Below are 144,179 nucleotides of genomic sequence, written 5' to 3'. Positions count from 1 at the left end.
AAGGTTTAAGTTCTGTCTGTTCAGACGTGATCACCCAGGGCTCGTGTTTTTGTCTTCCTCCTGCCTGGTGCTGACCTGTTCAGGAGCAGTTCAGCAGGCCAGCTTTGGGATGCAAGGCGTGGCTTTTCTCTCAGGGTTCACAACCCTTTTGCAATGGGTCATTTAAAAGTCCCTCTCATAATGCCGGGAATTAAGGGGTTTAGACTTGTCCACTAGACAGTAGCAGGTGCACTTTTTGACCTCACATTCAAATGGAAGCTTTTTCTTCTTCTCCAAGTACTATTGAAATAATAGTTAATTTTTCTCGATTTTTACATTAACTCCAGGAGCAAGCAGTTAAAGATTGAAGAAAACAGACAGACAGATTATCACAATTCTCCAGGATACATGTTCTTACTTCCTTAATAATTCTTTATATATGATTCTTAAGAGGCCTGCTTGCAACTTGGTGTGTGATCATGTTGTAGTGTTTAACCTTTCTCTGCCCTCAATTTCATGCTAAGTATCTAATCTGTGAAGATGTGAAAAGAAATGACGTGTAAAGGACAATTTCAATACTCAGCTGACTTTCAGCAGGAAATTTGCTTCAAAACCATATAAAACATATTTTCTTTATTTGACCATATTGGTAGCTAATTTATAACCCCATGGTCAAGGGACTTGCACTATTCTTCTAACTTTCATGTAACTTGCTGTGGAACATTGGGGTGGACCTCCCTATCTGTAACATGAGGATGATAAGAGGGCCTCCAGATATAAAAGAGGTAACACCAGAGGAGATGCTGTAAGTTCTTCATAAATTGCTTCATATTTTACCAAGTTCTTCTAACTTACCTTTGCAAATTTTACCTATGTTATACTCTTGTGTAACAGTCATTATTTTCAGTAGGAGAATATTCAACCAAGAGTGGCTCAGCGATTTGTCCAATTTCATTTAGTTTGTGTTAAGGCCAGAAACCAAGCTGCTGCTTCTCTTTTCACTCTAAACATTTATAGTCTAATCGCTCTTCGACTGCATTTTTACAGCATGGCTGCTCAAGGTTTTTCTCCTAAAGAAAATTATGCTAGCTCTATTTACAATAGCCAGGATATGGAAGCAACCTAAGTGTCCATCGACAGATGAGTGGATAAAGATGTGGCACATATATACAATGGACTATTACTCAGCCATAAAAAGAAACTAAATTGTAAGTTAGTGACTTGAGCCACCTGGCTGTAAATTCTTAGGAAAACCACTGTAAGCTTGTTGCTCGGTGATCTGACTGGGCATATAACGTTTCAAGAAGTTTTGTTTTCTTTTCTTTTTGTAAGAGAGTGTTCACAGAGAAATAGTATAACCTTTCCAAGGTCAAGGTTACTTATGAGCTGACAAAAAACCAATGCTGGCTGTGCCAAGATGTCACATTAACAGAAATTCTTAAAATTAGGGGAAATGGAAGAGGCTGTGTTTGTTGGAAAAGCTGGTTGTACGCACATGTAATTGGTGTGTATTTTAAGTAATGACTCACAGGTTGACTGTCAACTTATCCAAATACCGAGAGACCCTTCATCCTTAATTCATCTTGACTTTCAGGCTTACTTGGAACTGCTAAGAAATTAGCAAAATTAATACTTTTTCTGGTTTCCTGAAGGCAACTCAAATGTGATACAAGAATCAGTACCACCTAGTAAGGCAGGACCAAAATTTTAAATGTTCCTCACTGACATTAATCATTTATCATTTCTATGTTAATCCAAAGAATCTAATGGAAACTAAACACTGAAAAAAAAAAAACCCCTCAGATATGGGGATATTTCCAAATTGTTAACTGTTTACATTTATGTAGACAAAACATCTGGATATCTGACTTAAAAAGCTTTCCAACTCTGTATTTGTATTAGGTGAACAGTATTTTTTTAAGTCCCAGGACTGAAAATGTCTTATCCTTTAGAACTTGTTGAAAGAGTTGTTGCACTAAAGAAAGCCCCAGGGACAAACAGGAAATTCAGTAGATTCTAACATTTTGGCAAATTCCATTTTTATTTAAAAAAACACATTTGTAATATAGTTTGAATAAAATAAGCAGACCTTACTAAAGGTAAGACCTTACTAAAAGTAAGACCATTTAGTGATTTAAACCTCCTCCCCTGCTTATTAGCCTTTATGAGTCAGGTTTAACATAACCCTGATTCCCCTGAGTGAAAGATTATATATCATTTGATATAAATTACTTTGATTTAGGCCAATAATATTCAAGAACTATTTTCTTCTCTTAAATTAATCATCATATTTTCATCCTCAGAAACTTGGAAGACAAAGAAGACACTTATAAGATAAATTTTATGTACATTATACAGAATAAAAAAATGCTAAAATGTGTAAACATCAACGGTAATTAGTATACCGTTTACTGAGTGCTCACTACGGGCCAGCTGGTTTACAGACTTGATCTCATTCAATCCTCCAGCTATAATTTATTAGGTGTTCTATTTGTTGATTTGCAGGTAAGGAAACAGATTCAGAGTGTCACTTGCCAAGGTCACTTAGCTCTAAGTGGCAGAGCGGGGCTTCAAGCCCAAGTCTCCCTGATGGCAGGGTCAGCACCCTTTCTTTGTGACACCATTTGCTCTAGGATCTTGGTAGAATATGCAAAATACATTAAAATTTGGGGAAAGTTATTTTTTCTAACTCAAACCCATTACTGAGTATTATATTCGAAGGGAATATGTTACCTTTTGAAAAGCCCTGGTTACTCCTTTCCTTCACTGCAGAGACCAGACAGCGGCGTCAGAGGTTTACGGAGCCCTGCTGTGTGGACTGAATAAATCTCTGGGCTTTGGAGAGAGCACATGCCCTGGGCCAGCCCACTAGCTCTGAGTTCTCAGCTACCGCCACACTACTTTGTTCACTTTTTCATTTTTGACCTTAAAGCAGCTCATATTCACCAGGGCATAGAGAATTATGGCATAAATCAATTCTCTATTTTTCAGACAGCTTTTAAACTTTAACTTTCTAATATAAAACCAAGAAAACTATAACTCCTAATACTCCAAATGTAATACATTGTGCTGACCAGCAAAACTGTCCTTTCATGATGTTTTCAGGGAAAGGAAGTAGGTTAGAATTAAGACCAGCATAAACTTGAGTTGGGTTCGAATTATATTTGTTGAATAAGTGAAATGAAATATTGAACGTATTCTTTACCATGTATTGAATAGAAAGGTAATAACATTTGGTCAACAAGAGTTTTTTTCCACTTTTGAGATATAAATAGGACAGCCAAAGATCAGGATTAAGAATGTACCGGAACTTTAGCTGCCTTTTCTTCATGTATGAAGAAAAGGTCATGTTTGATTTTGTTTATATGTTCTATCTCTTGTGGTTAGCACAGTGATGGGCACAGAGGCAGTAAAAACACTCACTATTAATTAGTTTAACAAATACTCTGGTAACTAAACTTCTGACACTGTAGCATAAGGTGAAATTTGCTTTGCTTTTCCCCATGCATTGCTGTTGTTGTTTTGCATTTATTCATTTTTTTTTCCTTTAAGGTTTTTAAAAAAAATTTTTATTGGGGCATAGTTGATTTTCAATGTTGTGTTAGTTTCAGGTGCACAGCAAAGTGATCGGTTATCCGCATATATATGTATAACTGGTAAGTTATAAGTTATGTATACATAAGGTACATGTATATGTATATATACATATAACTGTATATCCACTCTTTTTTCAGATTCTTTTCCCATATAGGCCGTTACACATTACTGAGTGGCGTTCCCTGTGCTACACAGTAGGTTCTTATTAGTTATCTATTTTGTATATAGTGGTGCCCCACACATTGATTTATTTTTAGTATGGGACCCCTAGAGATCACAGTGGCATTTTCATGAGTTTCTTATAACTAAAATCACAGCTCATTTTAAGTGGCGAGCCAGGATCCAAACCTAGTCTGTCAGAGTCTGGAGCGCTTATTCCACACTGTTCAGATAAAGAGTCTTTGCTCCTGACGAGGAAGGAGCCAGGTGCTAATGCAGATGCTGACGGTTTCCACCAAAAAGTCCTGTGTCACACGCACACGTGCGTGTGTAACACAGAAGTCAGGATGTAGGACTCAGAATGCTTCTGTGATGGGCTTGGGGGCCGCAGGGAGCTGCAGACATTTACAGGCTCTGCCCCGGGGGGCGGGTCACACTGCTGCAGCGCCCTCTCCCAGGCAGGGAGACGGTCTCTCTCCTGCAGTCTCAGGGAATGTGGGGCAGAGCTCAGCAGTGTAAAAATAATCATGCCAGGTTTCATTTTATACCACGGCACTGAAATGTAACTACTCTTCATCACACTCTGCTAACAACCTGTTAACAGATGTTTCGTTTAATAGACGTCAGTAGACGCCTAACATCCCATGGTTTGAAATGTTGGTTCCCAAACAGCTATGTTTAATTTTGTATTTGCCTGGTCTCTTCTGGTCCCTCTGGCTTGGTATTTATGTCCCACCTGCTGGAATGAGACTGTTTTCTGGCATAAGGTTTATATAACGAGTGAGGGCTACGTTTGCTTAAAAGCTAGAACAACGGCTTAATGAACCTGAAACAGCCCTGATGTTTACACTCAGGCAAGGAGCGTTCTCCTCCACCGTCCAATTCAGAGGAGTATTTACTGATTGTGGTTGGAGTCTCCTTCCCTCCCCAAGAAAGAAGGTGCCAGTGGCTGAATTCCCAGACAAGAAGATTCGCGACTAGGACTTACACAGATTGGTTTCCCATTTCTACAGCTTATGGAACAGGACGAACTCCTGGTCTCCTTCTAGTGTAACTTTTGAAGTGTTTTTGACTTTCTGTCATTGCAAAGGCGTTGGCATATTCATGGGAATGTTGGTGGGATTCACTTCCTGCATTCCTTCATTTTGTGGATGTAAGGGTCTGTCATCAGAACAGGTCAAAGTCATCATGCAGCAGTTACATCTAATATCCAGTCCTCATGGCCCCTGTAACAATGGTTTTCTCACAGCTGTGCACCTGAGGGAGCAGTCCCTTCCTCAGGCCCTTTGGGACGGTGTTTGGCGGGGAAAGGGAGGGCACCACTGGGAGGGGTACAGCATCCCCGGTCCTGGGGAGGGCACAGTGGTGTATGAAGCCTTTGTATGGCTCCGTTGGCCGAAGTATATTTTGGCGAACGGTGCCTGACACCCGTAAGTGCAAAGCCTTCAGTAGACGTTCTCAGGTGATACGGCAACCATGCCCCTTCCTCCCCATCGTAACAGCACAGAAAAGCACTGCATTTTGTTTAGTCTTTGAAGGAAGTGAGGAAGATCACTTGCAATATAATAACCTTGTAAAACCTCAAGATTTTAGACGTAAAATGTGTAAATGGGGAAATCCTAGTGGTACTTACAGCTACAGCCGTTTGGTGCAAGTGTCACGACGTTGACAACAGGGCCTGTTTCAATCTGTTAGCAAACAAGAAAGGGTACTTCCCAGAGCAGGGGGACAGCAAGCCTCCTGGGAAGAAGAGGCGGAACAGCTCAGGGCAGAGCCAGAGCTGTGCAGGCCGTTCACTTAGCCACGGAGCCTGCACTTTGCAGAAGTAAGGCATTCTGCGAAAGACAGGCAACCTACATGTGTGTACTTACATAATTTGCTTGAATAAGTACAGGGTTGAATAAAGGATATTAAACATCAAAGACTCTGTAATATGGGCGTTGAAGCAAGAAGGGGGACTAAGAAGTGAGAAACTCAGAGAAAATTCTGTCTGCACCCATTAGCACTTGCCACCCGTTCTTTAGGGCCAGAACTAGAGGGGGCCTCCTAACCTCTGCACACCATTTATAGCTCCATGGTGCGTACATGCGGAGACATCACATTTAGTTCTCGTAAGACTTTTTATTTAGTGATTGTCAACAAACATAGGACTTTATAGAAATATGGAATATGTTTAGTAAAAGACTGAAAATGACAGTGTTCAGAATAGTAGAAAATTATGAACGCAAGAATGTAACATATGAAAATAATTTACAAGAAGCCCCCTTCAGGGAGACGCTCACCCTCTGTCTGGCTCTCCCGATGTTCCCGGTCCCAGAGCTGACTTGACAGTGCTTTTGTCCATGAGAGACATACAGGGAAAGTCAGTCCTCATGGTTTGGGGGCTTGTGCTCTGCCGAACGTAAAGTCAGCACAGCTGTTATGCAAGCTGCTGAATTAACCACTGGTCTTAAAAGTGAAAACCTGCCCTTGCTGATGGTTGACGTACGTTTGGGGACTGCCATGTCATGGGCCACATTGGAAAGAACAGAGGTCTTCTAACGTCGATGGGAACTAAGGTATCACCTGGAAAGTTGCTGGTTTGTGAGAGTCATTGCAGTTTCCTACCTGACAGATTTCTGTAATGCATCCTGGAGAACAAGATGAAATAGCCGGAGGACATGAATTTGAGAACCAAACCGCAAAAAGGGCTAATAAAGTTTGAACTGGGGAAACTGAAGCCCCATTACTTCTGCCCAGGGCCTCCTGTTGACAGTTGCAGCAGTGTGCAGCCCTCCCAGGACTAGAAAGTTGGAAACTGAGAGGAGCTACGGATGCCATAGGAAAATGAGGGTGCGCAATGGAGTTATCCCCATCCTGGCTGTTACCTGCTCCGGTGGTTTTTTCATGCCAGCAAACTCATTTGAACAAAAGTATATACTGAAAATCTCGGACTCTTACCACACTTGTAACAGGGTCAATTAATTCAGGAAATGACATAAAGGAGTGCTGCTTGTCAGGAAAATTATTTATGAAGAACATCTATTCTAAGGCACGGAAGCCCGCTGGGGCCATCATGACTTGGGACTTGGTGGAAATGGACTTTCTAGAAATTCTGCCATCAGAAGGTAAGAAAGCGTTCTCAATGGCTAAGACAAATGCTGACATGGTGATCAAGGTCTTACTGAATTATATCATCCCAATCCTTAATGGACTGTATCATCCTAATCATCTGGACTCCAAGAGGGGAAGCCATTTTGTTTCTATGGTAACTTAGGGCTCTCTAAAACCCCATAAATACCTGTAACTTACCATACTCCTTATCATCCCCGGACTTCTGGACAGTTGGGATGATTAAACCATACGCTAAAGAATTCTTTGGTTAATTTATACCAAGCCAGTGGCTTATCGTGGCCCAGAATATTGCTACTGGTTCTATGAAAATAAGGTCAACTCCTTCTAGCAAGCATGCTACTTTTTCCCTCTGAGTCAATGTTCGGAGATCTGTGCATTTATTGAATAGAATTTAAGCCTACTCTTTTTTTTTTTTTTTTTAAGACCTAAAACAATAAAACTTCTAGAAGAAAACAAAGGCAGTAAGCTCTCTGACATCAGTCTTAGTAATATGTCTTTGGATATGTCTCTTTTTTTTTTTTAACATCTTTATTGGAGTATAATTGCTTTACAATGGTATGTTAGTTTCAGCTTCACAACAAAATGAATCAGTTATATATATACATATATTCCCATATCTCTTCCCGCTTGCGTCTCCCTCCCTCCCACCCTCCCTATCCCACCCCTCCAGGCGGTCACAAAGCACCGAGCTGATCTCCCTGTGCTATGCGGCTGCTTCCCACTAGCTATCTACCTTACGTTTGGTAGTGTATATATACTCTTAACATGAAAACACGGTGATCAGAAACCAATGAGTTAGCTTGTTTCCCTAGCTCATGGTGCCATCCTGTGGCTGGATGCTGGAAGGTTAACCAAAGAAGATGGTACGGTATCGACTAGGAGAGCAGGGCTACGCAGGGTTCCAGTGACAGTCACCGCGCTAAACCGAGCCTACCAGGTGCTGATAACTCAGAGGACATCGAAGCGAAGGAGAGACCCCGCTTCACAAACGAGGTTGTAGCACCCGTGACCGTAAATACACTTACATTTTTCTATAATATCTTAACAATATAGAGTGACTGTAGCGCCCGTTAAGGACCTCAAGGTTAAATTCTCCAGACAGTAACCTCCAAGTCAGGTACTTGTAATTAGGCATAATCTATAAACACTATAACACTGGGCAGTATAGTTTTTTAGAAATATAGAACCTACATATTTATAAGGAATTAATAAACATGAGAATAAAATATTTACAAATTATGAATTTCAAAAAATTAGAAAGCAATATTGTCACTACTTTAGTGATGAGCCGTACATACGATGGTACTGTCTATATGACGAGAAAGGCAGCGATATACATTGAACCATTAAAACATTTATATTCTTTGTCCTATTAATTCCACTTCACAATATCTATCCAAATTAAATGATCAGATTTGTTTAAACATATTTATCTGGAGATAATACAAGACAAAAAGAAAGTGAAGAAGAAATAAAGTTATTAAAAGCCCCCCAAATAAGGAACTGGTTTAAATAAATTGTATGTTTTGGTTAAATGAGATTTGACTTAGCCAATAAGTGTCATTAATACTTTTGATGTATGAAAAGTGTGTACAGTATAACATTTAAACAAGAAAGCAGAAGACAAAATAGACTAAAAAGCTTATCCTGGAAGAAATCCTGCCAAATACTGACAGTAATTACTTTTCAGCGCAGGGCTCTCACACCCCTTGCTCCTGCCCCGGTCAAGGGTGCTGCCGACTCTGCCCTGCATGTTCCTGTTAAAGAGAGGTCCCTGCCCTGCCAGGTACAGGTGGCCAGGAAGCAAAGGCGTGAACCCTCCTCCCTCTGCTTTTCCTTCTGGGTGATGGAAACCTCATCAACCGACTGGATGATGCCCACTGTGGAGGGCAGGCCACTGCTTGACTGACTCCACGGGTCCAAGTGCTCAGCTCAGCCAGAGACACCCTCACAGACACACCCGGAAATAACGTTTCATCTGGGCACCTCTTGGCCTAAAGTTGACACATAAAATTAACCATCACAGTGTTATCGACCAGAGAGGCATTATCCAGATATTGTATGAAAGCAAACGTGGAAAGCAGAACAATGCACGCTCAAGTTATATCGGGAAAAGTTACAGAAATTAACCCAGCACCTGCCAAAATCATTAGTGTTTTATCCTGTGGACTGGAATTATCTCAGGTGGGTAAACTGAAGGAAAAACGTCCATTAGCCTGACAATTAAATAACTGTAAAAAACCTGAACTATCAGCGATAGTGGGTATAGAAATGGAAGAACTATTTAGTTAATTTTTCTATTGGCTCCAATACTGGAATGAAGTTTTAATCGAGGACAACATTCAGAATGATACGTAGAAGCAAGGCTATGGTTCTAATGGGTCAAGGTCATGCGAAGCCAGAGTAAGGACAAGAGACAGGAAGACCACCCTGAGACAAAATATAATTCAGAGCACGGTTTAAGGGGAAAAGTGCTGTTAAATCCGCGGAGGAGGACCCCTCCCAGGAGACCGGGGGCAGCTGCCCCCTTCCCCCACCCTGTGAAGGACCAGCACTAGAGACAATAGCCTGGGGGGGGAGGAATAAGGTGCTACTGGGTTTCCTCAGGTCGCCCAAGGGTCCAGTGCTCTGGTGCAGAAGACAAAGCTCTGTGAACGGGAGTTTTCCACATCCTGATATATGGGAGCTTCTGCTAGATCTAATCCGACTTCTAAAAAGAAAGAAATATGATCCTCTTGCATTTAAACATTGTGGAATAGTTAATGATTGTAAACTGGACGTTCTTGATGTTGAGATCCTGTTAACTGAACCTTCACCACTCACGAATTGGTACTTTTCCCCAAGATCAGAGACCTCACTGCAGCAACTGTAAGGTGTGACCTGACTTCAGAAATATTAAAACATGAAAAAGCATGCCAAGTAATGGAGGAAATACAGTGGTTAAACTGGAATTTAAATCTAAAATTTGTAGTTTATGAAGCTCCTTGGAGTTCGCGCTCAGATCTCACTAATTGAACCAGATAATTTGCCTCCATGTGGGATCCCATTTCTCCGGAGGTGGAGGATTCTGATAGAATAGGACAGGACGGGGTCCTGGAGTCTTCCCTTTCCCGGGACGGGGTGGCGCTGCAGGGTGGACCTCAGCCACCAGGCGGCGCCACGAGACTGTCGAGGACACAGCCCAGGACGCAGAGGACTAAAGCCACAGTGCAGACCCACGCGGCAAACACGGGGAGGTGACCGTACAGACTCCTCTCAAGTTTACCTGCACACCACACAGCAACAGAAGATAAGAGACATAAATGCCTGCTTAGCGTGTGAGGGCTGACGCTCATAACTAGTCAACCTTGGCAAAGAAATTCAAAAGGATGGAACACCATGTGGTATAAGAGAACGAACACGCAATTATAAAATATAAAATCAGGTGCTAGTTTCAATTCCACTTGAAAAATTTCTGAGCCTCAGTTTACGCCTCTGTGAAAGGGTAACAGTGATAGTTACCACCCTGTCCTGTTTTACTCTCAAAATTTCCCATTCCTCCAGTACCCACAGCTAGATGTTCCATAGGGATATGATATCAGGTCATTCTGTCTTTTATCCAAAAACTTCAAGAAAACCAATAAAGACATTAGAATTCCCAAATAATATATGTTTTTTTCAAAGTACAATACCTTTATATGGAGAAAAATTTATATAGAGAAAAGAATCAATTTTGTCTCAAATAAAGATTTGGTGACACTGTTAGTATGGCATTAAAGAGTAGTTAAGTAATTTCTTCCAAGAAAACGTTATATCAAAATTTGATTTGTACTTTCTGAGGGTGAATAATACCACAAAACCTGGCACAATATATTTAAGACAAAGCAGAAGCTAAGTAATTAACTATTCTCTTATCACCAGTTTCAGGAAACACAATAAGTTGGTGCCTCAAGATGTTCAAATTGTCCCCAAAGTTGAGTTACTGCATATTTTCTCAATCTTTGCTATTAGTTGGAGGAGAAAGCCTTCCAGATTAAAGATGGTGGACCAAGTACTCCCCCATAATAGCCTTTCCTTCCAAGACTGCGTCGTTATCACAGTATCTCTGTCATAGGGGGTGGAGAAGCGATCGGCAGAAGACCAGAACTGACTTGGAGCTCACACAGAGTGAAGGAAACCTCAGTCCGCACGTGTGGGGAGGGATTCTGGATGCTGAGATTCAAGGCGTCCAGGGTAGAACTGAGACAGCTCTCTGAAAGCAGAGGGATTTATTAAACTCTGCACCTGGAATGATGGACCCTCAGTACCTCACCTCAACCCTGCCTGCACACCCATTCTCCCTGCCACTAGTGAGGAAAACACCAGCAGCCATGCACCCTCCTTCCGAGAGGAGAGGAGGGACTTTCCTCTAGAGAACGGAAGAAGTCTAGACCAAAGACACCCCTTTCTAATATTTGGGAAATTTCAGCATAGTGAGCACTCCCTATCAAATCACCCCAAAGAAAGCCGCTTGCTAATGACAAACCTTACAAATGACAATGGAGACTCCGTTCACCTTTTTGAAGTGACACTGTTAAATGTGAACAGGAAATAAAGCGTCACCAGACATTTACGGGAAACGATCTCCAGGTGAGAAAGAGATGAAAGTAAACGAGCAGATATGCTTATTCTTGAGAAACTAACCCGCTAGCAAAATGAGACACAAACAGCATTGTTATGTTGTCACTACTGGCCCTGTTTAGGTTTTAGACAATGCAAATGTATCACTTTGCTACATTTTTAATTAGTAGGATAAACCACGTGAAAGTGACATTCTTAGAAGTGAAAATAGTCTAATATCAGCAACTTCGCACATAGTAACTTTTTTAAATAGAAAGGATAGAATTAATTCAATATCCAGGCCAGCGATCAAGGAAGAAGCAAGGAGTGGAGGATTTTATCATCAAATGACGATAGCAAGATCTGAACTTCAAGTTTACAAAATGACAGACATATACTGCCTTGTTTGTTCTGTAAACAAACCTGTAATTAAATTAATATACCCAAATATTGTTAACTGTTGAGAAATCCAAGACCAAATAAAATGAAGCCTCCTCTGGGACACAGCTTTAATTGAGCAAGAAAGTGGAGATGAGACCAGAAGCCAGGCTGACTGACTCCATGGCCTCTGCTTCCATTGCCCCAAAGAAGTCAGCCAAGATGAGACCCTGGGGAGGACACGAGACAGAGGCAGAGGAGAAGGAGCGGAGGAAAGGATGACATGTAAACGGAGGTAAAAGAAGGAAGCCTTAACCACAGGAACATATGTCCATGGAGTCAGAACTCATGTGAACCCATGTGACCAGACAGTGTCATGTTGGCAGCAGACTCTTGAACTGACCCAAGGGGAGAACATTTATGACACTGATCCCAAGAAGGATAAACTTGACATATTCCAGATGTGAAGCAATTAAACCTTTGCTGGGAAGGAACAACCCAGATAACTGCACAAATGTCCATGTTAAGGAATTAAAATGAATTTATACCCACATAAAAATATAGGAAAGATTGACTCTTGTCAGATGTCTGCAGGCTCAATTAGCAAATGTGCCACACACATATGCATGTGCCACGCATGCACAAACATATGCACACAAACACATGGAAATATGTACAAACACACACGGGCACATATATACACGTGGGCACAAGCGTGCACAGCAAACACAAGGCATGCATGAGCTCGCACACACACATACATGCACGTGCACATGCACGCACACATATACAGACACGAATGTTATGCATACACGTGCACTCACACAAGTGCACACATGCATATGAATATACAAGTGTGTGCATGGTCTTTTGTACACTATTCACACATGAGTGCATATCACGTGTTCATGCACACATGTGGTGAGCTGTCCAAGCAAAGGACAAACAAGTTACCTGGGCGGCTGGTGCAGGGTGACTGTTGTCTCTACTGGCAATCTCATCTTGTCTAGGACTGAATCCCATTCACACACTACTGGCCGTGCGCTTGCTGAATTCAACTCGGCTTCCTTTAGAACCAAAAGACACCTCTGCGTTTCATCAGAACTGATTTCCTTTTCATTTTCTCACACAGCCTCTAGGAAAAGAGAACAGCTGTGAGAGAGAGTGAGCGGGAATATCCGCAGTGTTTGGATGAATACAGTGCCTGGAGAGGAACTTTTAATACCTCCTAGTCCCAATAAAGTATAAACAGTCAGGGGGTGTTACAGACATCACTGCAAACCAGAAAACACAGCTGAGTCATAGCTTCATGCAGTGAGCGTTTGGCTGCAGCCTTAGAGGGGCAGTGAGAAGCTGAGATGTCAGATAAGATCAAGACATAAAACATCACCTCCTCTGTCTATGCAGCACCACTGAAGTTCACAGGAATTCCCCATTCCCCCCCCGCTTGCAAACCTCTGCTCAAAGGATGGATCCCTCCACAGAGAAGGATCGGTGGCTCTTGTGTAGCACCTCGAATAAACACCTGCCTTGTTTCATTCTCCACGTCGATGGCTGGGGACATCCACGCCCTTCACATGCACCCCCCCAGTGCGACCAAAAATGTCAATACTACGTTGTCCCAGCTAACCTTAGCACCACCTAGAGTAAAGGGGCAAGTCACAGCTAAGAGTCAGCTCTGGCTAGCTCAGATTCTCCGAGGTGAAGGGACACTGCTTGTCTTTTGTGTGATACAATGAAGCCACATCACACCCTTGGGATGGTAACCGAAGCTGTGTTCTAGCCTACCCTCTTCAGATTTTTCATTCCGCGTGAATACAGACCTCTCTGATCTTTCAAATGATCTGTTTTGGAAATGTGTAAAAATAAAACAAGTTGAAACTGTGTGACTCCCAAGAAAAAAAACATTCAGTTTTAGCAGAGCGCCTTTGTAACCTAAGACGTGTTGGTCATTGATGACGGTGACTTCAATTGCACTCGACACTCCCAACTGGAATAATAAAAACAATAGAACAAGGTCTTTGCTCTTCCTCTTCTAAACTTTGTGAACATCAGCAAGGCACCTAGATCCTCAGGCTGCCTGTTTCTTCTTTTGGAAAAAAAGAGGTGGCTTTGCATAGGACTCTGGACCCTGGCGGAATGGATCCGGGCAAAGGGCACAGGGCACGCTAACTGCGTGTGCAGTCCTGGGGATTAGTGTAGATTATTTTTAGATACTGTAACCTTGGCTTTATTGACACCTTATATTAAACAAGTCTCACTTACCAAATGCCACAGGATGCAGGCCGACAAATGTGCTTTGAAAGAAAATTCCTGTGAGCTAAGACTGTCTTGGACAGAAAATGTTGAGACGGTTAAAGAGAACACACATGTCTCCACACAGGGCAGCCTCCCTGGAAGCCTCGGCCTGTAAAATGTGGCCCCATCCCTTCTTCTAGAAATGTGTTTAGATTTTATGGATTTCTGCCAGGTTTTGTTATGTAAGTGTTATGTACTGAAAGGTCTTAATTACAGATTTTTAAATGTTGAGAAAAATGTTCACCAGTCTAGTTTGTAATATATATAATAAACCTGTCATATAATTTATTTTCTTTAAAAACAAGCTTCTTATACAAATTGCCTATGGAACTTTTATTTAGAATTTAAGGTCATTTGGGGGTTAGTGTCTTGTAAACAAAATTCTCTAAGATGCTATGGTCTGTTTTCGGGGTGTTACATTCCTACAAGCCATGACCAAGGCAGGGTTAGTCAGCTCCTGCAAACACAGATCCTCCTGGGTCTGGGGGCTCAAATGCCTAGGCTGCGCCAGATGAAGTTTCCATTCCTGAGTCATAAACGCCTCGATGCTTGTATTACAGAGAAAAGACCACCTTTAGCTTTGGCACAGTGATCTGGCGAAGGCCTCAGACATCTCTACTGCAGTAAAATTTGCAAAAAGCCTATCTTGCTAGAGGGCTCTGATTCAGAGAAGAAAGCTGTGGAGACTCTGGGTTTATTGCTTATTGAGGCTGGCAACAGAGCGTGTCCATCAGGAAGTAACTGGGCTTTGAGAGGAAAGTGGAAAGGCACTGGGTTTCAGAGCTTGGACATACTTTTTTTTTGGTAACATCTTTATTGAAGTATAATTGCTTCACAGTGCTGCGCATTGCAGCTCTGTTTACAATAGCCAGGACATGGAAGCAACCTAAGTGTCCATCGACAGATGAGTGGATAAAGATGTGGACATACTTTTTTAAACTTCAGTTTTCTTCTAGTTAAAGAAAAATAACAATATCTTTGTCTTAGGGCTGACGTGTGGGTTAAATGTGTGGCCCGGTGAAGTGCCCAGAGCAGTGTTTGAACCAGAAAGGGGAGTCGGTGCGCTGGTCTGTTCAGCGCTGGGTGCTGTGTAAGGCAGAGGCGGAAGGCTCGAGAACGTCAGAGAGCGGGGCATAGTCCCAGATGAGGGACAGGGCGCGCGAGGGCAGCAGGAAACCAGGGCTCACCAGAGCAGGCAGGCACTCCTGACTGACCGCTGAACCTCACGGGTCTTCACTCCTGTGCCTCTGGATGAAAGGTGACCTCCCGCGCACATTTTCATCCCGCAGTGCGGTTGTTTGTAAGCATCCCTCGTTTCCCCTGCTGGCCTTAGGAGCAAGTTAAATACAGGGACGGCATCTTATTCCTTTGGCCCACTGGGCCTAGCTCAAGGTTTCCCAAAACGCTTTTAGACTAAGAGGAAGAAAAGGAAAGGAATGAGTGGGCACAGCCCCAAACCGAGAGACATCATCTATCTCAGGAGCGTGAGTGTGTTTATGGAGGTGAGTCCCAGGCAGGCCCTCGGGGTACCCGTGCTGCCCAGAGCTCCCTGTCCTGGGCCCACTCCTGTTCCCCACACAGCGACATGCTGCCCTTTCAGCCACGCAGCTGACATATTGATCTAGCTGAAGACGGGGTAGAGAGGCAATCAGGGAGCCTGCGTAGCTGAGTTGTACAAAACTTCCTTTGTGTATTTACAGGAAAACAAACAGGATGATACCTGTTTTAAAGAAAATGTGCAAATTATTTAATTATTTCCAAATATTCACTGCTTTTCACTGGGGAAGGGAAACTGTTAGGAGTACGATTTGTATTCCAATTCCTCCAGGACCATGAATGTGAACTATTCTAGGGGAAATAATACTCCAGTTAAATAGCTCATCAATGGAAATGTGTTTCTATTATAAATATGTGAAAGTATTATTAGTTTTTGTTGCTTTTTGTAACGTAAAGCACACATAATCAAACTGATTTGGGAAGATGTGTTGTGGCATTCAGCTTCAAAAGAGTTATTCAACTTTTGGAAGCTCTCTGGAGATGGGTGGTCAGAATTGATCAAGTCTTTCTTGTGGTAGGCAGCCCTGAGTTGCCCCCGCAATGATCCTGTCTCCTGGTACCCATGCTTTTGTGCAAAGTCCTCCCGTGAGCGTGGGCTGAACTGGTGACTCACTTCTAATAAACAGAATGTGGAGGAAGTGATGGGACATGCTTCCAGCAGAGGCATCTGAAAGGCTCTGAGTCCTCCGTGCTGTTGCTCTCTTGTTCTTGCCTCTGCCTGCTCTGATGCAGGCCGGCTGTCACGTTTTGTGCTGCCCTGTGAAGAGTCCCACGTGGCGAAGAGCTGAGGGTGGCCTCGGGCAAACAGCCACGAGGAGCTGAGGTCCCCAGTCCAACAGTCCATGGAATCAAACCCTGACAACAGCCATGGGGCAAGTGCGAAAGCCACGCCCGCCTCAGCCAGTCTCCAGATGAGAGCAGCCCCGGCTGAGGATGCGAGAGCGGGAGACCCGTTATGTCACCCGGATCCCTAAGGCACAGAAGCGTTTGTGGCTTCAGTCGAGTAAGTTTTGGAGCAATTTGTTATGTAGCGTTAGATAAATCTATTCCTCTACCATGAATTCTCACTTTTAAGAAATATCCACCTGAGTATCTAAGGATAAAGTGGCCCACTGTCTCCAACTTACTCTCAGATGGTTCAGAAAAAATAATATGCATGTATGAAAACAAATAAAGATCTATAAAATAATAAGCAAATGAAGCAAAATGTAAACAACTGGAGAAAAAGGATGAAGTTTTTTAGAGTATTCTTACAATTATTTCAACTTATATAAAAATAAAAAATAATCCCTAAGGCCAATATAAAAGATCAGTTTAGGAAGAGAATAGTTAAAATTATAAAAGTGGTGATTAGCAAAGTTGCGAGAATAAACAGAAATACACAATCGAAGCCCTCCTCACAAGAAAAAGAAAAGAAAAAATATTTGTAACTACGCAAGGTGACAGATGGTACTTGGACTTATTGTGGTGACCATTTCACAATGTGTACAAATATTCAATCATTACCTTGTACGCCTGAAACTAATACAATGTTATATGTCAATTATATCTCAATAATAAAATTTTTTAAATAAAAGAAATGATGTTTAAAAGCAAAAACAAGTGAGCCTATATTTTTGATTGGTTATGAGTCTGGTATCTGCATATGGAAACCTGTGGCCAACATATCATACCATGTCCAGAGGAACCACAGCCACCAAGAAAGAAACCTGACTTGCCCAAAAAAGAAAAACTGTATAAGACAAAAGCATTGGACTGTTTACTTTTTAAATAGTTATCAGTTTCCATTTGGAAAATCCAGAAAAGCCTGTGGGAAACGTGGATGTTAGCTATTTCAACTACTTCTTTGCTTAACATCTCTACTTTTATAAACAAAAATGTATTCATCTTTAAATGCACACCTATATAATTCTACATGCTTCTGTGATTTTTTGGAAACATGTCATATTGGAAATACTTATTTATATCGATGTTGAACAAATGTGTACAACTTATTAAAGAAACAGTTGTTAATATATATCAAAAGTGTTGAAATACAGCCTTTGACTTAGTATTTTAGAAATTTCTCTGGGCAAGTGAGTGCTACAAGAAAACTTTATATACAAAGATGTATACGACAGTGAAAAGCTGGAAATAATCCACATGTATAACAACAAGAAATTATTTAGCAAGTGGAGAAAATGGAATATTATGTAATAATTAAAATTATGTTCAGGGATTTTTTTTTAATGGAGAAATGCTAAAATCTAAAAAGCAGTGTATAAAAATAGCAATGCAATAATTTTTTAATTCATTTCAGACTTGGAAGAAACAATCTTCTTTTCTTAATACTATTATATATTTCCAAATTGATCTGTAAAAGTATTATAGACATGTGCATATATGCTAAAAATATACAGTAATATGTATACGATACTCCATTACCTTGTAGGAAAGAGACGATGACTTATTTGATATTTTCTTTAATGATTAATGCAGCTAAGAAGACATGTCAGCTGTGTTAAACAATTTTTGGTAAACTATAGACTTAATTTGCTAAAGTGGACACCAGGGAAAAATTAAAAGGAGAGTTTTTGTTGTCATTTTTAAATAATATGTGCGCATGCCAAAATTGAAGAGCGATTACGCGGAGAGTTTATTTTTTTAAGACTATTTATAAGTGGTCTTGAGAGAGACGTTTTATATTTATATTCTTAGAGTATAGTACACATATCAAATATAATTGGAATAATACTAAGCTAGTTGTTTTCTGAACAAGTTGTATCTCCATGTTGGCTTCAAACCATTTGCTGATAAGATTTTTTTAAGTAAAAAGAAAGTATAAATTCCTCTAAAATATCACCATTTTCCCTTGGAGTCATTTGTATGTCCCCAAAGTTTAACCAATGGAGGACCTTCAAAAGGAGAGTTAGTGGATATCTTTCTTTTGACCTTCTCACACGTGCTTACAAGTCATACAAAATCATCCTCACTCCAGTGTGAAATATTGCTTGGGTGAGAAAGGAAAACCTTGACAAAATAGGTCTTTAGCGTCCTGGGTAACACCCAGAATAAGATTCCAATGAGGCTTCGGTATCACAATGACTCCTGGATCCTCATACAATTAAGCCAGAGATTCTCAACCGGGGGTGTTCAGGTCCCTGCCCCCCCCCAACATGTGCCAATGTCTGAAGACATGTCACAACTGGGGGGAACAGGGTGATACTAGACACATATGATACACAGAATATACATCACAAAGATTATTCAGTTCAAAATGTCAGTAGTGCTGAGGTGGAGAAACCCTCAACTAAATGAAATCTCAAAATGATACATTTTTCCTTTTTTTTAATACTTGTATTAACCCTAATATCAGATGACAGATTCTAGGCGCGTGCATCACTTAAGGGAAAAAGTCCCCACGTTTCTTTATTAACTTAAGGTAATTGTATGATTTAACAGCATGTACGCTTCAGCAGCAGCAACAGCAACAAAACAAATAATCTTGTTAGAAAATGGGCAAAGGACTTGAACAGATATTTCTCCCAGGAAGACACACAAAGGATAAACAAACACAGGAAAAGGCTCTCAGCATCACTAATCATTACAGAAATGCAAATCGAAACCGCAGTGAAATACCACCTCATACCCACCAAGGATGGTTACAATCAAAAGAATGGACGGGGCTTCCCTGGTGGCGCAGCGGTTGAGAGTCCACCTGCCGATGCAGGGAACACGGGTTCGTGCCCTGGTCTGGGAAGATCCCACATGCCGCGGAGCGGCTGGGCCCGTGAGCTTCGGGGGAGGTAATGAAGGAGAGGGTTATTTTAGAATTTTTTTATCCTCCCAATTTTACATTGCCTTGGCCGCACTATGGCCTATCTAGACATTTTTCCATAACCAATAACTCACCATAAGCCTGAGGAGAAGGTTGATTTAAAAAAACCACCAATCCTTAAAATGTCTTTTTTTTTTTACTAGCTCACAACCTGTATCTGATAGAGAGCAAACTAAATAGAAGTTAATTCTGAACCGAGACAGGCCCTGGGTCCACAGGAGGGGCAGCAGACAGGGAAGATCGGGGCCCACAGGACAGACTCTCACTGGTTCCAAAGACCAGAATCAGGCCAAGCAGGCGTCAGCCAGCCGGTGACAGCGGGAGCACCCCTCCCGAGGGACCAGGACCTGGCACGTCCACAGTGGCCTCACCGGGACCCGTCTGCAGACACAGATACATGCACGCCTGTGTGACTATCCCCATCCAGCCTCTGTCTTCACGACATGCACCTGTGGTGAACCAGGGCGGGTGTGGGTGGAGCTTCAAAGATCATCTCATGCAGAAACAAGACCGTAAAAAATGAACAAACTCAGAATCCTTTTCTTTTCACTGACATTCTCCCTACCCTAACAAGTCATTTGCTAGCATTTTCCGACACACTTTTCCAGTTCTTCTTCATAGGTATAATCATGTTTACCTCACTTTAATCATTGCTTAGAAAAAAACTTCTGGTATGGTATTGATTTCACCTTTATTATATTGTGCGTATTATGTGCTGCTCCATGTCAGGGTGTCTCCTCTCCACGCATCCTTCCCTCTTCCTGACTCTCTTGGGGAAAATACACACACAGTTAGTCTTCAGTACCAGAGCGAGGCCTGGCATCTCTCCTCTCAAAGGGTGTCCTCCCACCCCTTTTTTGTCTTTTCTCACTGTCTGCTCTTAAACTGGCCTCTAAGCCCCTTCTAAGAAGGAGCTGGTCCCTGAAGGGGAATCTTGCAAATAATACATAACCAAAGAATCAGCGCCGAATTGAACAAGTCAGGTGACAACTCTGACAGTAAACCACGCCAGCACCTTGTGTCCGTTGTCTGGGACATCCGGGCAGGTGGGCGTCCTTCCCTGGGGTTGCCCTGCGTGTCTGTCTGACCTGCCCTTCGGCCCGGAGCCGTGGCCGCCACTCTGGGTCTGCCCCACAGAGCCCAGGGTGACCCCAGGCCTGGAGATGGGCCCCTTGAGCCTCACACCATGCTTCTCAGTCAGCCCTGCGGGCCACCCAGAAACGACGTCGAGTCCCCACAGTGGCTACTTCATGCTTTTTCTTTTCTCCTGAACCTCCCGCGTCTCATGTAGGGACTGAGCTACGTGAGATCAGAGATGGGAAAGCCCTGCTCTTCTGAGCCCAAGCCTACCAGCCCGACGACTTCTGAGCACAGTGTGCCTTTCACCCTGAGACAGTAACTGGACGAGTCTGAACATATCAAAGGCCACCTTCTCGAAGCCCCACCTTCAGGTGTCCTCTCCAGGCCCTGCAGGCACCACTGCTGTCCACGTGCTCCACTTCTGCACTTTTCTCCGTCACCTTCACGGCGGATTCTTCACCTGCCTCCCTGCCAGGCCTCCCTCCGCGCAGTTCCCCTCGACCTGCCCTCGCCCCACTCCAGGGAGCTCAGGCTTGTACCCGCCTCTGGGAGGACTGTGGTCTAGACTGTCACTGACTTCCACACCAACCCCCAGGGGCTCTCCTCTGTCTCCACCTCACGTGTCATCCTAGTAGCTCTGGTCTTCCTGACCAGTGCCTCTCATTTTAACTATTTTTTTCTCTTGTTTTTTTTTTTTTAAATTTAGTTATTTATTTATTATTTATTTTTGGCTGTGTTGGGTCTTCGTTGCTGTACGCGGGCTTTCTCTAGTTGCGGCGAGCAGGGGCTACTCTTCCTTGTGGTGCGTGGGCTTCTCATGGCGGTGGCTTCTCTTGTTGCGGAGCACGGGCTCTAGGCACGTGGGCTTCAGTAGTTGTGACTCATGGGCTCTAGAGCGCAGGCTCAGTAGTTGTGGCACACGGGCTTAGCCTCTCCGTGACATGTGGGATCTTCCCAGACTAGGGCTCGAACCCGTGTTCCCTGCATTGGCAGGCGGATTCTTAACCACTGCACCACCAGGGAAGCGCTCTCTTGGTTTTTATTTCATTAAATCTTCTTGCTTTTCCCAACTTTGCTGGCTACTCATAGCCCCAGTCTTTCTGCTCTGCCCCTCACGGAGCTCTCCCAGGACCCGGTCTCCCTCCTCCTCTTTTGTATTCTTCTTTAGGTAAATGCATGTTCCAAAGGTAGATGTTAGCGTTCTTTGGGCTTTAGGTCTGCAGACACAGGTCTCACTTAAGAGCACCCCCTTGGATATCTAAGAGGCACACGAGAATTCACATAGTCAAAGGAGAGCTGCAAGTCCCCCATCGAGCAAATGGACCCCCTTCTTCCCTTGCTCTCACCTTCAACGTCCAAGCCATTTGGAAGCTAGGGTTCCACAATAATTCCTCTGTAGCCCCTTTTTGGCCACCACTCCCTGACATTGGAGCACATCTGATTGTCACTCTTCTACCAAAATATCTTGCAAAGGACTGAAATTTTGGATCTTGGCCTATATGGCCCTAAAACCCAGGCCATCCTTAAAGCCCTTTGTCCCAAAGAGGATGTGATTTGCCCTATCTAGTCCTGGCCTTTACGTTTTAGAATTAGGGTTTGGGGGTCACAGAGGCACGTGGACTGAAACCCCAAACTGAAGCGTTGTGCTCAGGAAGACTCTGGAGTGACTTTTTTCTCTTTTATCCTGTTTTCCCTCCACCAGGATTCAAAAAGAGAGCTAAGTATTTCTCCCAGGTTGATTTGCTTTTCAAGCACTCTAGTTGTCCCCTTTCAGAGGACCTGAATTTACAGAGGCCATTTCCACTTCCTGCCACGTGGGCCCTGTGAAATCCCACACTTCTGGCCACCAAGAATTAGCATTGCCCTGAGCCAATCAAGACTTGCCTGTTCTTGCAGATTAGACTCCAAGGCTTGCTTTATTTGTCTATGTCCTCAGCTGTAAGTTTTCAAACGACTCATTTGTTTTTGTTTTTCCTGGCTCCCTGGTCCATAGGCCGCCACATCACAGACAGTGAGCCCTCTTTGCTATTGTTCGTTGTGGTGAAGAACTTAGTGTAATTCTCAACCAGTGCGGTGTCAGATCAAACAAACCTCGAGGAGGGGACTTTACGACAACGGAGGGGAGGTTCTGACCGTGAGGTCTTCGAGCATCTCCAGCCTGGGCAGACGAGTCTTGGTCTTTCTGGGGAGGAGTGAACGAGGATGAGAGGACGGGTGTGGGCAAGCCTGACCGCAGGAGGTCAGAGGTCAGCTGTTCCGCAGACAGGCAGTGGGAGGGGGCATTCCTCATCTTAATGCTCAAGGGAGGGTCCAAGTTCAGGGGCCACCGGGAGGAGAGAATCTTAGCCAAAGTTCGGTTAACAAGCCGACAGGTGTGTTTCCTGCAGCAGTGGCGACAAAGCAGTTCAGCTAATCGTTCATGGGACAAAGAACGGGAACATGGGCAAGTGGCCTTGTCGCTGGTGAACAAGGGGGTCTCATCTCAGGTGTGGGGAAGATGTTCTTTGCAGTCGGTCCTTTCTCAGAACACAAAGTGGGGATGCCTAACCTTTGCTCTTTGCCAGGAGCCCACGGCTGGGCAAAATGCAGCATCGTCAGTAGCTAGAGATAATTTTTGTCCAGGATGGATTTCATTCTCTATCCAGTGTTCAATCTTGTATGGAGTTCCCTATGCTACAGTGTTGCTCAATTCTTACCTCAGGTCCCTTATTACCAATCACAGCAGTACAATACTGAGAACTTCTTCCTGGGAGAAGAATTAAACTGAAAATAGAACTTCCATTCCCCAGAATGTGGGAGCCTTAGTGAAATCATTGCAACTGGCTGGGAAACGGAAACGGAAGGACTTTGATCACCTCGTTTCTGGAATTCCGTGGCTTGCGCCTGCATGCACACAGTGCACACCCACCCTTTCCCGACTAAATACTCCATAGCACTTTTAAAGCCCCATATTTAAGAAGCCCTTCAAGTATTGTTGAGAGTTAAAAACCTGGACCAAGTGGACCCAACTTAACTGCTGCAGTCACCCCAGGGCAGACCTGGGCAGTGGGCGGCAGGGAGGCCCAGGCAAGGGCTACCCCTCCGTTGTCACCCAGATGGGGGGCAGGGTTACCGTTGCTACATATTCACAGTTACTCCTATTCCATAAGAGACAATTTACTTCTAGTGACTTAAACAGGAAACGTACTCTCTAGGTATGTGTACTGATGCGGATGGCTGCCCAGGTAACTTTCAGAACCTAAGTGACACAGTAACCCATCCACATTGCAATGCACCTACCTGGCTTCTACAGGGTTGACCGTGTAACCTCATGGGAAGTCCTCTCCTCCGGACTGACACTGTAATTATAATCTCTGTGGAGGTGCTAAGAGAGAAATTCCAGCTTGTCTGGCAAAGGTACACCAGAACAAAAACAAGCAAACTAATATCCTGGTTATGTTTATTTTTACCCTTTGGAAAAAAAGTAATTTCTACTTGAAATCTTTTTTAGCTGTTATTAAGAAAATAAAACATGATATAAAATGTTAGACAAAGAAAAATTTTACTGCACGACCTCAGCACCCTGACACACAGCCTGTGTTCACCTGTATTTTCCCTTCCAACCTCCAAACATGTATACATTTCACTTCGTCATAACGCATGTAAAATTGTGTATCCTAATTTTCTCTGAACAATATATTGTAAGCACTTTTCTGAGTTGTTATTTAGTTGTCATAATCATAATTGTAACGGCTGCACCATATTTCAGAGTTTCTCAACACTAATAAATATAATGTTCATATGGCTGTAAATAAAATAATATTGAACCACAATGGGCCTTTAAAACTCAAATGTGATTACCTGCACGGCCAAAAATAGCTGGCTTTTCCCTGGGCTTCATGTACTTTGAAACTCATGAAATATTTAAAAATAAAATTAATTTATCTCATTTCTTGCATCCTTGGTTCCAGTCTCCATGGTGTGGGTCATCTTGCTGGGATGAGTATATTACAGCACAGACATTAAGCAGCCCTCCCTGTCATTCTCTTTTCTCCAGCTGTGTTGTCTGCATTCCCACAGTTTAAAGTTTATTTTAAACTTTATCCTTTCCCACGTTCTTTGTTTCTTTTAGATAGTGTGCATGTAATTATAAAAATAAATTCAGATCAAGGGTGCCTTTTGGAGAGATGGGTGCATCTCAAAACAACCGACGTCTGTAAAAGGAGGTATTCCTCTTCTGTTTTGTGCCTGTTGTGTGGGAATAAAGCAATGTGACCATTTTAGAATAATTAGCGGGATAAAAATCCAAAACACTGACTAAAAGTTAGCCTTGCTAGTCTGTTGATCATTTTTGAGTTCCTCAAACTTACACCCGTATGTATTTGTCTTTTTCTGCCTTAATTTTGTTTTCAACTGCTTTGCAAGAGTGCAAGAGTGCAAGCTATAGACTTACTTCAGTTGGGTTGGGCCTTTGCTGACCTGACATGTGCTCTGAGATAGACCTGAGGAGAGGCGACGAGCGAGACACCGACTGCGCATCGGAGCTAGCAGACAGGAAAAGGGCTGTTATCCGGCAGGCTTGTGTTTTGGCTGTGGGAAACGCCTGGCTTCACGGTGTCTGGGGCAGGAAGGAGGGGATCTGAGAAGGCTTCATGCAACCTGGATGACTTTCAGTTTTATTTCATAGTGTGGCATCAGAAAGAGTTGTTTGACCAAACACTGCTTCTAAGGCATCCTTGTGCTATTTTTCGAGAGCCTGATGAGTGACGAGAGAGCTAGAACCTCCTCTTTTGCACAGTACAGTAATAATTCTCACGCCACTACGGAAGCGCGGGCATATTAGTCTTTTTTATTCTCTGCCTTGAATGGTGGCCGGCACACGGTATTCAATAAACACATGTTGATTGAACGTATAGATGGTCGAATAGGCATTTCACGTAATAGACTAGTACAGATTTCATTAGAAAGTGCTCTTGTTGTATATGTAGGTACAGATTTAACATGGGAACTGCAAGGCTTACCCAGCTTCCATTTATTAACCAGCAGTTACTGCAGGTCTGTTAGTAGGCTAAGCTCCGAGGGCGCAGCACCAAAGCCCCGTCCTATCAGGGACATACGGAGATGGAAACAGGCATAGAGAATACAGTGTGCATTAGAGGTAGGTTCAGTCCTCAATAAACATGCCTCAGAAACTACAGGTAGAACCAGAAGGTATCCACAGAATCCTTGGGTGCAGTGATTCCTGAATTAACAGCCTGTGTGATGCTCAAGGACCTCCCACTTTCATGTTCCTTGAAGATCATGTCTACTGATGATCGGGCCAGAAAGTGGCAAGAGCTAAATAAAGCTACGGATGGTTGGCATCTGAGCTTCCAGATGGGTTTATGCATATTGATCAACGGCGATTGCCAGTTCAATTTGCAAACTTTATGTGACAATAGTAATAATAACTTCAGTAATGCTTACTGAGCATTTCCTAAATGCCCAGCACTCAATGAAATCACTTAAATGCATTACTTTATTTCATACCATTTTTACAGATGGGAAGCCTGAGGTTCAAAGATGGAAAGTCCTCTACCTAAATCATACAGCTTGTAGGCAGTCGAGTTCAGGTCTGGTATTTACCACTGTGCTCAGCAGTCTGATTCTAGCATATCACACTGACTTAAAATTTATGTGACTCTATGTAAATTACTTCAGACTCAGGACCCAGACAGGATGTGGTAGAAAGACCCGTACCTGCAGATGGTTGAGAGCCGTCGGTGAGGCAGCTGGTTTCCCCACAGTCTCAGGGCTGACTGGAGCCTCCATGTGAGCTTGGAACCAGCACAGCCAACAATCTTGGAGCTCTGGGTCCGCCACTTACTAGCGGTGTGATGTTGGGCAGGACACCAAGTTTCGTCACCACTAATATTTGCACAATGGTACTGTCTTCCTTCAGCTGTGAGGATTAAATGAGAGAATGGTCTGGAAAGTACCTGGTAAACCATGAGGACTGAAATACACATGTAATATTTTTATTTGACTTGAGTGAAAGTGTGGACAATTCGACATGCTAAAGAAAAAAACCATTGCTCACCTCTGTGAATATAAAATACTTACATGAGATTTGAAAAGTTTGTTTTATTGTTTTTAGCTAAATTCTTTAATCAGTCTTTTCTTCGTATGACACACGTCCTATGGATTTACTCTGTAACCAGTAAGGATTTGGGGGTATTTGACGGAGGGATCAGTCTATCAGATACTCAACTGGCCCCACAGAGTTTATCTGAACGTGAACCTTAACCATACGTGAAAACCAGATGACGTCTGGAAACTGCTGGCAGAACAAGCTGGTCAAGGAGCAGTGTGTTCACAGCACGGCTTTGTCCGGACTGAGAAAGGAAAGAGAAATCACTCAGGACTGATTTCTTTTTGTTTCTAACGAATGTCAAAGTCTGGGAAGCTTTCCCAGAAATCTCACTTCCTACATGAGCACAGCAGCCCTAGGACCACCAGGTGACCTGCTAAGCTAAGCGAGAAGGACCCCTTGCTTCAGGCAAAGTCTCCTTCCTTGGTTTCCACTTTCCATCCTTTGCTTATGTAGTCCCACAAGAGCTGTGTCTGAAGACAGACAGCACTGTTTGCTCTGCTATGATAATAAAAACACGGTTATGAAATAATGTAAACGTGCATATAAAAACATACAGAAACGCCAAATACAATAACAGCCCAGCCAAGCACAGCAATTTAGCCCTAACCCTTAGGAATGCCAAGCAGAGAGACTCGGGCCTTAAAGGCATAATCAAGCAATGCTTAAAAACGTGCAAAACTTTTAAAAACTCCTCATGCACAAAAGTCAATTGCAATTTTTTAATTTTAACATAATTTTAGACTTACAGAAAATTTGCAAAAATACTGCACAGATTTTCCGCATACATTTCACCCATCTCCTTCCGATGTTAATATCTTATCAGTTATCAAAACGATTAACTGCAGACTTTATTTGGATTTCATGTTTTTCCATCGATGCCCTTTGTTGTTGCAGGCATCTGTCTCCTTGCTCTCGTTCAGCATCTAACATTTCTCAGTCTCCCCATCTTTCACGCTGAGAAAGTGCTTTTGGAGGGTATGCTCAGGTACTCTGCAGACTGCTTCTCAGTGTTATTATTGATGCTGTTCGCCCTGGCCACTTGGCTGCAGTACTATCTACTGGGCTTCTCCCTTGTAAGGTTACTGTTTATCCCTTTTCATCAAAGATCTCGGGGAGACACTTTGAAGATACGTGCGAATCCCTTGCCCCTAAGTTTGCATCCGTGAGTGGATCTGGCCTGCAAGAATGATTACTGTAGTGTTCTAATGGCGATTTTATATTTTCTTGATTCTTTTCACATTATTGATTAGAATCTTCCCTGAGGAAGAGCTGCCCTTCTTCCCCATTTACTTTCTTATTCAATTATTTATATCAGTATCGACTCTGGGTGTTTGTCTTCTGGGTTATAATAGATAGTTTTCATTACTTTTTTCTCAGGTTATTCAAGCTCAGGTCACTGGGAGCTCTCCCCAGTGCATGCCTGGCCCTCCCCAGGTCCGCAGACCCTTTCTGAGCACTTCCTTACTTTCTGGTCCCACAGATTTCCCAGGCTCATCTTGTATTTTCCCTGCCCCCAACCCAGGAATCAGCCAATTCTTCTATTGATATTTAGATGGTATTTTAATGGTATTTCAAAGCCAGGATCTGGGGGGGGGGTGCTGGATGAGCTCATGACAACCGGGTTGCCATGGCTCCTGGGCTCTCTCAGGGGACAGAGCTGGAAATGCATGGTGTGGACATTCTCTGTGCATTTATCTGCACACATATTAAAGACCATGAGCTCGTGGGGCTGCCTCTGATTCTAATGCCAAACCAAGGGCTCATTCACGCCTTATTCCCTGCTGTACTTGTAACTTCTTTTCCTGAGGATGCGAAACAGGGCTTTCCTGTTTGTTCAATCCTAGCGCTCACAAAGTTATGATTGCTACCCCACACTACTGAACACATTTACTAACTACAGTGTAGGACTAGTGCATAATTTTAAGTTTGTTTTTTTCAGTCAAAATCCTGTTAAAGTTAGGTTAGCACTTTTCCTTCCTTCCCCTTCCAGAGACTCACCTGCAACACAGTTCGTTTCATTCTGTGGTTTTTACTCTCATTTTATGTCACTTTCATGTTCTTTGATGCAGTTTAAAATGATGCTTTATTTACATGGTGATCTCCAAAGACTGCTGTTAAATTTGCTGGAAACTGCTCCCTGGAGGTGAATGTCAACATCATGGGACCTTAGAAGTTCATTTGTGTTCTTGTACATAGAGAGGCATTTCCAAAAATACTATAACAGAGATTGGATTCCAGACAAGCACAAAACCTGTCCAACTCCAGGTGATTCCAAGTCAGACATGCCCATCTTCTCCTAGTTGCCCCCAGAAACGCCCGACGCTCCCACATGCTTTTACCTGTGTGGTTTACTTCGTCAGCATCCATTCTGACGTTAGTCACTTAATCACACTCTCACATTCCGAAGGACACTGCAGGATCAAACCAGGGAGAGTGTCAGGCTGGCCCACTTTTCTCAGGTCCCAAGAGGAGAAAAACATATTTTGAGAAGACAGATTTCCTTCCTTTCCTTTGCCTAAGATAGATATTGGGTTGGCCAAAAGGTTCATTTGGGTTTTTCAGTAACATTTTGGCCAACCCAATATCTTGCTGAAGATAGACTGTGAATTAAGAGTATGGACATTCTTGAATTGCCATGTTCGCTTTTTAAAACTATTCCTTTGCCACCTTTATTTATTCAACTGGGGTAATGGGCTGTGGGGAGGGGAAGAAGATGCTGACTCTTGTGTTTATTGTAGTTGGATTATATTAGATTTGTCCTTTTACTCTAGTTTGTAGACACATTTATATACTGAACTGTCATTTTACATATTTGTAATCCCTGCCAAATTTGCTTAATCTACGAATGTGATAACCAAGACCTTTATAGTGAAATCCAACACTCTAATGAAAACTTTGAGTAGAAATAGGGTCAGGAAGGGCAATTATTATTCCAATTTTCCATAACATTAACATTAGTCTGTAGTATTGCATTTCTCAGATTGTGTTTATTTTATGTCCCCCCCCCAATTCAACTTAAGTGAAATTAAATCAATAATGTGTTTCATTGACTGTACATTGCATTGTTTGTTTTGTAGACTGGAGATCAAACATGGAAACTGACTTTCACAGTGATCTATGTCGTTCATTTTTACAAGTTCTCTCTAAACAATTCTACTGCAGTAACAGCATCTTTCTCGTGAAATTCTAGGTTTAAGAGGAAGCAGATATTTGCCACATTTCTTAAAAGCAGGTGCCTGTATCTCCTAAGGTACTGTTTCTCAAACATCAGTCACTTAGATATAATTTCACAAGTTTATTTACCACATCAGAAAACCATCTTCCCTGTTACTTGACACTTTTCAAAAGGAAATCTTGTATTGGCATCTTAAATGGAAAATTGGTATCATTTGACATAAATAAAAACAGGAAATATTTATATGTAAGCCTGAGTTCATAAAAAGATCACTTTTTATAAATAAAAATAATTAAACATACTTAACATAGCTATTGGGTTTTACAAAATGAAAACTTAGATATTTCCCAAGTGAGAAAAAATGATTTATGAAGAGTTAGTAACAAACATATTTTGAGTAGATGTCATTTACTCTAAGATAAAGGTAAGTTTTTATTTAAGAAAATCAATGTTTTATCTAAGAAAATAAATGTTAAACCATTCTCCAAATACCAACTCATGTGTTTGAAAAAAATCACAATTATTTTACCACTACTTCTCATTAATTTCTCATTAGTTTACAACGAAAATTAAGAAAGTAACTATTTTTAAAAAATACTTTTGTTTCCAAAAGACTTCTAGAGCAATGGAGTGTTCTTTTGCTGTGTTAAACTATTTCATAATGTCTTGAAAGAGAGCATACAAGGTCTATTTTTTTACTTACTACTGCCACCTGGCTTGAGAAAATATTCGTGGAGCTCAAATTTGAAATGTTTTATATGACTTTCTTTAAAATTGAGATTGCAGTATCCTGCTCTTACCGTAACTGACAATTTTTAACCGTCATGTTAAATCTTCAGCATAACTCACATTTGACCCATTAATGAGTGAAAAGCTCCCCAAAAGCAAAGAAAAACCGCCCAGGCTTTTAGCCTTGAGAGTCCTCCCCGCCCTGCAGCTGGAATCAGCCCAGGGTGGAGGACAGGAGGGGGAGGGGCGCCTTCCGACAGAGCCAGGTGTGAGGCTGTTTGTGCGGAAGCCTCATTCCTTTGGGGGCTCACCCAGCAGGTGGCAGGAGGAACCTACAGGAATGAGCCCCGTGGAGGACCCGGGCTTAGCAGAATTTTGTTTTGAGGAGGTATTGTGAATACCAAACCTAGAGGAAACATCCCCGTCTGCGTCTAAGGAGCTGGCCCCATCACCAGTATACATACGGCAACGCATTCTGGGGCAGAAGATAATTGTTTCTTCCCTTTTTTGTTTGTTTGCGGTACGCGGGCCTCTCACTGTTGTGGCCTCTCCCGTTGCGGCCTCTCCCGTTGCGGAGCACAGGCTCCGGACGCGCAGGCTCAGCGGCCATGGCTCACGGGCCCAGCCGCTCCGCGGCACGTGGGATCCTCCCGGACCGGGGCACGAACCCACGTCCCCTGCATCGGCAGGCGGACTCTCAACCACTGCGCCACCAGGGAAGCCCTGTTTCTTCCCTTTCTGATATAGCTTATCTAAACTGCGAGTACAAGCGATTACTTGAAAAAGCTGGTTAAGCCAGTGTGTCAGTTAGACATTCTTCTGGTTGCAAAGAAGTGCTAATATTTATTGAGCTCTTCACGTGTTGGGCACTGTTCCGAGTGCTTCATGTGACCGTCAGCGATAAGGCAACCAAGGCACAGAAAGATTAAATAAGTTGTCTGAGGTCCCAGTCATGGAGGCTGGATCCAGAGCCTGCAGTCTTAACTGCTGGGCTCGCTCTCCTGTTACAGAAGGAGCTCATCCAGGACAGATTTTTTGCCAGTATCACTAGGGGAACATGGGCTCTGCCCGCTAGATGAGCCCCATCTTCACGGGATGACCGAAATCACCACTGTGTTTGCGGGTGCATTTCCCCCAGCGCCCCAAAGTAGTCATTAATTAGCTCCTAGATGAGTTCAGCGGGAACTCTCGGTTGAACATTCTTCGAATACGTGTGAAATTAAAAAATAGATATTCGTGACCTTTTGCATGTTCCTTATGCTGTGGGAAACAGCATCTTAAAGTGTTCCAAACGTTTTCCCTACCTCGGATCGGACTTATACTTGGCATAGAGCTCGAGTGTTGGCCCTCGGGGGTAGTGTGTGTGGAGAAGGCCCCGCCCCCGCGAGGAAGAAGGCGGTGCTTCCAACCCTGCCCTGCTGCTGCTCTCCTTGGAGGTTTCCAGAGTTTTCACATCCATTAGCTCATTTAATCCTCCCAAAAGCTTGTTACGTGGCTATAATAAAAATTTACCAAGACTCAGAAATTCTATAATTGATCCAATTTCACATGGAACTGAACATTCTTTCAAAATCCATGCTTTTGTTCATGCGGCCTTCAGGAGCTCTTGCCTATGAGAAAGAAAAAAGTGGTACGTCTTCTCCCAGAATATCCTCAGCCTGTAGCTTCTAATTTTCTTGAAAGGTTTAAATTACATGCTATAATTATAGTGATGTTTGAATCTTGAAAACAAGGGCTAATACTGTCATATAAAAATAGAAATTATATTTTCCTCAGCTGTTACAATTTACTTATGAGTGGATTAAGTTATAAGATCAAATGGATTGATTTCATGTTATTTTTAAATTAAGACTTTACTTTTTGAGCAGGTTTTGGGTTTACAGAAGAAAAGGAGCCCCTAGTATGGAGAATTCCCAAGTCACTGTCACCTCCACCCCCAGTTTTCCTTGTTTTTAACATCTTGCATTCATGTGGTACATTTGTTACAATTTCGTTCTATTTTAATGAATGGGCTGGATTTTCTTTGTAGTTCTGTAAAATTTATTTTAATTTTTAAGCCACGAAATAAATTGTTATATCCATAGTAGAAGGCATTGCTCTGTCCATTTTTATCATTACTTTCAGGGCAAATCTGATCGCAGGGGAGGTTCTAGAATGATGGATTACTTTTGTTAAAGAACTACCTTCTGTTGGTAAGTGCAAGGCTTTTCATTATGCAACATAAGGATCACTTACTCAATTTTCAATTTAGCTAAAAAGAAAAAATCTGTACATGACTTTTGCATGGAAAACAGGGTGCACCGTAACACAGGTGTTCTGTGAAAACGGCCAGTACTGTCCCGGGAAGGATGAGCTAATACTGAACACGTATGAGGTGCCGAGTGCTTGGCTCTCTGCTCATGCAGGCCTCCTTGGAGCCCTGCCAAGCCAGTGTCTTCAGGAGTGAATTTCCAAGCTGTTAGAGCAGGTAACTGGCTGAGCACGATGTCTACCCACAAAACCATGCCAAGCACTGAGGGATCTGACAAAGGCCGATCTTTACATTTCAAGCTTTTGGGAAGAGGGACCATCTCATAAATTCTCTGTGACAGTCAGATTTAAAATACGCCCCATTCTGAGGCAGGGAGATCTGCCTTTCGGTGTCCAGCGCTCTGGGCTCAGCCGTCCTAACTGTCCGACAGCGGGCTGTGCTGTCGACGTTTTCCTGCCTGCTGTCTCTCTCTGGTCTGACTGAGTTGGCTACTCTGTCACATGTGTTTTCAGGAAACCCCGTGGCCTCATTTTACCTTTCCTAGAAGCAGTAAGGTAAAACCACATTGGGACACATCTTCACAAAGAAGAGGCCTGGTGATGTTGGAAACATTTGGGGGGGTAGTTGTTAAAATTTACTACTGTCTTTTGTAAATGCAGCCCTGACGGCACAGGATGTTGAGTCTCAAAGCCCAGGCCACTCAATGTGACCATAAATTAACGAGGTACTTAAATAGGCAGGAAAATGAGAATACTGAAATTGAAGAGAGAGTGTACAGAAAATACTCTAGATGACAAAAGACAAAACTCAAAAGGTGTTTAGGCCTCTAGCTTTTTTTTTTTTTTAAGTATTTTTAATTCTAATTGAACCTCTTGATAAAATTTCCAAATTGTAGATAATATTGAAGAAATGCTCATGAACATCTTGGGTGAGAAAAGAAATTTTTCTTTTTTACAAAAGCTGACTACTAGTGAAGCCTTAAGTGTAAAACAAATATGATATATGAATAATGGTTGGAGGATTTTGTTTAATTTCATTAAATATAGACTGTTTCTGTAGACTCAGAAGAGTGTATTTTAAGTTCCAGTTCTTTTTAACAGTCTGTGACCCTTTGCAAACGGTTTAATTTTCTTGAGTCTTCTCTTTGTTTCCTTAATTGAGAAAGGGAAATTCATTCAGTAACAGAGCATTTTGCTGGGCACTGAAAATACAAAGTTGAATAAGACTTGGTCTTCTCCTCAAGGACCTTTGGTGAAACGGGAGGCATGTAAACAAATGAGATGATGAGATATTTAAAGTAGGCAGATGCGAAGCTAAGATACCCACCAAAACGACGAAGTGCCGAGATGTAACCTTAACAGGAAATATGCGAATATCACGTGAGAGCTTTAAAACACTCCTAAAACAGCATTAGACTTGGACAAACAGAAAGACAGCCATTATCCTCGCTTTGGACAAGTGAACATCGTAAGGATGACAATTTTCCTTACGTTATATGTATATATATATTATTAATATAATTTAACACAGTCCCACTGAAAAAATAGTAAGTCTTTTTTCTGGAGATGGTTAAGTTGATTCTTAAGTTCACACATGAAAATAAACAAAAAGAACAGCCAGGGAAACCTGCAAAAAAAAAAAAGTGAGAAGAATTGCTTAACTTGCTACATTTAAAAAATACCATAAAGTACTGTAATCCGATCAGTGTGGAAAAATGAGCAGACAAGTCTTTCCTGTATTTTCAAATTTTTCAACTCACTACGCTTTAGACCTACCTTCAGCTTAATGATTCTCTTTTTGCTATGTCTAAATTACTGTTAAATCCACTTATTGTGTTTTTGATTTATTCTATTTTTCAACTCCAATTTTTTTTCATTTCTCTCCTGTAGTGTCAATTTTCTGCTGAAATTCTCCACCCTTTTAATTCCTTGAATGTATACATCATAATTTATGATAATCCCATTGCAAATGAGTGCATTCACTGTATAATTTTTATAAGTTTAAAGGTTTAAATTTTGTAAGCTTGCAAGTATGCAAGACAATACCACATAGCGCTTAGGGACACATACATATGTAATAAAAGTGTAAAGAAATATATGGAATTAATAAACAGCTAATTCAGGATGATGATTACCTTTGAGTCAGAAAGGGAGGGAGATTGGGAAGAGTGTTTTATTTCTTGCTGGGTGATGATAATGCGAGTCTTCATTTCTTTTTCCATGTCTTATGAATTACGTTATAAAAAAGTCAACACATGTTTGTATAAAATGTAAGTCTATATAAGAACACAAAGCAGGATAAAAATCTGGAGCATAAGGATCGTTTGGCTGCTGTGTGGAAGCAAGGAATCAAAACTGGAAGCCGTGACAATAGTCTAGGGTTAGAGTTAAATTCAGAACACTCTACTGTTGTAATCGTGGTGGTGGTTAAATCACTTATAAATCTAGTGTGAAGGTTAAATAACAAAGCATCAAAATAACTATAATTACAAGAACTTGTTGATGTACACACAGGTAAAAGAGATAAATTGTAACATTAAAAACATAAAATGGAGGGGGGGAGAGTAAAAATGCAGAGCTTTAATATGTGTGCTAAGTTGTTATCAACCTAAAACAGACTGTTATAAATATAAGATGTTTTATATAATCCCTCATGGTAACCACAAAGCAAAAATCTACAGTAGATACACAAAAGATGAAGAGAAAGGAATCTAAGCAGACCACTACAGAAAAGTATCAAATCACAAAGAATGAGTGCAAGAGGGGAATATAGGAAAAAAGGAATCACAAAACCACCAGAAAACAATGAACAAAGTGGCAATAGTAAGTCCGTACCTACCAATTATTACTTTAAGTGTAAATAGACTAAATTCTCTAATCAAAAGACATAGACTGGCTGAATGGATTAAAAAAAAAAGACTCAACTATATGCTGCCTACAAGAGACTCACTTCAGCTTTAAGGACACAGGCAGACTGAAAGTGAAGGGATGGAAAAAGATATTCCACATAAATGGAAACCAAAAGAAAGCAGAGGTAGCTATACTTATATCAGAAAAAATAGACTTTAAGCCAAATACTGTCATAAGAACAAAGAATGTCATTATATAGATAAAGTGGTCAATTCAACCAGAGGCAATGACATTTGTAATTATTTATGTGCCCAACATAGGAGCACCTAAATATATAAAGCAAGTATTAATAGACCTAAAAGTGGAAATAGACAGCAATACAATAATAGTGGGGTACTTTGATACCCCACTTTCACCAATAGATAGATCATCCAGACAGAAAATCAATAAAGAAACATTGTCTTTAAATAACATGTTAGACCAATAGCAGAAGAATACACATTCTTCTCAAGTGCACATGGAACATTCTCCAGGATAGAGCCTATGTTAGGTGCAAAACAGGTCTTTATAAATTTAATGTTGAAATCACATCAAGCATCTTTTCTGACCACAGTGATATGAAACTAGAAATCTACTATAAGAAGAAAACTGGAAAATTCACAAATATGTGGATACTAAACAACATGCTCATATATGGCCAGCCCACAGATAACATCATACTCAACGGTGAAAATGTGAAAAATTTCCCTCCAAGATCAGGATGTCCACTGTCACCACTTCTATTCAGCATAGTACTGGAAGCCCTAGCCAGAGCAATTAGGCAAGAAAAATAAATGAAAAGCATACAAATTGGAAAGGAAGAAGTAAGGCTATCTCTGTTTGCAGATGGCATGTTATTATATGTAGAAAACCCTAAGTGTCCATCAACGGATGAATGGACAAAGAAAATGTGGCGTATATAAATAAAAGCAGAAAATCCTGGAATTTGCGACAATATGGATGGAACTTGAGGGTATTATGCTAAGTGAAATAAGTCAGTCAGAGAAAGACAAATAGTGTACGATCTCATATGGGAAGCTAAAAAAGCCAAACTCCTAGAAACAGAGAGTTGATTGGTGGTTACCAGGGGTCAGGAGGTGGGGGAAATTAAGAGATGTTGGTCAAAGAATACAAACTTCCAGTTTCTAAGACGAATATGTTCTGGGGATCTAGTGTACAGCACGGTGACTATGGTTGATGATATTGCATCGTACAACTGAAATTTGCTGAGAGAGTAGAACTTAAGTGTTCTCACACCCACAAAAAAGTAAATATGTGAGATGATGGATGTGTTAATTAACTAAGTGGGGATCCTTTCGCAATGCATATGTATTTCAAAGCATCATGTTGTACCCTTTAAATATTGTACAACTTTATTTGTCAATTATATATTAATAAAGCTGAAAAAAAGAGGTCAGTAGCATAGTCATGGAGGTGGGTTTTAACATCCAGACCAACCACAGACCTCTGGTTACTTTACAAAAAGAAAATAAGAAAAACAAAATCAAGACATTAACTTCACATTTTAAAAACATTTATTTAGGGACAATGGAACCATATCAACATAACTTTATTCTACTGCTACCAATGAACAAGCATAACCTCATAAAGAAGGAAAGTTAACAGATGTCATCTTTTTTTAATGCATAGGGGTTGAATTTCTTTGTCATAGCGTGTTTCTTACATACAATTTTTGAAGGTATAGAGATAATTTTTAAGGATTAATATTCTAGTTAATACCTACAACTATAAGTATTACTTAATATACTATTTAAGCTGATTTATTCTTTTCTAGTCACTTTGCAAATATATAAATTGGTATTCATGCCCCTATCCTTAAGATTCTCCAGATAAAATAGTCATCATATACCTAGCCAAATCAGATGTTTAGTGATGTTTGAAAATGAACCCAAAAGAAATGTGACCACATAAATTAGAGGATATTAAACTATTAAATAGTATATGTGATAAAAATCAGTGGAAAGTATTTAAAGATATGTAACTATATATATATATCTATATCTACATATATAAACAAAATCTTTTACATACTGGATAAAAGTTTACAGAATAAACAGAAGTGTTTTTAAACTTATACTAAACGTTGTTTAGCTGAATAGTAAATCCTGCCAGTGTAGTAATATTTTTTGGTAATTCTCAAAGAAGAAAATAATATAAACTTTAATTCATGGTAACATAGTTGGCTGGAAAAATGCCAGTTTGACCTCGAAGGTTTCCTTCCCACCAATCAAAATGTGAATCTGTTTTTGATATAACTGTGATTCTGTCTCCAGCTTGAAAATTCAAATCTCCTGGCTGTTGTCCTTCAAAAGAATATAGTGCTGTCACTTCAAGAGGTTGGTTCAAATTGCCTAAAACAAGAAAAAAGCATTTATTCACATTTTTATGAGAAAAACTGGAAGTATGTGTAGGTAAGATATAAATTAACAACTCAGGGCTTGGTATTCTGATGTCAGAGGCCAGCAGAACTCACAGCACATGGTCTGTGTAATTTTCATCACTTTATTAAACTTACGCTTTTCTTCTTTGTAAAGAGTAAATATTTGGTAATAACATTTCCTAAATCCACACAAGTCAAACTGCATATTGCTATGTACTTAAATATGTGTTTGGCAAATATTTGTGGTTATAATTGTTTAAATTTTGACTAAACTATAAGATAATATTATTGTTTTTCCAATTTTAATAGAATAGTCATGGTAGCTTCAATGAATTATAGCTATTAGATAAAAGATGATATTTATGCACTTGATTGTATCATAAAAGATTCAATTTAAAAACCGTGCTCTGTGGTCATCGATAATGAGGATTCCAGCTTGGATGCATTTGCTGATTCATCAGTAGACATTTCTTTTCCCCAGGCTTTTACGGCTATTTTCATTTCTGTACTTACTTGATCCTTTCTCTCAAAAGAGAGATGAAATTCAAATTAGCACATCAAGAAGCATGTCTACATATATTTAACCAGAACTTCAACCCATATTGGGAAAAAAATACCTTGAGAATTGAGTGGGTAACATGAGTAAAAGACATTAAATATTACAAACTGTATAGCATCATAATAAATATAAAGAAACAGATACTTTCTGGGTACTCAGCTACATGGAATTTGGCATTTCCATGTTTCGTATAATTTTGTGCAATTAGATGCTTGTTAAATGCATCTCAGTACAGTTGTACTGAAAATATAAATAACCAAATTCTAAATCCAGTTACTTATTTGAGCCTATAATACTATAATAAGAAAAAATAAAGTGACCTTGGACTATTAGTAAGAAATGAAAATAGTCAACACTCTAGTTAAACTACATTTACTGAAGCACTGAATGTGTATCTCACACAAGATGGGGCCAGAGTTCTTTCAATAAAGCATGTACCATGTAGTTGAGTTCTCCTAAAGAAATAACTTTAATAATAGCTAATATAATTATATTAGCGGTATTACTGGTACAGTTTTTCTCTATAAAATAGAAAAGTTCTGTATATTTTTATATTTTATACTGTATTTACTTTTAACCTGTTAATTTTAAGAAATAAGATTAAAAGTGTGTCATTAAAAGAATAAAATTTTGATACAGTCTGGATAAAATCAAAACCAGTTAAATGACTACTAACACATATGAATGAACAGTCGTTACTATGTACTTTGAAAAGTAGCTATAATACTACATTGAGATGGGACGTGCAGAAATGCCATGCCTCACTGTGATTAGATCAGAAGAATGTAAGTTAATGTTAAAGAAAAAAATCATTCTGAAAACTATTTTCCTATATCAATAATTACATTTATGACCTCCATATATAAAGCTCAATCTCAATTAACCGAACTTAATTAATGAAAACCCTTGAGTAACTCTTCCTCCCCCTCTTGTCTCCCAGACATTTCGGATAATAGAAAGAAGCACGTAAAAAGAGAGTGCTTGTGAATATCAGGGAATGTTCTGGAAGCCAGAGCCATCTTAGCTGCCATACATGTACACATTTGTAGCACTGATTACAAAATCAGAGATGCACAGGAATGGTGATCAACATGATAACAGGTGTCATTCGGTGTGGCTATGATAAGAGCAGCTCCTGTAGCCCGAGCCGGGCACTGGGATGAGCACCCTCGTCCCGCACTTCCTAGGAGGCAGCTCCCGCATCGCCACTTCACAGAATATGAACCTGAGACTTGCAGATGTGAAGTGATTTGCCCAAGGCGGGGAGATCTGAATCTGGAAGTCTGTCTCCAGGCAATCTTAATCACTGCTGAGATTACACCCCAGGTCCTCAGCAACCACGAGTCTGAAATTGCATCCAACAGACTGAACTCAGGTTCATCAGTGCATTTTACTTTTGTCAGGCAGACTTTCAAGGAGAACTAGTATATTTGCCTGCATCACTGAGTTATCCAGACTGTGCAAATAATGAGAACATCCGATGCTGAGGACCCCTAGCAATCACTGATAACTGAATTTGTTTTTAGCAATTTTAGAAATATATTTTGTGATGAATAAGTTAGAGGAAGAAAGATATTATGACCTAAAGAAAAGACAGAGGGGATCACAGACTTGGTTCAATCCCTGCCCCCCGACCAGGGGTTGCCATTGCCTCTGAATTGCGGTTTCCAAATAAGATAATGGGAAAGATGGGTATAAGGGCAAAGCAGATGGCTCTGAGTTGCAGCAGAGGACAAGGCGGTGCTGCTGGGTTTGAGGAGGCCAACAGTCAACGCTCCTCTTCCCACCTGAGTTTCGAACAGAGGTGAGGCAGGGAGGGAGGTGTCGTGGCTGGTAGAGCTAGTGAAGAGTGTGGCTAAGACAGGCAGACAGAGGGGTGCCGGATTCCTCGGCCAACTCACCATCAGGCAAACCCCTCCACCTCCTGGCAGGAGTGTAGAAGAGGCGGGAGTTGAGGGGCAAAAGTTCATTCACATGAAAACGAAGGAGGGAGCCCGGCCGAGTAAGGGCAGGGGCTCCCAGGAGGGACCAGTTCACAGGCCAGTGCCATGCCCTGCTGCTAGCTTGTTCTTCAATAAGCTCAAAATGACTTGAAGTTCCTCTTTACTGTAAATATTTGTGATAATTTCCATAAGGAGAAGTTTAATGCCCACAAAATACTTCATTAGGAAAGGTGAGCCAAGGAGATATGTTCTTCCAGGAAGGGAGACCACCCTGGAAACCATGGACGCAAAGCCCACTGGGTCACTATAGCAGCCAGCGTTCACAGACGCCTTCCTTCTGCGCAGTATATGCCTTCAAGTTTTATATTCCTGCACTCAAAAGAATCTGGAGGATCTCTGAAGCAATTGACCATTTTCAGCAAAATATTCAAGTTTAATTCAAATAGAGGTTATTTTTCTCTCCCAAATCAGGGCTACGCTCGACAGGAACCAGATTACAATCAGCTTTGGCGACTGGCAGCTGCTCTGAGGCTCATAATTAGCAGGTCTGCGCCCGCGGGATGCTGCTACTTTACTTCTCAGCGGAGCCTGCGTGACGTAACCCATATGCAGCCGACACATCTGGCCCAAGACATGACTCAGAAGAATCTCAGCCTCTGGAAGTTCCCCTTCAAGAAGCAACCAGAAATAAGAGAACACAGCGATGTTTTGCTTCACATTTACTGCAGTGATGAGCCGGGTGGCTGACTTGATCCTAGCGCCATGTCCCTCCAGGCTACGTGTGGCGTCTATAACTTTGGTGACCATGTCCTCTGTAGGAGTGTAAGGGTCAATGGCGAGTGAGCCGGATGAGGCTACCAGGCGAGGCCACCAGACCAGCGGTTCTCAAAAGGCAAAGTCTGGGCCTTTTATGGTTGTCACAGCCCCTGGGGAGGGGGCATCGAGTGGGCTTAGTGCGTGGGTACTGCTGAAATCCGCACAGCACAGGACAGCCCCACAAGAGAGAGCCGCCCACTGCGCCCAAAGTGTCACTGACAGTCGTGGGGTGGATGAGAAGAGGATGATGGAGGCTGGCCGAGGAGGCACAGACCTCCAGTTACGAAACACCCCAGCAAACAGGGCTGTGGGCGCTCAAGGCTTGTTTCACCGAGAGGCCAGATGACAAGGTGGTTTGGAGCTTCCACCAAAGGGTGCAAAGCAAAAGTACGTACAATCTGGAGAATTATCGTTATGCCCGGGCAAAATTGCAGCTCGTCTGTGGGCATGGGACAGGCTGTGGGGAGCCAGATGTCCCGCTCAAATGGGTTTTCAGCTCGAGCCTGAGGACTGTGGGTTGTGACTTTTCCCTGCAAGGCTGATAGACCAGGTGTAAGGAAGCCCTTGGTAAGAATTTAACCGTTTCACACGGTAATGTAAAGTAAGATGTAGTTTTTAAATAGACTTTAAATCTTTCCTTACATTTTCTTCTTCAAAACTCTTATATTTTGAGAAAGAACTAAAATAAATATTTATATTAACTTATTACGTACTGTTTATACCACTTAACTCGTCCTACCCTCAAATATAAAAGCAAAACCCAACCACCCACCCAACCATGGGAAGTAACATTGTGTTTGGATCACACAGCCAGTGAATGAGAGTGTTGGCTGTAAGTCGGAGCCTCTGTCTCCAGAGCCCAGTTAGGGTTTTGTTTCTTCTTATTAGACATTTTCCCTTATTGCTTTTTAAGAGATATTTCTAATATTTATTAGGCATCTATACTACAGGTACAGACTTCAGAGAAATCTGAGAAAAGGAACCCTACTTCCCAGAGTCACTTTGCCAAGGCCTTCTTGGGGGTGATCCACATTGGGGGGCGGGGGTGGACCACAGCCTCGGCTCAATTGTAGCTAATGTCCCTCAGGTCCCGATGGGCCCCCTTCACCAAGCAAGTCCAGCCTGTCTGTTGACCTTATCAAGTTTAATCATTCTAACTGTGTAGAGCATGTTTGTTTTTGTTTTTTTTTCGGTACCCGGGCCTCTCACTGCTGTGGCCTCTCCCGTTGCGGAGCACAGGCTCTGGATGCGCAGGCCCAGCGGCCATGGCTCACGGGCCCATCTTCCCGGACCGGGGCACGAACCCACGTCCCCTGCATCGGCAGGCGGACTCTCAACCACTGCGCCACCAGGGAAGCCCCAGAGCATGTTTTAAATGAAGTGCTTCTCAAGATAACGTGGATATCCCATAAATCAAAGAAGCGGCGCTAAACAACTTCCCAGATATTTTCACAAGCTGCCAGATTATAATCACAAACTAGGAAGTTCGTGATTATAAGATGGTTGTGAATCATTTGTAAAACAGAGATATTTTCATTTACCAACTCTCTCCTGGTAGCTGGAAAGTTCAGGATAGAGATTATATTCATTTCTGTTACCTGAAAAAAAGTAAATAGATAAATAAAAGAGGGGGAACATTTAGAAAACTTATTAGTATATAAAATACCCAAGAATGTCAAAGCTTGTTCTCGTTAAGCAAATATTTTAAATCACTCTGATAGAAATATCATTATTTTATCATCTTTAAATCAAGAGGAATACCTGAATATTCCTCAGGTATTCCTATTTTCTACCCGAAAATAGACCAAACGTAAGGCAGATGGTAAATGTCTGATAGCCGTATGACCAGACGCACATAAACTACAACTCATGGCCTTGCAATTACACATTCATGAAAAATACAGACACCTCTTTTTCCAGAAAATACCTGAATAAGCAAAGTTTGTAATCCCCAAGCCAGTGATTTTCAGACATTCTTGCTTGTTTAACATCTAAAGTAATTTTTAAACAGCAAGTATTCACTTGTATGTTTTTAAATTGATACCTAAAGTTGTTAACTGTAAGCTTAAGGGTGTACTTTTTAGCATATTTCAATATCAATTACTTAAACATTCATCTCACTCCCTTTGTGGATAAAAGGATCTAAATATGATAGTGATCTGAACCTATCAGCATTCATTAAAGAAAATCAACAAGATGTTTTTCATTTTTAACCTTCAAATCATATTTTCATTTAATTTGTCCCAAAGATTTTCTAGCAATGTATTAATATTGTACTTTATGTAAGTGTCTACAATACAAATTTGTACATAAATTTACTTTTAAAATTGTATTTTATGTAACACGATCACCTATTAAATAATTTCTTATAGATTGAGTTATCATAATCATTATTAGCACACATTGATCAAAACTTTAAATATAGTATGAATTTGTTAATTTACTAAACAGGAAAGTAAAAGGTTATTTGAAATGCATCTCAATAAGTGGACAAGACTTTTAAAAATTAGTTCATATACACGGGATGAGTATTATTTCTGGAATGACATAGTTTCAACATAAAATTGTATTTCAGTGTTCTTTTTTAAAGATATAGGTGTTAGGTGTTAAGGAAGCTGGTTGTTATAAAAACTAGAGAGGGCAAGAAAGAGATATTTTATAGGAATGTAACAGAATTTTTTTATGTCCCTTCTAAGATAGAGGTAAAAAAAACTGCATAGTTATCTATCATCAAAACAATAGCAATAATAAAATATTACTTATGAAATAATAAACTATTACTATTACAATTTTTTATTTTGGTGATAAGTAGCTATGTGATTTTTAAAATAATTAATGTATAATGATAATATTAATTACTATTCTTATTATAAATTCAGATAACAGTGCCATTAGGTCTCTCTTCAGCTTTGTTGAAAGCAAAAAAACCCAAAAAATGTAAATCACCTAATCTACAAAGTATTTACTGCTCATCAGACTTAACTAACTATACCAACATTAACACCCATGTTTCACACTGGATCATTGTTCTTTCATTTTGGGGACAATGTACTGTAGTATGATTAAGATGGTTTGGGGTTTGCTTTTCTTATTCAAGTGTGAAAAAAGAGTACTGTGAAAGGATAGAAGAGAGAGAGGGTAGCCTGAACATCATGTTCTCACTTGGACTGGCTTTAAGAAAGAACACGTGTGGAAACTGGTCATCTGTAAACTGTGTCTCTTAAATTACCTATGCCAGGTGCCCTTTCGCAGTCTCTGTGCTCCCCCTAGGGACAGAGGCACACCACTTTGAAGGCCAGTGGCCTCAGAAGTTTATGAACAGAAAAATATAGAAATAAGCATTGGCGAGGTGGGGAAGAGGGCACAAATACCAGAGAATCTATTTTTAACAACTGACTACAAACAAGAGATTTGGGGTTGGTGATCATATATAAGACAAAATATATGCAAATTAAGACTTTCTCAACTATTAAAATAAGCACTCTGAAATATAAATGGGAAAGTGCATTCCATTCAACACAGCAAACCAAAATCACAAAGTATTTAGGAATAAATTTAACAAGAAAGGCACAGAAACTATGAAATCTTAGGAAAGACATAAAATAATATCTCAACAAATGGAAAGCATAAAATAGGAAGATTATCATAAAAATGCCAAGTTATTAGCTCATATATGTAATGTTATTGTAATTAATATAAAAAATCACAGAATTCATGTAAGTACATAATATTACTTCAACTAGAATTGCATACTGGGGGTCGAGGGGAGTATTGGTAAAATGATCTTAAAGTATATGAAGAGTTAAGTATCCACTAACTGCAAGAAGAAACCACTGCAAGAAAATTTAGGATACCATGAATGCAGTCTTGTATAGGAGGGAAGTCCTTAACCCTGACTAAAAAATACAAACCTATGAAAATAGGTGACAGATATATTTTTACATAAAAATTAAAACTTTCATATAGTAAAATACATGAGAAATAAGATCAACAGACAAATGATACATGTAGAAAAATAAACTGTCATCCAAATGACAAAGCCCTTAATATACAAAGCACTCCTACAGGCTGAAAATGCAACAAATATTCCAATAGCAAAAAACTAACCAATGAAATAAAGAGACTTTTCAGACAAGATTAAATTCCAAACACCAGCAATAGTATGAAAAAATATTTAAATCACTAATAGGGACAAAAACTATCCAATTAACAAGGAGATATAACCAACCCTCAGACTTGTAAACACTTCAAGACACTCCAACATTAACAGTGATGAGGAATGAATATGGTGAGGAATGTTACGGTGGCGCGTGTACATAGCAGGGAGTGTAGGTATATGATGGCGGTGCACATGGTGGGGAGTGCATATGGTGGGGAATGGCTAATGAGACTCTGCAGTAGTAAAAACTTTTAAAAAGCAATCTACTAAATCTGTTAAAAATTTAAAAATATATCCTTTGACCTGTCATGTCCGTTCCTGGTATTTATCTTTTAAAAAGTGCCAATGTTGTAGACAACTTAACTTTAAAAGATATTAATTGTGGCATTGCTCAGCATGGGAAAAAAACTGAAAGTTAATATCTATCAGTAAGAGAGTGGCTGAATAAAATATGTACATCTACACGATGGAATGTTAAATAGCCTTTAAAAAGAATTAATTAGAGTTGTATCAGTTGATTCAGGGATTTCCATGAGGTGTTGTTGAGCAAAAGGAACAAATAACCCACAAACAAACAAGCTATAGTAAAGCATAAATAATAAGACAGCATTTTTGTGAGACAACAGCAAAATATTCTGCCTATGCGTATCTACGTGTTTGCACACGTGCCCACATGTAGGAATATAGAAACATGGAGAAAAATATCACTCCTGTTGTTCACATGGGTGTGCTGGGATGAGTATGGAAGAGGGTGCCGTGCAAGTTAAGACAGAGGAGAAATGGGAAAAAGGGAATGAGTCCCAAAAGAAAAAGAAAAAAAATGCTTTCAAAAACCATATTTATGAACCACGTATGTACTTATATAAAATTATATATGTGAGGATATATAAAAAATTAAGATTTCATTTTTTAATAAAGAACTTAAGAATAGGTCAGGTTTAAAATAAAAGGTTGAAAATAGATACCAGTTTAAAATTTTCCTTTTATTGAATAAAAAATGGGTGTTCGCAACTGGGGATGATACGCTGCATGAGAAAAAGTGATGAGCATGTGAAAAAAATAGGAATCGAGCAACAAATAATGCAGCTAAAAAGTCAAGGAAGAAGGAGAGTATTCACAAGGACATATGGTGAATAGAGTTGAGTTTGCAGAAACGTGCACAGGCAAGAAGGTGAGCTGGCAAGGACACTGCGAAAAATAGGGAGAGCAGCCCCTGCCGACACAGATCGACAGATCAGAAGACACGAGATCACTGTGGGAGACAGACAAGCCAAGGCTGGCTAGAGCAGGGGATCCAGTGATCAAAGATGATGGTGAGATTTTAAAGTACATGCTCAGGAAGAATATGCATGAGAAACAAATCTTCCAAGATTTTTCCATTGTCAGGTGAGAGGAGCTTCTCGAGATAAGGTAAGTAGCTTTTTAATCTACACTGACAAGGAATTGATATTGAGGACGAACAGGATTTTTATGTCAGCATGATACAGATACCTATTCTCTTAGCAAGGAAATTTTAGAAACACTATGTATTTTAAAGTATACACATGGGTCAAATTTTAGGTAATCACTCAGATCTAAAACATCAATAAAAATAGATTCAACGCTCTCACATCTTGCTACTGAAAATAAGAGTGTAAACAAATGAATCACCACAACATGAATGAAAAATAGACTATCCCGTTTGATAGAAGAAAGCAGTATCCCAGCAGAACGGGACACAGAGTAAGTTGCTAGGGCGGGGGCGGGGGTGGGTCATACAGAAGAACAGGTCTGTTCCTGAGGATCTTCCTGGAAGGGGTGAATTTAAGCTAAAGGCACAGCCAGGAATCAATATAAGGGCTATGAGTCATGTTTCACGCCCAATTCTCAACTGTACTTCCTTCCAGCATGAAAACTGGGCAAATGGATACAGAGCACGGAGGAGGAGGGGCAGAACGGGCTCCGTGCCCTCGGCAGCACTTTGACACTTCCAGTCCCCTCCTCCCAGAACTTATCATACGCTGTTGACCCTTGAATAACATGGGTTTGGACTGTGTGGGTCCTCTTATTCGTGGTTTTTTTTCGATAAATACATTGGAAAATTTGTCTGAGATTTGCCACAATTTGAAAAAACTCACAGATGAAATGCACAACCTAGAAATATCAAAAGAATTAAGAAAAAGTTAGGTGTGTCATGAATGCATGGAATTTATGTAGATACTAGTTTATTTTATCATTTGCTATGATAACATATACCCAAATCTTTTACTAAAAGTTAAAATTATCAAAACTTATGGACACACACACTTATAGACCATACATGGCACTGTTTGCAGTGGAGAGAAATGTGAACAAATGTAAGGCTGCAGTATTAAATCATAAGTGCATAAATGAACATACTTATGTGCATACATAAATGGACATACTGCACTACGGTAATAGTGCACCACCTCCTGTTGCTATAGCGCTACGGTGAGCTGAGTGTTGCAAGTAATCATCTCCACATGAGGAGCAATCTGTCCAGTAAACTGTGTATCACTGTAATAAGTTCTCTTTCATGGTTCTGGTGTATTTTCCATTGTATTTAGTATGATACCGTAAACCTTGAATAACACCATGGGACCCATACAAAGTGCCACTAGTGGTCCTGGAAGTGCTTCCAAGAAGCAGAGAAAAGTCATTACAAGCAAAAGCTGAACTGCTTGATGTATACTGTAAATCGAGGTCTGCGGCTGCAGCTCCCCACTATTCCAACATAAATAAATTCAGTGTAAGAACCGCTGTAAAAGATGAAAAGGAGGGACTTCCCTGGCGGTCCAGTGGTTAAGACTTCACCTTCCAATGCAGGGGTTGCGGGTTGGATCCCTGGTTGGGGAGCTAAGATCCCACATGCCTCGTGGCCAAAAAACCAAAACATAAAGCAGAAACAATATTGTAACAAATTCAATAAAGACTGTAAAAATGGTCCACATCAAAAAACAATTTTTTTTAAAGAAAAGGAAATTCATGAAGCTGCGGCCACAGCTACACCGACAGGCGCAGAAACCTTTTGCGTCTTTGGTGAAATATCTTTTCATCTTGTATTAAAAATGCAGTTTTTATGTGGGTGCAGGATTGCTATCGACTCTAATATGATTTGAGAACAAGCAAAGTCATTATATGAGAGCTTAAAGCAAAAAGAAGGTGAAGGATCTAAAGCTGGAGAATCAAATACCAGCAAAGGCTGGCTTGATAATTTTAGTAAATTATCTGCTTAAATACTGTCAAGATAACAGGAGAAGCACCTTCTGCTGACCAAGAGGCAGCAGACAAGTTCCCAGATGCCATTAAGAAAATCATTGAGGCGATAGGACATCTGCCTGAACAGGTTTTTAATGCAGATGAAACGACCCTATTCTGGGAAAGAAAAATGCAGCCAAGGACATTTATTAGGAAGGAAGAAAAGCGAGCATCAGGATTTAAGGCAGGAAGGGATAGACCAACTCTGCTCCTCTGTGCACAGGCAGTGGAGTTTATGATCAGGACTGCCCTCATCTACAGAACTGCTAAACCCCAAACCTGGAAGGGAAAAGATAAACGCAAGCTGCCCATCTTTTGGTTGTACAGAAAGAAGGCCTGGATCGTGAGAATCCTTTTGCTGGATTGGTCCCTGAAATCAGGAAGTGCCTTGCCAGTAAGGGACTGCCTTTTAAATTCTTTTGATATTGGACAATGCCCCTGGCCCCCCAGAGCCCCATGAGTTCAACTCCATGAGTAGACCACCAAGTTGTGTACTTGGCCTCAAACACAACGTCTGTATTTCCAGCCTCTAGATCAGGAGATCATCAAGACCTTTAAAGGCTCTCATCACACATGGTACTCTACAGAAAGAACTGTTGATGCTATGGAAGAAAACGCCTATAGAGAGAACATTATGAAAGTCTGGCAGGATTACGCCACTGAAGATGCTATTGCTTATAGGAAAAGTCATGAAAGCCATCAAGCCTGAAACAATAAACTTCTGCTGGAGAAAACTGTTCCAGATGTCGTGCATGACTTCAGAGGATTTACAACAGAGCCAATCAAGGAAATCATGAAATAGATCGTAGATATGGCCAAGGAGATGGGGGCGGAGGGTTGCTGTGAAGCGTTTCGAGATACGGATCTTGGAGAATTTCAAAAGCTAATAGACGCCACACTGGAGGAATTAACAAAAGATGACTAGATGGAGATAAGAGCTTCTGAACCAGTGCCAGACGATGAGGAAGAAGACGTAGCAGTGCCGGAAACAAACTGACATCAGACAATCCGGAAGAGGGTTCTGATTATTCAAGACTGCTTTTAACTTGTAGGATATGGGCGCTGAAAGCAAAGCAAACAGTGGAAGGGGGACTGGGATCCTACAGACCCACTTTTAGAGAAATGAAAAAGCACAACAGTCAGAAATTACGATGTAGTTCCATGGAGTTACCCTGAGTGTGCCTGCCTCCCCTGCTTCCCCCTCCCTGCCCCTCCCCCACCTCTGCCACCCCTGAGACGAGCCCTCCCCCACTCCAGCCTGCTCAACACGCGCAGGAGGAGGATGAAGACCTTTATGAGGATCCACCTCCACTTAATGAACAGTAAATAACCAGCATGCTGTTCGGTTAATAAACTTTCCCTGGTGTACGTGTGAATGTCCGCATGTGAAAATCTAATAATTGTATGGGACGTCTTTGTGTTATCACCATCATCGCCTAAGTGTTCATCGTGTGGAACATCCTGGGCAAGACTTGTATAGAAGTGGATAGCCTATTCTCACATAGGCATAAGGTGAGTCATATTTAATACAAAATTAATAATGTGTTAGTTTTCTTACTGTTTTATAACTTGGCTTTCAAAGAATTACATTGCTGTACCGTATGCCCCTCTCTCTCTCTCATAATTGGAGAAACTATCAGTCTTCATCGCATGTAAGTGTTTTTTAAAAAATGTAACAATGTTTCTAATACTGTATTATCAGTATGGCTGTAATACCGTGTGCTATCCAAATTTCATAACTTCTCACTCATTAGCGTACAGGCTAGGCTACCGTGAAGCAGTCATATTGCTGCTTCTTTTTCATCAATGCATGAATCATTATACCTGTAAATACGAATTTCTTTTTCTATTATCTTTTCACTTTTTATGTCTAGTGTTAGTAATACATATAACATTTACAGTTTTTTGTATCATATGAGACAATATTGATGTACGTACTGACAGACTATTCATCTTGTAAACAGACAATGTAAACTTATGGTATAAATAAATACAGTAAAGTACGATCAATGTATTTTCTTTTCCTTATGATTTTCTTAATAATATTTTTTCTAGCTTACTTTATATAAGAATATAGTATGTAACACATATAACATACAAAATACGTGTTAATCAACTGTTCATGGTACCAGTAAGGCTTCCAGTCAGCAATGGGCTATTTGGGGAAGTCAAAAGTTATATATGGACTTTTGACTGCATGAGGGGTTGGTGTCCCTAACCTCTGCGTTATTCAAGGGTCAAGTGTACTTCCTTCCAGTAACGGCAGTTACTTTTCCACCTGTGATATCTCTGCTTCTAGAAGGAAAGTTCTTTAAAGGCAAGAGGTAAGTTAGATTCATCACTGTGCTCTCAAAAGCCACAGTCCAAAGCCACTTGCAGAACAGTTAATTATTACATGAAACATTGCCTACTTTAATATATTGCTATTTACTGGTAACCTCTATACATGAAAAGCAGAATTCCAAGAGTGACTGTCATAAAAATGAGTGATGGAAAGAGGTGTAAAGGCCGAAAGCCTGGTGCTTTACGAATTTATCCTATTTTAAAACCACCTTATGAAACCCTGAGCTCCCAAGAATGTATGGTCAAATTAATATTCAGAAATATAAATCTATGTGTATATGAGAAAAATAGGCTTATTTTGTTTCCATTTCAAATTAGCAGGATAATAGTCTTTGGAAGAAATGACAAAAAAAGAAAAACTTTAAAGATAAATCACTTTGTGAATTGGAAAAAGCATTTTCTGAATGAGAATAGACATTTTCACAAATTACAGGAATGAGAATTTGCCTTGTGTGTTTAGAAGAGACCGAGCATTTGTTTTTCTCTCTTGAATACTCATTAGTTCTTCTATTTGACACTAAAGTAATGACTTTAGATCTATCATTAAACGTAGCTTGATTTCTTAATAATATTTCACGATTACTTAATTATAAATGTATTTGAATTGCAACACAAATATTTACTTTGAGAGCCAGAATTGAGCTGTGCTTGTGCAGACGATTGCCGTGGTCTTGACAATGGTTTTGAAGGTAATTCTTTAGCCTGGGAGGAAAGACAACAACAAAAAATGCATGTGATTTTAAAACTCTGTTTTTACTTAGGAGCATATAAGGCTCCCCCCCCCACAGTGGGTGTACACGGCAAACGTTATCCTATGCACTCATTAACAGAGCACACGTACTGCTCTGGGCCACATCTGGTTGAACTGGACAACACGCGGGTGACGGCTGGGGGCGCGCTTCTATAACCGGAAGCTTCCCTCATCCTGGCACCTTTGACACCGCGCAGGTGGAGCAGAGCGATGCGCTGACCCGGAAAGGGCCACGCGGCTCCGAAAGGTGCGGAACTGGATGAACGAGGCGCACAAAACCCTCTGCACGTCAAGGCCCCTGGCTAGCGGCAGTTATTAGTATTATCAATTAATATTATAAAGTTCTATCCTTGCAGAAATGCAATCATGGAGAACCATGTTTCTTCCTGAAACTTGCATAGATGACTGTCAAGGTTTTATGACATTTTCACAAGAACTTTATGTTAATGAAATTAAAAGGGAAGTGTAGTAGGTTATTAGAAACCTGATATCAAGGATAGAATGTTCTATATAAAGAAATTTTCTGTGGCTACTAAGAAAAATATAAAAACCAAGCATGATTACAGAAGCCTTCTTCCTCTCCCGTGCTGCTTTTCTTGCATTGATTCGTTGTCCTTCATTTTCATACTTTTCAGTAAAAGAATCAAGAATTTCATAAAGATCTTCTGCTTCAGCAGGCCGTGGTATATCTCCAAATAAAATGTCATAAGCTCGAATGTCTTGACAATAAAATCTAATAAGAAATATATTAAGAACATTTCTTTTGCAGACATAGATCTTTTCTAGAGTTAAATGTAGGACACACAACTGTGTATGTGTGTGTGATTTACTCACATATAGCACTTCATAGATACTACTTTTCAAACACCAACTACAAGCCATAACCCATGTCAAAGCCTCTAAATTCACCTCTCCAAGCTCACCTCTAGAGGCGATCACCATAAATGGTCTGATATTTATATCCTTTTCCCAATAATATAAAAGCACATCATATATACATACAAACATATATAGAATATTTATATACAAATGCATATAATAAACATATATTTATATAAACACTAATACACATATAATTACAATCACATACCTATACATCTTTATAGGTTTTTACTTTTTAAGTTTCTTATAAAAATGGTGCTAACATATAGTTTCCTTAAAATGTTTATTTGTATCAAAATTATGTAAGGATTTGCCTTGCATGTTTAGAAGCCCTGCAACTGATTAAGAAGTATATTTGTTTTAGTTTATCCAGGATTTAGGTGAACTTTAGCTGGAAAATCTTCCAATGGCCTAGAATCACAAATTTCTAAAAGCATTCTTAACTTAAATTTCTCAAATTAATAAAACCAGAAGTAAAAACATTTCTCTTGACTTTACAAGATGAAGAAATTTAAGAATCCCCCCATTCCTCCTATTTTCTGGTTGTTGGGGTCTGCACTGAACGTTTCTGCATGTGCTGTGGGATTCTGGGTAAACGGGCACCGCAGACTTGGTACTCAACTTCTCTCAAGTCTGCTGTAAGCGGCAGACGTGTGTCCACCACCAGCTGAGGCAGCCCTGTCAGGGTCACTATTAGTGGGATTCCTGCCAGGTTCTAGAATCAGTCCTCTCAGTCTTAGCTTTTTATCTTTTTCTGGGCAATTAGACATACTTTTGTGGAAATACAGAAGAGCAGTTTTGGGAAAAATTAGCCAGATGCCAGTTTAAAGTGGAAGTTCCTCGTCGTCTGTTAGGGTACTTCCAAATCTTGCATTTTTTAAATCAAAATTGGTCTCTATCTTATGGAAGACAGACAAAGGCTGAGCCTAACAATAGGAAACCTCTCATGAGGAACGCTGCACTTTGATGTTATGGAGCCGGCTGCTTGCCTTCAGCCTCGAGTCACCCTCTGCCAGCTTCACACTCTTCTTCTGCAGCTTCCTCGCCTCTCTCAGCCTGAACAGAATTAAAAAGAATTAGGGCGTTGCTCTAGATGAGGCTTTGGCTGAAGGCAGTGTTGTGGCTGGTTTGGTCTTCAATCCAAACCACTAAAACTTTCTCCGGAGCAGTAATAAGGCTGTTTCACCTTCTTATCATCTGTGTGTTCACTGGAGGAGCACTTGTGATTTCCTTCAAGAACTTTTCCTTTGCACTCACAGCTCGGCTAACTGTTTGGCACGAGAGACCTAGCTTCCGGCCCATCCTGGCTTTGACGTGGCTTCCTCACTAAGCTTGGTCATTTCTGGCTCTTGATTTAAAGTAAGAGACGTGCAACTCTTCTTTTCACTTGAACACCTGGAGGTCTTTGTAGGGTTATTAATTTCAATATTGGTGTGTCTAAGGGAATAGGGAGGCCTGAGGAGAGGGACAGAAACGTGGGGGCAGGGGGTGGTGGTGAGTGGAAACAGCCAGTCTGAGGAGCCATCGGAATACACACACGTTTACTGATTAGGTTCTCCATCCTATAGGGGTGCGGTTCCTGGTGCCCCAAACAATAACCATGGTAACACCAAGGTCACTGATCACAGATCACCATAGCCAATGTAGTGATAATGAAAAAGTCTGAAATATTGCAGGAATTACCAAAAAGTGATGCAGAGACACAAAGTGAGCAAATGCTCTTGGAAAAATGGTGCCAACAGACTTGCCTGTGCAAAGGTTCTCTGTACACTCTTAACGACAGGAGTCTACGAAGTATTATTTTCTCATCGCACGCTCTTCAAATCAATTAAAGTGATTTGCCTTGCACTTACTTTCGGTTAGTTTCTTTCCTCTCAATCAAACAGCTACCTTCTAAAGACATGCCAGCGAAGAGGCCTCTTGACTTGCAGTAAGTAAAGACAGCCGCGGAGCTTCTTAGGGAGACGTCTCCTTCTAAATTCCTGCAAAACAGAAGGCTTTGCATCACAGAACTGTGAGCATGTTCACTTGAAGATGTCTGATTGGCACTGCGCTTCTAACCCAAAAGAAGGATCCTGTTCTGCACTTACTTCAATCATTTTTTTTGCGGGGGGGAAGAAATATTGTTTATTGAATATTTAATGAGGTCACGTCCATAGGGCTTTCTCTTTTTATAAATTTTATTTTATTTATTTATTTTTTATACAGCAGGTTCCTATTAGTCACCTATTTTATACATATTAGTATATATATGTCAATCCCAATCTCCCAGTTCATCACACCACCAACCCCATCCCCAACTTCAATCATTTTACATATTTTACTTCCTGCTGGCCTAAGCTAGGTGTGTTCAAAGGGGTCTAGAGGACGGACAGTTCATGGCAAGTACACAGCAAGTCAGATGGTTGTAGCACAGTGTGATGCACGTGGAGAACACACGTACAGCTGATACTTTCCCATATTGTCTTCCTTCCCTAAAACAGGGAAACACACCTCAAGAGTAAAAGACTGTGGTTCTTTTTACAGTGAGTATTTTCATGGAACTTAGAAACATTTTTAAATGATTTTACTGAGTAGCTTCTATAAACAGTCTGGGTTTAAAATATTTAATTGCTCAATTAACTCAAGAATAGTTATTGATTAATAGAGAAGGAAAATACACTTTAAGTATTGTAAACATCACTCAAGTAAAACACTTCCATTTCAATTTTTCATAATTTAGTTTGAAAAAAAACCTTTTTTTCCCTGATCAATGCCGTCCTTTCTCAGTTAATTAAAATTGACTCGACCTGGCTCCTTCAAAGCTTGAAGGTGAATTTTATGTTGATTCCGGTAGACACAACAGCCTGCAGTTCTGAAATATTTAATTTCTTTTTGTGTGTTTTAGTTTCAGATTTTCTCACAGTGGCTGTGTTTTGTATATTTCTTATTTGTAAGCAGCCTCAAACCCTCTGGGGCACGTGTAAATCATAAATTTCTGTCATTTTAATTCGTTTCTCTTAATGAAAAACGATGTAGTTTTAAAGCCTTTACTATCCAAGAGCTGTTCAAATGGGATTTCAGCGTACTCACCTTCCCAAGGGCCCAACTGCCACAGTCAAATTCCCTCCAAGTGTTAGGTTACCACCTTTTGCAAAAGCTTCTACTGCTCTGTCATAATTCAAAATTATTACCAAATCCGATACCTGAAATGTAGACAGCCATTTATTTTAAAAATAATGTCTAAACATCATTTAAAACATATGTTTACTAAAACTCAAGATACGATATGTAATGTAGCAAGAATTTCAATGTAGCCAAAGAAAGTATGAAAGCAGAGCCGTGCTGTATTTTCAGCTGCGGATGTGAGCCGCTAACCTCCCGCCGGTAATCAGAGCGCAGGCCTCTGGGCACTCTCTGTGCATCGAGCACGTGGTGTGAGGTCTCCAGGCATTGACTTCTCAGCAGCCTCGCGGGTTAGTGAGGCTGAGTGACGTGTCCTAGTGACACGTGAACAGGTCACACACAGGTTGGAAGGTCCGGGGGCCCGAGTCTGGTCCCCACCGGCGCCCCTGCAGGGCCACGCGACCCCCAAGCAGAAGCCGCCCCAAAGCGCAGGACACCAGGAGGAAGATTAGTTAACCAGTAGTTATGCCTATTACCATGGTTAATCCTCCAAGTAAAAGCAAGGCTGGAGCGAGTCTCCACGCTCCGGGCGGGTCGCTGTGGACAGGGCGTGTTCTTCAGACTCGCCTCCTCTGGGGCGGGACCCCCGGTGAGGCCGCGCAGGGTGCCCAGGCCACGACCCCTCAGCCCACGACCGCAGAGAGGCGCCGGCTGGGGAGGCCAGACTTTCAACCCAGCTCCTCTTCGCAGCACCGGGCCATCTGCGGCATCTTGGCTCCATTTGCCCTTCTCATGGTTAAAGTCCACGGCAGGACCCGCCCCCTGAACCACCACGTGGAGTCAAGCACGTGTGTCAAGTGCCGGAGAACTGAAGGCCTGTGGGCCTGGCGCTGGGAATCTGGGCTCAAAATGGAAACCATTTGGGTGTTAATTCCACTTCTGCCCCTGGCATATTGTGTGACCTTGGGCAAATGATTGAGTGGCTCAAAGCCCCAATCTCCTCTGTAAAATGGGTATAATAGTAACCAGATTTCTAAGTATATATAATCGTATAGATATATGTATATACATGTATATACGCATATACACAAATCTAGGGTTGTTTGAAAGATGAGTTGAAATCATTTGTAAACCCTGGCATCACATCTCAATAAAATATGCAAAGGCCAAGCAGATTAATGTTTAAAAGATGACTTCATTTATATCGTTCTTTAAATTTTTCAAATCTTTGTTTTCATCTGACAGAAGAATCTGATTATTACCAAATGTGATTACACTCGGAAGGGCCTAGTGGAATTCCTGATACAGTTTAATATGAATCCCTTCATGAAAAATTACACTCAAGTTCCGTAGGACAGACCAAATATGCCAGCTAATTGACACATGCAAAACATATCACTGTGACTCATGTCAACTGTTAATTCCATTTTATACATGGACAGTTTCTGATGATCATTATGTTGAATGATACAGAATTATTTAGCGTTTCTCATGCAAAGTTAAGCAATTTTGCCACTGATTACATAACCAAATCTTATGTACTTTTTAAGATAACACATATGAAATTACTTTGCGTAATGCTTAGGGTATACACACTCAGTGTAAGTCTCCAGCCGTGACCTTGTGGATACTCTAGTTGTTATGTCTCCTTCTACTTGGTACGTCTTAGGATAGTTAAGTAAGGCACAACTCTATGAGTCAATAAAGAAAATAAATTAATCCTTTAATTTTATGTCTAGTCTCAATTCAGTTCTCCTGAAATAAGAGTAAGATAATCCTGTGTGCTTTGGTGACGTGACTAATCAGAGAACCAGGTCCAAAGCACCACAGTTTGAAGAGCAGCGGTACTGACGACGGCTCTTGATTTATTTCCACAGCTTAGAATAAAAAGCACAACAGATTTCCTGAAAGAAAACCGGAGCAACGGAGCAAATAAACAGTTAAGACAGACGTTTAAGAATTTGATAAAGGCTTCTTAATAAGTTCGCATTAAGATACAGTTAACTGTAAATAAAATGCGAGTTTTACAATTGAACTCAATTCTTTAAAAAGAATTTAAAAAAATACAAGTATCATGCAGGAAAAGCTGGGGGAGAAATGTTCTCAGGAACCGGAGGGCTTCTCGTCCCCTGACACCCTGTCCCCAACATGGCACTATCCCATCTCCCTCTCAAGTGTTTACCCACCTTGAACCCAAGCCACCGAGTCCCTGATGCTGTCGTCCTGTAACGAAGAGATAGCTTTCAAGCCCCAAATCCAGACAACCTGGCGAGAAAGCCCAGGGCTCCCTCCTGTGGTTCTAGTGAGACCCGTCCCCCAGCCCCACCCCTAGCCTCCATAGAAGGGTCTTCTTTCCCATCTCTCAAGCCATTCTGCTCGGGAGTCTGTCTCACTCCCCAGAAAGCCTCATCATGTGGGCAGTAAGCTTTCAGACTCAGTACGTGGCATCATCAGCCTCAACGTTCGACCCAAATTTGAGGGGTTCCCATCCCCTTCCACTCCTCACAGTAACAGATCCCCCCCTTGCACAGCAATCTTAGGGGACTTCGAAACTGAACTCTGATCTCCAAGAGTAGTTTCTCAACTTAAGCCTAGATGCCTTCCTCATCATTAAAGGAAAAGGGTTCATCCAAATTCTCCTGGAAGAAGCGGAGTCATTCTTCTCACATTACAACCTTGGGTGAAAGCGAGGTTGATCTGATTTGATGGCCCAGTGTGGATTCTGGCTTTTGGTAAACAACGAACAGTTGGGTAATCCAAGGTATCAGGGTTTTCAGACCTTTGGGCTCTGCTATAATTGTCCTGGAAAGAAAATTTAATGGTGTTTAAACCAAGTCTTAGCATTACCTTTCCTTACTCCACTGACTTTTAAATCTTTCATTTGTTGTTGTTGTGTTTGGTGGGTATGTGTGAGTTCTACAACCTTGGGAATTCTCAGCAGCTCTCGTGAGTGGACCAGTGCCATAATCTATATTTAACTAATGCCCAAGCTCCTGAAGGCCAGCAGATTCTGTACACGTCCCTAACTTCACACACCTTCAGAACCGTTCCTGGTCTAGGTTCCAAAGTGGAGCTAGAACTAGACTTCCTGATAGTCAAGTACGCATTCCACGTGTAATGAAGGGGTCGCCACCTGGGGGAGGCAGCAGGGGGGCGGAAGCTCGCAGGGGGTCCTGGGCCCAGGAGAGGGGTCTGGTCCCACCATGGGGGGCGCTGCAGTCCCCTCCAGCCCTGCCACCACACACCACACCCACGTGCTGCCAGGTGGCGAGAGCAGCTGACCCCAAACGCCAGCCCCCTTGCCTCTGTCGTAAGACCTGCCTTCTCCTCCTGTCATCAGACCAGGGAGAGTTTACCTGGAACCACGGCCTTGCTTGGACCCTTCCCCTTTTCTGTCCTGCTTCCCTTAGCCTCTTATAGTTCCCCCCCCCACCCAGAACATTTGCTCAGTAAGTCACGTGCACCACGAGCCCTGTCTCAGGCTCTGTCTCCAGTGAAACCAATTAGAGACAACCACACACCGCCTCTGCAAGATGCTCAGCATCTCCGTGCGTTGAAAATAATCACATGCGCCCCGCCTACCTCATCCGTGCCCTGAAATCCACGGCGTGTTACATGGGTGGGAGTTACGGTTAGAGCCAGTTGGGGCCCTAGAAGCGAGGAGACTCACCCAAGCACCCGTGGAAGCCAGAGGCCTCCCCCTGAATGGTCAGCCTGTCATTCTCCGGCTGGAGGAGTCACATAACTCAGTTATCTACACAATGGCGGCAGCGACAGCCACTCAGCATGGCTACGGTATGGAAATGATTCTATGAGAGTACATGTGAGAGTTTTATGAGAATGTTAGCCATTATTGCTAATTATTCCATTCCAAAACAGAAGGGCAGATAATTAAGTTATTCGACAAACATTTAATAGTTTGAACCGATGATGCCAGTGCTTTAAAGAAACATTTATTTTGGGTGTCTATTTGTGCTTGACACTTGGCCAGTCTGAGGGCACAGGTATGAAGGACTCACAACCTAGGTAAGGGCCAGGCAAGAAAACCTCCAGCCTGGCGCATGCGCCGAGCGCCCCATCCCACTAGGAGCAAGCGTCTGGCGGAAGAAGAACGCCAGAGAGGAGCTCGGGCAGCCTGGGGGGCTGCAGACTCGAGGCATGGGTCCCGCTGCCTGAGGTGGCCACAGGCCTGCTGCACTTCATTGGAACTGGAGCTGGGGCGACAAGAGCATCCAGACGCAGGAGCTCCGCGGGCGCATGGCCACCAACCCCCAAGCTCCCTCGCTCATCCTGGGTCAGAGCTGCACCCCGAAGGTAACTGCATGTTTCTGGCCAGGTCTGAGATGCTTCCTGGGGAACCAGCACGGCCTCTCGTTAGCACTGAAAAGTGACCGACAGCTCTAACCTTACGGCTACACTCAGGGAAGCAAAGCCAGGTCCTATTGAAGAGATACAAACTCCTAGGACAGTCTTCTAATCTCTACTTGAAGAGGATATTTTTAAAAGTTAATACTTATCTTCCATGTACAGTATTTAAATGGAATTCCAGAGTTAATTTCTACTCAGCCATGAGGGTAAGTGGCATTCAAAGTTTCCACAAACGGCAAATATAAGCAAATGCTCTTTGAGATGGAGCCCCAAAGCCTGGGGTCAGTGGGCAGTGATGAGGGACACCTGGGTACAGCACCAGGACGTGTGAGCAGGGGTGCACAACAGATGCTGAAAATACGCTTTCCACACGAGTGCGATGTTTCTGAAGGCCATGATTTGCCAAAAGGCAGTCATGTTAGCAAAACTAAAATATGTTCCTCTTTTTATATCACAAATCTATGCAGCAGCAAGTAAAGGTCAAATAAAAATGAAAATCAGTAGTGGAAACACTTCCTCCTAATAAGGCCAAGGGCATTTAAAACTATGGCAACAGAGCAAATTCATAAAAGGGTAGTTCAGGAAGAAACTGACTGAAATTTCAGAAGAAAATGATTTGGGAATATTAGGAGATTTGATTTACCAAATCACTTAGCAGTAAAGCAGCAGACGAAAGATTGATATCATGTAGATGCTCCCTGTGGGAGAGACCTCTGTAAGCAAGTGTGTGCTGGCATAATTTCTAGTCCATTTGATAGAAACCATAGTCATTAGCAGCAAAGTTGTAAAATGAAACAATACAAAGTCAACCTTTACTTAAAAAATTGTAAGTAGTTGAACATCAGGGATACCAAACTGGGTTTTGCCACAAATGTTGATACATGGCATTGAGCTGTTTGCACCCATGACTCTGCAATCAGAAGCCATAAACTGCCAGTTGTAGTTTTCAGGTCTGAGAACAAGTGTTCTGCAGATGTGCTAACGATGGAAACAGATGAGATGGTAAATGAAAGAAACTCTACTCTCAATGAAGGCGAAGGAGAAAAATGATAAACATTACACAGCTTCAGGTAGAGAGTCAAGAAAATAAAAGGGAACGATTTCCATAGGTGGTTAAACGAGAACAGTAGGAGATCACTCGACTTTCCCGTAGCAGTTGCTTTTAAAGAATAGTGCAGTCGTATGTACACACGTCACCACTCACCTCTATTCCTAGTTCAAATCCTCCACCAAGCCCAGCTATCCCGATGGCCGAAGGTGCAGACCATTCTAATAAAAACAAACAAACATTACTCTAATATTAAAACTCCTTGGCACATAAATATGGGGAGGAAAAATGCTAAAATATGAATTAATAGTGTTTCTTCTTAAAGTAATGAGATTTTGGCATTTTTGACTATGTTTTTAAATGTTCTTTAATAAATATATATAATTTTTTTTTTTTTTTTTTTTGCGGTACTCGGGCCTCTCACTGTTGTGGCCTCTCCCGTTGCGGAGCACAGGCTCCGGACATGCAGCCTCAGCAGCCATGGCTCACGGGTCCAGCCGCTCCGCGGCACGTGGGATCTTCCCAGACTGGGGCACGAACCCGCGTCCCCTGCATCGGCAGGCGGACTCTCAACCACTGCACCACCAGGGAAGCCCTATAATTTTTTAAGTTAAAAAGGTTTGAAAGGTGTTAGTTATTCATTATGAGCCTCATAGACTCACAAGTCTATGTTTTCTAATCTTTCCCTACAAACATGCATAATACCAAACTATTGAAGTCTCACCAGTTAAATACACATAGCATTTGATCATTTCAACCGTCCGTATTCCTAATGTTTTACAAAATAATTGAGCTGGAATTCCAGTCTTTTGTTAGCATTTTATCATAGATATAAGAGAGCAAATGGATTCAAAAGAGCTTATTATAATCGCTTCTAAGGGTAACATAATACTAAACCGTTTCTATTGTAAATCCTGGAGGGCAAAAACTGTTTTGACACCCTTTGTGCCTAGTAGAAGCACAAGAAATAGGTTATAAATTCAAGACTATTAAAATTCTAACAAGATACACATCCTTACATTTGGAAACTAAGTACAATAATTCCATTTGCCACGATATGGTACATTTCAGGATTATCGTGTGCCTAGCTTTCCTGATCTGGGCACAATTGTGCTAAACAAGTCTAGAAAAAATAACTGGGGGGTGGGTGGATAGTCTAGATGAAGTACTTTCTGAAAATGCCCAGCAGCTACCTAAGCCTAATTTTTCTTGCTACCATGTATTCTAGATGACAGGCTAGTGCTTGAATATACCCAGAACTAATCTATCTGGGCTTAGAGGGGTTTTGATTACAGAAATTAATGTCTCATAATCTCAAAGTTATTTTCCACTTCCTATGTTAGGGACTGTCCCTGTTTAAAAACTGCCCACCTGGGCTTCCCTGGTGGTGCAGTGGTTGGGAGTCTGCCTCCTAATGCAGGGGACACGGGTTCAAGCCCTGGTCTGGGTGGATCCCATATGCCGCAGAGCGGCTGGGCCCGTGGGCCACAACTACTGAGCCTGCGCGTCTGGAGCCCGTGCTCCGCAACAAGAGAGGCCGCGATAGTGAGAGGCCCGCGCACTGCGATGAAGAGTGGCCGCCGCTTGCCACAGCTAGAGAAAGCCCTCGCACAGAAACGAAGACCCAACACAGCAAAAATAAATTAATAAACTACCCCTAACATCTTAAAAAAAAAAACTATTAAAAGTGATTAATTTCTAAAAGAAAAACAAACTGCCCACCTGGCCAGGGTCTGGGGATTTGCTGTGCCCCACTGGGCACATATTATATTACCCTCTGAAGAGTGACCAGCAGCTACTTGGGAAGATGGGAGACAGAAACTTAGGTATCTAAGTAGGAAGGTCCACCCGAGGTTCTGATAGGAGCCCCAGGTGTCGACGGCTCCTCCCCCTTTTCTGACAGTCACCGGTCCATGACCATTCGGACCTGCAGGGCTGGGGGCTCCTTGCAGATGCAGAGCCCATCTCACAGTGGACTCGATTTGAGTGTGCCTACTTGTCTGGTTGTACTGCTGGGAATCTGCCCACGAAAATTTGCGTAATGCTTCTTTTCTTGAGAAGAAGAGAATGTTGTCACTTTTTGTTTCGTAGCCAAGCCCAGAGCTATGAAATCTGAACCACCTCAGGGGCAAACTCTCATTTGCTGTAGGGACGCCTCACAGGGGACAACAAATCCTGCTGACTCAAGTTCCGGGGCTGTGCGCCCCCCAAATGCCGGGTGTATCTCCTGTCAGTGGATGGCCCGTGTTCTCCCTCAAAATAAAATTAAATTATCTACACTAAAAAGAGCTATTAACAGAAAAATGTGTTCAATTATATAACTGAACAGCAAATGTTAAATTCATATAAAAGCCTTTTAGTTGGTTATGACACACCCACACACATTTTAAATATTATATATGTTGGTTCTTGGGATTCAAGCAAACATATTTTGATGTCATGTCTGAAAAATCAAGTATTAGATTTCGCCCCAGAAAGTAAAACCAAATTATACTGATCTTGATATGATTCTGCCCTGGGGATAGTCTTTAAAATGTTTCAGCTTTTAAGATCCCACACAGGAACAATGGGGGAGAAAAGCTTCCATAAAACAAAAGAAAGCAACTGAAGGTGAAGCTGAGGAATAGGAATGCATATTTAACAACAGAAATACAGTGTCAATGTTTAGTATATGCTCCATGGGAGGACAACAAAGTGTGTAAAGACGGGGGCCCCATCTTCTGATATTTTGAGTCTCACGGGTCGTCTGACCACAGAGAAAACGGAGGGAGCGGCCCAAGGAAGGTAGTCCAGGCGGCACCGGAAAACCTGTCTCTCTCCCTACAAAACCTGTTTATAGTGGAAACAGAACAAACAAGGGACAAGGATTCTCTGCCCCTCCCAGTGAAGGGGGGCTAGCTTACTCCCATCTGGAAGGCGCGCCAGCACGATCCCACCGCCACCTCTCGCTGTGACCAGAAACCCAGCTTTTATCGCAGACAGGACCACCAGGCCCTTGGCTTTGGCAATGACGTGTGCTGCAAAAGATGAAGACAGGTGAGCGCCCGGCAGGTGACAGCTCGGCAGGCCTGTGCACGCTGGTTTGCTTCCCAGGGACCAGGGCCTCCCTATAGCCTCAGCGGCACAGGGAACTGCGAGGAAACCGCCCCAGGACAGAGAAGCCTGAAGCCTTCGGTGGCCCTAACCCAACAGGGCAGGCGCTCAGAATCCTGCAATGGACACAAGAAATGAGACACTGGGATGAGACTGTACTGATATCTAGTAGCAGGACAAATAATTTGGAGATTTCAATTAATTTACAACATTATTTATAATTTTAAAAGTTACAAAAGTATCTTCAAAGAAATTAAGACCTACATAGTGTTAAGGAGAAACTTCAAAAGTGACTGACATGCAGTGTGCAGCAGGACGTTTGAACTTAGAGCCACATTGTTGAGTTCAGCTTCTATTAATATGAAAATCTGGATTCAAAACCAGGAAAATTAAATGATTTTGCCACTTTAAAACATTTTTTGACTTTATAAAGTGATCTGATCAGTATTCGAATAACACATAACTACCAGTGCACTGAAAATATAATTCAATTTACAAAATATTGGTTTATCCACATTTCAGGGAAGTTTGTTACACAAAAGGAAGGTTATTAACATAGGTACCCACTAAACACAGTGCCTTACTAGTCTGTGGATCTATTTACACAATAGTACATCTTTCAAATAACAAAGGAAGCCTAAACATTGGAAATTATTCTTGGATCCCAATGTTACTTTTAAGGTAGTTTAATTTACCATCATTTTAGTGAAATATTCTGTCAAGGAAGTCAAACCAGACAGTGTACTCAAATACACAAAAAAGGCTTTGTAGGTGTCCCTAGGAAACACTAAATTTCTAATACACTTATGCACACCATTTCAAAATTTAAATTAATAACAGACTCTCAGAGACGGTTCAACCAAGAGCACGAGGAGGGTAACACACAGACCATTCCTGGAGCTCTTGGTACTTGAACAAGGTTTAGAAGTAAGGCTCTCTTCTCTCGGACGGTCATCACCTAAGTGTGCCTTAGCTCGTGTTCTAAAGGGTGTGACACACGGTACTGATGCTGACAGCTTCATTGTACATCAGGTAGGTTTGTTTATACAACACATGTTGGCAGAATAGCCTCACACGCCATTCTCAGTGCTGTTACAGTGAGTAGTGCCTCTCTTCAGAAACATTAGGTATAACAGAAGTATATTTTTAAAATGAACATAGTTCAAATGTCAGGTGTGTTTTTATATCTTATCCACCCTGATTCAGGGACATTAAAATACAAATAATCCCTGAATAATTGTCCAATTAGCTCTTCATTTGTAACGTAGGTGCACTGATTGCAGATTTACTCTCTAAACTGAGTTTCACTTAGTCTCAGAGCCCCTCACACCAGATGACTGTGAACTCACAGCCTAAGAAAGTCTAAAGGTCTGGGCATTTTGTTTTCAAATATTTTTTAGATTTTATCTCCTATCACGTAATACACCTCCCTAGCTTTAATGTACGCGTAATGGGCCCTCCCTACTCATCCCAAGGACAGACGAGGCTTGGTCATCTGGCAGCTGCGGCCTCCCTGGCTTCCATCAGACACACAGCCCGCACCCCTGCGGGCCTTCGCTCTTATTCAGGCTGCTGTGTAAACGGGTTTTCATTTTCTGAGCTACACCCAGTGAAAGGGAGTCGGGTGGCCTTTGACTGGAAGCAGAATAAAGGCAAGGCAGAATTTTGCTGGACAAAATCCACGAGAAATAATCCATACCCCAAAGTTTTTATGGTAGGAAATACAGCTTATCTGTAACTTGGGCTAGCCTGACATGTATGTAGATGCTGCTGTATATTGAGAAACGTCTTCTGTCTCCTGCTTCAGAATACAGCTACAGAAAATTGAGTTTTTCTGGCTGAATTTTCTTCAAGTGTTACACAGTGCTTCTCTAGCTTGTACGTGCATGTGACTCACTGGAGATCTTGTGAGAAATGCAGATTCTGACTCATCAGGCTGAAGTGGAGCCTGAGGTCCTGCGTTTCTAACAAGCTCCCAGGTGATGCCCAGATGTGGCCACCTGCCTTCAAGGAGCAAGGCTCTATGAAGCGCTGTTTTCTTAAGATGGGAGGAGTGGCTGGGCAAAATAACGACACTTCGTATTATTACCATAACAACAACAAATTAGAAATTTTTACAACCCTTAAAGGTCTGTTAAATAACTTCAGATAATCTGGCTTAAGAAATTAAACTGGTTTCTCTAATGCAGGATGAGTTATTCACTAAGAGGGAGATCAGCCCGCAGCTGCCTGAGCTAGTCTGCGTGTGAGTGTCTGCATCAGACAGGTATTCTCTGAAACACCTTTAGAAATAACTGGTACTAGTAATGAACAGACAGTGGTTCCCAAAGGCTGGCCTCTGGACCAGGTCTTGTGTGGTCAGCCTGACTACAGGAGAATCACATTAGAGACGTGATAAAATCTGCACTCCTGGCCACGCTGCTCCCAGGGTCTGATTCAGCAGGTCGGGGGTGAGTTTGGGAACTGCACTTTAATGACCCAGGGAATACAGATGTGTAGCTGTGCTGGGAATCATTGATTAGTCTTCTTAAACCACTATAAAGTATAACTATCTTACCTAGAAAGGAAAAACACAAAATTAAAATTTATTTATGAGATTAGCCGGTGAGTTTGCAAGATGAGTTTGCCAAAGTCCTCAGAAACTGAGGATAAGGACCTGTGAGTTTGGGGAACATGCAGTGGAAACGGACACAGGGTACTTAGGGCCATGGGCCCTGCAGAGCGGAGGAGGAGAGGGGGCTGCCCAGGACACCAGCCGGGACGACGGGCCCAGAGGAGAAAGGTGGTCTGAGGACCTGTGTGAGTCAAGGGTCGCAAAGGTAATTTAAGAAACAGAGCAGATGCAGAAGTGAAAAGTATGTATTTCATTTACCTACCAGGAATGATCTTATCAGGTCCACTTCCGGAAGTTATTTCTGTGAATTCTCTTAGAATTTTAGCAGCCTTCTTTGCTTCAGATTTCAAATTGGAAGGTATAGGGTTATTCACTGAAAGATTAAAAAAATGATTTTAATGAAGAGATCTACTAAATAGAAGTTAGAAATTTGTTGTAATTTCATTTTTTCATACACAATTAAGCATTATCAAATTGTATCCTACCAGACAAAGGAAATAAACTGAAAATCCTTATTTATTGATCATTTCATCTTTATTTTCCTACTAAATTAAATTCACTAAGATTGGGAAACCCTAAACTCTCAAAATCTCAGAAATTATAAAATCATGGAATTCTAAAGGATCTTAAAATCTGGTCCAGTCTCCCAATTATGTATCTTTTCCCTGTAATTCTTAACTCAGCACAATATTAACAAAAAGTATTAAAATGTTAAGAATGAACAAAAGATGTATTTTACTACCGTCTATAACAGATAATACAAAATTTAATATATTTGACTATTTTGTTGAAAATGTTTGACCTGTCTGCACAGATTTTCCATATTAGTAAAATTCTAGTAGACTCAGGAATTGAGTGATTACTTCAGTTAATGAACATTTGCATTTGTATAGCATTCTATGTTTTCAGCATTGGTTGGGTATTCATAAACTCAGAGGAAGGTTTATTCATCCTAGCGATGCGCACATAATCTTTCCAGCTCTGAAGTATGTGGGATGGACCATTCCTTTATCACAGGACAGGGAACCAGAAGAGTCAAAGAAATCAAGAGGCTTCAATATAAATCCTGCTGTTCTGACCATCAGATGAATTTTTCATTTCAAAGATTGTGAAATTTCCATTGGTTGTTTTTCATTCTTTCCATTTCTATCCTCATTGTGTTTTTGTTGTTCTTTCAATCCTTGAGCATATTTTAAAAAGTGTTTTTATATCCTTGTCTGATGATTGCATCATCTCTGCCCTTTATGGGTCTGTTTTTTGACTGACTTTTCTCCTAGTTATGGGTTATGTTTTACTGCTTCTGCCCATTGCTAGTGAAATTTGGTGGTTGCTAGAACTATGAACACCGCCATGTTGAGGATCTAGATATTGTTGTCTTATTTAAACAGTGTTGCTGCGTTTGTGCTGGCGCCAGGGAGTCACTTGCAGATCAGCTCAGCCTTTCCAAGGCTTGCTTTTATGTTTCGCTTGGAGTGTGTAGTCTTCGGTGCCAGGCCTGCAGTTACCAGTGACTCTGGGCTGTCTCCTGAACGTCCTCGGATGTGACACACTCTCTCCACTCGGCTGGTTGGAACTGCTGCTCCCAACGCTGCATAAGCTCTGAGGACTGTTTGCCTCACAGCTTCCTGAGAGCCGTTCTTTGCCCTGCCCTGAAAGTGTCCCCTTCACACAATGCTGCCTGCGCAGCCAAGGACTGCAGATTTCTGGAGCTCTTTCCATCTCTGATTCACTCTCCTCTGGGAATCTGCTCTGTAAACTCCAGTTGCTCAGCCTCTCCAAACTCAATTTGTCTCTCCCATTCAGAAAGAACCCATGCCACGGTGGGCTTCCCTCCCTTTGCTGCAGCTTGGAAAGTGGTCCAGGCAGAAAAACGGGCAATTGTGGACTTCACCTCAATTTCCCCTCTCCTCTGGGATCCTAGACCCACTCGCCTGTCGTCCAACATGAAAACAGATGCTCCATATGTTTTCCCCAGTTTCTGGTTGTTTACGGCAAGTGGCAATTCCAGTACCAGTTTCTTTGTCATGAAGCTCTCAGTGTACTTTTGTTTTTTATGATGAGTAATACTGAATATCTTTCCATTTCTGTCAAATCTTTTTTTTTTTATTTCTTGTCCATTTATAGAGGGTATTTCTCTGTTCCTTATTGATTTGTATATTAAGGGAATTAACCTTTTTTTCTAGAATACGAGTTACAAACATTGATTTCCTCTTTGCCATTTGTCTTTTCAATTTTCTTATGATGGTTTTTCTACTTTTTAAAAAATGAAATCAAATTCATAACTACTAAACAAAGCAGTTCCCAAATTCATATGGAAAAATAAGCAAGAAAAGCTAGAAGAAAATGTGTGAAAGAAGAAGAATGAAGGGGATAAGCTCTGGTTTAACATATTATAAAGCCTCAATAATTTACCTCTTAGTGATGTAAATACAGACAGAAAAATCAATTTGACAAAATAGAAAATTCAGGGCTTCCCTGGTGGCACTGTGGTTAAGAATCCACCTGCCAATGCAGGAGAAACAGGTTCGAGCCCTGGTCTGGGAAGATCCCACATGCTGCGGAGCAACTAAGCCCATGCACCATAACTACTGAGCCTGCACTCTAGAGCCTGCAAGCCACAACTACTGAGCCCGCGTGCCACAACTACTGAAGCCCACGCACCTAGAGCCCGTGCTCCCAATGAGAAGCCACCACAATGAGAAGCCTGTGCACCGCAACGAAGAGTAGCCCTGACTCGCCGCAACTAGAGAGAGTCTGCGCGCAGCAACGAAGACCCAACACAGCCAAAAAAAATTAAAAAATAAGTAAAATAAAATAAATAAATATATATATATGAATCCATTAAAAAAATTCAGAAATTGGCCCAAATATATAAATTAATTTAATATATGATAAATATTGCACCTGAAATCATGTGGAAAAGCTGTTGTACACAAAAAATAGTGGTCCTTTGGGGGAAAAAAGTCATCCACAGTTTCACATTACATAACAATAAACTCCAAATGCATTGATGATTTAAAATACCAAAGGTCAGGGTTTCCCTGGTGGTACAGTGGTTGAGAGTCCCCCTGCCGATGCAGGGGACACGGGTTTGTGCCCCGGTCCGGGAAGATCCCACAATGCCGTGGAGCGGCTGGGCCCGTGAGCCACGGCCGCTGGGCCTGCGCGTCCGGAGCCTGTGCTCGGTCCCAAACGGGAGAGGCCACAACAGTGAGAGGTCTGCATACCGCAAACAAAGAAAGAAAAAAAAAACAACCAAAAGTCAAACCATAAAAGAACCAGAAATTATGGGAGAATTACTGTTCAAATTCATAGTGCAAAAGGCCCAAGTATGAGGAAAAATTGTTTTTTTCTTTTTTTGGCCGCACCACGTGGTATGTCGGATCCTAGTTCCCCGACCAGGGATTGAACCCATGCCCCCAGAACTGGAAGCATGGAGTCTTAACCACTGGACCGCCAGGGAAGTCCCTGAAAATTTTTCTATATTTTTTAAACCACCAGAAATTATGGCATAAGTGCATTGTAAAAATAAAGGAAAAATATAGATACACAAATATTGAAGAAAAAAGGCATCCCTACTACTAATACTCACCAATACTACTGTCTGCATTTTAGTGTGTGCTTCAGTTGGTTCCTATTGCTAAACAAGGAGATTATTTCCTTTTTTAGTTTTTAGTGATACCACTGTTCGATGGTAATTATCTTGAGAGAATCTTAGGAGTTGGAATTAATGACTGAAAAAAATTAAAAATGTCTAGCTTTTTATTCCATTATCAAATCACCTTCTAAAATTACTATCCAACCTTAGAACCACTGGGTATTACCATAAAAAATTCGTACTGTTACTGGGGAAGCTGGTCGAGGCAAAGTGTGCACATCAGAAAGGATGACAAATTTTTATTGTTTGTTTACATTTTGTTTTGCATATTTTCTGTTCATGTTCTTTGCTTATTTTTCTGGTACCATACTCCTTGTGTCTATAATTTTAATCATGTCACAAGTTTGTATCTCAGCTTCTTGTTTTCATACTTTTATGTATAGTTTTTCAGTATTTGTTTTTATTTATATGGCAATATCTCTCTGAGCTTTCTACCATTATAATCTTTCTATTATTGTGACTAAAGGCCTTTAAAAAAATTATACAAGTATTATTCTAAATTTTCTTCCTCCAGAGCTTTTATTTTACATTAAATATTTGACCCTCCTCAAACTTGCATTGGTATAGGATATGAAGTGAGAACCTAATATTTTAAAATTATACAACACAATTTATTGAATGATCCACAGCACTTAATTAAAAATGCTACCTTCATGACAAAAGCAAGAAAGGAATATACTCATATATTTAAAAATATATGAGAGAGATGACATGGTAGATTAACAAATTATTCTGGGACTTTAGGTCATTCAAAGGAAAACAAAATAAAATTAGATTACATATCACATCATACACACACAAAAAAATTCAATGTAATTGAACGCCTAAATATTAAAAGCAAAATTTAGTACTTTTAGAATAAAAAGAATAGGGAATATCTTTATGATTCAAGGATGGAGGAATGCTACAAACAAGGCACAACAATAACAGGAAACTACAGATACATTCAACTACATTAAAGTTTAAAAAGTTGTATCAACATACATTTAAAAAATAAAAATATAAGCCACAGATTGGAAGATATTTGTCATAAACATAAGTGACAGAGATTTAGAATCCAGAATATATAAAGATCTTTTATTTTTTAATACAGAAATTTTAAATATATTTATGTTTATGATTGATATGATTTATGGTTAATTGATTTATTATAATTACAAATCAATTTGAATTTTTCAATTTGTATTTCTATCATATCTTTAGTATCTTCTACTTTTTCGTTTGTTATTTAAAATTTAGGATTCTTCAAGTTGAATTCTTAAATCCTTCTTTAGTTCTGGACATTTTGCTTCTTCCATTTCTGTTTTATTTTATTTTTTTTTAATTTTTATTGGAGTATAGTTGATTTACAATGTTGTGTTAGTTTTCGGTGTACAGCAAAGTGAATCAGTTATACATATACATATATCTATTCTTTTTTAGAGTCTTTTCCCATATAGGCCATTACAGAGTATCGAGTAGAGTTCCCTGTACTATACAGTAGGTGCTTATTAGTTATCTGTCTTATATATAGTAGTGTGTATATGTCAATCCCAATCTCCCAGTTTATCCCTCCCCCCCAACCCCTGGTAACCATAAGTTTGTTTTCTACATCTGTAACTTTTTCTGTTTTAGAGATAAGTTCATTTGTACCCTTTTCTTAGATTCCACATATAAGTGATATCATATGTTTGTCTTTCTTTGTCTGACTCACTTCACTCAGTATGACAGTCTCTAAGTCCATCCATGTTGCTGCAAATGGCATGATTTCATTCTTTTTTTATGGCTGAGTAATATTCCATTGTATATATGTACCACACCCAGAATATATACAGATCTTTTAATGTCAATAAAAATATGAAATCACTATAGAAAATGGGGCAAAGTGTTCAATTAGTTAATCCACAGAAGAGGAAACCTCCATGGCCAATAAATATATGAAAAGTTGATCAAACTCCCTAGAAGCCAGGGACATGCAAAGCTAGACCATAATGCATTACCGTGTCTTGTCCTTTAGGTTGACGGAAATTATAAAAGCCTGCCAATGAGCATGTGTAGGTTGTGCAGGGGCACATAGGGAAGCCTCTGTCCCATTGGTGGGGACGTGAGTAAGTGCAGCTGCTGTGGGAGCTGTTCTGAGGACAGCTGGAGATGACCCACCAATTCTACTCCTGGACGTGCTCAGAGGCACTGGCTGCCCGGCTGAATGGTGGCCCCCAAATTCACGTCTACCTGGACCCTGTGAAAGGGACCTTATTTGGAAACAGGGTCTTTGCAGACGTAATTAAGTTAATCATTCTTGACTACCCGGGGGCCCCTAAGTCCTTAAGGAGACAGAAAGGGGAAGATGCAGAGAGGAGGGGAAGGCAACGTGGCCACAGAGGCAGAGGCTGGACAATGCGGCCACAAGCCCAGGAGCACTGGGGCCCCAGGAGTTGGGGGAGAGAAGGCAGGACTCTTGGAGGGGTGCGTCCCTCCAAGCACGGCCCGGCTGACGCCCCACGGGCAGCCTCCACGCGGGAGAGGGCGTGTCTGTTGTAAGCCGACCAGTCTGTGGTAACTTGTTGCGGCAGCCCAGCCACCGAGGCAGGGCTTTTAACAGCACAAAGAAATAAATATATTCAAACAGGAGACAAACGTCCCTCAAGAGGAGGACGGATATATCTAGTTTGGTGTAGTATTAAAATTGTATTCTATACAGAACTTCAGATAAACTAGATCTACTGTATCAACATGGCAAAATGTGAGTAACATTGAAAGCAAAAACAAGTTGCAATAAAGATATATAGGGTGTCACACATTTATGTAAACATTTACATAAATGTTATACAAATATTTATATATAAAGATAAAGTAAAATGATACTTGATTTGGGGGTGGGGTGGCCCTGGGGAAGGCTTATATAGGAAGCTTACTGGAAACTTGTACATTTTCCCTTAGGCTGTGCATAGTAAGTCACGGATGTAAAAATTGTTATTCTCAATAGTCCTTTGTATGTCTGAAATATTACAGAACAAAGACTGCTCAGCATAAATTGAATCCTGTACTATTAAATATTTAATATATTAGTGGAAACGTATGACTCCAGCTGTAAAAAAATATGTATATTATGAATAATTACTCCATAAGTTGTCTTTTGTTTAAAATCTGACCTCTCACAGCCAACATGTCTTGCATGAAGAGGTGTAGAAAAGTGAAAAATGTACCCTTATGTTTTACACAAACAAGAGAGCACACACAGCCTCCCCTCCCTCACGCATGTGCGAGCGTGTGCACAACACACACACACACACACACATAATCCAAAGGACAGGGATTTGGTGAGTGGCTATACACTAAATATTCAGTTGTTATTATATGCATTTGTATACCATTGACAATTCTGAAATTTGCATTTTTAGGAACTAACATAAAGTTGCTCTTCATCTTCTCGATCATGTATTTGTTTAAAATCACACTGTCCCATTTTGACGATGGTACTGAGATACTGAAAAGCTGCTACTGTTGGTTCTCTACTTTCACTTGCGATGGTGAATATGAAACACAAAGATGAACACAGAAAAATTCTCAGAAGCACATAATCTTTAAATAGGGAAGGAATCTTAAAACATCCATTTAAAATTATGTCAATTTACTAGTGGTCTTTAAACTTTTCCTATTCTCAATGCTTTGGTTATAGTCTGGATTTAGAAGGTCTTAGAAAAAATACAACGTAGAACAATTCCAAGTGAACATATTTATGTAGATACTTCAGCCTTTAAAGTACATTTTATGGAAGTGGCTGTTAGTCATGACTTGACTAATGTCAGTAGCAAGCTAATGACATACAGTTGGTTTTGGTATTCCACAGTGAGCAAGAAAAAGTGTGCACGGTAGGGGGCATTTCCAAGTTTCCGATATGGTATTGACACAATTGACGGCTTCCGAAAACCACAACCGGTGTGAACAGCCTCGATGGGAGCCCGCCTCTTCTCCTCTGGATCACTACAAAGGAGGTACCGAGCTGGCGATCAGCAAGGCAACCCGAGTGCGACTAGAAAACCGACTAACGTGCACTGTCCATTTGTAACGCATGTGCTTTGATACCTGGCATAGGACTAGATGAGGCCTTTGTTTTCTTAATTTCTGTTGGGATCTAAGATGATGTAACCTTACTCTTTATGGAATGAACAAGTCGCATGCAGGGGGTCTCCCGTGTTAGCTAGTTTCCCACACACTCGTGTGCTTCCCGCGTCAGCACAGCGCTGGTCCCGGGAGCTGCCGCCAAGAGACAGTAATGGATGTCGCTTCTACGCCCAAATAGTGGGAAGGAGCGTCTTCTGCACCCTCCCTTCCTATCACGGGCTGCCTGAAGGGGTCTCCAGGGTACAGCCACAGTGGGAGGGATGGAGAACCCTGGATCAGAACACGGGGGAAGCTGCCCACCACAACTCTTCTTGTGCTAAGAAATCGAGATTTGGGGGCTTGTTGCTGCAGCTGACATAACCCTACTTATTATGCTTAAAAATTATTTCTCATTCCTCCATGGTATTCGCTGCAGAAGAAAGATGGAGAAGTATCTGTAATTTTTATTTTCTAACTTAGGACTAGACTTGTTTTATATACATTCTAATCACTTAATTAGTTTGGGGAGGTAGATAACCGGGTAAAAACACATAAAATATAACATACCACATGTTAATATCTTTCTCTTTGATTACATAGCATTCCTAATACACTACTTGCAGGTCCTTCTAAAAGAGCAAAGCAGTAGTTTTGCCTTTTTATTAAAGGTTAAAATGGATAAAAAGATAGATCTTTGCTGTACCAAGTGCTCCTATTAGCACGTGCCTGAAAACTTGATGCTATAGGCCCCTTCCTGCACCCTCCTCATTGCGCCCGAGTCATGCCTGTGGCCGGAAGAGGTGTAGCAGGCAGAGTCCAACGGCAGGTGGGACGCACACTGCGGGTCAAAGAGGGGATGTTCACTGTGGGAGCTATTCACTCTGTGTGGCGCCCTCGGCTGAGGGCCAGTCCTCGGGTCGGGGGCAAAGGTGAGGAGATGCAGCCCTCCTTGGAGAAGCTGTCGCTCGGCCCGAGGACGGCGGACAGCTGCGCGCCACCAGGCTGGGCTCCCTCTGGGGGCGGCAGGGGCAGGAGTCCTCAGAGCAGTGGGGCCTCTGGTTTCTGAGTGCGGGGGGCTGTGGAGAGGACTCCGAGAGGGCTTTCCCGGGCCTCTGGCCAAACGGGCTCGCCAGATGGCCTCTCACTGCTCCCCGAGGGAACTCGGCATCAGCCCCTTACAGGAGCCCCACAGCCCCGCCCAGAGCACATACGGAAGGGGCGTCGGGAGCTCAGAGGCCCCGAGGACTCGGGCACACCCAGCCACGCACTGTTCTCCCATGGGAACGGCTGGTTGAAAAAAATGAATCAAAAGAAGAATATTTTATGTGAGAACACACTTCCAAAGATGAAACAGGTAAAATCCCATCCTAGATCAGCATTGATAGCTGAACATTTATGATCTGTCGTGATGAGGGGCGCTAAACAGTGAACTCAAGGTGAAAACGTTCTCCCATAAAGAGAATCCCATTCTACCCACCAGAAGATTTGGATTACAAAAAACGTTCTCAATTATTATTATAATTCAGTTTTTATCAGTAACAATTTGTGGAAGATTGTTTTCTCTCTTGTTGCATAAGTGTCAATACATAGCCTCAGTTTTCCTCTTGGCCCCCAGAGCCTGATACACGGGCTGCCTGGTCCTAGAGGAAAAAAAATGCCAACCTCTGACCTCTTAAAATTCCACTCATTCTTCCAAATCAACCTTAAACACCGCTTCTACTTGAAACCATGAGTACATAAATCTTAGACCAGACCTGAGATTTGGCAAGATCCCCCCACCCCGGGGCCATCCCTTCCTGGGAGCTGAGCAGAGCTTTACCACGTGCGCTGCACAAAACAACAGATGACCCAAGCAGCAAGGAAGACACCGGCCCCATGTCTTGTGGGAGAGGCCCCAGAGGACCCAGCAGTGCCAAGGTTGCTAACACTGCCTTCGTCTGTCTCGCCAACTGCAAATTGTCACTTGCCATCTGACTCTACAAAGATTAGGTCACTGCAGTCGCTGACCTTTAACACGCCCTGAAAGGAGCTCAGGGCGGAGCTCAGGAATGAGGCCCTCTGTGCTCTGGAAAGAACTGGCAGAACAGGCCTTCAGATACTTAGATCTTGTCAGGAGAAGATTTTAAGAGCACAGTTTCTCACATTTTCTCATATCTAGAAAAGCACTAGAATCACTGATAGGGACATCTGCTGTGACCGGCAGCGAACGTCTGCCAAACTGTGTGCTTGACTACATGTACCCCCTTCACCGAAATCACGTGTACACTGGCCTCCCCACCCCGTCTCTTCAGAACAGTTCCTCAGCACTATCTGAGAGGCTGTCTCCCAGGCTACAGTCCTCATTTTGCCCCAAATAAAACTTAACTCACAATTCTCACATTGTGCATTTTTTTCCCGTCGACAGCCTCCAAGAGGGAGCGAAGCATTGGAGGCCAGCCCTTTCAGGGTCCTCTCAGCTTCCCCAAGGCTCCACCTTTCCTATTCACACTCACACCTCAGGTCCTGTGACTTTAAGCACCATTTATATCTGATAATTCTCCAAGCCTGATCTATTCTTTAACCTTTCCCTAAATGCCAGACTCACCGTATCAATTACTGATTGGACCTTGAAATCAAGTATCCAAGTAAGCATCTCAAATTAATCACATTTAGACTTAACAGTGATGCCCTAACCTCCTCTCCAGCCTGCTCCCCAAGTTTCCTCTCCAGGTAGGCTTCATCCATCAGGGAGCTCACACTCAAAACCTGAGCCAACTGTAACTTCCATATCGCTCTCATTCCCAGTGCCAATCCACCAGCACGCCCTACTGGAGTACAGACGTTCAACACGCTCAGAATCTGGTTACCTCTCACCCGCTCCCCTGCCACCAGTCTGCCTCAAGGAATATCTGCTCTTGTGGTGTCTGTTTAGCCGCCTCCTCTGTGGTTTCTCTGTTTCCAGTCTTGAACACCTATGGTCATTTCTCCAAAGAAATGCTCTAAGTAATAGCTCATTGATAACACGCCTCAAAGTTTTTCCACCATATTTAGTCTACACAATGGCTTTTATCTACCCAGTCTGTCTGTCTATCTGTCTATCTGATCTGATCGTTCTAACCTAATCTCCCTCTCTAGAATGTAAGTGCTATAAGGTTAAGCACGTTGACTATTTTATTAACTGTAATATCTCCAACACACACCATAATAACATATAGTAAGTGCCCAATAAATATTTGTTAAATGAATGAAGCATTTGTTGCTTTTAGGAATTAAAGATCAAAACCCTGTGAGGACTAGGAAAGGCTCATTTACATAGAAAACCCAGTGGGTTTAGAAGAACATGTGCTGAGTAAGCGCAAAGGTTCCCTGACTCTCAGACTCTGTAACATTTCCTAGATCTTGAGAGAGAGGAGGGTGAGAGGGAAGCGTGGTACAGTTGATGGCATAGTACCTTAAAATAGTCCTTTCTAGGCTGTCACAGGAAAGGTAGGACAAAAGCAAAGCAAACCAAACCCCAAACTAAGGAGGCCTGAGTGTCAGGAGACCAACAAGCACACTGGTCTAAAAAGCCTCAAGCAGCCCCACTGCCAAGTGGCACCCACCCCACGGAGACCCCTTCAGCCCAGAGGGCATGGGAGAGCCAGCTCTCTGCTTGCGGGAACTCCTGCTGTCCCATCAGAGCTAGGTGCCAGGACCCCTGCAGCCCAGAAGGCGTGGGAGAGCCAGCTCTCTGCTTGCAGGGAGCTCCTGTTGTCCCATCAGAGCTGGGGTGCCAGGACCCCTGCAGCCCAGAGGGCATGGGAGAGCCAGCTCTCCGCTTGCAGGGAACTCCTGTTGTCCCATCAGAGCTGGGATGCCAGGACCCTGGGAGTGCAGCAGGGGCAGCTTCAGAACTAATGATAACTGAAGACCCAGAAGCAAATCTGAGTGGGCAGAGGCAGCACACACCTGACGCTTCTTCTCAACACCCACTCTGAGACGTGACTGAAAATGAGGACTCGATAGAATGTTTACACTTCCAGCACTCGAGCTTGTGATTTGAGACTCTTACCCACACAGCTGTCCACCACTCAGCTGCAATCCTTACAGTCAGAAGCAGTGCTTTTTACAAAGCTTTGTGCCCCTGTAGAGCCCTCTTCATATATCCAGGTGCTCAGTACATCGCACTGACTTGAATTAATAAACTTCAGTGGAAATTGGTTCCTTTTCCTACTGAGCATCTATGCCTCTGGTTTTTGGAACCAGCACAGTGTGTCTGTTTCCACGGAAGCCACACCTGAAGGGGACCCATTTGCAGAATTAGACCAAGTGTCCTCCTTGTGCTACAGCAGAGCTTTGTAACCAAGGCTGATCCACGTCAGCATCTGACCAAGGGCTTGTGTGGGAGCTGCCGGAACTGCCTCTTTCACAGGCACTTCTGCTTGGACTTGCTGCAAGGTTTTGTCACCACTGGGGAGAGCCTGAGAGCAAAGCCATGCAGAGGAGCGCTTGACTAGAGTTGGAGAGAGGACCTGGGCTCTGCCGGCACTGCTTGAGCCCAGGGCTGGGCCACAGCTCGTGCCACAAGCAGCTCTGGACTCTTCAGTCACGTGGGCCAGCGAAACCCTTTCCTGCTAAAGCCCATTTGGGGCAGATATTCTGACACGTGCAACTAAAGCTCAGTAAATGGCACACAAACCTAACCCCCAAAAGACTTCCTACTTTGAGCTCAGTAAATGGCACACAAACCTAACCCCCAAAAGACTTCCTACTTTGAGCTCAGTAAATGACACACAAACCTAACCCCCAAAAGACTTCCTACTTTGAGCTCAGTAAATGGCACACAAACCTAACCCCCAAAAGACTTCCTACTTTGAACTCCATCAACCAGGCAGAATTAAACCAGTTAAATAAGCAAATTCCACAGTTGAGAGTTGCTATTGCAAACATCCTGTGTAGGGAAGGTCAGAGCCTCTTTTATAAACATGGGAAGGAAAGCTACTGGACTGGGGAATTCACACGCAGCCCGGGACGCCTGCAGACCACAAAGCTCAATCCCTAAGCCTGAGTGCTAGACACAGCCCTGCGTCACTGCGAGCTGGGTGTCACATGGTCACGGTGAGGACACCTTCACGTTCAGCTGAATTCCAGAAGAACCTGGCTAATTTGTTTGACTAGTACAGATCCTATTACATTTCTAATATGAGCATACTGCCAGGTCATAGTTGTATAATGGTGAATGTTTCCGTCAGAGCCAACAAGTAATGACAACGATTTCGAGACAAGCCTCAATTCCTGTCCTCAGCATCAAATCATGGCTCATCCACTTTTCCTCTGCTGTACCATTCGGCAGAGGGGCACGGTCTGTTCAGAATGTTGATATGATTATAGTGCTGAAGTTGTGAAGACAAGGTCATTATTAAGTCATGGTTTGCATCTCAACATGCATAAAATTCTTAAGTCTCTTGAATTCCAAGGCAAAGCAAATCATCTATAAATATTTGAGTTTCTTCCTAAGAGAAGGATGGATGCCAAACCTCAAGCCAAGAAAACAGATGTAAAGTTTTCTTTCAAAAGTAACTGAAATATTTGAAAATTTCCATAGTAAGACTTTTTTTTTTAATTAAGAGGATTTTTTTTTAATACTGAGGAGAAAATTTTTACTTTGGAAACCTCAAAAGCTTGAAATGAGCTTAAGATGTAGAAATAATTCCCATATTGGTCATGGGGCAGTAAACTCGGGGCTGGGGTGACTGGGGGCCACAGTGACATCAGAATACTATTTGGAGTAAGCTGCCACCCGGGTGGTAAAAGTGGCTAGTCTCCGGGCCTAGCCCTGCAGTCTAGAAGGGAAGCAGGGGGAGGAAAGGCCCCTCCCAACACCTCAGCGTTTTCAGACTTCAGCGCTTCCCAAACTTTCCCTCTGGTCAACAAGTATCTAATATATTATTTTCCTTAATGGAGTCTCAATTATGAGAGGGCTACCTATAGGAAATTTTTTATTAATTTTTATCTTGGCTATAAACCTTAGCTAAAATAAAAGAAACTTTATATATCTATGTAATCTTTTGAAAGCCGTTGAAATATTGAGTTTAGCTTTATTAGGACGTTATCATCTCGGACACTACCACCTGATAACTATGGCCATTGTTTCTTTCTTTTTTTTTTAACATCTTTATTGGAGTATAATTGCTTTACAATGGTGTGTTAGTTTCTGCTGTATAACAAAGTGAATCAGCTATACATATAGATACATCCCCATATCCCCTCCCTCTGTCTCCCTCCCATCCTCCCTATCCCACCCCTTTAGGTGGACACCACTGTTTCTTAAACTAATTCTTATCTCTCTGTGGCCTGGGTTTAACTGCTTCCTTTGTCTTAAGGAGACAAAGTCTGTCAGTTCTAGAAATCAAAACTGGTCTCTCTGGTCAGGTCATTAACCTTCTAATCCAAACTTCAAACTAAACTAATGATTTGAGCCCCAAACATTACCGTGGCCTGTGCCTCTTTTCTTGTTCCCCTGACCACAGGATTCAGACAGGGGACAGAGACTATGGAGTGACAAGAACCATAACTTCCAGCATAAGGAGCCCCTCGACTTATACCATGTTACCTTTTCTCAAACTGAAGAGTGATCCTGGCTCAGAGAAGGACTACACAGGCCACATTAACCTGGTCAGTGACTGTGAAAAATGGACTCCTCCCAAAGAAAATAAAAATTCCGTGTGTTTAGGTCTCAAACTGCACAGGATGATGTCTTATCGTGACACACTTGCACATAAGGCAACTTGTAGAAAGACGTCTGTGACTACCGGTCACTCAGCGTCACGGCAGCAACATCCCCTTCGCTTGTCAGCGTTCTCTTTCCAAACACCATATCTTTCTTTCTAAACAGTGAGAAAGCCCCTGAGAAAACTTCCTAAATGGAATAAAAGCATCAAATCACTCTTGATGAGCACAGATTTCTTTTAAATATTTTTTTTAATCTTACAAAAGATGAGGGATAGTATTAACTCATTTTAAAGAAACTCTGTTTAAATAGAATATTTGTAAACCAGATAACCAATTCTCCTTAGTTTATGCATGATAAACAGGATGGAAGTAACAACTGATTTTAACCTCCAGCTGGTCACTGCGCAGGTATGCCAATAGCAGACCACACAAAGAACTAAACGGCACCATGGAGACTTGTTATTTCTCTGAGGTGCGTGTGTGCAGAGTTTCTGACTAATCCATTATTAATTCAGGCATCTCCCACACCTCAATAAAAACTCTCATGAGGACAAAAATGCAGGACACGCATGTTCCGTATACAAAAGAAAACCTGAAAACCTCCTCCCCTTTGGTAGAACATTCTGGGGCCATCAGATTCCTACTCTCTGTGGGCAGGGTTCCCCTGTCTGTGTCATTCTCTCCAACTCAGCCTCAGCAGCAGCAGTGGCGACACAGAACTGTTTGTTGAGATGAAGTGAAAATAACACATTTCCAGCTAGCAGGGTAAATCTCATTATCTTATGGTCATCTACCTGTTCAGAGCAGTTTCCTATTTCATTACACAAGGAAAAACCACCACAGTAAAGGAAAGAGATCCAAGGTCCAGCGCTCACAGCACCAGGGAGGCGGCCACTCTGCCCCAAGAGGTTCCCCGGAACTGTGGCTGATCACAGGCAGGGCCAGGTCAGGTGTGGAGGGCCCGGCACTTACACCTGGGGAGCCCGGAAACAATGGCAGCTTTCTGCCTCCGGCTGCGCGAGCCAGGCCCAGGCTGAACCCAAACCGTCCAACAAAGGTCCAGAGTGTCCCCCACTAAAACAGACGGCAGCGAAAAAAGATAGTGTCTAATACTTGGCTTTTCAAATATTAGATATTTACAAATGAAGTGAATGACAATCGCTAAAATTAAAAACGAGAAGAGCCATTCTGTGAACTGAATCAACTGGGGCCAAACCTGAATCACAACCGCATTTGTGGAGAGTCCAGGGAGCTGGTTCCTCTTAACTTTTAACAGTTGTGGGATAACTGAGTGTTAATAGATGCGCAACAGCAAAAAAATCCCAAAGACATCGTTTCTACCTCTTTCACCAAAGATTTACACTCCTCAGCAAAACTTTTGTATAGCGCAAGGGGTGGTCCCGATTCCAGGTGAGGTTCAGCGGCGTCACCGACACCCGTACTCACTTGCGACCCCGAGCCTGGTCCGTTCCGGCGCCCCTGGAGCTGCCGACATCTACCCAGGAAGAGGAGAGGCCCTCCCCGCTCGGCTCCGCCTCCCAGGGCAGGGACCGGTCTAGCGAGGTGCACACCTGAGACAGGTGAGGGAGCAGGTAAACACCCGCTTTTCCGGGGCAAAGCACCTACTTTACACATATTCGCAGGATAAAAACTGCAGCTAAGGGAGGTGTGCGCTCGCCCTCACCGGTCCCAGGGCGGCTGCTGAAGCAGCCCAGCTTCGACAACTGGGCAGCCCAGCGGCCGTCCTGCCGCAGAGCGGACCTTGCGCAGCGGTTCCGACCCGGGCACTGGGGGCGGGGGTCTCGGGGTACCAGGAGGTGCCCTTGCGGACCCCGCCCAGCCCCTGATCGCGGGCCTCACCTTCGGCCGCGCGGCCCAGGTGATGGGCGCTCACCTGAATCCCAGGACTGACTCCCTACTCTCCGAGGACACTCGGGGACCCATCAGGCCCCGTCTCTCTGGCTTCAGTCTGTAGCCCCCAAAACCCCGGGACTCGGGGCTACGCCCTTTCCTGCCCTCGGGTGGTCACTCAGCAGAGGCGCGTGACCCCAGCTCTCCCCCATTGGGCCCCTCCCCTTCCAGGTGGCTCTTGGTCCCGCCCCATCCCTCCCCTCCCCGCGCCCCACCCCCCGCCCTCGGGGTGGCTCCCGGCGCCGCCTCCCGCGGGAGGCTCTGGGGCCAGACTGCGCAAGCGCGAGACTGCACTCTCGCTCCGGGTTGGGCCGGGGCAGGACTACGCGGGCGCGCATGCGCCGCGCCAGAAACGTGCCTACGTGATTAGTGGGCGCCTCTCTGAGCGCGGGAAGATGGCCGAACAGGCGACCAAGTCAGTGCTGTTCGTGTGTCTGGGTGAGACAGCGCTGATCTAGCCCCACTTTGACTTTCCTGGAGGGCTGGGAAGGGCTTCGTGCGCTCTGGGCTGCGCCGCTGGGCTGCGCCGCTGGACCGCGCCGCTGGACCAGGAACGGTGATGCGGAGGAGGCCTGAGAGGGGAGACCCGAGGGTGGCATGGGTCGGCGCCGTTGCCTGGGCAGCTCTGCAGGCGGGGTGTCCTTGACGTGCCCGGTTCTCTCTCCAAGCGGGGTCTCCTGTTCAGTCCTGTCTCCGAGTCGGATCCCCTGTCACCTGCCGAAGCCCTCTATGCAAGCCTGGACCTCTAGCTTCTGTACAGTCCTTTCTCCAAGCCCGGTTCCCTTCTCACCTGCAGCACCTGTACTCCAAGCCAGGGTTCCTGGCATTGCACTTGCCTAGAATCCCTTTTTCCCCTTCATCAGACAGACTCGAGGCCACTGGGCTGATCTGTCCTTTAAGGGCCTCCTGATGCGCCGAAACCCATGACAACACTGGTTTGCTGGCATGTTGCCTCGGCCCATGCTCACAAATGGATCTGACCTAAAGGCAGGGAAAGGGCAAAGGTTTAGGATTTCTTGGTTGTAAAAGCCAAACCAGAGAGATCTGATTCCCTAGGTCGCTGTGTAACAGCCCCATGTGCCAATATTCCTCTACATGAAAATGAAGGTATTTTTTATTTTTAATTCTTCAGGTAACTTCCAGCTCAGAATTATTTTCATTTTTAGGACTTCAACAGTTAGCCTCCCTTACTTAAAATAGAGTTCACTTTCCCTTTAGCTTTCAGGATTTTTCCTTTGATAGGGCACCTCAGTGCTTCCACCCCATCGCCTTAATTCCCCAGAGAGGACGGCGTATATGGTCAATAGTCCAGTGACTTAAAACCTTCTGATGAGTCTGCATTTCCTGCATTTCCTTCCACTCCTCTTTAGGTGCACCCTTAAAGAAGGCCACAGAAGTGTGCTCAGCGTTTCCCACTTTACCCTGTTTACCGTTTCCTACCCACACACCCTGAGGACTCCCTGTTCCCCAGGACTTCAGATGCTCAGTGTGCCTTCCGTTGTGTGCTTCTTTCTGGGAACCCATTTTGCATTTTGCCTGGAAAGCCTTTCTAAAAGGGCAGACCCAAGTATTCCCTTCTTTACTTTTTCCAGATCGTCTAGGTAGAGGTAGTTGTTCCCATGACCCTTTATAGACACCTTTCCTCACACAGATTTTATTATAATTAACTTGATAGCCTCCTGAGATTATAGCTAGATTTAGCCCTCTTGAAGGCAATAACTGTGGCTTATTTTTCTTTGTATTTCCAGCTTTAGGACAAAATATGATGCATGCTAGGTATTTGCAGAATTGAATTTCTATGAGGGGAAAAGTAAAAGGCCTCCTTGTTTCACTTTGACAGTAGGCATCATTTGAGTTTTAAGCTCTCCACTGAAGGCTGACTGATGGCTTCAACACAGTTTTTTAAAGGGCAGTTCAGCTCAGGTTGGGCATCTAATAGGATTCCATTGCCTTGTTTATTTCACTTAGTATTGTTGATTAGGCTGACATAATGCACTATGGTGGCTCTTAATGGGAGATGTCTGCTTGTAAGTATTTATCTTCAGTACTTTTTTTTTTTTTTTAAAGCAACTGCCATGGGACCAGGCACTGTTCTGAGTGCTAGGGATGTAGTGGTGAGGGAAACAGACAAAAATCCCTGTGCCTCTAGAGCTCACATTCCGTCATCAACAATCAAGGATTTGGTTAGGACAGTAAGGCAGGAAAGGGGGAGAGAAGGAGAGTGCAACTGTAAGTAGGCTGTTCAGGGGAGGGCTTACCGACAAGGTGACATTTGAGCAAAGACTTGACGGAGGTGAGGAAGCAAGTGTAGGGTATTTTGGAAAAGCACTCTGGACCCAGAGGAAGGCAGGTGAAAGATTTTGAAGTGAGGGTGCTGGCCATGTTCAAGAAACGGCTGGGAAGCTGAAGTTCTGGGCCTGGTGACCTAGTACCTTCTCAGTCAGACACTCCTCTGTACCTGAGGACTCAGAGCTAATGTGGCTGTTTTCTCAGTTCCCAGTGGATACATAAGCAGTACTGTCCTTGGTGCATAGGGGAGAAGTTACTTCCTGACATACAGTGAGTGTTCTGGGGCAGGAGTCTGCAAACTCTTTATGTAAAGAGCCAGAGAACAAATATTTTGTGCTCTGTAGGCCATGCCAAAGGTGTAGTGCAAAAGCAGCCCTAGCCAATACATAAGTGATTATGCTGGGCTGTCATTGTGTATGGACACTGGGATTTGAATTCTATGGAATATTCTCAAGATATTCTGAGTATTTTTCAACTGTTTAAAAATGTAAAAAAATTATTTTTAGCTTTGAGAACTATATACAAAGCTGGTGGGTCCTGAGCCCTAGTTTTCAGACCCACATTTAGGTTCTGCGGTGGACAGATCTGGTGAGGCCGTGTGAGGACTTGGGCTCACTGAGCGAGTTAAGCCATTGGAGGGTTTTGAGCAGAGGTGGGAATTTTAAAAAGAAGCCTTCAGCTGTTGTGTTGAGATTGGACTGAGAAGGGGTGAGGGTCACAGGAGGGAGACCCACTATTCAGAGAGTTTGTGTGTTGAACCAGAGCTTTGCCGGTGGAGGGGGTGAGACATGGAGTTCTGGGGTATTTGAGGTTGCTGTTTGCCATTTCACTTGGTAGCCTGTATGCAGGACAGTAACAACAGTACATTTCTGAAACATAAAAGTTTTATTCCTCCAAAGCGTTTATTTGGACCTGTTTCAGACTGAAGTGCAGGGAAGTGTCAGATGTATACCATCGGTAAGGGTAATAGCAGAAAAGAATGGAACTTCTTATTTTGGCAAGATTATTAAGTATTTAATGTTTTAAAGGTCTAAAGAATGTGTGCTGTTAATTGTGTCCCAGCCAGCAAACTGGGAGATGAGAGAGAGCATAGTGGTGTCAGGTTACCTTTTTCCTACAATTAACCAGTATTTAAATACTCTTCATCCTTTAAAGACCAGCCCTAATTGTTCTTTTTTTCTCATAAGAAACTTTCTTATTCTTTATGCTTTTTAGAATCTTTTCCCGTGCTCCTGTAGTATATTGCTTGTCTATCAGCATTTGTTTTCTTGTTTTGCTCCTGTAGTATATTGCTTGTCTATCAGCATTTGTTTTCTTGTTTTTATTATAGCTAATTCCGTATCTCCCATAAATACCTTGCTTAGCATGTGGTAGAAATATTTTGAGGGAAGATTTTCTGTCTTTTATCTTTCTTCCCCTGTGTAGTAAGGAATTTGACCCCATTTAATGAGAGGTCTTGCCTCTGTCCTGGCTGCTGGGAGGTAACCTTCAAACCCCTTGGAATTCCCTTGGAGTGATAGGAGTGTTTTGTGATTCAGGGATGACCCTACACAGCTTATGCTGAGGAGGTAACTCGGGTGGAGGCTGCGAGCCACACGTGGCAGGGGAAGGGGCTGGACATTGAGTTCAACCACAGGCCAGTAATTCAATCAGTTGGGCTTATTTATGAAACCCCAATAAATCCTTGGCACTGGAGCTCTGGGAGGCGTCCTGGATTGGCAGTACTCTGAGTACTGTCACACATGGGTGACGGGAATGTGACACGTCCCCAAGGACCAGAAAGTTTCCGATTTGGAACTTTCCAGAATCTTTGCTGTGCTCTCTGACTTTGGCTGGTTCTACTTTGTATCTTTTTGTGATAATAAAACTATAATCATAAGTATAGCATTTTCCTGAATTCTGCAGTCCTTCTGGAGAAATATTGAACCTGTAAGGTTCAGCTGGTTTGAAGTGAGGGTGAACTGGGGATCTGTGAACTTGCAGCTGCTGTAAGTTCTGGGCAGACTGGACAGCCTGGAGGACCATCCCTACCCCAGCTGGCTGACTTTTGGGTCCACAGCACTCAAGCAAGGGCTCCCTCCGCACAGGTCCTGCGGTAGAAGTCTGTGTGGAACTACTCTTAGGCCCAAATACATTTGCTTGTATATTTTATGAAACAATAGTCATCTTTATTATGTGCAGTATACTTGAAAATGCATATTTTAAACTCTATTCTGTTGTATTTCATTTTAAAATAGGCTGGTTGCGACCCACTTTGTTGATTTCACGACTCGCTTCTGGGTCAGTGGTAGCAAACCTGAAAAACGATGATTTTGGTCATGACTGTTCTGATTTCGGATGTCTTTGTCATTTGTACTTTGAGTACTTGGACAGTTGGTGTGAAATCATTGAGCAGGGTTGGGTCAGCTGTTCCCCCAGGTTCTGCCACGTGCTGGCAGGACGGTCACCTCAGAGAAGAGTACCTTGCTTCCCTCACATCACATGCTCACTCTGCCCCCTCCTTTTTTTTAAGGTAACATCTGTCGATCACCCATCGCAGAAGCAGTTTTCAGGAAACTTGTAACTGATCAAAACATTTCAGATACTGTAAGTACTGTTCACAACCTTAAAGAGGACAACCTGAATGGCTTTGGGGCAGAAAATTGTGAAAAAAATTCTTTTTTTCTCCTGCAGTGGAGGATAGACAGTGCAGCAACGTCCACGTATGAACTAGGAAACCCTCCTGATTATCGAGGGCAGGCTTGCATGAAGAAGCATGGTGTCCCCATGAGTCACGTTGCCCGGCAGGTACCGTACTTGACCTTGAAGGTGCACTTGTGTGTTTTGTGTTGCAGTGGGTCATTGACAGTGGCGCTGTTTCTGACTGGAACGTGGGCCGGTCGCCAGATCCGAGAGCTGTGAGCTGCCTGAGAAATCATGGCATTAACACAGTCCATAAAGCAAGACAGGTAGAAGAGACCTCGTTTAATTTCTAATACGTTGATCCCGTAACCTGAGCGGTTGTGAGAGGCTTAACCAGACTTATGTATAATGAGTGCGTTTATTTGAGTCTGTTTATTTAGGGTCGGCCTAACCAGCCACAATACACCCATTCTGGTTCCACAGTTCTGAAAGGTTTGCATGGTCTTGGAATTGACTTGTTAAAATGCATGGTCGAGAGAGCCCTGGCTAAGAGCTGGCAGACCTGAGCTGGCATCGCCCTTTTTTCTGTGCGTGAGGTCTTTAAACTTTTAAGCCCTGGTGACTTAGTCTGCTTCCATTACTAGGTCGTTGTTAGAATAAATTTCGGTTGTAAATACAGAAACATATTGCCAACTGTGGAGTGCCTTAGAAGTACCGGATAGCGCTGATATTATTATGGGTGCATAGCCTGCACACCAGCAGTAGTACTTCTGGGTTTGGTTCTGGAATGCGGCCCAGCAGAACGTCCTGCGAGGAGGTTGGTGTGCCTTATCTGCTCTGCAGGGTGGAAGCCGCCAGCTGGATGTGCTCTTGCACTTTTGAGATATGGCCAGTGTAATGGAGGCTGCATTTTAAATTGTAACTCATTTAAATAGCCACTTGGTCTGGTGGGCACGTTATTGGGCTACAGGGTTCTAGACTCCCGTGGAAGCCCGGAAGGGGGGTTCTGAGGTTTTCATGGCAGCATTCGTGGTGAGACGTCGGGGTCCGTAGGCGGCCCGTCCAGTCCCTCCCAGTCTAGGAGCTGCTGTGGGTGCTCGTGCCGGCACCTTCTGTAACCACGGGGACCAGCTGCTACAGAAACACGCTTCGTTTCTGACTAGCGTGTTGTTCTAAATCCAAATCAATCGGATTTTTTAAAAACCTCGCTAAAATCTGCTGACTTCCTTTTGTATCCATCCTGACAAAATGTAGGCTCTGTAGGCCAAGGAGGGTCATGGCTTAGTGTCACATGAGCTTTTGAGGCCTTCAGAGTGAGAAGCCAAATATTGTGAAAATCAGTCGTCAGATACATTGCATGTTTGTAAGTGTGGATGGCAGCGTGAGAACTATAATTTAGGATTAGTGCTCGGATCAGAACTTTTTGTAAGACTGGATAAAGATTCCTTAGTCGTTGTTATACTAAATTTTGTCTCTATTTAAAACTTTGCAGATTGCTTTGCCATATAACATCGTATTTTAAATTTTGGTCGTTCTCAAATTTTATCAATTACGGAAAGGAGTGGTTGGTAAACACATTTTGCAGGTCAGGAAACAGTTCTGGAGAGAAAATAAATGACTTATTGAAGGTTATGCAGCTGCAAAGTGGTAGGACTTGGATTTAATTACAGGTTTATTTGTTGAGGTGTGAGCCAGAAAATTCACAAAACAAAATGACTATAGAAACACTTTGAATATGTTAATAATGCCTCAGAAATTAGTAATGCACACATTATTTTTGACTTAGATAACTGAGATCTGTGAACTAGTTTCTGGCTACATCAGTTGACTCTGCATGTTAACAATTTACTATTTAAATTAACTATTTTAAGGACCCTTTCTTAAGTGGAATTTTCATTGGAGATTAAACATTTTTTATATCATTTGTCCATTCTAGTCTTTTCAGGGTTGTACATACCTTGCCAGTTTCTATTTTGTTTTTTAAATAATGTAGATTTATTTTGAGTAGACCTTCAGAATTATGAGCAATCATACTTCCATGTTTTCTGCTTTTAAGATCAGATTATTTTTCATACACTAAGTTTATAATAAAAGTGGGTACCAATGAAATATTTTAAATACACATGCCTTAAAAAAACAAAGCTAGAAAGTTACTGCTTATGAAATTATTACCAGTTTTAGAAGTAGTACTTCCACATGACCTATTTTTTCTTTTGTTGCTTTTAAGAAAATTTTCTCAGCAATGATTTTTTTAAAAATGTGCAAGTCCTAGTAGGATATGTCAGTATCACGTCAGATCTTTGTTATTTTTTAGCATTTTCTAATGTTTACAGATTTCCTCTTTAGTGAGTATCATAATTTGTATGAGAACTATTCTAATATTTCGATTAAACCTGGGTTTTATAGACAGAATACATTCAGGGTACTTTTTTCTTTTTAGCGCATGTAACCATTTCTCTGGAGTATGTGAACTCTCACATCCGGTTAGTTCTGTGGGGATGTTTACTTTATCATACATTCTTTCCCTTTCCAGTAAACTTTATGTGACATATGCACAGATGTCAGGGTGCTCAGTGCATCTTATGGCACGACCAGCTCTACTCCCTCTACTCCAGAGGTCACCACTCAAAATGCCGTCTACCTTTTCCGCTTTATGGCAGTGGAATCCTATAGTGTGTATACTTCTGTCAGCTTTTCCTTTGTGAGATTCTCCGTATTGTTGCTCATAGCAAAGCTTAGTCATCCTCATTTGTGGACTCAGTATCATTTTACAGTTAGGCTACAGTTTATTATCAGTTCCACTCTTGATGAACACTCGGTTGTTTCTAGTTTGGGGCTGAGTCCACTGAATATTTTTGTATGTGTGCAGTTCTGTTGGGTTGGATACACACCTGGCATCACACACTGTGTCAGGGTCGAGCAGCCTCATAAAACAAGTTGGCTAATGTTTCTTTTCTCTTCGGTTAAAAAACTTTTGTCAAACAATGATGGTATTTCTACCTTAACTGTTTGGAAGGATTCATCTAATGCATTGTCCTTTGGTTGCTTCCTGCAGTTGCTGTCGTTTTCTTCTGCTGTCTTTAGCTTTTCTTTGGTGTGTAGTTACCAGCAGTTTTATGTGGTCAGATTCACTTCCTGAATTTGTGTCTTGATGGTTTTCATCAGTGCTGGAAGATTCTGGGCTGTTATCTTTGTCTACTTTTCTTCCCCTCATTCTTCTGAGATTCAGCCTAAATGTATTTTGAACATAAATTTCTTGTGCTTTTTCTACTTTCTCCATCCTTTTTTTCACTCTGTTTTTCAGTCTGAGATTTTCCTCCTGACCTGTTTTGTGATGTACAAATCTTTCTGTTTTCAAACAGTCCATAAGCCTCTATTTATTGAATATTTAGTGTCTGTTACTTTATTTAATTCTTTAAGTTTTATTTGATCTTTTAAATTGACTCCAGCTCTCTGGTGAAATTCTACATCTTGCCCTATATTTTCGTGAACAACTCCGATCACAGTTATTTTACACTGTGATAGCCTGATACCTGGGTCATCTGTGAGTCTGCTTTTCTTTCTTTTCCTCTTTGTTGTATTGCTCGGCATGCTTGCTAGTTTGGATTAAATGCGGAGCATGATGTATAGACAACGTAGAAGCTTTGGGTGAAGGACCTTCGCCCCCAGGTGGCTCCGCTTTGGTGGGGCAGGGATTGGTTTGGAGCTGACTGGTTTCTGGGCCTGCCTCGCGGGGCTCGGGCTGTGCTGGACGGGCCCCTCTCCAGTGAACTTCCAGGAGCCCCCCTGCCGGGGAGGCGTTCAGCACACAGGGCTGTTCCTGTTTAGCAGCTTCTGAAGTAGTTCTTCCCTCCCCACTGAGTCTGCTGCGTGCGGCCTTCCACTTGTTCTCTTGGCTTCTTCCTCTGAATAGTTTAGGAACTTGGCAGATGCTCTGAGGAGAAGACGTGTGGTGTCTGCTTCACCTCCGGCATCTCCATCCGGTGAGGTTGCCCACTGGCCCTTTGGTGCTCCTGCCTTCCATCAGCGGCCTTCTGCCCAGGCTTCTCGTGACCTGGGAGGCCGGGTGGTTTGACCCACGCGATGCTGAGCACCCCTTTCATCCCCCATCGTGACGATCACGATGTCCTCAGACGTTGCTAACAGCCCCTCCTGTGAGAGTCTAAAGCACAGTCCCCAAAGTGGGTTCCAGGGACCCCTAGGCCCGTGAGGTCAAAATGTGTGAGTCAGGGATCCATTCAAAGGCTCAGACTAACCATAACCAGTGAGCTTGGACAGAGTAGGAAAAGTTTGCTCGTATGTTTTCATGTTCTGCATTGCAAATAACCTGTAAGAAACCACTGCTAATGAGCTTTGGTGTTGTATCAGAGAATATCCACAGTTACACAATGGCTGTTAAAATACTGCTTTTAAGCTACGTACTTGTGTGAGGCTGGTTTTGCATATTTCAGCAGATCAAATGCAGAAGCACAGAAGAGAACCGTCTGCCTTGAGTAAGCAGACATTAAAGAGATTTGCAAAAATGTAAAACAGTGCCACTCTCCTCCCTAAGTTTGAGTGTGGAAAATAGAGCTGTTTTTCATTTATAAAAATGTTATAATAACAGGTAATGAATTTTTATTATTTTTAAGTGAATAATAAGTGTTATAAAAATTTCACTTTTAATAGCTTTGGTGAATATTGGTACAATAGATAAAACCCTAAGTAACAAGTTGTTTAGACGGAAGGCCTAAATAATTTTAAGAGTTAAAAATTTCTGCATCCAGGAAGTTTGAGATCTCTCTTCCGAGCTCTAGCCAGGGCCCAGGATCAGCAAGTCCTCTTGAGGGCGGGGGCAAGACGCCAGCTGCCCTTTGTGGCCGGTCAGCCCTCGCAGGTAGCCAGGCTTATCTGTAGCAGCAGAGGGCCCGCCAATTTGCATACCTGGTCCTGTGCACGCAGTTGGGATTTTGGCCTTTCTGAGCCTGGCTGTCATGGGAGCACGTTAATGATTGTGCAGAAGTGTTTAGTTTTGATGGGCGTTTTCTACTTTTTTTCTGGCAATAGGGTTGTTTTGCCACAAGCTATTTCATTTATAGCTGCAAGCGGAAATCCTTTACCATGCATTCTTTATAAGATGTTAATTATAGCTGTTCCTCTTCCACAGTCATTTTAACATCTAAACATCATGTAGCTCCATGTAGCTGTCAGTTACTAAGTCTTTCTTAGGATCTGCAATCGCAGTCATTCCAAAATTAAAAACAATGTTTAATATTTAATCTCAGGACATTTCTCAGACAACTAATTTGGGGAAATAACTTGTAATATTTGTTCTAATAGATTTTAAAATAAGCTAGTACCTTGGGAATGTGTTAGCAAAATTTGGTCCCAGTACTTTATTAATGTGCTACACTAAAAATTAATGCAAGTGCATACTAAGAGCCAAAATTTATTATTTTTAACAGAATAGTGAGTATATTTCTGGTTCTTCTGCAGCACTGATTATAGTAGAGTGTCACTACTCTGTTTAACCAGGTATTCAAAATCTTTGTAGTTTCATTGTGCCACTATATTTTAGAGGATTTTTTTAGTGATGAAGATGAGTATTCAAAGCATTCTTAGAAATTATTTCCATCCTTGATTACGGCATGTTTCCCTTCCTTCCTTCCCATCTGCCTACCATTTTTTTAATTGAAGTATAGTTAATTTACAATGCTGTGTTAGTTTCAGGTGTACAGCAGAGTGATTCAGTTATATATATATATATATTTTTTTTCCGATTCTTTTCCCTTATAGCTTATTAAAATTGAATATAGTTGTTCCTTTCTTATTCTGTTATTACTTATACTAATAAAAATCATAAGAGAGTTTTTGTTTATATTTTAGTGAGCTCATGTTTATGAATTATGTCAGAAAACAGTGCACAGTTCGGGTGAGAATTAGTAACAGTGCTGAGTGGCGCTCTCTTCTGTGTCATGTCCAAGTTACGGATATTTAGTCAGAATAGAGAAGATCCAGAGATTCAGTTCCTCATGTGTTTCTTTCTTGTGAGCCTGACCACCCTCTACCTCAAATGTTGTCTTCCTCTCTGCCCTCTTTTCTGCTTTATTTTTCTGTGAGGCATTGTCACTCCTGAGAGCTGCCCACCCTGCGTAGGAGGGAAGCCCCACGAGGACAGCCGCCAGTGCTGCAGTTGCTCCATGTCACTGGGGCTGAGGATGAGTACTTTGGGAATGAAAAATAGGGCTCAGACACGGAACATTTTATTAAGTTAACTGAATTATACTTTGTTTCTAAGAAGTCGAAGATGAAGTATAAACTTTGCATCCACACATTATACTATTTATGATTATTCTAGGGAACTGTATAAAATAAAATTTATTTGCAATACAATTTTAGGAAATCAGGTTAACTGTTTAAAGTACCTTAATTGATTTATAACTTAATAAGTGAGTAGCAGATTCAAGTATAGCCTTTTTTTTTTATTTTTTTAAGGTTCTGTTTTGGATCCTCTAGGCTTGATTGGTCTAAACGTAAACATTATGTTTTCACTTCTCATTTACTTTTAGGTTACCAAAGAAGACTTTGCCACTTTTGATTATATACTATGTATGGATGAAAGCAACCTGAGGTAATCGTATTTTTAAAGGTTATTTCTCTTCAACTCGGTTCAGTAATAGGCTAGGCAGTTTGTTGTCCAAAATGACTTTTCTAGTACCTTAAACTTGTAATATATAATGATGGTCACAACATGTGGAAGTACTTATTTAGAATAGTAAGAAATCCAGGGAATAATTTAGAATTGAAGTCTCATAGATCTGTTTACACTTAGACACACCCTTTGGTAAGGAAAAGTCTGATATATAAGGTGATGCTTTGTTTTGCAGGAGAATGAGTTTGTTATTGCTGTAATGAATCATGGCCAGCATGGTGTTGTATTGTGTTTCTCATCTTATTCCCCCTTACAGCTGCCTCACAGCAACCCCCAAAAAAAGACTAACAGAAAAGAAGACGTTTTAGTTCATTTAAATTGTTGATTGCCTTAATCAATTTAAAAAACAAAAACTGTCAGATTAAGGTATTAGGTAAAAATGGCTAAGACTGGTGCGTATCGTGTGCTGTGCACGCCAAAGCCCTTCCTCTGAAGGTTTGCTCTGTTGCTCCGTCTTATCAGAGAGGAATTCGAGGCACAGAGAGGTTACGTTACTTGCCCAAGGTCACAGATTCAGTGGTGGGTGTGTTGGAATTTTAGCCTAGGCTCTGTGAGGCATGAGTCACACTCACCACCGTGCCCTATCGCCTCACTTGTGCGTTTGACCTCAGGGGACATGGATCTGGGCAACAAGGAGCTTGGTGTGGCATTTCTTCAGCCAGGCACTGGTAACCAATGATGAGAGCGTTTTCCTGGGCCTCTCCTCCTGAAGTCTGAGGTGGGCTTACATGTATTATGGGCTTCATGTATTCAAATTAAACCTAACAAACAATATGATACAATGTGACCATGCAAAGATAAATGAATACGATGTATTTTACAAATATAGAGGCAGACTCGGGCTAAGTGACCAAAGGGAATGTATGAGCAGACCATGCACCAGTTGCAAGACGGGCACCGTGCTGCCTGTCACACAGTAGGTCTTGCTGAGTGAGATGCCTCAGCAGTGCGCCTGCAGGGCCCTTGGTGTCTGCCCTCACCGAAAGGACAGAGACGAGCCCGCGGTGTGAGCGCAGGACCACACTGCCTTGCTTCCCTGCTAACCCGTAAATGTTGCGTGTGTTTGATTAACAGAAACTCTTTCCTTTAGTCACTGTCGTAGGGTGGACAGGTACGGATGCAACAGGCTTACCTAGGTTTTCATTAATCACGAACTGCGTTAAAATACATAGATTTTCTATTTTTGTTTTTCACTTGTTAGTTTTGTTTTGTCCACATTTTTCTCAGTTACAGAATAGCTCATCAGTATCATCAACAGTGTCTTGTTAGAGAACTCTGTGTGGCACCCTGTCTACTAATGAAATGTCCAGACGTGGTTGGCACTTGGTGGTGCAGCCCGAGCCACCCCTGCTCCCACCTGCCCTTCACGTTTCAGCCTCGGTGGCTTCCTGGGGAGGGTCTGTGCTCTGAGGCCTCGCGGGTTTCCCGTTAGACTCTGTTGTCCCCCATAGAGATTTGGTAACCAAATGCAGGAACAGTCCACACGAAGCTCAGTGAGAAAGCTGAGGTGGGAGATGGGCGCGTGGAGTGGGTGCAAGGACCACCGTCAGGACACCTTAGCGTGGAACCTCCCGCCCTCTGGGACTTGGTTCTCATGGCGTTTTGCGTTCCACTCTGTCACCGTGTCAGGAGAATGCTGATTATTGTCTGGCTCAAAGCTGTACGTTTCGTGTAAATCCCCTGCTGTTGCGAGCTCCCTTGCCTGAGACACAGAGCCCCAGACTGCAGCCCCAGGGAGGGCCGTGCAGAGCTGCCGAGTGTTTGATTTCCTCTTTAAATCAGGTCACTTTTGCTGGATTTTGATATAGGTGCTTCATAAAACCCTAGCAGACGTCCCAGTTTAACTTGAAACCATAGATCAGAAAACTGAGTTCATGTTTCAATTTTACAGAGATTTGAATAGGAAAAGTAATCAAGTTAAAAACTGCAGAGCGAGAATTGAACTACTTGGGAGCTACGATCCACAGAAAAAGCTCATCATTGAAGACCCTTATTATGTAAGTATGGTTCTCACTTCCATCCTGCGGTTCACGGGTAGGGATAACGTAAACACCAGCCTGTCTGTGTGCCCTCACGTTGGGAGTCGGAGGCAGACTCCTGAAGGGCCTTTTCCTTACGCAGGCTTCGTTACTCTTCCTTTTCCCTGTCTTTTCAGGGTAATGAAGCTGACTTTGAGACCGTCTACCAGCAGTGTGTGCGGTGCTGCAGAGCCTTCCTGGAGAAGGTTCGCTGACCCGGGTCCAGCCCTGCCGCGGCCCAGGCTCGTTCCCACAGGCCCGCATTCTCAGTCAGGTGTCACGGTGTCGCCATTCCCTAGCCAAGGCCACAGCCCTTTTCTCAGTTGACTCACTGTTTCTTACCTTAAAAATAATTGTAGATGGAAACCAGTTGTTGCGTTTGGTGGACGAATAAATAAAAAATTTTGATTCAGCCAGTTTATGGGGTAAGTGTTCTTAGACTGGTTGAACCTCCCACTTTGCCCCAGTTACAAAAATAGTGGAACAAAGAAAATCGCAGAGCAGCAAAATAGAACACAATGAAGTAAAGCATCACTGTAAGGCTCGGCAGCATCTGAGCCATCGGCACTTCCAGGAATCTGCACTACCTCTTCCCTCTGTGTGGACGGGGCCCCTGCCCTGCACTCCCTCTTGATGCCAGGGCCTGGTGTCCAGTGATGTTGGCGAGAAGTGTTCACACACAGGCACAGTGCACACTTGTGCATTGACAGGACGGGAAGGAGGAAGATTTGCGTGACTCGTCTTCAGCACCTTCACTCCTTAGTTTGTGTCTGTCTAGTTGATTTCATAAGGAAGTCACCTTATGTGTTCCTGTTTGAACCACTTTGCCTCTGGAAATGTAATTATGTCCGGGAAGAAGGACACTTGTGTGCTGGTTTACCTTAGGGTCAGTGTGGGGACCACGTCTGCTTTACATGCATGTGATTAACCTGAATGTCAAATATAGATCAGCTTAGGTGGGAAAAAATAAGTGGGAAAAAAGTCCTTTTATGTTGGAATGCTTAAATATTGATATGTTAAGTATTCTTTTATCAGTGCTTAGTTTATAGGCAAATATAGGTAATTTCTGTGCACTTGGAGATAACTGATCTAAAATTCATATGAATATATGTCAGAAAAGATTGTTTTCAAATAAACTGGGGAAATTACAAAATTACAGCTAAGTACAAGTCTGGTGTCTGCCTGTTTTTCTACTGGCAGGTGGGGAAGAATCAGAAAGCATTGCCTCCACTGTCCCTTTTGGATGATGTGTGATGTGTGCCTGTCTGCCCCGTGCCGGGCAGCACCCTAAGCAGCGTAAGTGCCTAAGTAAGCACGTTGCTTCCACTCAAGTAATCTGTTCATGGGAGAAGCTGGCAGCCCTGCAGCCACAGCAGCCTTGCCTGCGCCCCATCCTTAGTGGAGTGTGGCTTCTCCTTGGGGCCAGCACCCCAAGGCAGACCCCTGTGGATGGCTAGATGAGGGACAGCTTTTCTTCTCTCGGTCTTCACCCCAGTTCATCGTTGATGACCCGAAGTCCCGGGAGGACTCTGGGTCACAGATCGGTCTGAGTGACGGTCGCTCAGAAGCAGGGAGAGTTCAGAGGAACGGCTTCTGGTCCTCAGTATCACAGGGGCCTCAGACGGGGGACCTTCAGTCCTGAGCTTACTCGGGCCTGAGGGATGAGCAAGGTGTCTTTCCCACCAGGCCACCGGGGGCGGCAGACTCAGGGACACCGGGGAGGCAGCGGCAAGAAGGCTGGCCAGGCGTGTGTGTGGTGGCCTGCGGGATCGCTCCATGAGGGCTTATCCTGAAACGTGGGAGGATTGAGAATTTGATAATGGTAGCTTTAAAAAGTAAAGAATTGAGGGAAAAAGTCGACCTGCAACTAGGAAACAGGAAAGTAAAGCACTTCAAAAATTACACCCTAGTGCCCTAATCGTTCAGTAATTGCTTAATACTCTCAAAGTAAGGAAATTTCTTACTCTTTTCTGTTCCTTTATGTTGATGAATAAATCTCTCTAGTTTGTTTTCTTTAACATTTACACACGTCTTAAACACAGACCCTCAGACAAATCCTAGGGTTCCTAATTGACTTTGTCCTTAGGCTGTATCCAGACTAGGGCTCATGTGAACAGGAAACCTCGTTGCTGAATTCACTTGTCTGAAAAATTAGATCCAGTCAGATTTGTTCAAAATATATCTACCTGTAAAAATCTGGAGCTTTTTGGAAGTCTTAAGGTCCCTCTTAGTTTAGCGTTTCCATTACAAGGTCACACAGGAAATACGGAGTTTAGTGTTTCCATTACAAAGTCATACAGGAAATACGGATGCAACCTTATTTGAAATATTCGCTACCAAATCACGTACGTTAAGAAATATGTCGCCAGTATATAGTGCCACTCTCTTTAAAAAATGCTAATGTCCCTTACAAGAATTCATAGCTTTCTCGTTTTATTTATTTATGCCTTTTATATTCTGTGATATCCTGCCAGTATTTCAATCTTTTCAAAAGATTTGTAAATCATGCATTCCCAATGATGAACTTGTTCAGGAGTAAAGAGTCACTTTGAAGACTTCATTATAACAAACACTTCATTTATTACTTGCGTTTTATTTACAGTATCTACATATTGCACAGTATCTAGATACTATTTTACATTTATTATACAAAGGGCAAATGAAATTAGCCTGAGCATGTACACAGATTTACACTCCAATGTCTCCACAACTGAAGTTCTTTTCTGTCTCTTTTTATTTATTTATATTTTTTAAATTTTTCATGCAATTCCAAATGATACTCTGGGCATTTAATTGTAAAAGTAATAAAATATTAAATAATACCATATGCTATATGAAAATATAGTTTTAGATTCTGCTGATTCTGCTTATGCTTCTCAAGAACTGTTTGTGACGTCACCTAATCAGGAAAAGGAGATCTCTCTCTGCCGTTTCACAGCATGACACACCAAACGTGGAGCACTCTCCTGTTGTCTAACATGACCGGTGGCAAGCATTACTGTCGGGCACACCCATTTACTGACTCTGTGCCCACAGACGGTGTCAACATACAAAACTCAAGGTAAAGGAATTATGGGAGAGGCTGTCTGCAAAAATAAATCTCTGTTCATGGGGCGTGTCCAGAAGGCAGTGGGCTCTGCCCTGCTGGTCTCCAAGGCACTTCTCACGGTCCCAGGCCGCTGCTCGTCCGCGGCGCTCTGCTCGCTGCGAAACAAACACGTTTGGGTTCAGAGAATGATTCACAGTTGCTTATTGATTCTGGAAGACCTATACATTCAATTACGTGTAACATAATGTGTGCATAGATGTGAGGAATTGCAGTCTGCATGTTTCCCTGTGTGCCAAAATGTGTGTCTATTTTATTCTGGAAAGTAACTCAGTGCTCACGGGCCTGCTGCGCTAAAGGGATGGAAATCATCACAAACGAAAAGAGATGCTTGCTAGGGTCTGAAGAACAGTGCTCAGTGTTGATGCGTCTGCTGCCAAGTCCTCGGTAGTTCAGTCCACGCTGATGTGGGGTGATCCTGGGTCTCAGAATAGGCTGCATTTTGTAGAGCGAGCTGGATACTTCTTACTCAAAACTCCGCTTCTCTGAAAGTGTTCCAGGGCTCAGGCTTGTAACTTACTGGAGCGCCAAGTCCAGGTAGTGAGGGGTGTGTTTGGGAGGCTCTCCTGCTGTGTGGGAGGATGGCTGCGAAGCTACAGCTTCTCTTTGGCTCGAGGAGATCAGGTCATGAGTTTCAGCAAGAAGGAGCAAAGGGCTCGGGCTCTGCTCTGAGACCACAGTGTGGAGGGTCCCTGTGCTCGGACCCCTCTAAAGACCCACTTCTTTCAGACTTAGCCTTTAAGAAGTTGAGGCTCTGGTCTGGAGTAGGAAGAGGAGTCTTACCCTGCAGCTTTGTCGTGACATCTTCATGTGTTAGGACGGCGGAAGAAACGTATGTGGACGCAGCTTACGCCACTTAAGGAAAACCTGCTGCTAACGCAGGATGTGTGCTCTGCCCTCCGGGACGTCAGGGTACACAGAAACCCTTGACTGTCTGCGTCGTCACCAGCCAGTTAAGACTTTGCTACTGCAGTTTAGAACTTCTGGAGTTGGAAGAAATTAATCTTTTTTTAAATGTTACAAAATTATTTTAGCAGAAGTATCTGTATTTTAAACTACCCACTTCTTGACCAAAGTGAACATGGTTACCGACGGCGGTGACCAGTGCGATGTGGGTCTCCGTGTTGTGTTGGGAAAGCCCTGGTGTGCCCGTCCTGAGACGGTGCAGAGGTAGGTCCACGCTCGGGTGCAGTTCCACGGAAGCGTAGGCTCCTGGGTACCATTACTCTCGACTTTTCGCTCCGGGGAGCTGTCTCTGCAGGAGAGCAGTCTTTGGGGAACCGCTGTGGGGAAGCAGGCGGTTAGCTCGCAGGCACAGAGACAGGAAGCCTGTGGCCTGAGCGGTTCTTCGGTGGATGTGGACGCTGGGCATCTGGTCTCCCCACTTGTGAGTAGATGGCGGTGGTTTTCCAAGGATGTGCCTGGTTCATCTTTGGAAATAGTGATGCTTTAACTATAAAGAAATGCTTAATGAAAACAGCATTCTCATCTCCCCAGGCAGGTACTTTGGGAGACTTACAAGAATCCATTCATTGCTTTAAAAATAAGAAGTTTTCTGTTTGCCATGGGGGCAGTGGAAGAGAAACTGGACAGCATTCAGATGAGAAGTGAAGGTGGAGGAATTTCTCAGCTTTGGCATTAAAAACTGTGCTTTCACTTCCCCCACATAGAAAGTGTTATACAAGTTTCAGTGAGCTTGGGGAAAATGTGGGATGATACCCTCCACTAACCACTTGTTTCACTGAACCCCCATTTGCTAGTGGGACTTCTGATGGGAAGAAGCAGCGCTAAGGACGCAGCTCAGGGCAGCACCCACTGCGCGGCCGACCCCGAGCATCTGTGCAGACGTTGTTCAGCGCAGCCTTCCCACGGTGAGCACCCCTCCTCCACTCACAGGAGGCGAAGGGACAGCCATCTGACTGCAAGGTAGACCCAGCATCTGGCTGTGCCTGGCACACAAGACACACCGCTAGCGCCCAGTTGTGAAGTTACAGTTTGTGGCTGAAATCGATGGCATTTGTCTCAGGAAAATAAAACCTTTCAGCCCATCCCTTGACTCTTGCTGACAGGCAGTGTTATGTGTTCCACGTCAGCCCTCAAGAGGCCAAGGTAAAAAGTTTAGCTCGTAAACTCAATGTGTGTTTATATTTTTACCATCAGAGGCTTTTAAAAAATAACTTTGATAGAAACATTTGAAGAGGATACCTATTCTTAGCTGTTCTTTTTAAGTGTATTGGTATAATGACAGAATTCAATGCAAACATTTGCCAGATATGTCGCTAAAATTCGCATGGATATGGTTAGTCATATACTCATTTATGAATGTTTGAATGAAAGCCTAGAAGTGGGTGGGCAGATACACACCATGTCACACGCTGAAGTCAGTAGCCAGTGGGCTGTGTGCAGGTTAATGTGAGCTCGGCCAGCGTGTCCTCCTGCGACCAGGTCTCAGTGGCTGCCTGGGGTGCTGTGTGTTTACTGCTGACCAGTACCTAGAGCTATTTTGAGTGTTCTGTCAGCCTTACTCAGAGTAAGGCTACTTTACCCAAAGAATGACTGTCTCTAAACTCCCATGAATTTTTCATGTCCCACATGCATCCAGTCTTTGGTGTGTGGGCCACAGCGACTGGGCTGTCAGCTTACCTTATCCCTCCATGCACATCGGACTGACAGCCAGCCGAGTAAGAAGCCGGGCGCATCTCTTATAGTCTACAAGGGAAATAAATCACAGACCCTCGTCAGCTACCTCAACAACTTAAATGAATTGCATTCACTTTAAACAAGCATAGCAACTGCTAAAGCCATTCATTCCTTTAAATATTCTGAATTCCTTGGAAACAATACATAGACTGTCATCTGCAATCATGGCTCGAAGTTGTTGATTTAATAATTTATGGTGCCTCGGGCCTTTAGCATCACGTGACAGAAGTTAAATGATGTAACTGGGAGGCTGTGGGAAGTGGGGATGCAGAGTCTCCCACGCGGCTGCTCTCTGCCTGTTTTCTCCTCGCAGTAGCTGCTGGGCTCATTAAAACAGCTTTCGTTTTGCTTCCTAGAGTACAGTTGGTCTTCCCGTGCCCTGTGTTACTTAACTTTTAGGTCACGTGCGGGCCGAGTCCCCTCTTGAGTTAATCATAACACAAAGCCTTCTGCACAGAAATTCTAAAGACAGTGGGTCAACAGCCAAGTACCAGAGCAAAAAACCTGGCTGGACAATGGAGGGAAGCAAGAGCTGATTTCTGAGCGCAGACTGGTTTTCCTAGGTATCTCGTATGGTTTCCTGTTTCAGTAGTCTCATAGGTGCTGCCTCAGAGGACACAGCAATCACGCCCGTAAAGGGATTCCTCAATACGAAGTTCACTTCTCAAGAGTCACAAAATCCTACTTAAAGATGGAAGAATTCAGACTCTTAGCTGAAATTCTGAGTGAATGAGTAAATTGACAGCAGTAAATGCGCACAGCATGTCTGTTAGGCGAGCACCTAGGCCTTCCAAAAACACACCCGCTAAACATCTAGAGGACATGATAGTTGGGGCTCAAAGGAAACAATTATGTGGCAGCTGGGGGCTTTTCTGCTCTTCAGATGTGCCGTGTTTTTAGGATGTGCTTTTCCTAGAGAGACCACACGTGGAGGCGGCGGACTGCAGGAGCTCAAAGGAGATACTGGCCCTTGCCACACACCCTGAGATCCTGAGGGCGACCACGACCCCGCTGGGCCACATGTTCTCCACCCTGATGTCCACCAGGGGTCCCTTAAGGTGCAGACTTTTCTCAGCAGGTGTGGTGGACTCACAAGTCCTGCTCTTCCCGAGAGCTCACCCCAGGACCACACCTTGAGTGAGAAGGTCTGTGGTTCCTTCTGTCTAACCGGCCAGGATTCTGGGAACTGTCGTATGCAGCCTTGAGCAGCACAGAAGTGGTCAGGTTGGCTCTGCAGCTCGTTATGGGCTGAGAGAGGTGGGACCCACACAAGCAGCCACTTGTCCAGGGCACAGATCTGCTTCCAGGCCCAGGGGCATTTCTGACCGGGCCTGGTCCCACCGCCTCACCTTATGGGTGACTAGGAGCTTGGTGGCGGCCTGCTCAGCAAAGGAGGCAGCAATGTGGGTGGCGCCTGCGATGGGGCACACGCAGCCTAAGTGCCTTGTCTGTGTCCTTGTCCGTGAATGAAAGGATTCAAGCAATGACCCTAAGGGTCACTTTCAAATTTAGAATCTGATCCTATTATTGTAAAAAAAGACTTAATATAAAAATATATACACATTGAAACAAAATGAGAAGGTTCTCTGACCCCTAGAAGCAGGCTAGTAATTCTCCAACAGAAGGTGATTCCATTTCAGAGGAAGGAAAGAGGGAGGTGAGGTGTCCCAGGTCCACATGGCCTGGATGAGAGGGTGAGCCTGGAGCTTCCGGGACACGGGTGCCGCCCATTGACTCGTGCCACTGTCCCCGTGGTAGCCTTGAGCGGGACGACGTCAGCTCCCTCCTGAAGGCGCTCCCTGTCTGCCTGCCATGTTTGGGGACGTGCGAGACAGGAGCTCCATAAAGGGGTGCAGCTGCCTGCACACAGCAGCTTCCCCTTCGTGGACAGGGGCTTACTGTTTTGAGCAGGACGGGCAGGTCTGGTCTGCTGCCCCTTCGGACAGTCCTGAAGGCAGCTCCTAGGAGACCTGGCTTATGTGTACAACGGCCCTCCTGTGAGCCTTAAATGGAAGGCAAGTTGTGGTCCCTACACACACAGAAAAGTTGGTGTAGGGCTCTAGCAGATGTCCCTCTAGCTAATAAGTTACTTGTCATCATTGTATGTTTTGTGAAGAGCACAAGAAAGCACTTTTGGGGGAATGAGTGCACTTGTTGTGGATGAACCAGGAAGTTACAGCTGAGAGCCAGACAGAAAAGGGCACCTGCGTTTCTGAATTAGTGAGGAAGCCAAGTAGAAGAGCAGGAGTTTGAAGTACCAGTAAAATTCCTGGGTGATGGGGTTACAATTACTGGTGGAAACAGAAAGTCTCTGGCCAGGGCAGTGGGGATGGCCCAGGGCCAACCATAGTTACCTTACACCCTGCAGTAGTCATTTTAGCAACTCATTTGAAACATTTGTTCCACTGTCAGAGTTGAGTGGATACAAGGACAGGCATCAGACCAGAATTGGAGAGCGTGCATGGAGGAGTCCAGCCCCTTCCAAGAGCCGATTCATTCCAATGACTGTGAACCACGTTCCGTTTGGCACTAGCTGCTGCTGCCTGCGGTTATCTTAAGTGGTGTACTCACCCCAGCCCCGGACTGTATAGTCAACAGGGAGTATAGTATTAGCAAACCTGGGTTACAGAAGGGAGGGGCCTGAAGCCTCGTCTACACTGTACCGGCATTTCTAAAGCGAGTTGGATGCGGTCACTTACAGGTGGGGATGGTGCAGTCTCGGGTGTTGTGGTAAAGTCTGTGGAAGTGTTTGCTGCACTTTGGGCTGAAATAAAGAGGACCTGGAACGTGGAAGAAGAAACAGATTGTGAGGGCTGCGGGATGCCAGGAGCTGGGGAGCGGCGAAGTAATGCGTGGAAAGCTTACCTGTAAGATGTTTCAGAAACTTGTCTTTCATCCTTAGATCTCGAGGAACAATTTCTGTTTGAGGGAAAGTAAGTTAATTATTAAATTGCCTGAAAGGAGCATGTTTTCATGTGATCCGAAGTGAATGTTTAAAGTTACTGGAAATTCTGCCCTGAACACAGCAGCCCCGTGATGGCAGTACGTGACGATGTGAAGACGGGTGATAGGGCACATTTTCCTCAAATCATATTAACTGCTCTCCGAGCTCCGGTCTTAATGCCCAGTCTCCACCACTAGGATAGAGGCAGGGACTGTAAAGTTATAGGCAAAGAAAGGTGTGTGTGTGTGGTGTGTATGTGACAGTTATCTTCCAGTGAATAAATCACTCGTAGACAGTTTCATCTTGAAGAGCTTGGGAATCAAATTCAACAGCCTCTCAAAGTTCTAGGAAGAAAACCTGATCTCATACTTCAAACAAAAAATTTGCTATAGGTATGTATTCTTCTAGGTATATATTTAGAAAAAGGGTTAGTTGCTGTCAAAACCACTTGTTATGAAGGCTGGTGTGAATGCGTGGAAACAGACATTAACCTGGTTGGATGAGATAAAGGTACAATTCCCAGGGAAAGACTGACTGTACCGGCACAGCGCCTAGTTAGCGTTGGTGACTAACCTGACTGACGTTCTTTCTGATTTCAGCCTTGTTTTTGCTTTTTTTTTTTTTTACAGTCATCTGGATTCATTTTCACTCACCTGTTCTGCACTAGTAATGCGATGGCACGTGGTCACACTACCACCAATTCTCCTCATCTGAAGAGGGAACATTTCTATAAGAGTCTTACTTGCAAGGTTTAGACATCTCCTAAATGTCAGTCTTCATTTACAACTAGCTTTAGTCAGTCTATATAAAATTGACCTTATCATATTTGACCTAATTGTGTCATGAAAGCATTAAAAGCTTTCATGCTTTCCTTGGTAATTTCCCAAGGGGCAGCCACTCTGGGAAGGCTCTGCCATGGGGGGAGGCGGGGAATGGGAATTTCTGTCTCAGTTGAAACTGCTTTGCTGAAAATATTTCCATTTCCAAAATAACAGATGACAGTTCTATGCTGAAATTACTGACCTGGGTAACAACTCACATGTCTTACAAGTGGATGAGGGATAGTTATGTTATCTGCCAGGCATCATTCATGGAATTCCTATTTCCTTCTCTAAAAAACATATTTCCCAGTTTTTTTAACAGTCAAAATGTATTTATATTTTAAAAATACGTATGTGTTCTCAAAGACAATTCTATTTCCAAGCAAGTACTAGTTCTTCTAGCGTCTCCTGAGACAGGACAGGCGGACCCGCCGTCAACACCGCACACACCCGAGAGGCCTTGGGAAGCGGTCCACTCCGTCTACACAGCCACGCGGGCGGGGACACTCACCCACTCTCTGCTCCTCCGCGTAAGCCCCGTAGTCCGAGACCTCCCTGCGGCCCAGGGTGTAGTCCTGCCGGCCCGAGAGCTGCAGCCTCTTGGACTCCCCCGAGTGGTACTTCCTGAGCTCCTGGACGATCTCCACGATGAGTTGCAGCAGCGTCTGCCTGTCCGCGGCCTCCCGGGTCTCCGCGATCCCCCGGCCGGGCCCCGCCGCCCCCAGCACGAGCAGCAGCCCCAGGAGGAGAGGACGCCCGGGTCCGCGCATCCTGCGCTCGGCCAGGCTGGGCGGATCCGACGCGCTCCCGGAGCTCGGCTCGCTGCAGGGACAGGGGTGCGGGGAGACCCGGACAGCCAGTCGGCGGGGGGAGCGGGAAGGGCGGGAGAGGCCACTCCCCTCGGTCCGCGCGCCCCGGCCCTGCGGACCCAGAGGACGCCCGCCAACCCAGTGGATGGACGCCCCGCGCCGTCCCGGGCCTGGAGGGCGGGCGGGGGCCCGGCGGCGGGAGGCTGGGCCGCGGTCTCCACGAGGGCTCGCCCTCCCCGAGGTCCCACGCGCTGATGCTGAGAGCAAGCCTTGGGTGCGCCCGCCCTCCGCGCGCGGGCGACACGGGCCCTGGCCGCCTTGCGCCCGCGTCCCGCCCCCGCCGCCGGCCTCCGAACTTTCCTGGAAATGGCGCATCACCGGCGCCCCGCGGCTCAACGCGTCGCCACAACTTTCCGTCCCCTTTAGACGCCGAGCGGGGCGGCGGCGGCCGCTCGCAGGGTCGGGCCCACACCCATCTCCCTCGGGGAGCGGCCGCGCTCAAGTTTCCAGCAGCGCCTTTGTGTGGCGGTCGCCCCCTCCTCCCGCTGTCCCCGATCCCCCCCCACCCCCCACGAGGAGCTCCCGCGCCGGGACCCTCGCCCCGGCCGCCTGCTGGGCCAGGTTCTGGAAAACCCTTGGCCCCCGGTGACGGGGCCCGGCCCACACCTGCCCGGCGCCGCCCGCGGGGCCACCTGCGCGCAGGAGCCCGGCCGGGTTACCTGTCCCCGCGCCCCGGAGCCGCGGGCGTCCTCTGGCGTCTGTCCCGGCGTCTGTCCGCGCGCCCCAGAGCCGCGCGCCCCGCTCGCTACTCCATGCCCGGCGGCGCCCGGGCCGGCGGAGCGCACTGGACGCGCGGGGAAGGGGACGCGGTGCCTCGGCAGCTCCGAGCTGGGAACCCGCGCTTGCCTGGGGTGCGCGCCGGCAGAGTCCGGCCTCGGACCTCGGGGCGCCTCTTATCCCCGCGGCCGCCGACGTCAGGAGGGTCCCCGAGGGCCCGGCGCGGGGCTTTAATTAGAAGCCGCTGAAGTGTTCGTATCCCCGCGCGGATCTTCGTCAGACACCCCCCCCGCCCCCCCCCCCCCGCCAACAACTCCTCCCATGTCTCCGTATCCCGTCTGTCTCCCCTCTCCCCACCCCCTCCAGCTCCCCCTCCGCGTCTCCCCCGTCTCCTCCCCCAGCTCCCCCACTTCCCCCCTCCCGCATCCCCCCCACCTCCCCCATTTCCTCTCTGCTCCAGCTCTACCGCCCTGTCGGTCTCCCTCCCCTCTCCCCTCCCCCCTCCCCCATTTCCCCTCTCCTGCCTCTTCCCCCTTCATCCCATCTCTCTCCTCCTCCCCTTTGTCCCTCCCCTTCACCCCCCGCTTCTCCCCTTCAGTCTATTTCCCTCCGTTCCTGTCACTTGTGACAGGATGAGAAGAAACGCCTTTACCAGGAACTCGGATCTGTTTTTGTCTAAATGTAGATCTTGGGCTATTAAAAAAGGAGCTGCCTGACTGCCTCGGCATTTAATAAGTCAACTGGAGTCTGTGCGTTTTGGGGGGAATCTGCCGGCGAGGCTGGGGACCACTCCGGGGCCGAGGTCCGCTTTGCCCGAGGCCGGTCCTAGGCGGGCAGCCCGGAGGGCAGGGGCTGGGTTAGGGCTGGGCACCTCGGGGCACAGCTGCCGGGCAGGACACCGGCAGCACCCCTCCCCCGCCACCACCCCCCCAGCCCCCGGACCCACGCACGAGGACAGCGCTCTGGACCGTCAGCGCCCACCCGCTCCCGGGTTCGCTCGCTCCCTTTCCCCGGAAACGCCCGCGGGAGCGCTCCCGGGTCACCTCCCTCCAGGCCCGACTCTTTCAGAAAGTTTTGGTTCTTTGGATTTAGGCAGGCACATTTGTGAGAGTTCAACAATTTATCTCCTTTAATTTTTTTTTTTTTCTTGTAAAATGTATTATCAATCAATTGCGCACTTTCCCATTTTATTGGCGCTTTCTGGGCAGGAGCTGGACATCCTCCAAGTCGGCGATCTGACTGTGAAAGGTGTTCTCAGTTCAATACCCGAAAGGGAGCGTGGGGACCAGAATTAAAAGCCTCAGCCATTAGCCGGGCAGCGCACAGTGGGTGGATGGGGACGGATGGCGAGGATGCTGCGGGCGCGGCACTGGCGGCCTCGACGCCCCAGGCAGGGCCCGCGCCGAGCCTCTGTCTCTCCGTCTCTCCCTCTCCCTCCCTTCCCTCGGTCTGTTTCCTCAAGAAGACAAGAGTGTGGCAGAGTCAGGTGGGGTAAATAGAACAGAGACGAAAGATACTAAATTGTGAGTATCCAAGTCCAGCCCCTTCCACACACGCACCTTTTAAGGGTATGTGCTTAAAGGAGGTGGTTTGATTTCTCAGTGAGGTTCCCCCCCCCCCCAAGCAATATGACTAAAATGTGAATGTTTCTGTCAAGATATACTCTAGAAACAGTAAACATTCATATCAGACTGCTCTTAAGCAGATAAACTGAGATATGTTTCCTTTTTCCCTTTCCCCTTTCTGTGTGTAAATGGAAGTTTAAGCTCCTCTCGGGAGAGCACCGCCTAGTGACAAGTCTTTCTCCGCCAGCACTCACCGGCATCCCTCAGGCAGCCCGGGTACTGTCTGCGCCGGACTCCTTTCCGGCATAATGGAAGCATGTGACGCTGCTATTGTCAAATATTTTGGTGTGAATCTGGTTTTGGAAAAACATCTTGCTGCAGTGAAAAAAGAAAAGAAATTAGCCCAATCACATATTATTTTAAATTTACAAATAATCTTTCTTTCTAAATAGTATCTTACCATATCAAAAGCTAGATATTTTTTTCTAAAAAATACCAGTAAGAACTATCTTCCACTGCCCCACCAAGCAAAGAAGTCTTGTTAGTAATCACTATTATCTTTTTTTTATTTTGCAGTTTTTAACGGGACAGACAAATGGATTCTTTGAATGACTCCTTCTACCACCCAGTTATATATATATGCCAACACTTCAGCCCAGCTTATTAGATACTTAGATGTATAAACAACAGCGACAAAACTGGTACTTGGGCAGTCTTTAGATTCAGGAGATCTGGCATTTGAGGGTCAGACAGTTCATGTATTAGTTCATCCGTTTTTGCAAAGCTCTGTGCTGAAATGACGGTAGGTGCCCTCAGTTTGAGACTTTTTTACAGACTTTTTCAACTTAATAAAAGAGTGCACTGATTTAGAATCTCTACTGAGCTTTTCCATTTGTGGTTTTGTCAGAATGAACTTTTTGGAGCTCTCCGATCACCAGAAATATGTGCATTGTGCAGATTGCTGGCACGCCTGATTGGCTGAATTAATTTGCGCTGGAGAAGGCGGAGCGGACTGTAAACTGGTTCACGTGGGAATGTGAAGTTGTAGCTGCAAATCGCTTAGACTCTCCACTATCTTTTGTGCAAAATGGTGGTTGGACTGGATGGTTTCTGAAGTCTAAAGCTATATAATTCTATGATTGTTACCAACAAAGTTTAAAAACAGCATAATGCAAGTTTCCTACAAAAAGCTGAAGGTAATTCACTGAAATAATCACTATGAGTTTCACATCCGTTTTCAGGCAAGAAGAGGTGATATATTCATATTAAGTAATTTAATTCCGTCCTTTAGAAAGCGAACAACTTTCTACTATGAAGTGCCCAAAAAAGATAAATGAGAAAATTACACAACAAACTATATTCTAGCATTATTGGTAAAAAATAACTAATGGCTTAGTTTTCTAGATTTGATTTAGTATTTTGAGAAAACTATATTGGATCATAGAAAGGAAACTAACCAACGAGGGAAGAGCTGCGTTTAACTTACTTTTACTGTAGATCTATGTGGTCAGATGAAAAAGTTTTTTTTTTTAATTCATAAACACTGTAAAACTCCAGTGTTTCAACTACAATCAATTTTCTCTTTCCCCCACAAAAGGAACATATTTTATTTGAGACGACTATTAACTGATTTCAAAGACTTCTAAAGTAGATATATATTAATGAACTATACGTTTTAAGATGGTAAAGCAATTATACTCCAATAAAGATGTTTAAAAATTTTTTTAAAATAAAATGAGTTGTTACATTTGTTCAACCATTATGTTGATCAGTTAATAACGTAACTAAACTCTTATTAGAGAGAAAACAATTACCTTTCATAAAGGATGACATTATGTGCTATAAAGAAATATTGCTTAATGTTTAACTTTTATCAGCTCTGTTATTTTCACTATTAATATGATGTTAGTATGCTAGGAATGTCCTAGAAACTGTATAAAGCATTTAGGAAGACAAGCTTTCTAACAGGACTGACCTTCTCAGTATAAATGTATCAATAATACATGTAACCCTTTATAAGTAACAACACTACCTAGTAGTGTATTCTGGGTTAAGGAAATACAGCTTTCACCTAGTTCTTTCCCTCAGATATGAAAGGGAGCACACTACTCTAAGGATATGTAGCTCACCCACCCCCCTTTCACTCCTCGATACACGCTTTTGAATTTGCAGAACCGTGTTGCACGCTGGTCCAGAAACGATAGAGGCCAAAGGCTGTGCACAGGCTGGGGACACGCTGAGCATGACTGACTGACTCTAGTTCGGATTCTTGTCCCAGGGCCAAGCTGAAGAGGACTCCTCAGAGGCGAAAGGCTTAAAGGGAGCGTGGACCTTACCTTGTTCCTCGGAACCGGTTCAGTTACAAAATCCAGCTGGGGAAGATGTCTTGAGACTTGGTGACACTCATCTGTCCTTGGAGGCTCCAGTCCGGCACGCTTTGATGGCAACAATGCGAGTAAATTGAAAGGTACACACCCCGCACCAACACATAAAAGAAAGACCCTCCTATTTATTTGGTAAAAAGCCCATCTCAAATTCATAAACAGTCAGATTTGCCCATGGGAATATCATACAAAGTACAGTCATGCTGAGGAACAACATGACACACCCACATCAACATATCTTCTGGAATTTTTTTTTCCTGCAGGAGATAAATATCCCGATCAGAGGAGACACATGTGCTGACTGGGGTGAGTAGGCGCTTCCAATGTGCCAGGAAGTACCGCATTCTAAAGAGGGGGGCAAGCCAACCCCTAACAAACGGCCCATGCAGTTTAGTGGCGTAAGGCAGCACAACTTTACCTCTCTCAAGTCCTGGTCTAATATGTGGAGGGGAGTGGTCTCTTCCTGCTGTCACTCAGGCCCTGTCTTTCTTGGGATCTGAAGTCCCCACTGGGCTCTCTGCATCTGGCCTGGGAGACGTGGTGGAGCAGGCCAGGAGCTGGAACACGGCACTCCTGCCCAGTTCCCGTGGTCAGCACCCCACCAAGCCCTCAGCTCGTCCTCTTGCAAGGGGTGGGCAGATCAATGTGAGTAGGAGGGTCAGGCTCTCTTCAGAAAACTAACACGTGTTGCGTTTTCTTTCCCTTAAGCAATTCAGGAAGAAACAACTCTTAACCCCTGGCCAGCAGCCTGGGGCCCTGCCCCCTGTGGACGGTGGGACGGGGCGGAGTGTGTACCAGCAGCCAGCCCTGTGCAGGCAAGCGGCAGGCTCGGGGCAGACAGGCAGGGCTGCAAGGCTCGCTGTCCTCCCTGAAGGGAACCCCAGCCTCAAGATCTGCGCTTCGGCCATGCGGAGCTGTTCATAAATTCCTGCCCCCCGGACCTTCACCCACACTGCTCTTTTTGTCTAGAACCACATCCTTCTACTCCTTGCTTTCACTGAATAACGCATCCTTACTCCCAACTCAGACACCAGATCCTCTGGGAACACCCTGCCCCCACCTCCCTGAGGCTTGCATCCTTGCTTCTTCCTATCACGGCACCAACCTCACTCACTCCATTTAGTTTCCGAGATGGCCTGCATTACTTTTCCGTATCTTCCACTGGACGATCATATTTTGGCAGCCAGGAGCTATTTTATATCGCCAGTGCCTAGTATCACGCAGGGAACATTGTGCACGCAAAGCAAAATTTTTGAAAAGACAAATGAAGATATTATTTTATGTATTTTTTCTGACAGATGCTCATAAAACATCACCTAAATACTTATCAGGCACCTATTCTATGAAAACCAGTGTTGTAGAATTACAAAGATGACTTGAACATGGACTATCTCTTTAGAAAGTATCTGATCATACGGTAAAGTCATGACAACATACTGTTAATAAGAAAAGGTGATAGCCAATTGAAGCTATCTCATAAGACTTTGTAGGCAAAGTGATATTTGAAATGCACCTGAATGATGGGGGGTTGTCTTGTTGGGATGAGAGATGTGCCTATACAAGTCCAAGGTGGGAGCACAGAGCCGTGGGAGTCTGGACCGTAAGAAAGTAGGTGAGAGCAGCTCTGCTGACCAAAGAGCCCAGGAGGGTGGAGGAGAACATGGGCTCAGGTCCGATTTCCACTCCCCAGTGTGTGAACCTGGGTGAGATTCCCCTTTGAACCCCGTTTCTTCATGTCTAAAAGGGGTGTGACAGGAATCTGTTACTGCAGGAGTTTTGTGAGTATTGAAACAAGATAACGTATGTTAACCTTTTAGTACAGTGTCTAAATTTTTTTAAAAAAACATAAAAAAATGTCTACGTCTTTCCTAGTGTGTACTGTCCTAAAAGTCTTTTTTTCTATACATCATTTCTTACAATATGCCATGAAAGAGAGCATCATGGAACTCCTACAGAGTGTCTGGGGCAGCAGCAGTTTGTGACTTGTTCACAGCTGCGTGGAAGAATCTATAGTTAGAAAGTGGACTGAAATATCCTGAAGTATTAGCTGTCGATGTGACCAGCCAGCACTCAGACCACTGGGTGAGGGCTACTGCTGAGTCTGCTCCTCAGTGAAGGTGATGGATACGTACGGTGGCTAGGGATATGAATTGTTAAGAACGGTCTATTTTTTGCTCACCTGACCCTTACTTATAATCATGGGGACATTTGAACATGGCAGTACTGCTTTCTCTAATATTTTTGCCACTTTTATAATGCAATCCATTAGACAAAGAGGATTTGGTATACTCAGTACCCATCACATACAGGCTGATTCCTGCTAGAACTCAGTTGCGGTGACATCAAACAGAAACAGTTCTGTACTTCTACCAAGGAAGGGTGAATTCATGCAGAGAAGCTTGGACTCACACATTCAGCTCTGGCTGCTGTGAGCCGGGGGATGCGCAGGTGAGGATTCCTGCCTCTGAGACTCGGTGTTTGTTGGGGTGACGAGCATGTCAGTTAGTGAGATCAGGGCGGATGGAGTGCATGTGTCGGGCTGGAGCCAGGTGGTTTATGGAGGGAGGGGGATAAGGACGGAGAGGGTATCTCAGTGTAAAAGATCGTCGCGTATTTGGAACATCTGAGGAGCTCCTCTCTGGAGCAGAGCGTAAGGGAGAAATGAAAAGAGAAGAGGCCATTCTGAGTTCTGCGGACTCTCTCCTGTGATCTGTAACGTGACCACGGGTGCTCAGATTTGTATTTTACGTAGATAGCTCAGGAGGTGGATGTGGAGAAGGGGCCCAGAGGGTTTGCCAGTGGCAGATGGACCAGGGAGGGGGCCTAAAATTCCCTCCCTCCCTCCCCCCTCCCTCCAGGCAGCTGCCGTCCTTCCACGGAGCCGTGGACCTTCTGTGCGCGTCAAGCGCTGCACCAGGTCCCTGCCCAGTGCCGTTCTCACGCCAGCTAATAGAGGACTGAATAAAAACTAGCAGGTTACAAAGAGTGCAGAAGAAGGGAAGAAAGAAATGCTGAGAGAAAGATGGGATGGCGAGGGGTAGAGGGGAACCTACATTTCACCCGGTGGCTGGAGAAGTCTCTCCGAAGAGGTGTCGTTTGAACTGAAATCGAAAGCACGGAAGCAGCCATTCTGCGGTAACAGTGAAGAAAGGAAGAAGCCCAGAGAGAGGACGCGGAGACGAGGTGGGAGAGGAGAGAGAGTTGCCGCTGCCTGAGAGAACTGGCTCTTTTTCTTGAATGTTTCACCCTGAGATCAGCATTCCCAGTGAGGCAAGTTTCCATGTGTGCCTTTAAAAATACAGCGAAAAGAACAAACGTAAACTTTAACTTCCGTAAGGTCATTCATCCGTCCATTCAGCAAATACCGGTCTGGTGCCCACCACGTGCCGACGTAGCTCTCGGCATATTTAGGAATACCGACCGCAGTGTGCAAAGTCAGTTCTCATTACTTGGCTTAAGAGGTAATGTGAGATTACTTAGAAAAAATAGGCAAAATAAAACAAATACCAAACAAAAGTTTAAATAAAAGCCTTATCCTACCTTTATCCTACTCTGTGTGGGACAGAGGACACAGTCGCACACCTGACCGCATTTTGCTGCTGGACCTGTGGACGCAGCTCATCTCCGAGGCGAGCCTGTGGCTGAGGCCCTGTGCGCAGGTGGACGGCACTGGGTGCGGCCCGGCCCACCTGTGCGCCAGGTGCAGAGCTTTGCAACGAGAGCACAAAACTAGAGCCCCCGACAAGGACTCCAGATGCTTCCAGCTCTGCGTTCTGGGGAACCGTTGGGAAGGCTCGGTGGTGCCGAGCTCAGGTTGTCCTCTGACATCCTGATTTTGCTGTGTCATCCCTGAGGTTGTTTATAAATGGTGGAGTGATTCCTCACAGATGCCTTTGGACACGTTTATGTCGTAGTCTGTGCCTCACTTTGTGGCAGTGAGTTTCGTACGTTTGCTTTTCATTAGAAGGCTTTCTGTAGTTCGACGCAAGCATGACTCAGGGACGCCCGGACGTGCCCGTGTTTGTCTTCTGCCGGAGTCCAGCGCGAGGCGCCCGGGCGCCTCTGGAGTCACGGGAAATCAGGCGGCAGCGGGTCTGCTCTCGCACAGGCACGGTCGCTGAGGCCAAGGCTGGCCCCTTAAATTCTCGGCCCTTGATCCTTCATCTGCAGGTCGCTTTACACAGAGGATGCGGACGTTTCTGTAACTAAGCAGCAGGCAGCATTGGGTTTTCGCACGATTCGTGATTCGGTTGCCTTTGACCTAATTCTCACCTGGTCTCTGTCCTTTCTGAATCCTACTTTCGTCCTTATATGGCAATGCCTTCTGTTGTCTGTCTTAGAACCTGTCATAGTGGAGTGGCCACGACAACTTTGTCAAAGCATCTTCACTGCACCTGCCACCCTCCTGCTGACTATGGTGCTGGACCGAGTTTAGCTGTCACCTCTGCCCCTTAAGTGCGCGGGTACCCCCCTCTCAGGACCCAGGCTCTGCTGCTGAGTGGCTAAAAGTTGATGATGTGCCTCAGGGACACTTCGGCTTATTTTCCCTCTGTATATGTTCCAATTGAAATTCACTGTTTTTTCTTCACAGTTTTGAGCGGTATTGGTGGATACTTCTTGAACGGCTTAGCATTTTACAATCTGACGTACTCATGTCACTGGCAGACTTCACGTTTACTCTTCCATTGCTGGCGGCACGTGGATTCAGAATTTTCGTAACTCGTGTGCTGGTCCCACTTAGCCTACACTCGCATATCCAGAAAAGATCCATTTTATTCCTATCTTTTTTCCTCATCTATAAACGAATGACCACAGTCATATAATTATGATGCCCTATTATGGATCCTCTTCAGAGGCTTTAAAGACCTGAGAGGCTGAGGTCTCCTGGCTTCATTCTCACCTCCTCGACGCCGAGTCCTTACCTGGCGTGATAGCCCTTCCCCGTTGTCCTGCCTCTTCTTTACTCCTGGGCATTACTGAAAAGCTGCATGTTGCAGGTATGAGTCCTGCTAATGCATCATATGGTTTTATTTCATACGTAACCATTCTGCATATTTACAAAAACGCACATTAAAAATGATCCAAGGGCTTCCCTGGTGACGCAGTGGTTGAGAGTCCGCCTGCCGATGCAGGGGACACAGGTTCGTGACCCGGTCCGGGAAGATCCCACGTGCCGCGGAGCAGCTGGACCCGTGAGCCATGGCCGCTGAGCCTGCGCGTCCGGAGCCTGTGCTCCGCAACGGGAGAGGCCACAGCAGTGAGAGGCCCGCGTACCGCAAAAAAAAAAAAAAAAAAGTTAAAGAAAAAAAATGATCCAAGTAGGAACAATGGGCCTATTCTAACAGTGTTACAGCAGAAATGTGAACAGTATCTTGTACAACGGGGTTTAAGTTAATGGCAATGGGGGATTGTTTTCTCCCCACACAGTGGGAGCATTTGAGTCTGAGAAAAGACAGCGCCTTTAAACGCAGCACTTCGCTTTAATATCGTGTTGCATTTATTTTATAAAGTAGTAACTGGACATAAATAGCAGAAAGTAAATCCAGTTTGCATTATTCAGAATCTTGGTTACCAGACTTTCTTCAGGCAGGCCCTGACTAAATGTCATCAATAACCATGTAATGAGGATGTAACCAGTCTCATGGAGATCTGTGTTGGAACAACCTGGAATTGATCGGTGTAATTTTAAAAGCATTCCTAGTTGAAGTGATAGCAGTAAACAGTTTTCAAGGGACTTGTTTTGCTAAAATTAATTGAGGTCCTATTTAAAGAGGTTGCCAGCCCTTCTTGCTTCCTGACTGTGCTCTTACTCAAATCTTGATGAAATTTCTAATGATGAAGTTCATGTACATACCACAGTATGAAGAAATTCCATTTTTGTTGTCAGTACGTTGAAATTAGAGTGATAGAAAATAGTAGAAACAAATTTATATCAATTCCAAATTTGTAGCTTTCATTGGGCCCAGCTTTGTTTCTGATATAATTTGTACAAGAAGTAAAAGAGGGCTTCTCTGGTGGCGCAGTGGTTGAGAGTCCGCCTGCTGATGCAGGGGACACGGGTTCATTCCCCGGTCCAGGAGGATCCCACATGCCGCAGAGCGGCGGGGTCAGTGAGCCATGGCCGCTGAGCCTGCGCGTCCGGAGCCTGTGCTCCGCAACAGGAGAGGCCACAGCAGTGAAAGGCCCGCGTACCGCAAAAAAAAAAAAAAAAAAAAAAAGTAAAAGAGCGCTTTACATTTTTGACTTTTATTTGAACCCTTATGATTAGCAGGTTTATGAAAGAACAGTCCCATATGCAGGGGTTTGGTAATTATAATTTCCTCCATCTTTTAAAATGCACTCAGTTTTGAGGAACTGCTATATAGTATGGCAATATCCACTCTACAGAAAGCAAGAACATTCATATGAAAACTGAAAAATGGAATCAATCATTCAGATGCTTTCAAATGTTTGGCATCTGTAGAAATTCCATCTGAGTAACTAGCTAATTTTTTTAGAAAGTATTTTTGCAGAGCTGACCCTGAGAATATGCTTGTAATTGCTTATGCATATCCCTGAGAACATGGGTGAAATTTAAGTTGAATTGAATCCTAAATGTGCTAAGGGTGTTTGTTATTTAAAGAATCTGGTTAATTTATTTTTAAAGAAATAGGTACTTCATAAGGAAAATTGCTATTCATTATTTTTTGTAAATTTAAATTTATGTCACTACGTAGAAATAGATTTTTAAAACAATCTTGGATGCTTTAGGATTATTTTGATTATTTCTTCATATTTTTACAGTAGTTATTTTAATCCTAATATTTAAATAATGATAAGCTACAGAAGAACATCGTGATATTTGCAGATATACAAAGACGTAGTGTTTACTGTTGTGGAATTTCCCAGCCTCATCACCTCCAAGAGGACGCTGGCTAAACTTGAGTTTGGGGAGTGAGGGTGAGGGGCTTTGGAAGAATGCGTAGAAGTACAATGCAGCTCCTTTCTGTTACTCAAGAAATAGTCATCTTTATTATTGTCATTCTTGTTATATTCGTCATCATCATCATTCATCATCACGTCCTAGAAAATCTTCGGAGGTCAAGGAGAGACCACTTGCACATTCTGCCACATTCTGTACGTATACACTGTCCTTTCCAAAAATTGTTGACTTATAATGGTCAGATCAAGTAAACGACCTCAAACAGAATAAAACAACCCACGCCTTGAGGCCCTGAGTCCTTTCGTCTCCACAGGAGGTGTTCAGCTCCTGAAGCCGCTCCTGCAGCTGGTGTTGGCCCCCAGGTGCAGCTGGTGCCGGTCCCCGGCCAGCCTGGCATCCTCTCGATGCAGACCCCTCCCCTCGCCACCGGAGAGTCTGAGTCTGCATTTCAGTAAGACCCCAGGGGGTTCCACACACCTTAAAAGTTAGAAGCATTAATTTACATTGTTTTAGACATGTTAGACGATTTAAAATTGTGTCCTTTGACGTCTGGGTGTGGACTGCATCCTCCCAGCTCTCTCCCTGGTGTCCAAGACAAACGGAATTATTTCTCTGTGTTTTGCTTTTCCACTTGTTCCACTGGAAATTTCCAAATACATACGCTTTAACCTTACACTTATTATCGATAATACACCTGACCTTCTACTCTACAAGCATTTTCTTTCTTTCAATCATCTCAGCATCTGGGCCTCTGATTTTTACTTTCAAGGTTGATAAGTTACACATTCTGTTCAAACCACCATTAAGTTTATCACGCTCTGGCTACAGTTGACCTGAAAGTTGAGAATGAATGATTTAGCAATGATTTTTGTAACAATAATGGGAAACTCAAAGGTGGCTTAAAATATACATGTACAATGCATATACACATCTACATGTGGATGTATGTACATTACACACGTACACAAAGTCAGGGTAGGAGCCTCGGGGGTTGGTCAGTGGCTCTAGGACGTCAGGTCCAGCACCTCTGTCATTTGTTTGGACGTTTCATTGTGGTCTCACGTTAGCTGCCTCAGACTGAGGGTTTCGTTTCCCCACCCTCGGGTGGAGGGTCTTACCGAGCCAGCGTCCGCAGCGTGTTGATGACTGAGGGTTTGCTGTGTGACTCAGTTTTGTTCCTGTTTGCTCAGCACCAGAGCACGTGGAATGTGTCGGCAGGGCAGCTAGTTTGATCTTTTAAGGTAAGTGGGTTGGTGGACTGGAGAAGCCACATCTTGTCCTCACATCATCTGCGATCCTGGATTTTGAGCTGAAGGCAACATGCAGGTGAGAAATGTGTAGGGTCCTGCAGAAGACTGTGTCCAGGGGCTGGCTGGCCGAAGGGGGTACTCTGCTAGGGCCTGGGTCACAGATGCGCTCATCTGTCATTAGAATTAGTAGGGGAAATTTAATGATATGATGATTTACAAGGTTAGGGACAGGCCATGGGGAAACCACAAAGGCTCCTGCAGTACTTAGGGGCTTCCCACCTCCCAGACCCAGAAGGATGAGGGTCAAAACAATGCAGAGGATCTGGTTTCAGGAGAGAGACAAATGACCTTGGGGCGACTTTACAGGGTGGGAGCAAGGGGAAGACAGCCCAAGCACCTTCTCTCCCTCCCTCAGATGGGCTTCCTGCTGGCCAAGCCTTGCTGGGAGCTGGAAGGAAGGGACCACAAGGGTGGTTTAGGTCAGCCACGTTGGAGCAGACGCAGAGGAAAACACAGAGAGCCCGTGGGAAGGTCAGGGGGAGACACAGCTGCCCGATGGGCGTTCTCCTTGGCCCCCTTGCTAATTGAAGCCCCGTGTGAGGGGGTGGTGGCTCCTTGGTTGGCTACACATGTTGTTTCTTATCCCCCAATCCAGGGCCAAGCGGAAGCCATTAAGACAAGAGCCAAGCCCAGGATGCTTGAGGCAGAAAGCCGGTGGGACGCTGGTGATATTGTGGGTTTGCTGTTTCAGAGCTATTTGCCTACCTACGTCTGCTTGTTTTCTGCAAAAAATAATTCTCTGTGTGGTCAAGCCACTGCAGACTGGGTGTGATGGTCCATGTAACCAGACTCGACCTAATGCATGCTACTTTGTCAGTGAAACAAGCTATCCCCCGATCAATCGATGTGATTCAAGGCTGCTACGGTAAATGTTAACCTGGGTCATTCCCTTTACAAATTACAATTTTCCCATATCTCCTCTTTCATCAAGAACTGAGACGTCCCCGTTTTAGAGACAGTACCGTTTTGTGCTTACCATGTCTTTGTGTGAAAATCTCCATTTGTTTTCCTTGTTGTTGAGTTACTTGATATTCTGATGTCATATTGCATTGGAACTAGCACAAGTATTTCAAGAGCTCCAGGGAGCCCCACGAGAGGCCAGGAAGCCTGAGCTTCTCGTAGTAGGGCCCTTCATCTAGAACAACCCTTCTTCATTTTTAAATTGAGCTTCTGCTTAATATTACACTTTTGAAAAACTTAAAGAATTTCACTGCTTAATAAAAATTGAAAATTACTAATCTATTCCCATGCTCTCACCTTTGTAGGAAAGTATTCAGAAAAGTTAAGTGTCTTAAGATCACACAGCTTATTACGTGGCGGATCCAAGGCCAGAATCAAGGCTTTGGATGTTTGCTCCAGTTTGCTCCCACTAGGCCTCCTAGTTTCTCCCGCTAACCTTTTTAAGGTAACTATGTAAACAAGATGAAAATACAGGCTTATTTTCTAGAAAGAACAGGAGGCGGGTACCTGAGTGGATATCCGTGTTCGTGGGGACCAGCTGGGTAAAAGGCGGATGAGGGGCGGGGCTGTGCCTCTCACAGAAGCAGGCAGGAGGAGATGAAGCTGCTGTCTGTGAGCTGGGGCTTCGGTGTCTGAGCATCTCTGACGTTAGGAGGCTGACGGGGAACAAATCTCCCATGGTCTCCAGGGCTTGCTTGGACCCCTGGACACTGACATTAGGGGAAGTGAAAGAGTTTTCAAGCCGAGGTTGTCTGGGAAATCTCAGTGGCAATTCATGGTCAACAAAATTCATCTGTCTTACATGTATTTAGTATTTTCTGTTAGTTTATTTCTTAATGTAATTTATGGAAATACATTGGTCCTGTATGGCCCAGTTTTTCTGAGACAGGGTGATGTGCATCAGGTGAGAGTGAGTGCAGTGAATTATCAAGATCAATTTATTCCACAAGTGTATCAACTATGCTGTTACCTGTCTTAATGCGGGTACCCCAATACCCTTAGACTCCCTTTGTTGCTATGGTAACCACTGTGTTAATTTATCCTTCATGCTAAATGGAGCTTTAATTAGCATTCCATTTCAGTTTTTCTGCTGACCAAGGGACTTCAACCTGGGGGTTTCATAGCCAGCTATTCCTTTGCTTACTAGCATTTTTTCTCTCCTGAATCTTTTTTTTAACAGTATAAACAGTTATGGTGCCGTGTCAATTGTTAACCTTCACTAATATATATCTAAAAGTACAGTATGTATTTCTTTTTGAATTTTGTTAAATAACACCAGTAACATGAAAATACATTTTCACTGTAAAAGAAATAAACAATTTATATTAATGTAGAATAAATCAGGACTCTCCCCCTCACTCCACTCACCTCCTAAGTAGTTTGGAGAGTCCCTGAGAGTCTGTTTCTACACATTTCATATAAATGGAGAGACAAATCAGCACCTACTCTCTTTCTCTCTCTCGCCTGCCCTCTCTCTGTCTCTGAATCTTTTGTACATTTAAAACTAAAACACAAATCATTTATTTTGCCCAAGGGTTTCTTGTGAACATTTCTTGCTTATCCAGTGATCAGTATTTTTCCTTGGTAGATAGTGACTGGAATCTGATTGGAAATCCCTGTTGAAGGACATTGACCATTTAACTGAAGAGCACATCTTCAAGGCACAAGATTTCCTCCACCAGAGGCTAAAACATCTCCTTAAATGACTCCATAAAAAATTTCAAAATAATAAAGTGGAAACACATCAATTGCTTTCACTAATAATTGATGATATAATTCTGTGGGTTCAACACAGTAAATTGATTGCCTTGGAATCAACATTGCATTGAAACATGACGATGTTGGGTGATCCAAGAATGAGGCATTGTTTTATTCCCCAATTTTATTTCAGATAGCCAATTGTTACAGAAATCATTTTATTTTTGGCAGAAATGCTACCTTCCTCCCCCAAATAATGAGAGAATGGAAAGATTTCCTTAAAGTGCATTAGAGGCAGCCCTAGTCCTGTGTGAAGATTTTGAGCCTATAATTTAAAATTTCAACCTAGACAATGAGTTGAATGACTGTGTAAGGGCTACATATCTTAAATGATGACTCCCGTATTCTGAAGTGACTCGCCTTCCAGCATTCAAGCACTTTGTTTAGTCTCTGGGCTACGCAACCTTGCATACTTTGCACCATTCTCGTAGTTATTAATGACCTAATGTTATTACAACTATGAAAGAAAATATGCCTCCTAAAACTTATCTTTTAAATTTCTTTACATTTTTATCTATGTTCTAGCCACTCCAAAGTGTTCAGCTCTGTTTCCGTCAATACCACAAAGAGAATAACCTGTGATGTTGGTAAGCAGACGCCTTTTGCCATAATTCAGCAACAAGTAGTCACTGGGATTTGTTGCGCTGATTGTTTTCTTAGATTGGCCCAGTGCACATGTGAGGCCGTGGCTGGTGGCTGTGTTTGGGCTGATGCATGTCAGACCATGAACTTGGATGACCACACCTCTTTTAAGAAAGCAGTGATTGCCGTGGCCGCTTTGAATGCGTTTCAGTTGCAGGCAGTGCTTCATGGCCTCTGGGAAGTGAGGAGAATTTCAGTGGGTGTTTCAGCTCTTTGCCACCTGAGGTTGTGAGGCATCTTGAATACCTTATTAAGTGGCAGATTCAAGGCCAGAATCAAGGCTTTGGATGTTTGCTCCACATGTTTGCTCTGTCTCAGGTGTCCCAGGTGCAGCCTGCAGGTGTGTGACCTCAGCTCTCAGTCAGACCCAGTGACCTACCTGGGAGGGGCGGGGAGAAACCCCTGGCACCTGGCCGGCCCCCCACGTGGCCAGTGGCAGGGGCGCCTTTCAGAGGAGCCCCTGCGATGGCTCCATGTGAAGCTGGAAGCCTGGCTCTGGCTCTTGGAGATATTTCCACCATCTTTCACCATTTTAAGGTTTACTTTGCTGCTTAAACTATCTATATCCGGCTCTCTTGTTTGTAAATAGGAACAAAGAATTTTCTTTTAGGTTAAACAGTTACCAAGCGTTTGTGGAGTAGCTTCCGCACAGAACCCTGGGGCATATTTGCAGAATGTGGTCTGTAACCACCAGCATCACATGAAATAGGAGAGCCTTAAAGGGCAGGTTTCTGGGGTGCCCTGGCACTGCTGACCAAGTGTCTGGGTGAAGCCCAGAGCCCTGTATTCCTTGAACAAGATGCCAGGTGATTCCTATGTAAGCTAAGAATGCCACGAAAGAGAGTAAGATATTGTTCCCATCAACAGTGAATTCAGATTCAGTAAAAGGAGGACCCATCCGTACCTGCCTCCACACCCATATCGCGTCACATCTATTTATATGCGTCTCTCCCCACCCCCTATATATACACACATATAGACATAGTCTGTTTTAAAGATCCCCCAACTCATCTGATATTGGTGGTTTACAGAGTACATTTGGCAAAATATGCCCTAATGTTCTGTGTAGAAGCTACTCTGTAAGTACATGTTGACTGTTTCATGCAAATAAAGTACTTTTCTTTGTTCTGGGTTGTAAACAAGAGAGCAGACCCTCTGCAGATGGCCTTCCAGGGCCAGCACCATAGCTGCTGACACTTGATGGCTGTGTCCTATATGCCAGTAGCTGCATGAGCTGGAAACACACATTCATTCATTCAACAAACATCTGTGCCCTTCATGCGTCAAGCACTGTTGTGGATGCTGGAAATGCAGCAGTGAGTAAATAGAGAAAATTCTGTTCTCCTGGAACTTGATTCTGGTGAGGGGATGATGATAAGCAGACAAACAGAACAAAGCATACGGTGTGTCAGATGATGAAACGAAGCCGACACAGAAGAGGGGAAGTGCGGGGTGCGTGCAGTGTGAAGCAGAGTCGGGGGCTCCCTTCTGGCTTCATGAGGTCAGTGTCACGATCGGTCGTCCCTGCTTACAGACCCAGAAACCCAGTCCTAGAGCCTTAATGATGCCCCCCAGGTCTCATTAAGGGGTAAGTGGCAGAACTGGAATATCATACTGTAAGTCTAACAAGGAAGTGAGAATTTAAAAATATTGAATAAAAAAGATATAAGATGAATTTGCCAAGGAAGAGAATGAAGGTGACATCATAAACGTTGATGATTGTATTCACAACTGCATCTTAAATGAGCCCAGATTTTCTACAAAGCAGATTTCCCCGGGAGCTCGCGTTCCGCTGTTGGGCGTAAATGCTCACAGGTGCTATCTGGGCTCAAGGGAGGGGCTGCATCACTCTTGTGCCCAGAGGACGATACAGATCTTTTGTGCTTGTGAAACATCTGGAATTCAGTTCAGATGGAGAAAAGGGACCCTGGGGCTGGGTGGGCTGCAGCAAACATTTAGGCTGTGTTCAGTCTAAGCCCCTGGCCCCCAGTTGGCTTCTTAGCATTTGTTCATCTTAGGAGAGTTTGAAAGTAGCGTTCAGTGCAGTTCAAAAATGCATGACGATCCTCCACTTAAGCTAGTCCAGAGGAAACAGAAAGATTACAAAGTACAGCCAGAGCGCCGACCAGGAGGACGACGGACATGTTCTGTTCTCTGCTCTCCCCTCCCCTCCGTCACCCGGCTCAGGACACCGAGCCTCTGGCTGCTACTCCACCGGGTCGAACCTGTTTCTCTCTGGAATTCTCTTGAAACAACTGCTGTCTTCCGGGCAGGGCGTCCAGAGACATGGTTGGCATATGGGAAGGGCGAGCTGTATATATTTACAGCTTTTATGGCATGTTTCTGTTCCCCAAATGGAAACACACTGGGGGCTCACCTGCAGCCCACCGCCCAGCCCTGCCCGGAGCAGACCACCCACTGCTGAGGGCCTGGCCCTGGGCCACCCTTGCTCTCCCACTCGCCTGGCCGCCCCTCCCAGCCCCAGCCGCCTGAGGCTGCTACCCGCCAGGACTGCTTACCTGAGTCATGCCCGAGGTGTTGCTTTGCTTTCGGTTTTTAGCTTTTATTCCTAAGTGCATTTGTTTAACATTTACTTGATTTTTCCCCTTGGGCTTTATGAAAAGAATGTCTTTGAATTGAAAACAGGAGAAAGAAGGAAAATAATTATTTTTGCATATAAAACTGAGGTCACCCAATGCCTTCAAAAGTGACCTTATAAGTTTCTGCACTAAGTAGCTGCTGAAAGTATGGTCCATACGTGGCAGAATGCAGTGGCTGGTGCCACTGAAGTTCTACTTCCTAAGAAGGTAAAGACCTGGCTTCCTTAGGTCAGTATCATCCCTCTGGCATGTGCGGTGTGGGTTAGAACCCTCAGAGCATCTTTTGTTTATCCGTCCTTTAGTTCAGCAGTGCACGTGGATCTCTAAGCGTCCATGAGCTGGGGCTGCAGGTGAAAGTATGCATCAGAAAAGCCTCCAGTTCTCCTAGATCCTAACTGTGTTAAGAGCAACAGTATATCTGTTTTGCTTCCTATAGAGTACTCTGCATTTAGCTGAATTTGAAACCTAGGAGACACTCCATAAATGTTTCTGAATGACTATGGGTCAATGGAACGGAATAGAGAGCCCAGAATGAAACCCACACGCCTACAGCCAGGTAATCTTCAACAAAGGAGGCAAGAATATACAATGGGAAAAAAGACAGTCTCTTCAGCAAGAGGTGCTGGGAAAGTTGGCCAGCCACATGTAGATCAAATGAATTTAGAACACACCCTCACACCATACACAAAAATAAACTCAAAATGGCTTAAACACTTAAGCATAAGTCATAACACCATGAAACTCCTAGAGGAGAACATAGGCAAAACATTCTCTGACATAAATCGTACCAAAGTTTCCTTAGATCATTCTCCAAGGCAATAGAAATAAAAGCAAAAATAAACAAGTGGAACCTAATCAAACTTACAAGCTTTTTTTTTTTTTTTTTTTGTGGTACGCGGGCCTCTCACTGTTGCGGCCTCTCCCGTTGCGGAGCACAGGCTCCGGACGCGCAGGCTCAGCGGCCATGGCTCACGGGCTCAGCCGCTCCGCGGCATGTGGGATCTTCACGGACCGGGGCATGAACCCGTGTCCCCTGCATCGGCAGGTGGACTCTCAACCACTGCGCCACCAGGGAAGCCCACAAGCTTTTTTTTTTAAACATCTTTATTGGAGTATAATTGCTGTACAATGTTGTGTTAGTTTCAGCTGTATAACAATGTGAATCAGCTATATGTATACATATATCCCCATATCCCCTCCCTCTTAAGCCTCCCTCCCACCCCTCTAGGGGGACACAAAGCACCAAGCTGATCTCCCCATGCCATGTAGCTGCTTCCCACTAGCTATCTATTTTACATTTGGTAGTGTATGTATGTCCATGCCACTCTCTCACTTCGTCCCAGCTTACCCTCCCCCCTACCATGTCCTCAAGTCCATTCTCTATGTCTGAGTCTTTATTCCTGTCCTGCACCTAGGTTTATCAGAACCATTTTTTTTTTAGATTCCATGTATGTATGTTAGCATATCGTATTTGTTTTTCTCTTTCTGACTTACTTCACTCTGTATAACAGACTCTAGGTCCATTCGCCTCACTACAGATAACTCAATTTTGTCTCTTTTCATGGCTGAGTAATATTCCATTGTGTATATGTGCCACATCTTCTTTATCCATCCATCTGTCAATGGACACTTAGGTTGCTTCCATGTCCTGGCTATTTTAAACAGTGCTGCAATGAATATTGTGGTACATGACTCTTCTTGAATTATGGTTTTCTCAGGGTATATGCCCAGGAGTGGGACTGCTGGGTCATATGGTAGCTCTATTTGTAGTTTTTTAAGGACCCTCCATACTGTTCTCCATAGTGGCTGTATCAATGTACATTCTCACCAACAGTGCAAGAGGGTACCCTTTTCTCCACACCCTCTCCAGGATTTATTGTTTATAGATTTTTTGATGATGGCCATTCTGACCTGTGTGAGGTGATACCTCACTGCAGTTTTGATTTGCATTTCTCTAATGATTAGTGCTGTTGAGCATACTTTCATGTGTTTGTTGGCAACCTGTATATCTTCTTTGGAGAAATGTCTATTTAGATCTGCTGCCCAGTTTTGGATTGGGTTGTTTGTTCTTTTTTTGATATTGAGCTGCATGAGCTGCTTGTATATTTTGGAGGTTAATCCTTTGTCAGTTGCTTCATTTGCAAATATCTTCTCCCATTCTGAGGGTTGTCTTTTCGTTTCGTTTATGGTTTCCTTTGCTGTGAAAAAACTTTTAAGTTTCATTAGGTCCCATTTGTTTATTTTTGTTTTTATTTCCATTTCTCTAGGAGGTGGGTCAAAAAGGATCTTGCTGTGATTTATGTCAAAGAGTATTCTTCCTGTGTTTTCCTCTAAGAGTTTTAGTGTCTGGCCTTACATTTAGGTCTTTAACCCATTTTGAGTTTATTTTTGTGTATGGTGTTAGGAAGTGCTCTAATTTCATTCTTTTACATGTAGCTGTCCAGTTTTCCCAGCACCACTTATTGAAAGACTGCCTTTTCTCCATTGTATATTCTTGCCTCCTTTATCAAAGATAAGGTGACCATATGTGCGTGGGTTTAATCTCTGGGCTTTCTATCCTGTTCCATTGATCTATATTTCTGTTTTTGTGCCAGTACCATACTGTCTTGATTACTGTAGCTTTGTAGTATAGTTTGAAGTCAGGGAGACTGATTCCTCCCACTCGGTTTTTCTTTCTCAAGGTTGCTTTGGCTATTTGGGGTCTTTTGTGTTTCCATACAAATTGTGAAATTTTTTGTTCTAGTTCTGTGAAAAATGCCATTGGTATTTTGGTAGGGATTGCATTGAATCTGTAGATTGCTTTGGGTAGTATAGTCATTTTCACAATGTTGATTCTTCCAGTCCAAGAACATGGTATATCTCTCCATCTGTTTGTATCATCTTTAATTTATTTCATCAGTGTCTTATAGTTTTCTGTATACAGGTCTTTTGTCTCCTTAAATAGGTTTATTCCTAGGTATTTTATTCTTTTTTTGCAATGGTAAATGGGAGTTTTTCCTTAATTTCTCTTTCAGATTTTTCATCATTAGTGTAGAGGAATGCGAGAGATTTCTGTGAATTACTTTTGTATCCTTCTACTTTACCAAATTCATTGATTAGCTCTAGTAGTTTTCTGGTAGCATCCTTGGGATTCTCTATGTATAGTATCATGTCATCTGCAAACAGTGACAGCTTTACTTCTTTTCTGATTTGGATTCCTTTTATTTCTTTTTCTTCTCTGATTGCTGTGGCTAAAACTTCCAAAACTATGTTGAGTAATCATGGTGAGAGTGGACAACATTGTCTTGTTCCTGATCTTAGAGGAAATGGTTTCAGTTTGTCACCATTGAGAATGATGTTGGCTGTGGGCTTGTCATATATGGTCTTTATTATGTTGAGTTAGGTTCCCTCTATGCCTACTACCTGGAGAGTTTTTTATCATAAACGGTTTTGGATTTTGTCAAAAGCTTTTTCTGCATCTATTGAGATGATCATATGGTTTTTATTCTTCAATTTGTTAATATGGTGTATCACATTGATTGATTTGCATATATTGAAGAATCCTTGTATTCCTGGGATAAACACCACTTGATCATGGTGTATGATCCTTTTAATGTGCTGTTGGACTCTGTTTGCTAGTATTTTGTTGAGGATTTTTGCATCTAAGTTCATCAGTGATATTGACCTGTAGTTTTCTTTTTTTGTGACATCTTTGTCTGGTTTTGGTATCAGGGTGATGGTGGACTCGTAGAATGAGTTTGGGAGTGTTTCTCCCTCTGCTATATTTTGGAAGAGCTTGAGAAGGATAGGTGTTAGCTCTTCTCTAAATGTTTGATAGAATTCACCTGTGAGGCCATCTGTCCTGAGCTTTTGTTTGTTGGAAGATTTTTAATCACAGTTTCAATTTCATTACTTGTGATTGGTCTGTTTATATTTTCTATTTCTTCCTGGTTCAGTCTCAGAAGGTTGTGTTTTTCTAAGAATTTGTCCATTTCTTCCAGGTTGTCCATTTTATTGGCATGTAGTTCTTGTAGTAATCCCTCATGATTCTTTGTATTTCTTCAGTGTCAGTTGTTACTTCTCCTTTTTCACTTCTAAGCCTGTTGATTTGAGTCTTCTCCCTTTTTTCCTTGATGAGTCTGGCTAGTGGTTTATCAATTTTGTTTATTTTCTCAAAGAACCAACTTTTAGTTTTATTGATCTTTGCTATTGTTTCCTTCATTTCTTTTTCATTTATTTCTGATCTGATCTTTATGATTTCTTTCCTTCTGCTAACTTTGGGGTTTTTTCGTTCTTCTTTCTCTAATTGCCTTAGGTGTAAGGTTAGGTTGTTTATTTGAGAGTTTTCTTGTTTCTTCACGTAGGATTGTATCGCTATAAACTCTCCTCTTAGAACTGCTTTTGCTGCATCTCATAGGTTTTGTGTTTTCATTGTCATTTGTTTCTAGGTACTTTTTGATTTCCTCTTTGATTTCTTCAGTGATCTCTTGGTTATTTAGTAGCATATTGTTTAGCCTCCATGTGCTTGTATTTTTTACAGTTTTTTTTCCTGTAAGTGATATCTACTCTCATAGTGTTGTAGTCAGAAAAGATACTTGATATGATTTCAATTTTCTTAAATTTACCAAGGCTTGATTTGTGACCCAAATATGATCTATCCTGGAGAATGTTCCATGAGCACTTGAGAAGAAAGTGTATTCTGTTGTTTTTGGTTGGAATGTCCTATAAATATCAGTTAAGTCCATCTTGTTTAATGTGTCATTTTTAAGCTCATGTTTCCTTATTTATTTTCATTTTGGATGATCTGTCCATTGGTGAAAGTGGGCTGTTAACGTCCCCTACTATTATTATGTTACTGTCGATTTCCCCTTTTATGGCTGTTAGCATTTGCCTTATGTATTGAGGTGCTCCTATGTTGGGTGCATAAATATTTACAATTGTTATATCTTCTTCTTGGATTGATCCCTTGGTCATTATGCAGTGTTCTTCTTTGTCTCTTGTAATAGTCTTTATTTTAAAGTCTATTTTGTCTGATATAATTGCAAGTCAAGCCTGCAGCGGCAGAGGCTGACATCACGTTGCAACAGCCTGAGGTGTGCAATGTGTTCTCCCGGGGAAGTTATCGCTGGATCACGGGACCCTGGCAGTGGTGGGCCGCACAGTTTCCTGGAAGGGAGGTGTGGATAGTGACCTGTGCTCGCACACAGGATTCATGGTGGCTGCAGCAGCAGCCTTAGTGTTTCACGCCCGTCTCTGGGGTCTGTGATGACAGCTGTGGCTCACGCCTGTCTCTGGAGCTCGTTTAGGCAATGCTCTGCCTTCTGTGGGCAGACAGGGAAGGAATCCCGTCTCTCGCACACCCCAAAACAATGGTCTCTTGCCTCTCCAGCAGGTCCAGACTTTTTCCTGAACTCCCTCCCCGCTAGCTGTGGTGCACTAGCCTCCTTCAGGCTGTGTTCACGCAGCCAACCCCAGTCCTCTCCCTGGGATCTGACCTCTGAAGCCCGAGTCTCAGCTCCCAGCTCCCACCTGCCCCGGCAGGTGAGCAGACAACCTGCTCAGGCTGGTGGGTGCTGGTCGGCAGCGATCCTCTGTGACGGAATCTCTCCGCTTTGCCCTCTGCACCCCTGTTGCTGCACTCTCCTCCATGCTCCAAAGCTTACCCCTGCCCACCCACCATCTCTGCCAGTGAAGGGGCTTCCTAGTGTGTGGAAACATTTCCTCCTTCACAGCTCCCTCCCAGAGGTGCAGGTCCCATCCCTATTCTTTTGTCTCTGTTTTTTCTTTTTTCTTTTGCCCTACCCAGGTACGTGGGGAGTTTCTTGCCTTTTGGGAAGTCTGAGGTCTTCTGCCAGTGTTCAGTAGGTGTTCTGTAAGAGTTGTTCCACATGTAGATGTATTTTTGATGTATTTGTGGGGAGGAAGGTGATCTCCACATCTTACTCCTCCGCCATGTTGAAGGTCCCTCCAAACTTACAAGCTTTTGAACAACAAGAGAAACCATAAAACGAAAAGACAACCTACAGGCTGGGAGAAAATATCTGCAAATGATGCGACTGACAAGGGCTTAATTTCCAAATAAACAGATAGCTCATACAACTCAATAACAAAAAAGTGAACAACCCAATCGAAAAATGGGCAGAAGACCTAAATAGACATTTCTCCAAAGAAGACATACAGATGGTCAACAGGCACATGGAAAGATGCTCAGTATCACTAAATATTAGAGAAATGCAAATCAAAACTATAGTGAGATGTCACCTCATACCGGTCAGAATGGCCATAATTAAAAAACCTACAAATAACAAATGCTGGAAGGGTGTGGAGAAAAGGGAGCCCTCCTACATTGTTGGTGGGAATGTAAGTTGGTGCAGCCACTATGGAGTTTCCTCAAAAAGCTAAAAACAGAGTTGCCATGTGATCCAGTAATTCCACTCCTGAGCATATATCTGGACGAAGCTATACTTCAAAAAGATACATGCCCCCATTGTTCATAGCAGCACTATTTACAATAACCAAGACATGGAAACAACCTAAATGTCCATCAACAGATGAATGGATAAAGATGTGGTACATATATACAATGGAATATTAGTCAGCCATAAAAAAGAATGGAATAATGCCATTTGCAGCAACATGGATGGACCTAGACATGCTCATACTAAGTGAAGTCAGAAAGACAATTTTTGTATGATATCACTTACATGGGGAATCTAAAATATGACACAAATGAACTTATCTATAAAACAAGCAGACTCACAGAGAACAGACTTGTGGTTGCCAAGGGGGAGGGAAGGTGGGGGAGGGATGGACCGGGAGTTTGAGATTCGCAGATGCAAACTATTATATATAGAACAGATAAACAACAAGGTCTTACTGTATAGCACAGGGAAGTATATTCAATATCCTGTGATTAAACATAATGGAAAAGAATATGAAAAAGAATGTGTACATATATGTATAACTAAATCACTTTGCTGTACAGCAGAAATTAACACAACATTGTAAATCAACTATACTTCAAAAAGATAAATTTATAAAAAAGAAAAAAATGTTTCTGAATGATTGAATCAATGCCTTTATTCAGTTTAATGACCAAGAATGGAAATTTTTAGACTTTTAATTCTTTCCAAATCAAAGCCACTTGCGTAGGTGATATTGAAAACACTCTCCTAAAATACATAGCTATTTAAATTGGTTTATAATGGTTATCACAGAAAAAAAATTCAAAAAGGCCTAATTAATCGAAATAGCAGTTAATAATGCAAGAGGAAGCATCTCTTTGATTGGGGCTACCAGCAAGTGTTTACCAAAATGATACTACATGTCCCCAATTTTTATATTATATATTTTCATATCATATGTTATATATATCGTATATACCACACAATGTTTCCTGCATAAATACTGAATAAATGCCTAATATCTAAATCATAGCACAAGCTGTAACATCGTCATGTGGAGTTCACATGGATTTTTGACTCACTGCTGAGCAGATATTTATAGAGTGGGAAAGGCAGGCGCTCTGGGGTGATTCCTTCTACCATCTACCCTGGTCCGAAAGTATCATAGGAAACTTAAATCTACATTGGCTGAGGGGGCCTGGGGATTCCCAAATCACCTGTCACCGTCAGCCTGGCGGAAATGATTGAGAAAATTTTCTTTCAGTCCCTGAATAGTGAGCAAAGAGCTTGTGGGTCTGCGCTGAGTTGGGTAGGAGTGTCGTCAGGGGTGCAGCTGCAGGCAGCGGAGGGAGGGACCCAGAGCAGCGTCCCGGGGGCTGGCTGCCAGGTCCACGCTTAGGACAGGGCTCTGGGCCCAGCTGCAACTGATTAGCTTAAGACCCTGGACTTCGGCCTCTGTGCCCTCAAATGAGAAAAATGAGGACAAACTTAGAAAATCTCTTAGAACCATTCACATTCTGTGCAGGTTCAGTGGTCTAGCTTCATGATTCACCATTCATCCAAGCAAATGGTATTTTTCACTTTTCAACTAAATTGCTTTCTGTTGTATAGTCAGAGCTGTCAACCCACACAAGAGTTAAGCTGGAGGCTTTAGTTTAATTAACACGTTTACTGTGATGGAATAAAAATCAGAGCCTGTCGCTCCCAGCCCCGTGAGTGGCAGGGATTTTGTACCGTGATCTCTGATCAGTGGGAGCCCAGAGGGTCTGCTGGGGGGTCCTTGAGTCTCCTTCCTGCCTAGCTTGGGGCCCTGGGGCCGGCGTACGGGGTGGACGGGGGCAGTGGTCAGGCAGGCAGCGGCTGGTGGCCCCGGGGTCTCCAGTGTGTCAACCGCTGAGCAAAGTCTTTGACTCAGGAGGTCACCCCCGTCAGGCTCCCCGCCCCAGCTTCTCAGCACCTCCTCTGCGAGTCCCCAGCACGCTTGCTTTTAATGAAAGGCTTGATCGTTTCATGAGTCAGAGATGATAGCAAATTGCACCAGATTGGCACCTAAGCCTATGCTCGTTTCAGGAGAACTTGTCTCTGTCACTTTGGCAAAAAGTTAATCCTACGTTTGCAAAAAGAAGTATTTTTTGGCTTCTGATCCTCTAAGTTCAGATTTCCTACTGCCTTGCGACGTGTCAGCCTTGTTTCATAGGAGATAAACCTTCAAGTTTAGTAACACATAAATTTGAAAGCTAAGTCATGGCCATAGTAGTGATAATATGAGGAAAAGTAGATTAAGAAACGTAATTTTGTATCGTTTTCACAACAGAACAACAACCAGATGCCCGTAGAACATGGTGTCAGCCAAAAAAAGGAGCCCATGTCAAGGAGCAGAAATAATAAATATTGACCTCCACCTCACCCACCTTCTACAAACTAACCCCTTACAGTATAACACCAGGACAGGATTGCTCACTTTACATGCCCGAGTGTAAACCATCCGGGGTGCACGTGGCCCGGCGGGAAGGGCGGTCGTGTCTGGCACCTTATATGTCCTTGTTTAATACCAGGCAAGCATTCTGTTCCTGATATGAGGCATCTGCCGGCTGTGTCAGGCACGTGCAGCAGGGCACCGAGGGCTAATGGGAGGTTTCTTTCATTGGCACCAAAATGTAATGATAAAGCCCTTGGCCACCCAAATTCAAAATTCAAAAAGAAATTTGAGTTTTTCATCAAGAAGATATTCTTGGCTTCCATTCCTCTCACTTGCTCATTTTCTTTCTTCCTCTGGTACCAAATAAAGGCAAAATTCCACCACCAGCTTTGCGTGGTAGGCCACTGGCCACTCGGCATCTGGCCAAATTACTTATGCACCACCGGTACTCAAATTTTTCATCTCCCCCATGGTGGCTTAGCAAGTGACAGAAAAGGCAGGGAGATATAAACAGCCTGCAGTGTGTTTGCAGGGAGGCTGGAGAGGGGCCAGCCCCGCCCCCCCGCCTGACCCAGCATTGCTTGACTTGACCTCCCATAATTCAGGCTCGCTCTGCTTTTGGACACATGCAATCAATACAGCACGTGCTAGTTATGAAAGCGCGATTAAACTTGGGATTTCGTTTTAGACTGGACTCGGGCTGTTCACCAAGGGCACCGAACAGCAGGGCCAACTTCTAATCAGAGGCAGGCGCGGGCTCCGTCTTCAGAAGTTCTCACCACAGAGAACAGCGCCTTTGCACTTTGGGAAGTAGGAGCCAGGTGGGGAATCCTGACTCGTGTGGTTGGGAGGGGGGCAGGTATGGAGGATGCACAGACTTGGGTGGCTCCTTCTCCTTTCCCACTTGCCATTATGTAAAATCAAGCAGAAAATGGTCTTTCCATGTCCTGTTTCCCTGCGTACATCTGCTTGTTTGGTGGCATAGAGGGTCTGCACATGTGTTCCGGATAAGCATGTCCTCCGACTTCACTGAGTGAAATGACCCCCCTTCTGCTCACCCTGCACACTTTTCGAGGTGAGGTTTCACGGGGGGTTGTGCCTCGGCCTCGGGACCCAAGCTTGCCCACCTGACCCACCTGCAGGGTAACGTGCGGATCCCATCTGCCTGTTTATAGGCTCCAGCTGATCACTTGGGACTATTTTTGGACACACCTTTCTCAGAAGTGAATCTGGTGTGAAAACTGCCATGTTTGAAATGTCAGAATCTACCCACTTTCTCACTTTCCTTCCCATGTGGTTCGATCAGCACTCGACAATGAATATAGTTAAACTTTTAGGAAGAAGCATCTGAGCTGAGATCCAGTCACCACAGACACCACACCTGTGACTGTCTCGAGCGATGATGTCCTTCTGCTAAACTGGTCAATTAGGAAACGCCACACGCCCCTGAGAAGGGTCAGAGCAGCACTGAAGCCAGAGGCAGAGGGGAGCTTGAGGAGCAATCGCTTCAGTGGCGTTTTCTTCACTCTATTGAGGAAACGTGTGGGCATGAGCTCTGAGCCTCTGTGACACAGCCTGACCTGCTCGCCTTTGCTCTGGGCAGGTGCACTCCAGGGGACAGCTTCTAGAGCCCAAAACCCTGGGCACACCTGGGATGACTGTGGCCGAAGCTGTAGGTGGGAAATATCATGGGTTGTAGAATGCACACATTTGATAGATCATTTTCTTATATTTATATACAATATTTAAACAGATAAGGTAAAAGAAGTTTTGTAAAGTTTTCATTCAAGTAATCCATGCAAATCCTCATACCTTTCATTTAAGTGTGGACCCTGACACTCTTTAGTGAGTGCTCACAGAGGTGCAGGTGGAAGAGTCCTAGCTCAGCCATTACCAAACACCACAGGCAGATAGGTCTCTGTCCTCCACACGCCTGAACTGGAAACGTGCATGTGTGTCCTGACCCGAGGAAAGGGCAGCTGCGACCTGCTGGGTCATTTCTCACCCATCCCTGAGGTGTCTGGCCAGACATCGAGGGGCTGCTGGTCCAGGTCACAGGTGTGGAGTGGGTGTCCCCAGGGGGCGATAGGGGTGCGGAAGTCAGGCTGTGTGACCTTGGGCGGGTTTTAAATCCCCGGCTTCCTCCTCTACGAGGCAGGGATGATGCCCCATCACGTGGGCTGCGGTGTGGACACAGGTCTGGTGTGTGGAGGACAATTTGTGGTGATTTTTCCTCTTTTCCAACATATCTTGCAGGGTGATCCTCTCCGTCAGGCCAAGAACTATCATAAAAGAAATTTCAAGGTATATTGAGCATGTAAAATACCATTTGTTTTTAGTTATTTAAATAGATTTATTTTGGATCTGAAATGATAAGATTAGCATGAAAGCTGCCCCTTTTAGAGGCTGTTGGAAGCTTGGCCGCTGTGGACACCGTCTCAGAGGCTGACCAGATCCACGTGGGCTGGGTCCTGACACGGCCTGTGAGGGGAGAGGAGCTTCGAATATGAGGTGTGATTTCCAGGCCCCACGAAGCAAAGAGAAAGAAAACATGCTGCAGTTTGGGGGAGGCCGGCGGGGGTGGGCGCTGCAGGTGGAGGGGCTGCCTCCGAGCCCTGTGTAGGGTCATCAGCCCCAGGAAGACTGTGGGACCAGGGGCGCTAGCTTGATGCATTTTCTGGAGAGAACTCTTCTTTCCCCTGATCCGAGCGGGGTCAGGGGGCACCTGTCACCCACCTGCCGTGACTCCACCTGCCATCACCCCTGCGCTCCGCTCCCTCCCCGGGGTCTGCCTGTGCTTCTCTCAGCTCTGAAGCTGCGCTGAGTTGTCTGGGTTGAAGGGCAGCCAGACCTTGTCTGAAGGGTGCCGAGAGCTCTGGTCCCTCAGGCTGCCCTGGGCCGTAAGCAACAGCCTCGGTGAATAGAAGCCCTTAGAGCTACAGGGAAAGCTGAAAATCTTCCAGTCTGTTCCTTCTGAGCCAGGGTTTTTTGAGTCATAGGGGTAAGTGGAGTTTTTGGTGGCGGGGGTTTGGGGGTGCAGACTGTGGCCTGAACCCAGAGCCCTTGCCCCGCGGTCCGGCTCTTCACTGGGACGGTGGGCTGCCTGTTTGTGCAGCCTCGGAGCAGGAAGGTAGTGCCGCTTTGAAAAGCTAGTTTATTTCAGAAATATGTGGAACTTTATGTGAAGGATAAAGTGTTTCTGTTTCTATCCTCTGCATTTCCATGGCATCCATCTGTCTATTATATCAACTGCTTTCCCCTAAACCTTAAAAGGAACCGGAGAAAAAGTAGGGTGTTCAGAGACGTGAGTACAAGACACCAGAAAACGGGCTTCCCTGGTGGCGCAGTGGTTGAGAATCCGCCTGCCAATGCAGGGGACACGGGTTCGAGCCCTGGTCTGGGAAGATCCCACATTGCCGCGGAGCAACTAAGCCCGTGCACCACAGCTACTGAGCCTGCGCGTCTGAAGGCTGTGCTCCGCAACAAGAGAGGCCGCGACAGTGAGAGACCCGCGCACCGCGATGAAGAGTGGCCCTCGCTCGCCGCAACTAGAGAAAGCCCTCGCACAGAAACGAAGACCCAACACAGCCAAAAATAAATTAATTAATTAATATTTTTTTAAAAAAAGAGAGACCAGAAAACAGCGGTAAAGTGATGGCTTAGCCTAGAGGGGTGCACACCCTGCGGAAGCTGTTTTGCTTTCTTTGTCCCTGGGGTTTGCTGGCTGACCGTGGGGTCTCCTGTTCTCCAGGAGTTTGGTAGCTTGGCCCCTTGTTTCTGGTACAAGACTGGAAATGGTGTAAACTGACTCTGCATCTCAGGGATGTGGTGACCACCTATGGTTCTTGTACGCTGTCGCCCGACCTCCCAGGGCTACATTAATAATTAGAATCCATGAAGGTAAATATGGAAACCAACCTCTGGTTGCCAGCTCTGGCTGAAGACCTAGAGTTCCTTCCTTACGCCTGGCGGCCATAATGAGTAGACGGATGGAGGGAGGGCTCCTGTAGAGCCAGGCCGGCTGGGAAAGATTCCTCCCAGGTCTCTATCAGCTCCTTCTTTTTTCATCCTTGCAACACACAACTCAAGTCTCCAGATGTTCCACATTCATGGTTTGTAGATCCAGGACCTAGAAGCCAGAAATCTTATTTCCCACACACGTGGGCTGCCTCCTGCTGGACCTGGAACTCTCCCTGACTATGGCGGGTCCAAGACAACAATTCTGTGACTCAAAAGAGGCATGATGGTGGCTTGAGTTACCCATCTTTGCCACGTCTACCCTGATGTTGTTTTAGGCGGTCCTGTGAACACATTGTTGAGCTGGTAAGTTTTGAACTCTCATGACTAAAAAAGCAAACCATATCTGTTTATTTTTGTTCAATTTTCCAAGTTTTATATAAAGTTCCCATAAATAAAACATTGTGCTTTGAGAATGTGAGGGCATGAAAACAAATGTTAGTTTAGCCAACAGCAGTACCTAATATTTTAGTCTCCTGTGTTGTTTCTTAGGAATCCTGAATTTTATATTAGAAAATGATTCTCAGGCTCCAAAATGTTACTAAACTGAAATTTTCATTTCTTTTTGATTTGTACATGAAGTGTTAAAAGTACTTGTGCACAAAATCTTGCTCCAGACCACCACCAATAAGAGCACGGGCGCTCCTACAAGTATTGACAACATACGAGCTCAGCTTAGTGCCCTCTCACAGGTCCTGGCACTTTGTGTTCTGGTTTTGTTTGATTCAACTGTTTGATGAAAGTGAGCTTGAAAGTTAATGTTTTTCATCAACGACACATATTGAAGACAATGTGCCTGTGAGATGCATATACAAGCTCACTCTATTTAGAATATTTGTGAGTTAATGACCAATGATGTTTTTATTGGGTCTCATCCTTTCCCTGAGACGTTTCATGCTCTGCTACAGCAACCTCAGGATAACCATATATAAACACACAGCTGGCCCTTGAACTGCGTGGGTCCACTTACACTTGGGTATTTCTCAGCAGTAACACTACAGGACTACACAGTCCATCATTGGTTGAACCCTCGGATGTGGAGGAACCATGGATACAGTGGCCAAATATAAATTATACTCAAATTAACCCCCTTGCTGTTCAAGGGTCAACTGTATAGATTTTCCATGTATTTGGATTTTTAGCACCATTAATTTTTCACAGAGACGTTATAGTCCCCACCTATATACTGACTTGATAACAGCATTCAAAAATAGACATGGGTGAGATTTTTTGGCTGCCCAAAGAAAGTACTCTAACTGATGGAATATTGAAGAAAGAAGGGGAAAAAGTCAAGAATAGGCAAACATATTAAAGAAAAAAGTCAGCCTCCTAAAGATTAAAATAGAAGTTTAGGTGGATAACTTGGGATCATCTAAGAAAACACATCATTACTTGAAGATGAGCAGAGATCTTAGAAGCTGAACATACTCGAATGAAATCATCTGCAGAATGAAATTTAGCACAAGTGTTTTTGTTTGTTTTCAGCCAGAAGTGGACTTAACAGATTTTCTACAGATATATAACAGGGGAAAAGTGTCAGGCAAAAAACACTTGGACTAACTTAGAGATGAGACAGTTATGGGAAAGTGTAGTTAGAACAGTCAATTAATTAAACAGTAGTCAGTGAGGTAGTGTATCAGCTAGTTTTTGGCTGTGTAATCAAAACTTAGCAGTTAAAACAATAGCTGTTTTTAGTTCACAATTCTGTGGGTTAGCTGATGTTCTTCAGGCTTGAGGTAGTTCAATTGGTCTCTAACGGGCTCTCTCATTCATCTGTGAACAGTTGGCAGGGGCTAGCACATTTTCAGCAGAGATTCTCAGGTTCTTCTCCATCTGTTTTTACATTTTTCAGGATAGCTTAGCCTCACTAAGCATGACTGTTTTGCAATTTTGTTAAATGTAAATGGGTCAAATATTCCAATTAAAATACAGAGATTATCTAAATAGACTAAATAGAAAATAAGACATATCCTGCCTACAAAAGACTATAAATATAAAAAATAGGTTGAAAGTAAAAGGCTTGAAAAAGATGTATCTGCAATCAGTATAAGAAGGCGGGTATGGCTGCCTTAGTACCAGACAATGTAGACTTAAAGACAGAAACTATCACCAGAGGTACAGAGGAACATTTTACAAATATAAAATGGTCAATTTTCTAAATATAAACCTCAAAGTACTTTCTTTTTATAAGAAACCTGAGAATGAAAGGAAGACAGACAAATCCAAAATCACAGTTGAAGATTTTTAACACCCCTTTCTTGGTAATTCATAGAATAACTAGACACAAAATGAGAATATGAAAACTTTAAACAATTATCAACTGCCGTGACCTATTTTACTCCACACAAGAACTAGAGCATGCGCATGCTTTCCAAGTGCAGCTGGAACGCTCCCAGGTAGACCACATGTTGGGCCATAAAATAAGTCTCAGTCACTTTTGAAAGCCTGAAACCTTACAGTTTCTGTTCTCTGATCAAAACAGAATCAAGTGAAAGATCAATTACAAAAAAAAAAAAGATCTACAAAAGCCCCCAAATGCTTGGAATTTAAACAGTACACTTCTAAATAACTCATTGATAAGGGATGGAAACACTAGAAAAATTAGAAAATTTTTTAACTTTATGAAAACAAATACAGTAATAACAGCATTTAGAGGGAAATTTCCAGTTTTAATGCTGATATTAGAAAAGACCAATCATTTAAATTTCTTCTATGTATCCACATAAGAAACTAGAAAAAGTAATTAAATTAAATTGGTAAATTGAAACCAAATAAATAGATGAACTGAAATAAGTAAAACAGAGAAAAGCAAACAATAAAGACAAAAATATTATAAGTTGGTTCTTTGAAAAGAATAGTGAATTGATAACTCTCTAGTGAGATGAATGAAAACACAAATTATCAGAAATAAAAGAGGGAAAATCACTGCAATTTCTACATAATTTAGAAAGATTATAAGAGAATATTATAAACAAAGTTATTCCAATAAATTTGATAACTTAGATGAAATGAACAAAGTCTTTGACAGAGATAGCTTACCAAAATAGACACAAAAATCAATTGAAAATCTGAATAGCCATGCATGAATAAAAAGTTTGAATGTTTGTCTTCAAGTTTATCAAAAAACCTTAACGCAAAGATAACATTGAGCCCAGATGGTGAATTCTGGAACGATGGAAGAAATAATGGAAATTTACAGTAACTCTTACAGAATGTAAGTGAAGGAGGAATACACCCAATACTTGTGTGTGTGGTTTTATGAGTCCATGCCACCCTGACACCAGAATATGACAAAAACATAAATCTATGTACGTACATGTGTGTATAGATACACATATGCACACATGCAAGTATTCCTCATGAACATAATCATAAAAATATTGGAAATAAAAAGGAAATATAACATTACCAAGTGGGATATATCCCAGGAGTGCAAGATTGATTTAACACTTGAAAAACATCAATTTACCAACATACTAACAAAATAAAGGGGAAAAACCATATCATTTCAAGAAGTGCAGAAAAATATTTGACAAAATTAAACACTCATTCAAGATAGCAAACGCAAACAAAGAATAAAAAGGAATTTCCTCAAACTGATAAAGGGCATCTATGAAAAACCTGCATATCGCTGAATGGTGAAATGTTGAAGGCTTTTCCACCCAGATCAGGAACAAGACGAGGATGACCTTTCTGATCACTTCAATTCAACTCTGCACAGGAGTACCTGGCCAATGCATTCAAGCAAGAAAAAGGGATAAAAAGGCTTTCTTTTATGTTTCGCTTGGAGTGTGTAGTCTTCGGTGCCAGGCCTGCAGTTACCAGTGACTCTGGGCTGTCTCCTGAACGTCCTCGGATGTGACACACTCTCTCCACTCGGCTGGTTGGAACTACTGCTCCCAACGCTGCATAAGCTCTGAGGACTGTTTGCCTCACAGCTTCCTGAGAGCCGTTCTTTGCCCTGCCCTGAAAGTGTCCCCTTCACACAATGCTGCCTGCGCAGCCAAGGACTGCAGATTTCTGGAGCTCTTTCCATCTCTGATTCACTCTCCTCTGGGAATCTGCTCTGTAAACTCCAGTTGCTCAGCCTCTCCAAACTCAATTTGTCTCTCCCATTCAGAAAGAACCCACGCCACGGTGGGCTTCCCTCCCTGTGCTGCAGCTTGGAAAGTGGTCCAGGCAGAAAAACGGGCAATTGTGGACTTCACCTCAATTTCCCCTCTCCTCTGGGATCCTAGACCCACTCGCCTGTCGTCCAACATGAAAACAGACGCTCCATATGTTTTCCCCAGTTTCTGGTTATTTACGGCAAGTGGCAATTCCAGTATCAGTTTCTTTGTCATGAAGCTCTCATACAAATTGGAACAGAAAAAATAAAACTTTTAAATTTACATGTGGCACAATTGTTTATGCAGAAGATTCTAAGGAATTTACAAATAACTGCTGGAAATAATAAGTGAACTTAGCAAAGCCATAAGACACAAAATAAATACAAAAAGTAATTGCATTGCTATATACTAGCATAGATCAAGTGAAAAATGAAACTTTATTCATAATAGAATCAAAAAAAGAATATAAAATATTCAAGAGTGAATTTCATAAAAAGGGCAAGAATTTTGCAGTGAAATTAAAGGTCTAGGTAAATGGAGCGAAACACTACTTTCATTAATGTAGAGGCTCTTGTTAAGAATTCAAATACCCACAAATTAATCCCACACAACTTCAACCAAAATACCAACAGACTGTTTTTCTAAAAATATAAGTATATAAGTATAAGTTAATTCTCACATTTATATGGAAATGTTAAGGACCTGGAATAGCTCAAATATTTCTGATAAGAAAGAATCAAGAAGGGACCCATCCTTCCTAATTCCAAGACTCACTCTAAAGACAGGCTGGGGTTGGCACATACACATTGGTAATTTCACCAGTGCAACAAGCAGCTCAGAAATAAACCCTGTGTAGACTAAAAAATTCTAAAGAAATTAAATGGAGAAAGGTGTTTTTTAACATGGTGCTGGGACAACAGAATAAACATGTGGAAAAAA

General features: G+C 43.3%; 3 protein-coding genes across 8 annotated transcripts; 1 reads left to right on the top strand and 2 right to left on the bottom strand.

Annotated features, from left to right (window-relative positions):
- Nucleotides 1–37,229: 37,229 nt before the first annotated feature.
- SH3YL1 (SH3 and SYLF domain containing 1) lies at nucleotides 37,230–83,515 on the bottom strand. 3 transcript variants are annotated; one of them, XM_060168681.1, is made up of 11 exons: nucleotides 83,378–83,515; nucleotides 82,930–83,054; nucleotides 67,315–67,425; nucleotides 64,249–64,362; nucleotides 61,502–61,566; nucleotides 55,897–56,009; nucleotides 54,678–54,806; nucleotides 52,507–52,675; nucleotides 51,815–51,893; nucleotides 42,973–43,029; nucleotides 37,230–38,084 (listed from the first exon to the last, which is right to left on the bottom strand). In XM_060168681.1, exons 2-11 carry the CDS (start codon nucleotides 82,976–82,978, stop codon nucleotides 37,894–37,896), a joined length of 1,077 nt encoding a protein of 358 aa, XP_060024664.1. In that variant the 5' UTR covers nucleotides 82,979–83,054; nucleotides 83,378–83,515; the 3' UTR covers nucleotides 37,230–37,893. The 3 variants fall into 3 exon arrangements, with proteins under 3 accessions (XP_060024664.1, XP_060024663.1, XP_060024665.1); XM_060168680.1 differs by lacking the exon at nucleotides 83,378–83,515 and having other exon boundaries at nucleotides 82,930–83,302; XM_060168682.1 differs by lacking the exons at nucleotides 64,249–64,362; nucleotides 83,378–83,515 and having other exon boundaries at nucleotides 82,930–83,304.
- Nucleotides 83,516–83,701: 186 nt separating this feature from the next.
- ACP1 (acid phosphatase 1) lies at nucleotides 83,702–97,426 on the top strand. Of its 3 annotated transcripts, none has more exons than XM_060169169.1 (6): nucleotides 83,702–83,832; nucleotides 88,196–88,269; nucleotides 88,518–88,631; nucleotides 94,854–94,915; nucleotides 96,888–96,993; nucleotides 97,152–97,426. In XM_060169169.1, exons 1-6 carry the CDS (start codon nucleotides 83,790–83,792, stop codon nucleotides 97,227–97,229), a joined length of 477 nt encoding a protein of 158 aa, XP_060025152.1. In that variant the 5' UTR covers nucleotides 83,702–83,789; the 3' UTR covers nucleotides 97,230–97,426. The 3 variants fall into 3 exon arrangements, 2 of the variants coding, with proteins under 2 accessions (XP_060025152.1, XP_060025151.1); XM_060169168.1 differs by lacking the exon at nucleotides 88,518–88,631 and adding an exon at nucleotides 88,357–88,470; XR_009544101.1 differs by lacking the exon at nucleotides 97,152–97,426 and having other exon boundaries at nucleotides 88,357–88,631; nucleotides 96,888–96,964.
- Nucleotides 97,427–99,574: 2,148 nt separating this feature from the next.
- ALKAL2 (ALK and LTK ligand 2) lies at nucleotides 99,575–108,377 on the bottom strand. 2 transcript variants are annotated; one of them, XM_060169170.1, is made up of 6 exons: nucleotides 108,114–108,377; nucleotides 107,097–107,407; nucleotides 105,686–105,739; nucleotides 105,520–105,600; nucleotides 102,764–102,829; nucleotides 99,575–100,218 (listed from the first exon to the last, which is right to left on the bottom strand). In XM_060169170.1, exons 2-5 carry the CDS (start codon nucleotides 107,353–107,355, stop codon nucleotides 102,765–102,767), a joined length of 459 nt encoding a protein of 152 aa, XP_060025153.1. In that variant the 5' UTR covers nucleotides 107,356–107,407; nucleotides 108,114–108,377; the 3' UTR covers nucleotides 99,575–100,218; nucleotide 102,764. The 2 variants fall into 2 exon arrangements, with proteins under 2 accessions (XP_060025153.1, XP_060025154.1); XM_060169171.1 differs by lacking the exon at nucleotides 99,575–100,218 and adding an exon at nucleotides 100,246–101,573.
- Nucleotides 108,378–144,179: the final 35,802 nt, after the last annotated feature.

This window comes from Lagenorhynchus albirostris, chromosome 13, assembly GCF_949774975.1.
Source record: "Lagenorhynchus albirostris chromosome 13, mLagAlb1.1, whole genome shotgun sequence".
Lineage (NCBI taxonomy): Eukaryota > Metazoa > Chordata > Mammalia > Artiodactyla > Delphinidae > Lagenorhynchus > Lagenorhynchus albirostris.
Note: the sequence above shows the minus strand (reverse complement) of the source record. Positions and strands in the feature narration are given on the sequence as shown.

Bases quoted from the DNA above. Each gene is read 5' to 3' on its own strand.
- SH3YL1 (XM_060168681.1), bottom strand. From the start codon at position 82,978: ATGTCGGCAGCTCCAGGGGCGCCGGAACGGACCAGGCTCGGGGTCGCA. The intron at 52,676-54,677 runs GTAAGTGCAAGG...ATTTCTTATTAG, and splicing joins AGGAAAGAAACTAACCGAAA to ATTTTATTGTCAAGACATTC. The intron at 51,894-52,506 runs GTAATCATGCTT...CTTTCCTCCCAG, and splicing joins GGGAGAGGAAGAAGGCTTCT to GCTAAAGAATTACCTTCAAA.
- ACP1 (XM_060169169.1), top strand. From the start codon at position 83,790: ATGGCCGAACAGGCGACCAAGTCAGTGCTGTTCGTGTGTCTGG. The intron at 88,270-88,517 runs GTAAGTACTGTT...TTTGTGTTGCAG, and splicing joins ATCAAAACATTTCAGATACT to TGGGTCATTGACAGTGGCGC. The intron at 96,994-97,151 runs GTAAGTATGGTT...CTGTCTTTTCAG, and splicing joins TCATTGAAGACCCTTATTAT to GGTAATGAAGCTGACTTTGA.
- ALKAL2 (XM_060169170.1), bottom strand. From the start codon at position 107,355: ATGCGCGGACCCGGGCGTCCTCTCCTCCTGGGGCTGCTGCTCGTGCTG. The intron at 105,740-107,096 runs GTGAGTGTCCCC...TCCCTCAAACAG, and splicing joins CGCGGAGGAGCAGAGAGTGG to AAATTGTTCCTCGAGATCTA. The intron at 105,601-105,685 runs GTAAGCTTTCCA...TCCACGTTCCAG, and splicing joins GTTTCTGAAACATCTTACAG to GTCCTCTTTATTTCAGCCCA.